The following is a 144,179-nucleotide window of genomic DNA, read 5'->3' on the forward strand; positions in this document are numbered from 1 at the left end:
TTTCCTTTGCTGTGCAGAAGCTTTTAGTTTGATGTAGTCCCATTTGTTTATTTTTTCTATTGTTTCTCTTGCCCGGTCAGATGTGGTGTTAGAAAAGATGTTGCTAAGACTGATGTCGAAGAGCGTACTGCCTATGTTTTCTTCTAGAACTTTCACAGTTTCAGGTCTTACATTCAAGTCTTTAATCCATTTGGAGTTAATTTTTGTGTATGGTGTAAGGTAAGGATCTACTTTCATTTTTTTGCATATGGCTATCCAGTTTTCCCAACACCATTTGTTGAAGAGACTTTCTTTTCCCCATTGTATGTTCTTGGCTCCTTTGTCAAAGATTAGCTGTCCATAGATGTGTGGGTTTATTTCTGGGCTTTCGATTCTATTCCATTGATCTGTGTGTCTGTTTTTGTGCCAGTACCATGCTGTTTTGGTTACTATAGCTTTGTAGTATATTTTGATATCAGGGAGTGTGATACCTCCAGCTTTGTTCTTTTTTCTCAGGATTCCTTTAGCTATTCGGGGTCTTTTGTTGTTCCATATGAATTTTAGGATTCTTTGTTCTATTTCTGTGAAAAATGTTGTTGGAACTTGGATAGGGATTGCATTGAATCTATAGATGGCTTTAGGAAGTATGGACATCTTAACTATGTTAATTCTTCCAATCCAAGAGCACGGAATATCTTTCCATTTCTTTGTGTCTTCTTCAATTTCTTTCAGAAATGTTTTATAGTTTTCGGTGTACAGATCTTTCACCTCTTTGGTTAAGTTTATTCCTAGGTATTTTATTCTTTTTGTTGCAATTGTAAATGGGATGGTATTCTTAATTTCTCTTTCTGCTACTTCGTTGTTAGTGTACAGAAATGCAACTGATTTTTGTATGTTGATTTTGTATCCTGCAACTTTACCATATTCGTTTATTACTTCTAAAAGTTTTCTGGTGGATTCTTTAGGGTTTTCTATATATAAAATCATGTCATCTGCAAATAGTGACAGTTTCACTTCTTCCTTTCCAATTTGGATCCCTTTTATTTCTTTCTCTTGCCTGATTGCTCTGGCTAGGACTTCCAATACTATGTTAAATAGGAGTGGTGACAGTGGGCATCCTTGTCTGGTTCCTGTTCTTAGAGGGATAGCTTTCAGTTTTTCACCATTGAGGATGATATTAGCTGTGGGTTTCTCATATATGGTCTTTATTATGTTGAGGTACTTTCCTTCTATACCCATTTTATTCAGAGTTTTTATCATAAATGGATGCTGGATCTTGTCAAATGCTTTCTCTGCATCTATTGAGATGATCATGTGATTTTTGTTCTTCATTTTATTAATGTGGTGTATTACGTTGATTGATTTGCGAATGTTAAACCATCCCTGCATACCTGGAATAAATCCCACTTGATCATGGTGTATAATCTTTTATCGTATTGTTGTATGCGATTTGCTAGTCTTTTGTTGAGGATTTTCGCATCGATGTTCATCAGTGATATTGGCCTGTAATTTTCTTTTTTTGTGTTGTCCTTGTCTGGTTTTGGTATCAGGGTAATGTCGGCTTCGTAGAATGAGTTAGGAGCTTCCCCCTCCTCAATTTTTGGAAAAGTTTGAGAAGGATAGGTATTAAGTCTTCTTTGAGTGTTTGGTAGAATTCACCAGGGAAGCCGTCTGGTCCTGGACTTTTATTTTTGGGGAGGTTTTTGATTACTGTTTCGATCTCCTTACTGGTGATTGGTCTATTCAAATTCTCCACTTCTTCTTGATCCAGTTTTGGAAGGTTGTATGATTCTAAGAATTTATCCATTTCTTCCAGATTGTCGAATTGGTTGGCATATAGTTTTTCATAGTATTCTCTTATAATCTTTTGTATTTCTGAGGTGTCTGTTGTAACCTCTCCTCTTTCATTTCTGATTTTACTTATTTGTGCCTTCTCTCTTTTTTTCTTGGTGAGTCTAGCTAAAGATTTGTCTATTTTGTTGATCTTTTCAAAGAACCAGCTCTTGGTTTTTTTAATTTTTCTATTGTTTTTGGTCTCTATTTCATTTATTTCTGCTCTGATTTTTATTATTTCCCTTCTTCTACTGATTTTGGGCTTTGTTTGTTCTTCTTTTTCCAGTTCCTTTAGGTGCATTTTTAGATTGTTTATTTGAGATTTTTCTTGTTTGTTGAGATAGGCCTGTATCGCTATAAACTTCCCTCTTAGAACCGCTTTTGCTGTATCCCATAAATTCTGGCATGTCGTATTTTCATTTTCATTTGTCTCCAGGTATTTTTTGATTTCTTCTTTGATTTCTTCGTTAACCCAGTCGTTGTTCAGTAGCATTTTGTTTAATCTCCATGTATTTGTGGCTTTTCTGATTTTCTTCCTATAGTTGATTTCTAGTTTCAAACCGTTGTGGTCAGAAAAGATGCTTGGTATTATTTCAATCTTCTTAAATTTATGGAGACTTGTTTTGTGGCCTAATATGTGATCAATCTTGGAGAATGTTCCATGTGCATTTGAAAAGAACGTGTATTCTTCGGTTTTTGGATGGAATGCTCTGTATATATCTACCAGGTCCATCTGTTCTAAGGTGTTGTTTAAGGCCAATGTTTCCTTATTGATCTTCTGTTTGGATGATCTATCTGTTGGTGTAAGTGGAGTGTTAAAGTCCCCTACTATTATTGTGTTACTGTCTATTTCTGTTTTTATGTCTGTTAATAATTGCTTTATATATTTAGGTGCACCTACATTGGGTGCGTAGATATTTACAAGTGTTATATCCTCTTGTTGGATTGTTCCCTTGATCATTATGTAATGCCCTTGTCTCTTTTTACAGTTTTTGTTTTAAAGTCTATTTTGTCTGATATGAGTACTGCTACCCCAGCTTTCTTTTCATTGCCATTTGCGTGGAGTATCTTTTTCCATCCCTTCACTTTCAGTTTGTGAGTGTCTTTAGGTCTGAAGTGTGTCTCTTGTATGCAGCATATATATGGGTCTTGTTATTATCCAGTCAGCCACCCTATGCCTTTTAATTGGGGCATTTAGTCCATTGACGTTTAAAGTAGCTATTGATAAGTATGTACTTACTGCCATTTTTAACTTTTTTATTTTTTTTTCCTCAGTGTTTAAGTAGTCCTTCTCTGTTCCTTACTTCTTCTATACAGAATTGATGGTCACTTTAGTATGACCTCTGTCTGAAAGCTGTACTCTTTAACTACCCTCCTCCCTCCTTTTTTGTTTTTGATATCATATCTAACCTCATTTTGTGCATTTGTATCCATTACGTTCTAATCGTGGAAATAGATAATTTTTCCTATTTGTGGTCTTCTCTTTCCCTTAAATCAGTCCCTTTAACATTTCTTGTAACACTGGTTTCTTGGTGACAAACTCCTTTAATTTTTGCTTATCTGGGAAAATTTTGATCTCTCCTTCCATTTTGAACGATAACCTTGCTGGGTAGAGTATTCTTGGCTGTAAGTTTTTTCCTTTTAGCACTTTAAATGTATCGTGCCATTCTCTTCTAGCCTGTAAGGTTTCTGCTGAGAAGTCAGCTGATAGCCTTATGGGGTTTCGTTTGTATGTAACTTGACATTCTCTTATGGCTTTTAGGATTCTCTCTTTATCTTTAATTCTGGACATTTTGATTATGATGTGTCTTGGTGTGGGCCTCTTTGGGTTTATCTTGTTTGGGGCTCTCTGTGCCTCCTGTACCTGGATGTCTGTTTCCTTCCTTAGGTTAGGGAAGTTTTCATCTATTATTTCTTGAAATAGATTCTCTACCCCCTTGTCTTGCTCTTCTCCTTCCGGGACACCTATAACACGGATGTTAGTGCGCTTGATGTTGTCCCAGAGGTCCCTTAGACTGTCCTCACTCTTTTTAATTCTTTTCTCTTTTACCTGTTCACCTTGGGTAATTTCTTCTAGTCTTTCTTCCAGCTCACTGATCCGTTCTTCTGTATCCTCTACTCTGCTTTTGAGTCCCTCTAATGAGTTTTTCATTTCCAGTATTGTATTCTTCATTTCTGATTGGTTCTTTTTTATATCTTCCATTTCTTTGTTGACATTCCCACTGAGTTCATCTATTCTTCTCCCCAGATCAGTGAGCATCCTTAACACTCTTAGTTTGAACTCTCTGTCAGGTAGGTTGCTCATTTCTGTTTCACTTAGTTCCTTTTCTGGGGTTTTGTCCTGTTCCCTTACTTGGAATGTATTCTTTTGCCTCCTCATTTTGCCTCTTTCCCTGTGCTTGTGTCTACGTATTAGGTAGGTCAGCTACATCTCCTGCTCTTGGATAGGTGACCTTATGTAAGTGATGGCTTAGGAGGCTTCCAGTGTGCTTCCCTCAGTTCTCAATCTTCCAGGGGTGGCCCCTATGTGGGCTACGTGTGTCCTTCTATTGTGGCCTGTTAGCTCTCCCTATAGGCGCCCAGGGAGGCTGAGTTATGCTCCTGGCCAGCTGTTGTAATGCTCAGCTGCTTGTAGTTGTTGTGGGCCCTTCAGTCTCTTTATCAGGTGTGGGGAGCCCCAGCACAGTTGGCTGTAAGTTCTAATACCACATTTGTGTTGCAGTATTTCTTTTAAGTGAGTAGGCCCCCAGTGTGGCAGGTTGTTAGGCTCAGGGCCTTAGAATTGCTGTAAACCTCTAGCCTATTAGGTCTCTTGTTAGCTCTCTGAGGATTGCAGCTGGGTGGGGCTGGCCTCAGGCACAGGAGCACCCAATTGTTTCAGGCTTTGGAAGGTGGGGCAAACCTCCTATGTGGGTCTTTGAGAAGCACAAGTCTTCTGCAGCTGACAAGCCCTGCCGCCCAGAGGTCCACACACACAGTCAACACAGTCCTGCCCCGTGTGAGTGCCCGACCTCCCCAAGCGGACCCAGTCTCTCCACGGCGGGAGCCCCACACACTCCGCCACCACCCCACACTCTCCACCCGCTCCTTGTGCACACCCTGCCCCGCTCAAGTCAGCTCAGTTGCCAGGCTGCAGAAAATCCAGTCACCAATCTATGCAGGCCCACACGTTGCCTGAGGGCTTGTTGTTAGGTGGGGCCAGTCTCTAGGGTGGGCTGCCTGCCATGGCTGAGCTGGATTAAATCGGTGCTCTAGCGGGTGGAGCAGACCCTGGGCTAGCAGGTCTCAGGGAAAACTCCAATGGCGTCTGTGTCAGCACGCTCACACCAGGCCACAACAATGGCCGCCGCCAATGTCCCAGTCCCTGGAGAGGTCTCACCCCTCACCGAGATGCACTCAGGGCCTATTAGGTGAGTCTCTTGTCACCAAAGCAGTGTGCACCTTTCTTTCTGGTGATTTTAGGATGCTTTCTGAAACGGGTGAGTTTGTGCGTGGGCCCTTTAAGAGCCAGTTTTAGTTTCTTTGTGAACCGGGTTTTCTGGGGGTGCTCCCCAATGCTTTAGTAGCAGGCAAGGTCAGATATTATGCCACTGGTGTCGATTGTGCTGGGTCCACAAAATGCCCACAGCGGGGGCGCTCCCCGGCTCAGGGCCCCGCGCCTCCAGGGAGGCTGCGTACCTGTGAGCTGCTCCCGGCGGCCGTGACGCTGGCGGCTTGTGAAGGCGGCTTTTTTCCTCTCCGGAAGGGAGTCTCTGCCTCTTCCACCCCAGTTAGGATTGTCCGTTGTTGCAGGAGTTCCTCTCATCCAGTTTTCAGTTCTGTCTCAGGGGTAATTTTTCCACGAGTAGTTGTAAATTGGCTGTGTCCACGGGAGGAGGTGAGTTCAGAGTCTGCCTACGCCACCATCTTGACTCCGCCTCCCTATTGATGTTTTAATAGTTTTTAACATTGTGAAATTTTGGGTTGTACATTTTTGTTTGTCCATCACCATATATATGTCTCCCTTCACCCCTTGTGCCCACCCCCCACCCCCATTGCCCCTGGTAACCACAATACAGTTTTCTCTGTCCGTATGTTGGTTTATATTCCACATATGAGTGAGATCATACAGTGTTTGTCTTTCTCTTTCTGGCTTACTTCACTTAACATAATACCCTCCAGGCCCATCTATGTTGTTGCGAATGGGATGATTTTGTCTTTTTTATGGCTGTGTAGTATTCCATTGTATATATATATATGACACATTTTCTTGATCCAATCATCAGTTGAGGGACACTTACATTGCTTCCACTTCTTGGCTATAGTGAATAATGCTGCAATGAACATAAGGGTGCATAAGCCTCTTTGGATTGTTGATTTCAGGTTCGTTGGATAGATTCCCAGTAATGGGATAGCTGGATCATAGGGCATCTTTATTTTTAATTCTTTGAGGACTCTCTATACCGTTTTCCATAGAGGCTGCACCAGTTTGCATTCCCACCAGCTGTGTATGAGGGTTCCTGTTTCTCCACATCCTCTCCAACATTTGTTGTTTTTTATCTTGGTGATTATAGCCATTCTAACGGGCATGAAGTGATATCTTAATGTTGTTTTGATTTGCATTTCCCTGATGATTGGTGATGTTGAACATCTTTTCATCTGCCTATTGGCCATCTGTATATCTTCTTTGGAGAAGTGACTGTTCATTTCCTGTGCCCATTTTTTGATCTGGTTGTTTGTTTTTTGTTGTTCAGTTGTGTGAGTTCTTTATATATTATGGAGATCAACCCCTTGTCAGATGTATGTTTTGCAAATATTCTCTCCCATTCTTGTCTGTTCATCTTGATTCTGGTTTTGTTTGTCTTGTAGAAGCTCTTTAATCTGATAAAGTCCCACTTGTTTATTTTTTCTTTAGTTTCCCTAGTCTGGGTAGGCATGTCATCCAAAAAGATTCCTTTATGACCAATGTCAAATGGTGTGTTGCCTATATTTTCTTCTATGAGTTTTATAGTTTCGGGTCTCACCTTCAGGTCTTTGATCCATTTTGAGTTAATTAGACAAAACTGTTTTTAAAGCCTTAACTGGAAGGGTTTATTTTTGTGTCTAACAACTAGTCAAATCCCTTAAGGCAGTTGAGCTGGTTTCTGCTTTTATTTTTCCTCTTCTTCTTATGCAGATTTCTCTGGACAGTCAGCACCACACCCCCACATCAGTTACTCCCTACAGCTTTGGCAAATCAATAATATTAAATACTGAAAAGTAACTTGTAAAACTAAGATATAATTCAAATTAATGTAGTCAAAAATGTATCCACTCCATGTATTAAATCTTCTTTGTACAAATCAGTTGGGGAATTGGGTAATTAAACAGCAATTTTGATTAGTAGATTGCCAACAAGAAATAAAGCCAAACTTCCCTTCTTGTTCAGTGGTAAAATTCTTGACTGAAATGTCAAGAAGATGTTTCATCTAAATCATTGAAAGAGGAAGCTCTGTTTCTATGCAGAGTTTATTAACCCCCCCAAGAAACTGAAAAAATATGATGGTTAGCTGGAGTGTTGCTATCATCCCAAAAAATACCATTTAAAATATTCAAATGTTAATAGTTATTATTTATTAAGAGCTTACTAGGCTCTGTGGAATAGCTAAGCATCCTGCACGCACCTTATGAAGTGGTTGTCATTATTCTTTTTTTTTTTTTTTTACAATGGAAAGTATTTAGCTGAAGATTACGTAGCTACTCAATGGTCAAAATGATAAAAAACAACCAGGTTTAAGAGATGTTTCCTCTTTCTCTCAGGAAATCCTTCGTATATGTCTGTAATGGCAGAGGAGCTGTTTCTGAATTGCAGGGTTCGCACCAGGTAGAAAGAAGGTGATGTGTGGGGACATGCCTTTTCCTGGTAGGAGATGAGGTTATGCTCCCCTCCTGCCGGATTGCTTACCTGGTCAATATTTTGGCCTCCATTGTACATGCCTTTCCTGGTCTCTGGAACTCATGGTATGAGACCCCAGCTCATTAAACCTGTCCAAGCCAGACCTCGATGCACAGTCAGCCCTGGGGACCTGTTGTGGTCTGATACTAAGTTCTGTTTTCACCCAAGCGGAGAGAACATCTCAGCAACCCTTATTTTCCAAGAACACTAGGTTAAGACATATTGTGCAAGGAATTCTTTGGGGTCTGTTCCAAGGTCAGTAACTATTACTCAGTCATTATATTGTTTGTCATCCTCTTTCTTTCCTTTATTTCTCTCTCTTTTTTTTTTTGCTTTGTTTTTTGCTATGATCAAATCTTAAGATATGGCAGGCAGTTTCCATTACGTACAAGAGCTGAAATTTCTTAAGAAGCAAGATGGCGTTTGGGTAATGAGTAGGAAGTCATGATAGTTAAAACATTAGCTTATGTGCTAAAAAGCATGCTAAACCAGCAAGCAAAAGACCTGATTGCAATTTCCCTGACACTGAACAATTGATTTTGGGCCTGCATTTTGTTATCTGTAAAATGACTGCATTGGGCAGATAATTTCTAAAGTCTCTATTAAAATTTAATGTGGTCCTGGCAAGTTAATGCATAATTGGAAACAAAATGGAATGATATTGATTAAGGAAGTGCTCAGGATACAATATTTGAAGGCTACCTATGTGTCAGCACACCAAATGTGACCTTAGAGTCATGAACAATAACAGAGCATTGAGGAAGTCAAAGACAGGAGGCTCTGGGCATAAAAGCAAGCACCTGTGGTTCTTAAATTTGGATATAGTGAGTCAGAACCACAAGGTAATCCTTTCATGACAGACAGGTATGGCCAGACCTTTCCTAGAAAGAGGGGCTGATGCACTAATTCTCAAGGTATGATTTAATACTGGTGTCTTAAATGTGGTTTTTTACATTGTTGGAGTAATAGACTTCTTTAAGAATCTGATAAAATCTAGGCCTTCTACTCAGAAGAATGCAAATATGATGAACTCATATCATTTTACATGGAATTTTAGAAGGTCAAAGACACCATGCATTCAGCCTCAGATTAGCAGCCCTAGGTCATAAATGATCTCTAGTTCATCCAGAGGGTTGGTTGACTATTTTCTTGTAGTTTTAATGTTTATGACCTGACTCATTCATTCTTTATGTCTTTCAACAAATGTTCATTGATCACCTAGTGGGTAATGGAAATCCAAAACTGAAACACATAATGCCTACCTTTTGGGACTTTAAGGAAGTAAGGGTGGGAGAGTACAAATTAGGAGCAGTGTATGCCTAGGGCAAGGTTTCTCAACCTTGGCACTATTGACATTTTGAACTGGATAATTCTTTATTTTGGGAATTATCCTGTGCGTTGTAGGATATTTAACAGCATCCCTGGCCTCTACCCGCTAAATGCTAGTAGCATCCCCACTCCCAGTTGAAACACAACAAATGTCTTCATACCTTGCCAAGTGTTTCCCTGGGAGAGGGTGGATAATCACCCATAGTTGAAAACCACTGGCAAGGGGAAAGAACCTCAAAATCTCTCAGCAAAGGCTAAGGAAGGATACACCCAGGAGTAAACATTAGAGTGAAGCCTAAAAATGTTAAATGGGACTACCTTTCTCCCACTTCTAGTGTCCAGGTGAGAGGATGTTTTCCGAGCACATTCTTGGCCTCTCCTTGTCTCTTTATTCACTCTGTCCCAGAGAAAATGAAATGACTGGCCTAATTGGAAAGTTTGCAAAAGATCCCTGGGCTTACCAGACTCAGTATCTCTCTTTCTCCTTTTGGGATCTGCTGCCTGCAGGGCACACATGTGACAATGCTTCTCCAGGATCCCTGTTGGTCACCAGGGAAGAGTCTGTCTTGGTCACTGGGGAAGGCTTAGCCCCACTCAACACTGCTGCAGTGGACTGGTGAGCTGCCCAGCTCTGGGGTTCCTTTTTAGTGTCCCTACTGGGTCCACAAACCCAAAGCTGTGACCTCCAATCTGGGCTCCAACAGTAATCAAAGTGGCATTTTGATCTCTCAAACCCCCCATCCTTTATTTTATTTTTCAGTTTATTCAGAACTGAGGTGGGGAGGTAGGATAGTCTATATTTAGTCCATTCAAAGACCCCCTTCCCAAGAGATGATTAGGAGTTAGTCAGGCAGATAAGTTGAGAAAGGACAGTCTGGGCAAAGGAAACAGAAACAAGGAACTATGAGGTTGTGGTGTACTCAGGAAATTCTAGTCAGTTCAGTAAGCAGAATCTAAAATATAAGGCCTGGGATGATTAGGTAATGAGTTAGGCTGGACAAGGAGGCAAAGGCCAGATCAAGAAAGGCCTCTGTGCCACTCTGAAGAATCTAGATTTCTGTCTGAGGTAATTGTGGGCAGTGTGGAGGAGAACTTGAAGGGGTTGTGATGAGACAAGGAGACTATTGGAGTGTCTCCCATAGAAGTCAGGTCAGGAGAGGCTGGGGGGCCTGATCAAGAACAGTGGTGGTGTGGATGGAGCTGTTTTATGATATTTATGCATTTATTTTTGGCATGAATTTTAAATTTTGTTCCTAATAGATGTAAAGTAAACCCGATTCATTGTGTTAATTATGAGGCCAGTTTGTGGTCGCAAATAAGAAGGGGTGTGTGTGCTTCTCCATTTGTCTCACTGAGGTGGTTTTTGAGTTATCAAAACTTGTGCCTAAGAGGGAATTCCTCACTAAAAAGGATACCAATCTTGAGCACGATTGACAGAAGAGCCACAGAATTGCTGACTAAAGAGTTGTCGAATACAACCATGGAGGAATAGTTAGGGGAACTGGAATGATTCAATTTGGAGAAGAGAATGATTCACAAAGGTGCTAATTCTACCCATTTTCACCAAAACAGTATAAAGAAATAGGTCTAAACAAAGGCCTAAAGGTCTTAGATAGTGTCTTAGTCCATTCATGCTGCTATAACAAAATACCAAGACTGGGTGGCTTATAAACAACAGAAATTTATTTCTCACAGTTCTGGAGGCTGGAAGTCTGATATCAGGGTGCCAGCATGGTCGAGTGAGTGCCCTCTTCCAGGTCACAGACTTCTTGTGTCCTTACATGACAGGTGGGGGCGAGGAAGCTCTGTGGGATCCTCTTTATAAGGACATGAATCCCACTCATGAGGGCTCCACCCACATGACCTAAGCACCTCCCAAAGGCCCCATGTCCTAATACCATCACACTGGGCGTTAGGATTCCAACCAATGAATGTTGCGAGGACACATTCAGACCATGGCAGATGGGCCAGATAAAAAGGAAGTTTTGATGATGAAAATTAAATATTGGAGTTACTGAGATGATTATAGAATCTCCTTCTATAGAGACCTTTAAAAGTAGGACCTTTGAGTATAGCATATGGTTGAAGTGAGACCTTTTAAAAGATACCCTGTGTAAACTAAGGTGCCATGCACATAAGCTTCATAGTGCATTGATTTTGATTTTGTTAAAAAACAAAAAGGTGATTTTGAACTTGCAGTATAGAAACAACAAAAAAGCAAAATACATTCCACTCTGGAATTTTGCTAGTGTTATCTTAGATTCATTTACTCAACAAATATATTTTGAGTGCCAACTCAAAATACTACTAAAAACAGGTGCTGGGGATACAAGACTGCACAAAACAGATAAAAATTCATGCTACATGGAGCTTACAATCTTGTTCTTCAGTAAATGAGATAAATTAGTAAAATATACAGAATTTTAGATAGATATCAGTGCTAAGGAGAAAAATTAAAAGAGAAATGGGGATAGGATGTATATGTCTGGGAAGGGGGGTGGTTGAGGGTGTGTGTAAGTTTAGACAGAGCAGATAAAGAAGGCCTCATTGAAAAGGTGAAATTTGAGTAAAGCCTGAAAGTTAAGGGAGAAAACCATGTGGATCTTTGGAGGAAGAGCAGTCCAGGCAGAGGGGTTAGCAAGTGCAAAAGCCCTGAGGCAGGTACTCAGGAGTGACTGAGGAGGTCAGTGTGGTAGAGGGGAGTGAATGAGTAGAAGAGAATAGGAGAGAAAGTCAGAGAGAAAATGAGGGCAGATCATGTAGGGCCTTGAATGTCATTGAAAGGGCTTTGGTTTCAGATTTTATTCAGAGGTGGGGAGGCAGTGGATTTTAAGTAGAGGAAGTACTCTGAATACCCCTCAAACTAGACTTTAGATGCCAGGAGCAGAAGCAGGAAAATCAGTTAGAAGGGTATTGTAATAACCAAGGGAGAAAAATGTGGCTTGGACTAGAGTGTCATGGGAAATAGGATAAATGGTTAGATTCTGGGTATTTTTTGAAGGTAGAGTCAATAAGATTTCCTGATGGACTGGATATGGGATGTGAAGGAGGAATCGAGAATGACTAAGGATTTTTACCTGAGCTACTGAAAGAATGGGATTGACATTTACTAAAATGGGGGACTTTGTGAGAGAAAGAGGCTTGGGGTGTGCATGTCAGGAGCTCCATTTTGGATGGGTGAAGTTTTGAGATGCAGCTTGGCATAGATGCTTCTACTACACTGCAAAGAATTAAGAGAACAACAGATTATCTAACTCTACTCCTTTTCCCTACCGCCCACTTTCTACAACCTCCCATTGACCTATTGCTATAAAACAACAAAAAATCTCTTTTATTCCAAGTTTTAAAATTCACACAACAATTCTGCTGTGCTTTAATTTTGCTCTTTAGTTTTATTTTGTCTAATAAAATGAAATATGCATTAAAATGTCTGGCACACGGTAGGCGTTGAATAAATATTTGTCGAATGAATGAATGGCAGTGGGGAAGCCACAGGGCAATTACCCTTTCCTGAAAAGACCACACAGGAGTGGAAGGAGAGCATGGCAATGTTGTTAGAATCTAAATAAGAACCAATATATCTCTCGGGCATTTTCAGAAAACCAATGAGAGATGAGAAATCCAGAAATCCTTTACTTCTATAGACCCCAGAGACTTGGACAAAAGCCTTCAAACAATGTATTACATTAAAGAAAGAACTCTTGAAGAGAAAAATACTGTTGTTTTTTTTTTCCTTTCTTAATCTCAGCCTTACAACTCAAACCAAGCATGAAGAATTGGCAGTACTTTTTTTTTCTGGAAAAAAAAAGCCTTTCTACAATGAGAGATTGAAAACTCCACAGTGTTCCCAGCCAGAGAGTGGTTTTGCAGCATGATAGGCAGAGATTAATTTGGGGGCTATGCAGTTGTAAATTGACTCATGGATAAAGTAAAATGTGGTCTTTGGGAAGAGAGCTAAGGATCCATGTGCAAGACAAACCCATTGGATGAGATTTGTAATCTGTGCATAAGGACCCTTCAGAGCTCCCTTTTGGAAAAGAGGAGGAATTTCACACAGGAACCCCCAGAACTGAGGTAGGATGGGCCATGGTTGGATACAAATATTTAAGAAGGGAAGGAGTTTTTACATTCAGACGTAGAGAAAGGCCGCTTCTTGAGTGTGAGAGAACTGTTAAAATTTGGTGGGCATGACAGCAATAGTAACTGAAGCAAAGATGCCAGTTTCTTCAAACATACTGCGATATTGTCAGTTGAGTCCTCCAAGAGGCAGATACTGACATGGAGTGGAGTTAAAGTGGTTTATGGGGGACGAGGGAGTGAAGGAGGAACGTCTGTGAAAGATAAAGGAGGGAGGAAGCCAACTTGGGCAGGGAAAGCCTTCAGATTGAGATGCACTTCTGACACTTGTGCAAGGAAAGAGGCCAGGAGAAACCAAACTCAGCAGGAAGAGCTTCAGACCATGATAGAAATCCAACAAGGTCTTGCCAACCCAGCAGGGAGCTTCCTAACCAGATAACTGGTTGGAGGAGGCTCTGCTGGACAGAGTGGCCAGGCCCTAGTTCCTCTGCTATGCTCTGTCATTGGCTGAGGACTTCCCAGGAAGACATGGTCTCAGCTCAAAAGCTGAGGAGGATACTGAAGGCTCAGCAGCTAGAAGCTGTTGACTAACCATGTTCCCTGCGGATAAATGGGAAGCTGTTTCTTGAAGGGAGATATAAGCAGGGAGTCTTCATGGCCACCACACAAAATGTCATGGTCTTAGTGAGGCCACCTCAATCTACAAGTGTTGCGGCCTAATACACTTTGGTAGTAAATGTGCTGGAAACCTAGCAGACTTTGTAGAAAATACAATGCATAATGTTTGTTGGAACACATCTTATAAATAAAGCCAGATCTCTTCATCCAAGTTTTTGAAATGGTGCTGCCATAGCTATTTAAAGCTTTTTTTCCTCATATCAGTAGTTCTTCACAGCTTTGTCAGTTAAAAACAGACATAGCAACAATTGGAAAATGAAATTTTAAAAATGCCATTTACAATAGCATCATAAAATAGTAAATATCTAGTAATATATCTAGCAAAGATATGTAAAATTCTACTCTAAAAATAACAAAACTTTGCTGAGAGAAATTAAAGAACTAAATAAATGGAGAGAGAAACCATGCTGTGGATTAGAAGACTCAATATTTTTGAGATATTCATTCTTCCCAAATTGATCTATAAATACAATGCAATCCCTGCAGACTCTTTTTAAAATCAACTTTATTAAGGCAAAATTAACATGCAATAAGATGCATGCATTTTAAGTGTACATTTCAATAAATTTTCAAGAAAGTATACTCTAATGTATCCAACACCACAATCAAGATATAAAACATTTCCATTGTTCCAAAACATTCCCTTTATGCCACTTTGCAACCAATTGCCGCTCTCGGCCTCCAGTTCCGGGAAACCACTGATCTACTCTCTGTTTTGTCTTTCCTAGACATTCATATGGAATCAAATAGATGTGCTCTTTTATGTCTTGCTTTTTTCACTGAAAAATGCTTTTTAAATTCATCCATATTTGTTGCATATTTCAGTTGCTTGCTACTTCATATCGCTGATTACTATTTGTACATTGTATGAATATACCGCAATTTGTTTATCTAGTCACCTGTTAATGGATATTTGGGATTTTCCAGTTAGGGGCTACTTTATTTTTTTTATTTATTTTTCCCCCAAAGCCCCAGGAGATAGTTGTATGTCATTGCTTCCTTCTAGCTGCTGTATGTGGGACACGGCCTCAGCATGGCCGGAGAAGTGGTGCGTCAGTGCGCACCCGGGGTTCCGAACCCGGGCCGCCAGCAGCAGAGCGCACGCAGCACTTAACCGCTAAGCCACGGGGCCAGCCCGGGGCTACTTTAAATAAGGCTACTTTGAACATTCATTTTCAAGTTTGTGTGTAGATCATGGTTTCTCAACTTCAGCACTATTGACCTTTGGGGTGGAAAATCTTTGTTGTTGGGAGTTGTCTTGTGTATTGTAAGGTTTTTAGCAGGATTCCTGGCTTCTACCTACTAGATGCTGGTAGTGGTCCTCAGTTGTAGCAATAAAAAACATCGCCAGGCATTGCCAAGTATTCCTTGACTAGGGGGCATGGGAGTGGCGAGACTCATCCTCAGCTGAGAACCACTGCTGTAAACATTCGTATTCGTTGTTCTTGGGTAAATACCTGAGTGGAATTGCTAGGTCATAGTGTAAATGTGTGTTTAACTTATTATAAGGAACTGAAAAAACCAGTTTTCCAAAGAGATTGTTCCATTTTACACTTCTACCAGCAATGCGTGAGAGTCCTAGTTGCTCCACACATTTGCCTACATTTGGTACTGTCAATTGTTTTTATTTTAACAATTCTAGTGAGGATAAAAGAATGTCTTGTGAGGGCCGGCCCCGTGGCTTAGCGGTTAAGTGCACGCCCTCTGCTACTGGCGGCCCGGGGTTCGGATCCCGGACGTGCACCAACGCATTGCTTCTCCCGCCATGCTGAGGCTGCATCCCACATACAGCAACTAGCAGGATGTGCAACTATGACATACAACTATCTACTGGGGCTTTGGGGAGAAAAAGGGAAAAAAAGGAGGAGGATGGGCAATAGATGTTAGCTCAGAGCCAGTCTTCCTCAGCAAAAAGAGGAGGATTAGCATGGATATTAGCTCAGGGCTGATCTTCCTCACAAAAAAAGAAAAAAAAGAAGAATGTCTTGTGAGATTTCCATGATTACTGATGCTATTGTGCATCTTTTCTTGTTTTTACTGTTATATATTTGACTTTTTGTTAAGTGACCGTTCAAGTCTTTTCCTCATTTTTTAATTGTTATTGTTCTTTTACTTGTTACTTTTGCAGGAGCTCTTTATATATTCTGCATATGATTTCTTCATCAGACATTTATATATTGCAGACATTTTTCTCAGTGTGGCCTATTTATTGACTTTCTTAGTGGTGTTTTGAGGAGATAAAATGTTTAATTTGTCAATATTTTCTTTTATGGTTAGTACTTTTTGTGTTCTAAAAAAATCTTTGTTTTTATCCTCCCAAGTTTGTGAAGATATTCTCCAGTATTTTCTTAGAGAAGCTTTGGGTTTTACATTTTGAAGCATGAGCTATTGTGAGTGTATTTTTGTGAGTGGAGTAAAATAGAAGTTGAGGTTTGTTTTCTTCGTTATGAGTGTCTAGTTTGCTATTTCTTAAAAAGACTTTCCTCATTGGTGGCTGGACTAAAACTTCAATTGACTGCTATGTATGAGTCTACTTCTGGGCTTTCTCTTCGGTTCTATTTATTTAATTGTCTGCTCCAGTATTTCTCAACCTTTTTTATTATCACCCCCCTAAAGAGCCTTTCTAGACATTTTTCTTCCTAATTGCCCCTTTCCCCCATGAACTTTTAATATCAGAGGTATATTGTGTATCTATTTATGTACTGTATGTATATATGTGCTTTATACATGAAAAGAATAAGAATTTTTTTCCCCTAAGAACCAATTTCCACCTCCTTGGGGGTGATATTACTCCCATCGAAAATGCGTAGTCTATTCTTACAGTAATACCACATGGTAGCTTTATAGTCCATCTTGAAATGAGGTAGTGTAAACCTTCCAACTTTGTTCTTTTTCAAAAGTATATTGGCGGGCCGGCCCTGTGGCTTGGCGGTTAAGTGCGTGCGCTCTGCTACTGGCAGCCTGGGTTCGGATCCCGGGCGCACACCAACACACCGCTTCTCTGGCCATGCTGAGGCCACGTCCCACATACAGCAACTAGAAGGATGTGCAACTATGACATACAACTATCTACTGGGGCTTTGGGGGAAAAAAAAAAAGAGGAGGATTGGCAATAGATGTTAGCCCAGAGCCAGTCTTCCTCAGCAAAAAGAAGGGGATTAGCATGGAAGTTAGCTCAGGGCTGATCTTCCTCACACACACAAAAAAAGATGAGAATCTCTGCTATTGTGTTGAGAAACTCAGTTTAAAAAGTGTATTGGCTATTCTATATCTTTTGCTTTTACAAAAAATTCTGGAATCAGCTTGTCAATTCCTTTCTAAAAATGCATGGTGAAATTCCACTACTGGCCATGATGACATAACAGGGACTAAATCTACCTTTTCATCTAAAGCACATGGAAAATTCTACAAAATACATAAACATTTTTTTCATACACTGGAAGATAGACAGTGCAGGACTGTGGTCCCCAAGAGAAGGGAAATAAATAAACTGAGCCATATGATTACCTCAGCTTACTGCTTTGAGGCGCATTCTGAATTGTGGAATGGGAAAAAGGTTGTCAAAGAGAGCACAGCAACTTTGCTGAGTTGAAGAGACAGAGATGAGAGTTCAGGGAATCTGAGGTGGCTGGAAGTTACAGGGAAGAATTCCAGAGAGGAGGCAGCTAAACAGAAAAAGAGCTTCAGAAATCTACTTAGAGTTCCCCTCGGGTTTTTGCTATACAATAAGATCTGCACACATAGGGTAAAACTCTCTGAGTTCAGGAAAAGAGCAACAGAGCTATGAGCTAAACTGCTCAGAATTCACACACGGCTTGGAATTGTTTGAATTCCCACCAGCCAAAGTGGAGATTCCTCACAGGTTAATTGGAACATTCAATAGAAATCCCAGAAGGGTCACATGTTTTATGGTGGAGCTCAACTATCCCTGCAGTAACAGCTACTCCAGACCCACCCTAAATATTCTTAAAAACAAGTCTCACAAGGATCAAACTAAAATGCAAGTAACTTAGTCTATCAGAACTAATCCAGCACTCTTTAAAGAAAGGCAACAAAATCCAACACTAAACAACATAACATCCACAATAACCTGGCAAACAAACAAAAATTCTCAGATGTGCCAAAATCAGTAGATAGTGTCCTTTACACTCTTTACTGTATGTATGCTGTATCTCAATAGAAAAGTGAAAAGAGGAGCCAGCCCCGTGGTGTAGTGGTTAAGGTTTGTGCGCTCCGCTTCAGCGGCCCAGGGTTCATATGTTCAGATCCCAGGCATGGACCTATGCACTGCTTATCAAGCCGTGCTGTGGCAGGCGTCCCACATATAAAGTAGAGGAAGATGGGCATGGATGTTAGCCCAGGGCCAATCTTCCTCAGCAAAAAGAGGAAGATTGGCAATGGATGTTAGCTCGGGGCTAATCTTCCTCAAAAAACAAAACAAAAAAAACAAACAAAAAAAACACAGATTGCTGGACCCAACCCCTAGAATTCCTGATTGCTAGGTCAGTTGTGGAGCCTGAGAATGTGAATTTCTAGCAAGTTCCCAGGTGCTGCTGCTGCTGTTGCTGCTGCTCCAGGGACCACTCTTAAGAACTGCTAAGATCGTGGTTAGTTTTAGATTCTAGTGTTAGTTAGACTTACTCAGCCATATAGTACCAACTTTGAGATCTTGGTTGCATTTCTTGACCTCTCAAAGCTTTGGTTTCCTTTTTTATAAAATAGGGATAATAATGGTACCTACCTCATATGACTGATGTGAGGATTAGATGAGATAATATACAAGTATTGGCACATAGTAAGTGTGCAATAAAAGTTAGCTACTTTATTATTATTAATACTCTTTCATATATTAGCTGTTTTTATTATTATCACTGCTAAGAACAAGCTAATGTTCTCTGTATTTATTCTGTGGCCCTAAATTAGCTGGCATTGTTGTAGTTAAATGTGAAAAGCCTTTCTAATCCAAGTTTTCTTTTCTTTTGTTTATACAACTGTCTTCCAAAATATTCCTTTGGGGCTAAAATTTTCCATGCTTAGTTTAAGCCAAAAGATGAGGTTTTTTTCAAGGCAAATGAATAAAATCAGTTAAGCCTTGTTGAGTTATGGGAAAAAGAAAAAAAGACTACTTTTCATTGCTTTAGAAAAAACCTCACAGAAGTATCTAAAAAATAATGTAAACACAAAGTAAGTTCAGTTTGGGCATAATAATGATTCTCATGGAGAGAATTTAAATTAGCAACATTGGAAAAATCAAGTTTTTTTGAGAGTAGGATTTTGTTGACTCTAAATTAATTAAATTTAAGCTTCTTAAGGGAAAAATTAATGTTAAGACAGGATACTGTAGATGACAAATAGAAAATCTTCTCATACAGCGACATTGTACTATGGAACAATCAAGATACTGTTAGGAAAGCAACTGTCCAAGAAGAAGTCCTTCCATGTACAATAGTGTCCAGTAACCAGCTCCACAGCACTTCATTCACTTAACCCTGAAAGGAGATTTTGATATAGTTTTAAAATATGAATTAACACACCCTTTGAAGAATAGACCTAAAGTAAAACCTTGGTCAAATTTTAACTCTGACACCACAGCTGGGTCTACATGTGGTGTGCTAGGTTTACCGTTATTCAAAATATCCCCTCTCTATGGAGGTTGATCTCAAACCTGGTCAGGTGACTTACTTTGGCAATGAAACATGAATGAAAATGCTATTTGCCATCTCTGAGCAAAAGCTTTAAGAGCCGTCATGTGGCTTTGCCCTCTTTCTTTTCCCTCTGCCACAGATTATGTAATGTCCCAAGTGGGGAGCTGCTCCTTCAGTTAGACTCCCAGAATGAAGACAATAGGGTGCAAAGTTGCAGGTGGCCAGTGACAGAGGAATAGTGTGAGCAAGAAATAAACCGTTTTTTTTCTTTGTTAGGTCATTGAGATTTTAGAGTTGCTTGTCATTGCAGCATAACTTAAGCTAAGCCAATACACACACACCCGTACATTATACACACACACACGCATTGTACACTCACCCCCACACTCATGTATATAGTGACGCTCTCTGAAAAATGGACCTTGTGTTGGCCACCCCTAGGGATACACATCTCAAATACAAAAAAGGCTTCTTCTCTCCTCAACAGTAACCTCAACTTGGAGGATGAGAGGCAGGGAAAGGTTAGAGAGGGGATGCTGTTGGTAGGTGGCAAAGATCAGAACTCTGAGTCTACTTCCAGATTAACTTTTTGCCATTTTTGAGAACCTATGGTCAATTCAAATTTCACTTAGTAACCCTTGTGAGAAATTGAATGACTACCTATCTTTCTACCACCAATAGGCCTAGCCCAACACTGAAAATAGTATATAATTAATTAATTATGCCTGGACAAATGAATGACTGATAATGGTACTGAGCATAGAAAACAGAGGCATTTTTTCTCCCTGAGTTGTGATGAATTTATTAAATTAACACCACGCATTTTTTCCTAGAGAAAATATTCTTACAGTCTCTTTGGTTGGGGTGGGGGGAAACAGGATGGGAAAGGGAGCTGTGGGGAAGGATAAGGAGACCTGGATGGTATCAGTCAAGCAATTTGGATTAATTAAATGTCTTTTTTGAAAAAAAATAGTAGACAAAAAATACAGAACAGCTGACACCACCTTATAAACAGTTTCACAAAGTATAAAGATTGTCTGGGAATGTTTCCAATAATAATGGGTGTTGCCATGCTTTAAAGAGGCTAAAGATGATCTATAGCTCACAAAAAGAACAGGTCTGAAGGTATTAGGTCATGTGCAATTTTCTTGGGTCACAATTTCAAAGAATTCTATATGTCTGTGGAATCCATTAAGTGAATTATATGAACTCTCTTAAAGTCAAACTGTTTAAGAATATTTTATAGATGGTCAGAATTTGAGTATTTTTATTAAATATCATTTTTGGCTTTCATTTTTTAAAAATCATATTTTAAATAATCATGATTTGGGCTCATCAAGCAGCCTAAACTATTTTTGAAAAGTTTTGGGTTCAATAAAACCCAAGCTGCTTTTTGCCAAGCACCTTTTCCTTTCATTTTCAAAACCATATGTATTTTAAGGAAAATTTAACCCATGTGTTTTTGATTCATTTAAATTTAAATAATCAAAATGGTGTTTTTTACAAGCTAGTTTATGTCAAAGAAGCTTTTTGAGCCTTTTAAAGAAACTTTTATTCTAAAAACAAGAAGCAGTGATTTGCCAAGTGTAAATGCATTTCAACACCAAGAGGCTTGTGTTCATTTGTAACTGCAAACCTCTGATTCCTAGTCCCTTCTATATCTGGCAGAGATAGATCATTCCTGTTCTGTAATGTACTGGGGCCTAGACTCCCTAAAGTTAGCTGGCTTTGTGATGAAATAAATGTATTAAGACTGTAGGGCCGGCTCCGTGGCTTAGCGGTTAAGTGCGCGCGCTCTGATGCTGGCGGCACGGGTTCGGATCCCGGGCGCGCCCCGAGGCACCACTTCTCCGTCCAACGTGAGGCCGAGTCCCACGTACAGCAACTAGAAGGATGTGAACCTATGGCATACAACTATCTACTGGGGCTTTGGGGGGAAAAAAAATGAATAAATAAAATCTTTAAAAAAAAAAAAAAAAAAAAAAAAGACTGTAAAAATAAGAAAAATGGTGATAATTGTTAAAATGTTTCAAGAAATCATTGGTGCTACAATAGGCCGTGTAGCCAAATGGAGAATGTCTTCTTTCATCTGTCACACATTTATTGGGTTTCTATTATGAATATGGCAGGGAGTGGTAGGAAAGATGCTAAGATGAACATCTTCGGGGTTCCTTACCTCCAAATTAAGATGGGCAACCTCAGAAGTTTGCTTTCTTCATTCATTGAAATAGCGAGAGTCCTAAAAAGTCCAATTGGGTGGTATTTTGGTGGAAGGAAGACTGAGATTTGGGTTTTTGAATTTTTAGAGACAAAGGTAATATTCTTGGGGAATTAGATTAAGAATGAGAGGGAATAGAGTTTGTCAGGCAGATGGTACTGCTTTTTCTCTCTCCCACCTCTGTCTCTCCCTAGGGTGAGCAAGTTGCTCAGATGACTGAGCAAATCACAATGTCCTGTAAGCTGTTATGTACTAAAGCTTAACAGCCACTTATTTTAAATCTTCAGATATCCCCTCTAAACTTGGAATTGACTTAAATGGCAGATGAATAGGCTCCTCACTTCTCACTACTCTGGTTCTCAGTAGCTTCCTTTTCAGGCCTATAAATATAAATAACATCAAACATATGAATCTTTTGGGGAGTAACTAGGATAGCACTTTGCTCTTTGCCTCACTCTCTGGAAATTTGCTTTGGACAGAGAATTATTTTGCTGCCCTCCTCCTCTTACAGAGATAAGTAGGAGTGAGGGTTAGGGGAGGGAGATAGGAGAAGGTTTGCTCCAAAATTTGACCCAATTCAATAAAAAGGCAAAACTCCTAAAAAAGACAAAACTCCAATTTCATGGCTTCTACCATGTCTTTATGGACCTCAGTGTGTACCTAGAGTAAGATGATTCTTAGGTAGATGCTGCTTAGCAAGGCATTGTAATGGGCCTCATTTCTTAGACATGTGGAACTGTACACATTGTCAAAGAAAAAAGGACAATTTATTGGCTTATATAAACAGGCTGTGCCTTGCACAGCCTGCCACATGTGATTGTGCAGGCTTTGCAGTACACACCCTGTGCAGTTGTAAGGTGGCTCTGTGTATAAATGAAATGTCCAGGGACAGATTTCAGACATGTCTGGTTCCAGGTGGTCATATGATGGCATAAGTGATCTCTCTCTCTCTCTCTCTCACACACACACACACACACACACACACACACCTCCCAATGCTTTTCTTCCTCTACTTTTAGAGTCTTGTATACTTGTATCTAAAAAGGGCTAAGGGATAGTTTATCAGGAAATGAGCTTAAGAACCTCTGCCACTTTGTTAGATGAGCAGCTTTGAGTACATCATCCCAAAATAAAAGAACATATAACTCATAGCAGAGCATGGTAAACATTATGAAAAACTGAACTTTTGGCCTAGGATGATTGTTTTCAACCCATGACACCATGATGGTCAATAGTTCCATTAAAAATCTCAGCCTAATTATCACTGGCTTAGGTCATGTGCCTATCCCTGAACCAAACATGGTGGCTGAGGAGCTAGAATGTTTTGATGGGCCAGGCCTGAGTCTTGGTCAATTCCTGAAATTGAGGGATGGATTCAGCCCCACCTGAACCACATGGAGTAAGAGTGGAAAGAGATAGTCCTCACAGATAATCAATAATAGAAAGCAAAATGGCAAATTCTAAATCTGCCACCTGATATTTTTCATTTGTTACTGAGCCAACTTGTCACCAAACCCTATTTACATATATCCCTATTAAATTTTACCTGCCTGGTTTTCAACTAGCATTCTAGGATGTTGAGATAAATTTGAGTCTTTATTCTGTCATCTCTCAATAAGTCACATTAAGCTATTGGAGAAGTTGATCTTCTATATCCAGGTTACTGAATAAATCTTGAGTAAAACCAGACCAAAAATTGTTGTGACACTTGACTAGCTTCATGCTGACATAATTTCATTCAACAGTTATTTATCAAACACTTAATAAGTGCCAAATATAAAATTACATTCATTAATACTCTTGGTTATTATTGTTCAATCAGCCTCAAATCCAGTTACATTTATTATTATCCAGCCTATATTTTTTTATCTTCTACCCGAGGATATCTCTTGATTCAATTTACATAAACATTTTGAATGTGAAATTATGTGCCAGAAATTGTGCTAGCATTGGGGCTACAAAGCGACCTAGAGTCTATTAGGGAAGAGAGATGTGCAAAAAAACCCAAAACGTGATTAAAATAAAGTGTGATCAGAGGAGCAATGATCATCAGATTCTATGGTATATTTGCTGTTAAAATAAATGAGTTTATAGACTAACAATATATTTAACCCTACCAAAAAAAAAGATAAATAATGATTGAGGCATCAATTTTCTTAGTTAATCCAGGTTGATTCCTAGATCCCTACGTCATTTCCCAAATACTCATACATCCTCTGTTTAGCAAACAACTCTAAAATTTTGCCAGAAATCAACTTCACATTGTATGTAATTTCCAAAAATAATCTTTTCCACCCTTTTTAAAAAAAATCAAGACCCTTTAGGGCCCTCACTTATTTTCTGTGATGTCCCCAAAACAATTAATGTTGACTTGGAGACCACACCTGCCAGTTCTTTCAGTACCCTAGGATATAAAGTATCTGGGAGCAGACATAGTCACTCATTAAAATGCAGAGATGCTATATTCTTTTATCTTACTGCTTCTCTTACCTCTCTAGACCAGTGGTCCTCAAACTTTAGCATTATCAGAATCATCTGTAGAGCTTTATAAACACAGATTGCTGGGCCCTATTCCCAGAGTTTCTAATTCAGAGGATCTGAGATGGATCCTGAGAATTTTCATTTCTAACAAGTTCCCAGGTGATGCTGATACTGCTGGTCCAGGGACCACATTTTGAGAACCACTGCTCTGGAGTGTTTATCTACTACTTTGCTTGGAAATCATTTTTCTTGCCAAAAAAAAAATAAATAAATAAAGGAAAAATTAAGAGTGAAATAATTCTGCTTTCTCCCCATAACCTAACAACATCACACCATCTTTTCTAAGTAGTGGGTCTCTCTCTCTCAATTCGTTCATTCATTTAACAAATGTTTATTGAGTACCTACTATGTGCCAAGCACTGTACTAAGCACTAAGGAAACTAAGATAAAACAATCTCCAGCTCATAGAGAAGCTCGTTTGGAGAGAAACTAAATAGTAAGCAAACAGAATCCCCCCTGGGAAGTGCTGTGTTGAGGTCTGCTAGGATCATACAAGGGATCAGAGCATCACCAATTATATAATTCATGAGTCTTTTGTAGAGGAAGGGGAGCTCTCCCAAAAGAAGCGGCAAGGATTGTCCACCAGGAGAAGTGATGCTGGGCAGACAAAATCCACACTCCACTTTGGGGGTTGGGGAAGATTTTGCACAACAGATGACATACTATGAATTATTTCTATGCCTTTCCTAAATTTTTCTGTTGCGTTAACTTTTTGTAGTTTTTGTTTACGTCTTTTCCTTTTACGTTTGAAATCACTGATAATATTACAAATAATTATAAGAAAATGAAATTTAAAAATATTTTGAATATCCTTTTCTCAGGAATTAGAGATAAAAAGCCCACATTCCTACACCTTCCTGCTGCCCCCTGCACTGAGGGGGACCAGAACCAAACTCCTGGAATGTGTGGCGCAGCATCATAGCTGCATGACCAAGGTCAGGTTCCATTTGTAATCTGGGAAGCAGAGACATGGGAGGGGAAAGTGGAGTCATGAGGGATATACTGGGAGCTCTGTCTGATGTTGTTCCGGAAATCCAAACTTCAGAGGGAAACTGAGTCAGAAACCAAGAAAGGTTAAGTAATGTCAGAAATTAAGGTTCTGGGTGGTACTAAAGAATTTTTCCAGATATATGTTTTTATCCTCTAGGTGATTTGTGTTGGGCTTCTGGCTCTACTGGGTCATGGTATACTAAAGGTGGAGTTCAGCCTTTGACACAGTCTCAGGCACCATCTTCTTTATTAGGTGTGAACAAGCTCGCAGCATGGTGCCAGGTAGCTTTGCACAATGTGGCTTCACCTCCTCCTGGGGGTACCTTGGAGGCAGCCCTCTCCTCTCTCTCAAGAGTAGCAGGAGAATAGGCTATAGAAGACAGAATTCCCACAGTTTAGTCTTATACACATTACCTTTGCCTCTAAAGGTATGAGATTCAAGATATCTCAAGACTTCGGTTTCTGAAGCCCACCGATCTCTCTCTTTCTTTCTTACAAACACACACACACACACACACACACACACACACACATAAGATTACATCATAAAAACTGCAATTACTTCTGGGTTAGGAAAAGCATTGGGCCTTGTCATTCAGCAAGTATTTGTTGAATATCTACTATGTGCCAGGTCCAGTCTACGTGCTTAGGATGTACTGGTGAAGAAAATTGACAAAAAACTCTCTGCCCTGGTAAAGCTCACATTCTAGTGGAGTTTTTTTACATCCCATGTGAATGAAAGTATCAGATTCTTACCTCAAATGATATTTAACTGGGAAGGGGGTCAATAAAGTGGGAGAACCACAAGGAACATGAGGTGGACAAGTGGCTTCTCTGAGTGGGACAGTGAGTAGAAAGGGGATGGGTGACAGAGATAAATTCAACTACTTTACAGTTTTATTTGGGTAAGACCATTTATCTTTTTAACAAAAATGGAAAAAAATCTATTAAAAAAACTAGGAAGCATAAAAGTAGGCAAATTTAATAAATAAAGTGATTTTCTTTTTCCTCCCAACAAATCTGTTTCTGCTTTTCAGGTTTTAACATAATCCACCTACCAGTCAGTCGGCCAGTCAGTCAGCACGTCGTGCTCATGGTTTTACAGTATAGTGCTTCCCAGATAAGAATCCCATTCTTTCTTTTTTCTTACATGGTTTCAAGAGCTGTCTGGCAGTCACGCTGTTGAATTGAATTTAAGGATGCTTTCAGATTAGTGCCATGAAACAGGCAATTCACCGTATCTCCATAAGACACATTACTGTCCCCCAGTGAATGATATCTGACAGAAACAGTAAAGAGTGACTTATCTAGCATCTAACAAGCATTGCTTTTCCCAGGATGGGCATAAAAAAGGGATGCTGAAGGGAGGCATCTCATGTAAGTCTTAGCATCATTGAGTAATCACAATGAGTACATTGTAAGTAAGTCAGCCCACATCAACCATTGTGTCTGGAAAACCTATACTATGGCACCTGTCTTTGAAGAACTTCGATGGTGAAATTCCATTTCAAGTGAAATAGAATAAAAAGTCCAATTCTCTGGAAACTCCAAAAAGAGACCCCTCCATAGGTTTATTCCTAGGGAAGGAGAATTGGCCCCTGAAACTATGCGTGAGACCAGAGTAGATTTTTGTCGGTGGACTTTGTAGAATCACAGAGCCAGAGTTGCTACCAAGCATTCACCATGGGGAAAGGTATTGTCCTGGGTTTTCCATTCATTTATGGGTGTGATCTCTCAGAAATGCCTACGAAAGTGCTGTAGCAGAAAGACATTGCATAGGGACAATTAGCTAGTCAGTCAACAGCATTGTTGGCTGCTATTTTCTGTTGAAAACGGGTCAAAGCCTCAGTGTAAGTAAATAATCTCATCCTGAGGTAGAGGAAGACTTTTCTAATCCTTAATGGTGTCCTTTGGGACTTGTTTTAGAGTTTCATGGAGTCATAGGTGGGTATCACTGGGAATCAGTTCCAGATTTCCACAGGATTCTGTACTGTGAAAATTGCTACATCAAATGAACAATGAATTGGTTCACAGCTACTTTGGGGTGGATGGGTGGGAAATATCACAGTGGTTGTTTCCCAATTTGCAAACTAGTAAGAATTTTTTTCTTGGAAAATTGGACACATATGTAGCTATAACTAGTCTAATGTTTAGTTTTCCATTTTTAAAAAAGTATGAGTAAATGTATACTAGATACAGTGCTTTGTGTGCTAGCATCAGAGGAGAATGGGTTTGGGCAGGGTTGACACCATTTTATGAAATGATTATTAAAAATCTGTGTGGGGTGAAAATTCAAACAAATACTTTTCCTGAAGCTATAGATTCAACCTGAAATTAAATCCACGGTTATTCCACCGTGGAAAGATTAAGTGGATTTGCTTCGCTAGAGGTCCCCACTTAGTACCAAAGCACCTCTAATCTCTGGATTGAGGCCTATTCCTGTAATGTAACTCATTTGGTTTTTTCACACTTTCCCCCTTCAATTCTAATAGATTCCTGTGGGTTTTGTGTTATATTTTCATCGTTCTGATCAAATAATTATTCCCATCCCATCTTGCTCATGCTTCTTTGCATCATCTCTTTTGTTGCAGATTTAAACTCATATGCACTCCCTCTTGTCTCCTCCCTACTAATCCCACCCAGGAATCATACTATGGTTGAATAGAAGGTGTTGAGTGTTCAATATGTTTTCCGTGTATTGTCTACTGCTTTATTACTGCCTCTCTCCACTTCTTTGCTGCTGAGAAGCACGGAGATGTTCATTTAAATCGCTAGGCTTCTGTCATATCACAATGGAATGGATGCCTGGGATCGGGTGGATGCTTTGAGTAATACTGAAAGCTGTGTATAACTTGTGTCAGCAGCAAAGTGACACAGGATATAGGATATAGACAGAGGACAGAGGATATAGAAAAAGCCCCCTTAGAGTGGAACTATTTTCCCAGAAATACCAGGCTTATTAATTTCTAGCATCCCGGGACTTATAATTATGGTGAATGAGCTTGAAGTTTAAGATTCTATAGTTGTCATTCAAACAATATTGGAGATCCAAGATATATTCTCAATCGAAGTACAAGCGCAAACTGAGCTCATCCTAGTACTCTCTTTTCTTGCTAGATGTCCATCAATATCACTTATTTCTTCCTGAGCATATCTCAGTTTGGGGTCCTATGAAACATCATTGAAATAGGTAGCCATTAAAAGGAAAGAGTTCAACATTATGACAAGGAAGGATGTTCCTGCTGTCTTGTTAAACGTAAATACAGTGTATTACATGATCTGATTTTGTTACAAACACACCAGACACACACACATAACCCAGGAAGCAAAGAATGAAATTATATACACCAAAACATTAGCTGGGACTATCTCTAAGTGCTGGGATTCTTATACTTTTCTTTATGGTCATCTTTATTTTCACAATGAATGAAAACAATGAATGTTATATATTATAAATTAAACCAAAAGCAATTTGACTTCATATATAGAGGGCCACCACGGGGATGGGACTTACATTAGAAACAAACAAACAGAACAAAAAGTCCATGTTACAGTTATATGATTTCAAAAGGAGTAACTTAGAGGTTTAATAATGATTTCCTGGTTCTGAAGGTGAAAATAAGTTCTGACAGAATTCAAATTAGTCTAGTTTTCATTGAGGCTTTCAATGTTCCCATTCAATGTTCCAGTGTGTGTTTTGCTTATGTGTAACATATTTCCAGATGGTTTGGGAGGAAAAACAACATAAAGATTTTATAAGGCAGTGTCATCACATTTTATTCTTATATTTGGAGACAAAATATTTTATTGTGCCCTTCTTTTGTGTATGTGTATATATGTATATATATATACACACACATACCCTTCTCTTGATATATTTAAAGAATATTTTTCCACTTATGCCTTTTTGTAAGTTGGATCTTTTTTTTTTTTATTTAGTGTTTTTTGATCTCCCTCCAAAAGCTTTATGACAGCTGAGTTTAAGTGGTTGCTTCAGGCTACAGAAGTCAAAGATAAAATTGAATTATGCCTCCAGGCTTGGCATACAAAATCAAGAAAAATTTCATTCATTATGATTAATTAATCCAGAAGCACAGTGGTAGTATTATGATTATATTGTATCTGGAACTTGGCGAATTTTCAACTGACATTTACGTGGTAAAGGAGAAAACAGAATGGTAACTCTGTGCCTGGCAAACTGCTCCATAATAGGCTGGAAAAAAAAAGAAAAGAACAAACAAGAGATCAAGGGGAAGAAAAGATTTTATATATTGCGTGTAGGGGTTTGGGCTTTTTGAGATTCCGCTCACTATTGATTATCTCCTGGAAAATCCCATACTATGGGATAATGAATGGCTTACAAGTCAGAGTTATCCTCTACACCATTTTTACAGATGCCTTGATTTGTCATACATGGTGTTATAGTGAAAATTACTCACAATAATAGTGACATACACAAGTGAATAATAAAAACGCTTCAGAAATGCCTGTTAGAGAAGAGGCATTGCTAACAAGAATTGCCTACTCAAATTCTTTTATATGGACTCTTTTCCTTTGTTCTGATAAATTTCGTAAATAGATTACCTGGGATTTATGTTACTATCTAGCAGACAGCTGATATACCTAAGGGACCAGCACCAGCTGGGGATGGAGACTTTTCAAGGATGAGGAAGACAGAGAAAGAGAGAGAGTAAGAGAGGAGAGAGGAAATTAAAAGGAGTGAATCTGTTACCCACTGCTGCAATAATACTGAATAATAAACAATCACAAAATCTCAGTGGCATCCAACAATAAGTACGTATTTATCACTCATCTGTGGGTCAACTCCACTGATCTCTGCTAGGCTTGCTCATGAATATGCAAATTAAGGGAGGTCAATTGCCCTAGGCTGGCGGGGATCTACTGGGCTTCTCAGCTTCAAGATGCAAGTGTGCAGGTCAGCCAAGAGGCTGTGCTCCCCATCATTCTTGGAACAGCTGGCTAGGTGAGGCATGTTCTTCTCATGGCAAAGGCAGAGGCCTGAGAGAGAGCAAGCCCCACCACACCAACAGCTTCAAACCTAAGTGCACATGACATCTGTGAAGATCTCATTGGTCAAAGGAAGTCATATAGCCTGGGCATTAGTGGGATGAGGGAAATAGGAGACCCTGGAGACAGAGAGTAAAGAACTGTGAGCAGTAACTCCATCATCACTGGGGGTGAAAAGGGAAGGGGGAGTGAGAGTGAGAGAGACTTGCAAGCAAACCATTTCCTTTATATCTCCCCCGAATGCATGGCCAAGCAAGTGAGGAACTCATATTGGTAATGGTCTCAAGCCTTCAAAGTGTTGAGAGCTTCATTAGAATTTATTTTGAAGGATTCTTGCTAATAACATGATGACTGTGGGGAACACATTCTGTTGTGGGTCACAATCCCACATTGGCAGCAACATTCCTTCCAGTATATTGGCATGAAGTTTTTTCTGAGCAGTGTGGGAGAAAGTTTCTTTTCTGGGGGCCTGTGAATTTCCATTTGTCATTAATTTTGAATCACATTGTCATCGTGACAGCTCAGGGGCCTTACAGATGCAAACATCAGATAAGGCAGGTAGGTGTAAGTCAGGTTGCTCTCTGAAATGTACTATGCATAAGTGCTATATATGGATGAGGATCCAAAATATGCTTTCTGTATAAGAAAGCCATTTAAAGACAAAGAGTACTTTAATTATTAAAGCATGTATAGGAGCACTTCCAGAAGACTGGCCTCTATATGCATTTGTGTGACATTATTCAAAGGAAATCCTTTATACTCCTTGAAGAACTTCATTTTCTATACCTGTAAAATAAGATATTTAAAACATGTAGTAAAACTTACCTACGTACTGAAATATCTATACTGAAATATTCCAGTCTATAATTTTGACAAAATTAAATGTGTTCTGCTTTAAGCATCTATTCCAACAGGTATGTGACTTCTAGACAATGTCAGGATCAGGCCAGCACACTGGACATACAAATGATATCTTTTGTCTACCCAACACTCTTTCCTTTGGACATCTACTGCTTCTCTTCTATAGGAGATTCTGGGGGAATTGTCAGTCAGAGGACCCTGCTCTCCCACCAGTACCACCATGATTGAGACTATTTGACCCTAAGTGGGGCAATGACACTCTCTCTCCTGGAAATTTGTATCTCGAGGGGTGACACCCAGGGATGGAATCCTGTGAACAGACATAAAACAGATGGAGCTGAGCCGTCCAATGGCAGGGTACTAAAGAGAGAGAGAGCGTTCTTAGTTCCATTACCTGGATCCTCAGAACTGCCCTAGTTTCTACATTTTCCAAGACTTGAATGTTCCTTCCTTGACTGTGTAACTACTCTCTCTTTCCAATAAATTGCTTTTTTGCTTTTGTTAGCCAAAGTCAATTTTTTTTGCTTGCGACCAAACAAAGCATGCTTGATAATGTGGATGGAATCAGTTGGCTTCTATTCCACTCTTATTCTAATTGGAGAGGGTTGAAAGGCAATAACCTCATTTCTCAGACTCCCATGCAGCTAGGGTTCTGGATGTAATTTAAGTTCCACCAATTTGATGTATTAGTGTAAGATTTAGAGGTCTGAAATGAGGCAGAGGCCATTTTCCTCTCCCTTTTTGGCTATCTCTGCTGATAAACATGGTTGTGAAAATCTGAGATTTCTCTGCGGCAGTGTCCCACTGTCCAGTCTGCAGCTTCCTTCGTGATGAGAAGAAGTTGTGGTGGTGGCAGCAGCAGCAGCAGTGGCTGCTTGCTCTGATCTCCTAATCCCTGCATTGTAGCTTCTTGGGTACCCAGAAGTGGTAGTAGCAGTGGCAGCAGACTGGTAGCAGGTTCTTGACTCAGGCATGGCTGTGCAGTAGTAGTAGCTGATGGGTCAGTTCTGTAATATTTTGCAATCGCTTCTAAAGACAGCCTGATCCTTCCACATGTCTAATGATTTTGTAAGTACTCATTGTCTGTATTAAATTCTTCCTGTTTATAAATACCTAAAGTGATCTCTTTTTCCTGCACTGAACCTTGGCTAATATAGAACCCTAACTGAATTACAGATATATAAATGATCTAGAAAAGGATCACATGAGACAATTGGGTAGGAATATGCAAATAAAACGAATGTAGTACAAGGATGGTCAAATTACTTTTGTACTTGAGTTTCCTCTATTTCATCAGCAACAGATATGTACTTCTGTCATCAAGAATAAAGAAGCTATAAAATTTGTAAGATATAGATAAGCACTGAGTTATAAGAATTCAGATTTTACAAAGAATTGAAGAGATTTTCTTACAATGATTTTTGTCTAATATTAACATAGTTACAGCAGCCAGTTTTTTAATTGAAAAGTTGATTCTAAAATATATTTCGAAGACAAAGAACTTAGAATAGGCAAGATATTCCTTAAGAAGTAGTAGAACAAGGTGAGGGACTTGCCTTACCAGATATAAATTTATTCTAAAGCAATGATAAATAAGGTAAAGTGATATTGTTACTTTGGGGAAACTAACAGAACATAATGGAATGTCTAGGAAGAGACTCACACAACATGGAAACTTCAGTTATGACAAGGCTGGCAATGAGGATCAGTGGGAAAAGAGTGAACTAGTCACTCTAATCTGCTGAGAAAACTCGTTATAGGAAGAAAAAAAGCTTTACTTCGTTCTATTCACACACACATACTTCAAAATAGTTTGGTGATTTACCTATGAATGGTAAAACTTCAAATTTTTAAAACTTTGAGAAGAAAAATGTAGTAGAATAGCTTTAAGACGTCTGGGTAGGATTGAGTAGGGAAGACATTCTTAAACAAGATGCAAAATCAATAAATTATAAAAGGAAAGATTGGCCTTGTCTTTGACTTCAGTTATTTCCTGAAAGACACAGAGGTCTAGTCAGATAAAAGTCAGATGCCTCCGAGATTGATCCTTCCTGGTACTCTGCACGTGGCAGCAGTCACATCCAAATGACTGGAACATAACAGGAGCACAGAGTTAAGGACTAAGAGAAAGTAGTGTGTAGACCAGGTCTGTAAGTGTGGGTGGCCAGGTGAGTGCCACGTAAGGAAGACCTGCTACCATTCCAGAAAAAGACAGGACACATGGGATAAAATTCAACACAGACTCTCACCATATCAGATCTCATTGTAATACCTTGTTATTTTCATTTTCTATTAGATGTTCCATAGTGATAGGGCTTTATGGCTTTATTTATTATAACTTCTGTTCAATGAAAACGCTTGTAGAACATATGGCATTTCTAGTTTCCATAAATGTGAGGCATTTAGAACACTAGGGAAGTTATTGATTTTTTATTTAATCATCGGGTATCTAATTGTATTTTAATATAATGCAAATGATCTAGGCCCTTAGGCAAGAAACAGGTGAAAAATCCTCTCCTAGGAATGAAAGGACCATTATAGGTGAGATGGAGGGCAGAAGCATAAGGTAAGACGTAGAAGTGGAGAAATAAAAATGGGCGAGCTCTCAGCTAAAATTCATAGACCAGAATAGCAAAAACCAAGTATTTGAAATGGAAAACAATTCCTCACTTTTTATACTATAGCAAAGATTCTTCTAAAGGAAAAGAGATCATTTTAATAAAATGGAGGTCTATCATAATAACAATTTAGAAACAGGATGACTGATAAAAATAAGCTCTTGTTAAAAAAATAATAAAACTGTGTTTCTTAATACTTTATAAACAAAACCTTCCATAGAGTAATGTCCTTGAACAGTGATAGGTATTTTGCTTTTATTTTAACATTTTTTAAAAGTTGAGGAACAACTTTCCTTCTCAAAGATTCCTTGACATATTAGATAAAAATGTGAACAAAGAGGAATAATGTCGTAAAAGGAGGCATCTAATAACCTCATCCCAACCATGTAAAAGCATATAGGTCTCAAAATTAGTAGACCTGAGTTCCAATAATTAGTGTTGAGACCTTGGGCAAATCTCCCAACTTTCTTACATTTTGATTTTCTTGTCTGTAAAATGAGGGTATTGTACAAAATCATACTGAAAATCCAGACAAGCAGAAAGGCAGGCATTAAGCACCAGGAAAATTCCAGACCCTGAGTATAACAGGAGGCCAGAGAGGAAAAGTTAACAAGAGTATGACAGAGCTTCACTTTTAAGAGAGGCTGGTGTCCAGCAAACTAAAATGACAGACAGCATCTAAGACAGGAAAACATTAACTGAAGTTGGTAGAGACTGAGGTGGAGGCTGAATCTCTTGAACAAGATGAAACTCCAGGTTGCAGAACTGGGGCCTAAGAACTAGGTGGCCATCACCGAAAGGAAAAACGTGCTGCTAAGGGTGGAGCCAGTGCTCCTTAAAGCACTCTTGTCTCAAGCCTGACATTAGTGTTGGGGATTAGGAGAGTCTGGTCTAAGAGGTAGTGACAAGGGACTCTGAAGGAAGATGAGAGAGGAAGCTGGAGAACCAGGAACCTAAATAGCACTGAGGTTCTCAAGACAGTAAATCTCTCAGAGAAGAATGAAGATTTCATTAGCACTTTTGTAAAACCAGAAAACATAGTCCTAGACAGGCTGTATGGCTGGCAGCCCAGAAACTTCACTGTAAATCATTTGGAAAATCGTGTTTGTCAACAGAAAATTAAAATGCCTTTAATGGTAGTTGCTCAAATGTCGTCTCGTGTTTTCACCACAGCCTCCTTTCCTGGGGAGAAAATTTCAAATTTGTCATTATTATCCTCTCTTAGAAGTGGCTCAGGGCACTTGTTGTATGAAATACAAACCAAAACACAACAGTCAACTTCTGAATGGGATGCCAGTGTCATATATGGAAGCAGCATGCAAACCACAAAGGGAGGAGTGTAGCAGCAAATTTGTCAGGTTGCCAATACAAGACAATGTCTAAATTCCCATAACTAGATCTGCCTTTAGAATATTTTATGTTTTCCAAATCAGACCTGGGGTTTTCTGGAATGATGAACAGTAACACTCTAAGCAGCAAAGTCTTAATCAGTACTACTTTGAAATTTGTAACTGAAAATTAATCAGGTCACCCTGTTGAGGTTAAGAACATGATTAAGTGATAATGTTGCTCTTTTCACACATGGAAAAACCCCAGGGCAGTTAGGGGTCCTATTAAGCCTTTTGTATTTTTTAATTGTTTATTGAGATTTGACTTCTATGGACTTGGTTTATATGCTGTTGCTTTCTGCGTGAGTTAATCTCTACATCTCTCTGCCCGGTTTTCGATACAATATAGTGTTGTGGAAAGAAGTTGAATTGTGTCTCATCTTTACCACGTACTTGCAGAGAGCCACTGAGTCAGGCATCTAAACTTTCTGAGTCTCTCTCCAATCTGTAAGTAAGGATAATCATACCCATTTCACTGACTTGTCAGGAGCAATAGCCCAAGGGATCCTCTGTGCAAGACCTGGCACTCAGCAAATGTTGATTTCCTTTCTTGGTCTGCAACTGGCCCCTTCTTATCTACTTAACTACACTTCCTACTCATGTCTAAACCTACAAGTTTCACTCCAACAAGGCAAGTCTCCTTAATGGTCCTGCCATGCTAGTTCTTACTTCCCGCCTTGGGTTATGTTACTGTGGCCCCATCCTCTCTTCCTAATTTCTACTCATCTTTCAGGTCTAGAAGAAAAACGTGTATACACATTAAGTATCAACAAAATGGAAATGAATCATGTTATTTTATTTTACTCCTACCTCTAACATCTTTTCTTGGCTACATATTTGTGTAGACAGTCATTCCGTAACTTGTGAATATCATGGGGAATGCATAAAATAGACTTACTGAAGTTCATCTATGTGACATTTATTTTCAATTCTACAAATATTTATTGCTTGCCTACTATGCAGAGGATATAAAGTTGAGAAAAAAATCAATCTCTTCCCTTGTGGGTCCATTATTCTCTTAGGAAGAAATTTGAGTGATGCTGCATGTTGTATTTTTCATTCAGCTAAGGTAGTTATTATGAAGTATCTTGTATCTTTATATCTGGTGAAATTCAGGCCATAGATAGCCTTTTGCTTATATTTTGTGGATGGTAAAATGAGATTATGTAGTCAACACTTTAAATAATATGATGAATTTAAATAAGATGCTCTAATTGCCATCCAGCTATTTAAAATTCATATTGAATCAAAAATGGACAATTTTTTAAAAATTTGCCTACAGATTATGGCTTGTAATTGATTCATTGGGAATCAAACAAAGGGCTTAGTGGCGAGGTGATATAACCAGAACATATTCTCAAGAGGTGAATTACATTTACCAATCAAGTGAAAAATACCTTTAAGTATAGAACATATGTCAATCCATGTGATTCTTTGCCTTCAGTCAATGGAAAATAAATCTGGTTAAATATGTTTGAATATATTTTGTCAGCTTTGTTCACATGGTTTATATTTGAACTCAAAGCTGCTACCTTGATTTATTAGTTCTAGGCTAGAGGGTCATCCTGTCCTCTTCTAGAACATTCTTCTTGTGCACTGATAATATCTCGGTCTCATAGAGTAAACCTTATTTCTTATGTTCACAAAGAAGACCTTATTTCTTAGAAAATAAAAAGGAAGCAATGGCATTCCTAAATATTGCTAGCAATATTTAGTGTGGGCTGATGTTGTATGGAATTTTTATTGATTTCTTCTGGGTAGAAGAGGGACATGCTCTGCTTGTGTTAGAGAAAGTTAGTTGGGGGTGATGGTCTTAGGCTCTTCGAGTCGCCCATCTATCTGAGAACCTGCTGAGCATGATTACAAATCACGAGTTGAGCTTGGGTTTTCCCAAGCTGGCTGCAGAGACAACTTGTCTAGGCTCCCAGTGAACAGCCACAGCCCACAGAGAATGTGTGTTTACCCAGACCTTTTACATGGTTTACTTCTGAAAATTGGTTCAACCACATGGGAATCTAGTTAGACTCTTGGAATTATAATCTTTGACTGGCACATAACCCAAATATTTTTATGGGATTTGGAAATCAGATTGAAGCTTAGAAAATGAGGGGAGAATAGTATGAGTCCAAACTTAAACCTCTTTCAGATCCATCTAAAATCATTTAAAACCTCTTTCAGGTCCATCTAAAACCATTTAAAAGCTTTTAAAGCATGAATTCCCATCACCAAGTCATTCTTTTTTACTAAATGTAAGTAGGAAACAGAATTTTAGTGAGACACAGTGAAAGATAATTTTTCAGTCCTCATGCAGCTTACTTGGAAGGTAAATGTATGTGAAAACTTCCCTGTGTATGATCCCCTAGGCATATTTTACCCAAGTGTTTAGGAGGATAGATTTTTGTAGCATAAGGTCGATTTAGTAGTAGACACCTGTGGTATTTCATCCATGAACCAAGGTCAGTTCTATGGTTGATAAACTGAAGTGCAAAACTGATAGACAAACTCTATCTTTAGAGATCTTCCAGCTATTATATCTGCATTTCTGAGTGCAAGAAGGGAATAATTAAGACTGATGCTTTATTTGTAAATGCATTATTTTTCTTGTTAAGAATAAACCATAGTTGCTAATAGAAAGAAAAGCTTACCCATAGTATAAAGCTAGCGAAAAACTTGCTATGCAATGAAGAACTTGCCTTCTCTAGTTCTAACATTCAGTAGCTGAAAGCAGATCATTGCCATAAAGAAGTATTTACCAATTTTAAAAGGTCTTGGCCCATCATAGCTAGTGTTAGATTTGGAATATAGCTTTTGTTGCCAAGGTGACAAACACTTATAAATATAACGCATCTTGTAATGTGCTTTTAACTTGGTATTTTTATGGCTTTTAAATCAGATACCATTAGCAAATATATTAGGTAATTTAGCTGAAAGACCATTTTCCTCTAACACTTTTTGTTACATTTCCCCAGGTATTTCAGTAAATGTCTGTTGTGACATTATACTCCTGCTAGGCTTCCAACGTAAGGGGATACATAAAGAACATCTGGTAAAGATTAACATATATTACCTTGCCTTTTTTGTATTGATCACCAAAAAACATATAAAAGAGAGTTAAATTTGTAGTCTCCTTGAAGAGCAGCCATGGTTCATATTGTTATTTTGGGGTCTACACCCTCTCCCCGCAAATAACAGTCTGGCTTTAAGATTCAATGCACAGAGGAAAGGGGTTTTGGGACAGCATAATAACTATATATTAACACTCCCTAAAACCCCCACACCTAAATGCTTTCTCTTGGATATCAAAAAAAAAAAAAAAGAAAGCTATGGGGAAAATAATTACACTAGACCATCTGGAGCTGTAGTATTTCCACAAGTCTCAGTTTATTGTTCCAAACAGTAAACCCAACAGCCCAGGCAGGGAAGGACTTAAGTCTAAATGTAGTCATTAGATTGTTAAAAGAAGGCTTCTGAAGTGGACATATTTGTCATGGCAAAGGTAAAATCAGATAAGACATATTTAGTTTAAGCCCAAATTTGCATTTATTGTTACCTTGTCAGAAATTCTTCTTAGAAGATTGTCCATTAATTCATGTATTCTTTTTTCTTTCATTCATTCAACCAACAGACATTTAAGAAGCATCAGCCATGTTCCAAGCACTAGAGATACAGAGATGAGCAAGTCCTGGCCCTCAAGAAGAATATACTATCAGGAAGGAGGTAGGCAAATAATGAAGTATTACAACATACTGATAAATGCTAAGGTAGAGATTGCACACAAAGAAGGTGTCAGGGACAAGTCCTCAAAGAGAAAAGACTCTTTGCAAATTGTTTTTAGAGAATGAAGATGGAAAAGAAGAATAAGCATTTTGCTTGAACAGAAAAACTCTTTACAGTTAATGTTTTATATCGTAAATCCAGAATTGCTATTTCCTTACTGTGTGATCCTGAATAGCCTCTCTGTGCCTCAGTTACTGCTCCTATGTAATGTAGATAATTATCCTTGCCACCCGCATAGCTCATAGAAGACTGTTGATGAGAATAATGGGATATGGGTGGTGTAGCTATTTGAATTCTTTGGAAAAGAAAGATGCTATGTAAACACACAGCATCCTTATTATTCCAAGCGGTAGCATTTTGGATAATTACCGTATAATACTGCACCTTTGTGTGTGTGTGGTTTGTTTCTTTATAGAAAAGTAAGTGCTAATGTTGAGTTTCTCTAATAACTTTGGAAGCAATTTTAATCCAGCAGACAAAACATAATAATCTTTAGAGTATGTTAAATCCCTTTGTATTTGAGTAGATTTTGTTATTTACCAAGGTCTTAGGCAATTTTACCACAATTATGAAAAGCAGTGCCCAGCAAGCCCAGCTCTCTCAGCAAGTATCTGAAAGACACTATTGCAGACAGGCCAGAAGCTTCTATACAACAGACACTGTGTGTGTGTGTGTGTGTGTGTGTGTGTGTGTGTGTTGTATGTGCGCCTGAGTCTGGGGCTTGCCAGAAAGAGCTGGGAACGAGCTGAGACTGGCTAGCATACCTGAGGCAGCTGTTACACGGTGGCGCCTGAATTCTTCTCTCAGACTGCAGGCTGGCTCCCCTCCTCCTCCTCCTTTTCATAGTCTCTCTAACTCTATCTCTCACTGTCTTTCTTCTTCCCTCCTGTGACTTGGTGGGAGATTCTCATGGCCTGAGACTGTGCCCTATTCCTGCTGTCAGACATTCCAGGACTGGCTGGTGGAAGAACACACACTGGTCGGGGCATGAAGTCTCAGAGAAAAAACAACCCTCAGCACTCTTATCTGTTTCATCTTTGTTTTCGCCCATTCATTCTCTCTCCCTCCCTTCCCTCCGTGTCTCTCTCCTTTCTGTCTTTGTATCTCCCTCTCTCTCTCTCTCTTTCTCTCTGGTTCTCACCTTGACTTTTGTGCTGGAGATTAGCCATGAAATGCATGGCAACCAGGGAAAATGACAGTTCAAGGCAGATCTGCTCTTGGGTCTGCTTTGGGTTATCTCAACAAGATATTGTTTATCAACTTGACCTGGGATTTGCCAAGGCACCCAGCCATTCATTAATAAAAGAGGCAGCCTGTATTAAGGAGCCTGTATTAATCCCTTGTCTCCCCCTGGAAATAGTGCTGCTCAGAAAGCCTCCTCCAGGAGATGCCAAAGAGCAGTGAGATTACACAATAAATAGCTAAATAGCTGCAAGGATTAAAAAAAATTATACAAGAAACCTCACTCTTCAGTTTAATCTGGCCTCTCATGTTTGAGGTAGTTTTCCATAGGCTCCCACTGGAATTGGGCAGAACTAATATAGCCAACCAGGATGAATATTCCTAGGGAAAAATGCCAGTGCTAAACCAGCATGAGAAAGGCGAAGAACCCTAGACCCCTGGAGGCCCAGGCCCTTGACAAAGGTAAAAGGTATGTATCACCACTGGAAAGGCCAATGATATTAATCCTAAGAGATAGTCTCTGGTTACATTTCATGGACTTGGGACTAACTGACAGAAAAGAGCAATTACTTATAGTCATATTTTTAAAAAAATTTGACAAAGATCCCTATCATGGTGGATTAGGTACATTTAATATCTCAATTAATAAACCTTCTATAGTAGTAACATGTCAACTTTGGTTCAAGAAATCCACACCAGTTGATAGTCATCCAGGAAACGTCTTTCGTGCCCACATATTAAATTTAATCTGCCACCCCTGTTTTATAAGACTTTGTATTCATCTGCTAAAGAAAAGATGCTTATTTTATCATTCCAACTTAACAGTGTGCTTAGCAAAGCTGATAGGTAGGAGTTGAGAAGATATTCATTGAATGCCTATTTTTTATATTTACAAAAGAGGTAGATTTAAGGGAGTTACCCAAAAGCAATATTTTTTTTGTCCCACCATTATCCTATTGGTCTTCCTTTCATTCAGCGGATTTATCTGTCATGAAGAATTTAAGTTTCATATTTTCCTCTGTCAGTTGTGAAAAGGCCTGTCAGCTGGGGCTTACACTACAGTTTGCCAAAAGGCCTATAGCACACAATGACAATACAATCTTATATTTGTGCTCCCAGTCTCCAGATAATCCCCCACTTTCCTTCTCTGCAGCCCAGTTATGATCAGGCTTAAGTTGCATATTCCATTTTTAGCCAGATTTTGCTGATAAATGCTATCAGCAAGACTGAAATGAAATACAGCAAGTTTAGCTCTTATTACCAGTGTAGAACATGCCTTGGGAGTTGTGTGTGTGATACTGAGACGGTAGTTGTATAGAACCATTTAATTCACAGAAACTAAATAAAGGAATGTTAATGGTATTGGCTTTTATCTGTTGAATGTTCCAAGGTCTTTTATTCATGCACCTGAAAGTACAGACCTTTAATTAACATTCTAGAAGATATGCCAGAGATATGGGACAATTTCCCATATTGTTTCCAGTGGGGACATAATTTTGAGAGAAAACTGTGCAAAGTCTTAATGTTATTTATTGATACCTTCAAACACAAGACACTTTGTTTTTGCCATTTTTATTCTGAGTTCACAAATACCCCTAGTCTAAGAAATATTTACATTTCCCACATCCATACAGAAGCTACCACATTCTCATTAAATGGAAACCATATAAATAGTGAGAGGCCTGCAAACCATTCTTTTTATAACGTGCTGGGTCTGCAGCAAAATGTGAAGGACTGGGGCATTAGAAAAATGCATCATTGTCTCAGCCAAGGAGAGGGAAGGGTTAATCATCATTCCTAGAACTCTGGAGTGGAACAAAAGGCTTGCAGCCTGACACCAAAATAACATCACAAGGAGAAGTGAAATTGCTTCTAAGACTAAATTGCTTCATTTGAAAATTGTAGTGATACTGAGAACAATTATGTCACTTAAACTTTCACAATTTTGTTTTTATAAATCAGTTATAAAACTATCATGTGGTTTAAATGCAATTATTTAATAAGGGCATTTGTAATTGTCCAACATAATCAATTATGCTTCAATCAGGTTCTTCTCTGAGACTGTATTTTTGTTAGCGTCTGAGTCATTCTTATGGTAATATATACTTTTTAAAAAAGCCAAATAAAATCATTGTTTTCCCTAAAACTTCTTTCCCCCCTCTGATTGCAAAGCATTTCCCCCACTGCAAACTGAGTCTCAGAATTTTTTTTTCCCTTGTCTTAGAAACTAAACATCTACTCAAAGCATGAGAAGGAAAAACAGACTGCTAAATAACAGGGGAAGTGAAAGTTGGTTCTTCAAGAGTCATGTTTTCCGAGCTGAGACAGGGGACAGTGCTGGGGGAGCAAGGAGCGGTGCATGCAGGTTACCCAGCAGGAGCCGTTACAATGTTGGTACCACAAGTCGCAGATTATGACTTTGATTTTCTAAGAAAGAGGAAAGATTAATCATGGGCTGAGTCTAGGCGCACTCAGGCCTCCCAGAGGCTATAGGATTTTAGTCGCTGTGTTGTGCAATTTGAGGGCTATTTGGTCCACTTTGGACTGCCTAGAGAGCTACGTTTTCCTTCCAAATTTCAACTGAAGTCTCTGCTAATGCCTTATCCCTGTGTTTTGCCTGGTTCATCCTGATCTCTGTACCCACTGGCTTAACCAAGAGGCTTCTCATGGAGCCAGGCTCTCAGCCTCTCTTCTCTCCCCATCCTTTTTCTCTTTTGTAGACAATTTCTCCCTTACTTTGACTCTTCTTTTATGTTTTCTGTTTCTCTGAAGATTCTCACCACTTCATGGAAGATATCAGCCCTCTTTCTCTCTCTGCTGTGTATCCTTCCCTAAGAGCAGTGCTCCTACTTAAGAGCATTTCCTCCTTTTTGATCACTCTTGGAGAGAATGACTGAGTGCTGCCAGTGACTACAAGAGGTTTAGCTTCAGCCACATGGATTCACCAGAAACTGGAGCAGGGATCCCAACAAAGACTTCATCATAATGGAGCCAGTGAATTTGTTTCGAAACCCAAATCTGACAGTATCACTTCCCAGCTTAAAACCAGTCCATGATGTTCCCTTATCTTAGCGTAAAAGCCCAAATGTTCTGTGTGTTCTGGCCCACCTAGTTCTTGAGATTTCCTTACACCTTCTTTCCCGGCACTCTTTGTTCCAGACACACAGGCCTTCTCTCTAAAATGGCCACTTTCTCTTCCAGCCCAAGGCCTATACACCTGCTGTTCCCTCTGCTTGTGATGTTCTCCCACCCCCACCTGGCACAAACACCATATTCCTTACCAGGCTAGTTCTTACTTATTCCTCTTTCCCCTTTCAGACCAAGCATCACTACTTAACGAAAATCAACACAGATGCCCTGAACCAAGAACACTGTCTCCCTTTTCTATACTTATAGGATAGTGGACTTTTCCTACAAATTATTTATTACACTTGCAATGTTATATTTATTTGCACTATTATTTGATTATTATCCCATTCCAATGGCCCCTCCTCAAAAACAGGGACTTTGTTTTTGCTTTACCTGCTATCTCTGCACTCAGCAGGCACTCAGTTTATTTCTATTAAATGAATGAACTCATTGGGGTTCATAGAAATTTTGTATCAAAAAATAAAGGAAAGCAAATCTCCTAAACCGAGGTCAAGCAGCAACATTTGAGAGCACCCTCACATGTGTTCTTGGAGAAATGTACACTGACAAATTGAAAACAGCCTGAGCATCAATGGAAGAACAGATAAGTAAATTGTGCTATGTTCATAAAACGTAATACTATGCAGCAGTTAAAATTAATGAGTTAGTGCCATATGTGTCTACATTGCCAAGTCCTTAAAACACATTCATAAAGAAAATGAGCATAATAAGAAATATATGCTGGATTATTTGCCTAGAGCCCATGGAAGAGTATTCAGAAACAACAACAGTGATAACACAAGTAAATACTGAGACTGGGAATGAAATTTAGGAAGTGTGGGAAGATGAGGCTTTCAGAGTCCTTTCCTCCCTTTTCATGTCATTCCCCAGGCAGATTACAGTAAGAGGAATGTAATCAATCCACGCTTTTTTTTGGCCACATTGTTACTGTTTACTTTCTGGGGTAGTGCTTAACTGCACTTGGGAACAAACATATCTCCAAAGGGTAAAAACTAGAGAATCATAATCATTTATAAGTGGAAAAAGTAGAAGTAAATAAATTAGAGAATAATAACAATGTAGAAGAAAATCAATATATACAAAAAATATTGAACTTTAATTCCTCCTTTGAAATATTCTATGGGACTAAGTTTAAAAAGATAACAAGATATAGAAGATTTCAGAGGTCTATTAGCAAGTTGAAAATTAAGTGAAATAGGCAAGAATTCTCTAACTCAAGCCCTCAACTCCAGACTGGGAGACATTAGACACTGAAGTATCTAATGCATAATGATCTTGTTCATAGTGTAAGCTGCCTCCTTTTGTGCGTGTGTGGAATTGGAAGTTTTAGAAGCCACTCTTTCCCAAAATATTTCCCTTACTCACTTTGCTACAATGCCTTAAAATCCACTTTTCTTATTGACTTTGAGTCAATGCATTGAAGAACTCTTAAGCCCACAGAATTTTAGAATGACAGAAAAGCCTTATTTTTTTTGTTTAGATGAGGAAACTGCTGCTTGGAGAGTTAAGGTAACTTTCCAAAGCCACCCAGCTGTCACACAGCACACTGGTTACCAGAACCCAAGATTCTTCATTCCTGGCCCATTATTCTTTCCAACATACTACATTGTGGTGGTGTATCTGGGGGCCGTCATATTAAATCTGTATCAGTTGTTAATGCTGTGGTTTGCATTTGTTTGGCTAGGCAGTCACCCAGCTGGTACCTGAGGGACAAAGATAAAGGTAAAATCAGATGAAGAGTGCTATATACATACAATGGAATATTATTCAGCCTTTAAAAGAAATGAAATTCTGACACATGATGCAACATGAATGAACCTTGAAGACATAATGCTAAGTGGAATAAGCCAGATACAAGAGGACACTATTGTATGATTCCACATATATGAAGTACCTAAATTAGCCAAATTCATAGAGACAGAAGGTAGAATGGTGATTTCCAGGAGCTGAGGGAAGGCAGGAATGGGCAGTTATTATTTAATGATTACAGAGTTTCAGTTTGGAAGATGAAAAAGTTTTGGAGATGGATGGCGGTGACGGTTGCACAACAATGTTAATGTTCTTAATGCCGCTGAATTGTGCACTTGAAAATAGTTAAAGTGGCAGATTTTATGTTATGAATATTTTACCACAATTTAAAAAAATGAAAAAAAAATTGGATGAGAAATCATGAATTATGGATTCCAGCCCAAGAAGGCAAGTGTGGTGGGAATTCTAGGCATCCAGAAAGTACTATGAAAGTACAGGTGGTTGATGAAGGTAGGGAGTGGGAGAGGGGGAAAGAGGAATAGAGAAAGACCTATTCTCTAGACCAGCACTATCCAATGGTACTTTCTGTCATGGTAGAAAAGTTCTATATCTGTGCTGTCCAGTGTAGTAGTCAGTAGCCACTAACCACATTTGAGCACTTGAAATATGGTTAGTGCAATTGAGGAACTGAATTTTTAATTTAAATTGATTTTTAATTAATTTATACTTAAACAGGTCCGGCCCTTTTATTGCTGGTGATTTCACTTAAAAGTACCTGTATTTCTGCTTCTTCTAGCTTGCTTTCTATAAATTCAAGCACCATTCACTTGTTCATTCAGTCACTGTTAGCAGATGTAGCGCATCTCCTGTGTGCCAGACTCTTGCTAGGCAATAGGGATAAAAGAGAGTGAGAGGAATTCTTTACATTGCTGAGAGGAGCATAAATAAGTGTAACCACTGTGACAAACAATGTGGCCGTATGTCCTGAGGTAAAATATGTTCCTGTGACCTAGTGCTTCTATACCCTAGAAAAACTCTCATATGTGCTCAAGGATATGTGGACATTAAAAATCATAAAAGGCCTGTGGGGCCAGCCTGGTGGTGTAGTGGTTTAAGTTCGTGTGCTCCACTTTGGCAGCCCAGGGTTCACAGGTTCATATCCCGGGGGCAGACCCATGCACCACTTATCAAGCCATGCTGTGGCAGGCATCCCACGTATAAAGTAGAGGAAGATGGGCACAGATGTTAGCCTAGGGCCAATTTTCCTCAGCAAAAAGAGGAGGATTGGCAATGGATATTAGCTCAGGGCTAATCTCCCTCACCAAAAAAAAAAAAAAATCATAAAAGGCCTAAAGGTCAATGAAAGAACAAATAAATTGGGCTATGTTCATAAAACATACTACACAGTAGTTAAAATTAATGAAGGAAAGCCATATCTACCTATGTGGCTAAACCCCTGAAACACAATAGTGAGCAAAAAGAAAAATTCAATTGCAGAAGGGTACAGACAGGATGATATCATTTATAAAGACCTTTTTAAAAAGCTTGGAAACTTATTGTTTATGGATACATATATATGTAGTAAATGTAAAACCATGAGTGGGCATGACAGACAGCACAGTCAGGGTGGTGTATACTTATAGCAAGAGAGGGAATGGGGTGGAAGAAGGTACACAGAGGTCTTGAATCTATCTATAATATTCTATTTATTGGGCCAGCCCTGTGGCTTAGCAGTTGAGTGCACACGCTGCGCTACTGGCAGCCCGGGTTCGGATCCCGGGCGCGCACCGACGCACCACTTCTCCGGCCATGCTGAGGCTGCATCCCACATACAGCAACTAGAAGGATGTGCAACTATGACATACAACTATCTACTGGGGCTTTGGGGGAGAAAAAAAGGAGGAGGATTGGCAATAGACGTTAGCTTAGAGCCGGTCTTCCTCAGCAAAAAGAGGAGGATTAGCATGGATGTTAGTTCAGGGCTGATCTTCCTCAAACACACACACAAAAATATATTCTATTTATTAAAAAAGATCTGAAGCAAATATGAGAAAGCCAGAGGGTGGGTCCGTTGGTGTTCATTATATTATTAGCTATATTTTTGTGACTACTTAAAATACTTCATAATAAAAGAGATGCATAAGAAATGGCTCTGCTGTTAAGAAGCACTCAGATTAAAGGGGCATTATACGTACAAACAAAAAAATTGTCATAATGTATTAAAAGTAATAATGGGGCATGTATGAAGTGGGAAGGTGAACACAGAGGAAGATAGAGCTAACTCTGTTTCAAGGAGTCAAGGAAGACCTCACCAAGCGATTGCATTTGAGTTCATTCTCTGAAGGTATGTAGACTTTACTTGGGAGAAAGATAAAAAAGGATATTTATTAGAGACTGAAAGACAGCTTGTACAAAGGTCAAGGTGCAAAAGAATTTGGTGCCTTCAAAAGTAGCAAGAAAATTTGACCTCCCTGGATCCAGAACTGTCAGGAAGAGGTGGGGTGGTAAGGGTGGTAAGACTGTTTGGTATTGACTCAGGCCAGGTTCTACAATCCAAGCCAGGACAGCAGTGTTGGGGAGTGGGTGGAGCTGAGGGGTGATAGAATGGAACAGGAAGAGATTTGAACCAGGGAGACTCGTTAGGAAGCTCTTGTCATTATTCAGGTGGTGCGAGCCTGGACTTCAGTAATAGCAATGATGACATGGAAGAGGATGGTTGGGGGATGTCACAGGTAGAATCTATAGGACTTGATGACTGGTTGAATGAATGAAGGAATGAAATAGAGCAAAGAATCAAAAATGATATTCCCATCTTGGACAACCTTGGCTGGTGGTGGCATTGACCTAGAAAGTAATATGGGAGAAGGAGAAGAAGCAAGGTTTCCCCAACTTGAGAGTGAAAAGGAGGAGAGGTGAGAAGATAATGAGTTTGGTTTGGAATGTGCTGAATTTGAAGAATCTCAAGATAGAGTGTCTAGAAGGGAGATATGGGAATGAGCAGCACAGAGATAATAAACAGAATGGAGGATACAAGGAACAACTTGTAAAATGAGAAAAGAAGATTTCACCATAAAGCTAAGAAGTTGGATCATCATGCTTTAGGCATGCTAAGGTATTCCTTCCAGAGACTGGTCATATATTGGCAGGAGAATATGCAGACCTCTAATTCAACAGCAATAAAGAGAAGTAAACAATGGGATTGTGCTCCAGAGTTTGGCATCTAGCCTTAGCAAACTAGTGTGTAATGAAAGCACCAGCTTTGTAGTTAAACAAACCTGCATTCAATGCATTCATTGCATTTAAACTTTCATTCCCCAGTTACTAGGTGAAAAATTGAGCAAGTCCTAAAATTACTCTGATCCTCATTTCCTTATCTGGAAATGGGAATGATAATACCTTCCTAGAGGATTGTGGTGAGGATAAAGTATCATAATGTTGGTTGGTAAAAGTAAATATATATACAAATACAGAATACTGTATTACTATAATGGTGATGGGTATCACTTTTAATTATAGTATAAAAGTTAAAAGACAAAAATATTAAAAATAATTATAACTAAAAAATGTTATACTCTGGTTTCTCTTCAGATCGTATAAATCTTCCACCTTTTACTAAAAAATGTTAAAAGATGCACAATATAAATAGATGTAAATTGTGACAACAATAACAAAATGTGTGTCTAGGGGCAGTTAAAGTGTAGCGTTTTTGTATGCACGTGAACTTAAGTTGTTTATCAGCTTAAAATAGACTGTTATAACTGTAAGGTATTTTATATAAGTCCAAGGTAACCACACACACACACACACACACACACACATACACAAAACCTATGGAAGTTTCACAAAAGGAAAAGAGAAAGGAATCAAAGCATATCAATGCAAAAAAAATCAACAAGAGCCAGCCCTGATGGCCTAGTGGTTAAGTTCAGCATGCTCTGCTTTGGTGGCTCGGGTTCGGTTCCTGGGCACAGAACCACATCATTCATCTGTCAGTAGCCACGCTGTGGTGGTGGCTCACATAGAAGAACCAGAAGAACCTACAACTATACACAACTATATACTGGAGCTTTGGAGGGGAAAAAGGAAGAGAAAAAAGTAGGAAGATTGGCAAAAGATGTTAGCTTAGGATGAATCTTCCCCTGTAAAAAAAAAAAAATTAACAAAACACAAAGTAAGACAGCATGAGTGGAAAAGACAGACAAAATAACTACAAGAGTAGAAAATAACTAACAAAATGGCAATAGTAAATTCTTCCCTATTAATAATTACTTTAAGTGTAAATGGATTAAACTCCCCAATCAAAAGACATAGAGTGGCTGAATGGATAAAAAAACAAGACCCACTATATGCTGTCTACAAGAAACTCACTTTAGATTTAAGGACACACATATGCTGAAAGTGAAGAGATGGAAAAAAATATTCCATGAAAATGGCAACCAAAAGAGAGCAGGAGTGGCTATACTTATATCAGACAAAATAGACCTTAAGCCAAAAACTGTCACAAGAGACAAATAAGGACATTATATAATGATAAAAGCATCAGTCCACCAGGAAGATATAACAATTATAAATATATATATGTATGCAACACCAGAGCACCTAAATATATAAAAAAAAATTAATAGAACTGAAGGGAGAAATAGACAGCAATACAGTAATAGTAGGAGACTTCAATATCTCACTTTCAATAATGGATAGAATATCTAGACAGATCAAAAAGAAAACAGAGAACTTGAGCAACACTGTAGACCAAATGGACCTCACTGATATATACAAAACATTCTACCCAAGTGTAGTAGAATACACATTCTTCTCAAGCCCACACAGAACTTTCTCTAGGATAGGTCACATGTTAGGTCACAAAACGAGTCTTAACAAGTTTAAGAAGATTGAGATCATACCAAATATCTTTTCTGACCACAATGGATTGAAACTAGAAATCAGTAGCACAAGGAAAACTGCAAAATTCACAAATATGTGGAAATTAACACACTCTTGAACAACCAGTGGGTCAAGAGGAAATCAAAAAGAAAATTAGAAAATACCTTGAGACAAACAAAAACAAAAAACACAACATACCAAACTTTATGGGGTGCTGCAAAAGCAGTACTGAAGGAAGTTTATTGCCACAAACACCTACATTAAAAAAAGAAGAGGGGGGGCCGGCCCCGTGACTTAGCGGTTAATTGCGCGCGCTCCGCTACTGGCGACCTGGGTTCAGATCCCGGGCGCACACTGATGCACCGCTTGTCAGGCCATGCTGTGGTGGCGTCCCATATAAAGTAGAGGAAGATGGGCGTGGATGTTAGCTCAGGGCCAGTCTTCCTCAACAAAAAGAGGAGGATTGGCATGGATTTTAGCTCAGGGCTAATCTTACAAAAAAAAAGATCTCAAATAAACAACTCAATTTTACACCTCAAGGAGCTAGAAAAAGAAGAACACTAAACCCAAAGTTAGCAGAAAGAAGGAAATAACAAAGATTAGACCAGAAATAAACAAAATAGAAAATAGAAAAACAATGGGAAACAAATCAATGAAACTAAGAGTTAGTTTTTTTAAAAGACAAACAAAATTGACAAACCCGTAGGTAGACTAAGAAAAAGAGAGAAGACTCAATAAATAAAATCAGAAATAAAAGAAAAGACATTACAACTGATACCACAGAAATAAAAAGGATCATAAAAGACTACTGTGAACAATTATACACCAGCAAACTGGACAACCTAGAGGAAATGGATAAATCCTAGAAATGTACAGCTACCAAGACTAAATCAAGAAGAAATCGAAAATGTGAACAGACATATAACTAGTATGGAGATTGAATCAGTAATCAAAAACTTCCCCCCAGAAAAGAAAAGCCCAGGACCAAATGGCTTCATTGGTGAATTCTACCAAACATTTAAAGAAGATTTAATACTAATCCTTCTCAAACTCTTTCAAAAAATTGAAGAGAAGGAATACTTCTAAACTCATTTTGTGAGACCAGCATATTCTGATACCAAAGCCAGACAAAGACACTACAAGAAAAGAAAACTACAGGCCGATATCACTGAAGAATACAGATGCAAAAATCCTCAACAAAATACTAGCAAACGGAATCTGACAGCACGTTAAAAGGATCATATACAGTGACCAACTGGGATTTATCCCTGGGAAACAAGGATGGTTCAACATAGGAAAATCAATTAATGTGGTACAGCATATTAACAAAATAAAGGATAAAAATCACATGATCATCTCAATAGATGCAGAAAAAGCATTTGACAAAATTCAGCATCCTTTCATGATAAAAATTCTCAGCAAACTAGGAATACAAAGAAAGTATCTTAACATACTAAAGACCATATATATAAAGCCCACAGCTAGAATCATACTCAATGGTGAAAACCGAAAGCTTTTCCTCTAAGATTAGGAACAAAGCAAGGATGCCCAATCTCACCGCTGCTATTCAACATGGTTCTGAAAGTCCTAGCCAGAACAATTAGGCAAGAAAAAGAAATAAAAGGCATCCTAATCAGAAAGGAATAAGTAAAACTGTGCCTCTTTGCAGATGACATGGTCTTATATATAGAAAATCCTAAATACTCCATAAAAAACCTGTTAGAACTGATAAACGGATTCAGTAAAGTTGCAGGATAGAAAATCAGCATACAAAAATCAGTTGTGTTTCTATACACTAATGAACCATCTGAAAAGGAAATCAATTCCATTTACAATAGCACCAAAATAAAAATTCTTAGGAATTAACTTAACTAAGGAGGTAAAAGACTTATATATTGAAAACTACAAAACATTGATGAAAAAAATTAAAAAGATATAAATGGAAAGACATCCTCTGTTCATGGATTGGAAGACTTAATACTGTTAAAATGTCCATACTACCCAAATGATCTACAGATTCAATAAAATTCCTATCAAAATCTCAATGGCATTTTTAAATATAGAATAAACAATAGATAGAAAAACAATTTTAAATTCATATGGAACCACAAAAGACCCCCAATAGCCAAAGAAATCTTGAGAAAGAAGGACAAAGCTGGAGGCATTGCACTTCCTGTTTCTAAATATGTTACAAAGCTATAATAAATAAAAACAATATGGTACTGGCATAAAGACATATAGACCAATAGAACAGAATAGAGAGTCCAGAAATAAATCCACGCGTATAAGATCAACTGATCTTTGAAAAGGGTGCCAAGAATACATAATGAGGAAAGGATAGTCTTTTCAACAAATGATGTTGGGAAAACAGAATATCCACATGCAAAAGAATAAAATTGGACCTTTATCTTAAACCATACACAAAAATCAACTCAAAATGGATTAAAGACTTAAATGTAAGACCTAAAACTGTAAAACTCCTAGAAGAAAACAGGAGAAAAGCTTCATGACATTGGTCTTGGCAGTGATTTCATGAATATGATATCAAAATCACAGGTGACAAAAACAAAAATAAACAAGTGGAACTACATTAAACTAAAAAGCTTCTGCACAGCAAAGGAACAATCAACAGCATGAAAAGGCTACCTACAGAATTGGAAAAAATATTTGAAAACCATATATCTGATAAGGAGTTAATTTCCAAAATATGTAAGGAACTCCTACAACTCAATAGCAAAGAATCTGATAACCCAATGGAAAAATGGGCTGAGGACTTGAACAGACATTTCTCCAAAGAAGACATACAAATGGCCAAGTATATGAAAAAATGGTCAACACCACTAATCATCAGGGAAATGCAAATCAAAATCACAATGAGATATCACCTCACAGCTGTCAAGATGGCTATCATAAAGAAAAAAAAAAAGAAATGTTGGTAAGGATATGGAGAAATTGGTGCCCTTGCACATTGTTTGTGGGAATGCAAAATGGTGCAGCCACTATGGAAAACAGTATAGAAGTTCCTCAAAAAATTAAAAATGGAACTATCCTATAATCTATCAATCCATTCTGGGTATTTATCCAAAAGAATTGAAATCAGGATCTTGAAGAGATATCTGCACTCCCATGTTCATTGCAGCACTATTCACAATAGCCAAGATGTGGAAACAACTTAAATATGTATCAACAGTTGTGTGAATAAAGAAAATGTGATATATACATACAATGGAATACTATTCAGCCTTATAAAAGAAGATAATTCTGCAGTATGTGACAATATGAATAAATGTTGAGGAGGTTATGCTAGGTGAAATCAGACATTCACAGAAAGAAATATACTGCATGATCCACTTACATGAGGTATCTAAAATAGCCAAATTCATAGAATCAGAGTGGAATGGTGGTTGCCACGTCTAGGGGGAGGGGAAAATGGGAGTTACTAAGCAACAGGCGTAAAGTTTCTGTTAGGCAAAATGATTAAGTTCTAGAGATCTGCTGTACAATATTGTACCTATAGTCAACAGTACTGTTGACTTAAAAATTGCTTTAAAATTTAGGAGGCTAGACTTAATGTTAAGTGAACTAACCACAATAAAATTTTAAAAATGTGTAATTTTGGTAAGGTATTTAGTATACATTAAGTACTTAATAAATATTAGTTTCTTGCCCTTTCCTTAGCTCTTATCCTTGCTAATGTCTAGTCTTGCCTGAGAACATTTTACTTAAGTAAACTGCTTTTTCCTCAAAATTAGCAAAGTACTCCAAACCACAGAAATTCTAGATTCCTTGAAAGCAGGGATCGTATCTTATACTTTGATCAATCAAGTATATGTTGGACATTTACTATTTGCCTAACAAGCATTGGATTACCAATAGTGTGTTCCACAATGCTAGTACCTAGTAGGTGCCCAATAAATAAATAAATCCCTCCTGAATTGAAGTGTACTGCAGTACAACCAATAAAAATAAGCATAAAATGCTTTATAATTTAGGTTAATGTGTAATCATTTGGTAACAACCTTGTTAAGCCTAACAACATCCACAGGCAATAAGCATATCATTTTATAAGGAGAGGGAAATAGTTATAACAGTTATTTGTTCAAGTTCACAGAAGGAAAAAGTTATTTCAAAGCCAGAAATAGACAGCAGTTAATCTAACTGTCAGTAAATAGAGGGAAAGCTCCCAGTGGTATTTCAGTTATGGGCCCAGTGAGGCGTGAACAGACCATCCCTTAGGATTTCTAATGCAAAAGAACAAAAATAAAAATAGAAGACTGCCTTTCATTTAGTTAGTCCCAAGTTCTGTAATCATATTCTAAGCACCAACCAGAGGAGAGGGCCTTGAGTCAAGGAGGAAGTAGGTTTGGCTCAGAGGGAGCCTGTCTGGGTTCAAGGAAATGAACTACACAAATTATGGAATGGGTTCATATCTTTGGGGTCCTTCTTTATGACTGTGCTGAAAATAAGCTGATAGCATAAAGAGTCACCACAGAAAGGGGATCTGGTTTAATTTTTATCTTTGGGACTTTCTGCTTAGGTTGACTGTGGAGAAAACAAAGCTTAAGCCAGGGTCTAAGGTGGGCCAAGACTTCCCAGCTTAGGTATTAATAAGTTTTGCCAGTAAGTATTCAGAAGTGAGGTTGGTGGGTTGGTGAAAAGCACTGGTGTCAAACTGGCTAATTGAGGTATGAGGGAGTGGTGGGAAGATAGTAAAATGAAAAAGAAGAGATGGCAAATGGGGCAGAGTTTGAGACAGAGATATCTGTGGTATGTTCAGGTCAGAAGTTAAAACAAGAATAAAGTTAGAGACTCCTCTCTAGAGTGGATAGACTGGGAGGGGTAGAGTCCCATCCCTCTCTGGTCTACTGTGTCCTCATTTGTAAAATGCACATATTGTAAATGCATATATACAGAAGACATCTTCTATAAAATTATTTATGCTTCAAAAAATCTGTTGCTCTGAGATATGGAAGTGCCAGTTGGGGTTGAGGGATGGCAGGAAAGGCAGTTGTATAGTCAGTAAGCAAAGATGAAAACCTGAAAAGTCAAGAGGTTAGTTAGAGGCAGCAGGAGAGATTTCTCCCAGGAAGCAAATTACACAAGTAGTCCTTGGGTTGTGAGTCGAATTGTGTCCCCCCAAATGATATGTCTAAGTCCTAACCCCCAGTACTTGTAATTTGGAAATAGGGTCTTAGCAGATGTAATCAAGTTAAGATGAGGTCATAATGGATTAGAGAGGGCCCATTCAATGACTGGTGTCCTTATAAGAAGAGGGAAACTTGGACACACAGATATAAACAGGGGAGAAGGTCATGTGAAGATGAAGTCAGAAATTGGAATTATGTAGCTACAAGCCAAGGAACACCAAGGAGTTCAGGCAACCACCAGAAGCTTGGAAGAGGCAAAGAAAGATTCTTCCATAGAACCTTCAGAGGAAGCATGGAACTTCCAACACCTTGATTTTGCACGTCTAGACTCCATAACTGTAAGAAAATAAATTTCTGTTGTTTTAAGCCACCCAGTTTGTGGTACTTTGTTACAGCAGCCCTAGGAAGATGACTTTCACCTGTACAGTTCTCCGTTTTATGAGTCAATGGAGAAAGCTGGCCTTTGCATTCTGTGTCCTTAGTTGAGACCTTGGCATTGCACTCCCCTCAAGGCCCACCCCTTTATCGCACCAGGCCAGTAATCCTCTGGGGGATCAAGGTTTAGTAAGAGCACAGGTCATACTTTACCTCTAGTATGACTGGAGAGCTCAGGCTTAGCATTCTGGGCCATATCTTTTCTGAGCTCTGACAGCCACGATTTTTCTCCTTCAGAGCCAAGAGCACACAAATACCTGTACCTCAAATTCTTTCATCTCTTACTAGTGTGAGAGGTAGGTACGGTGTTTGGCCAAGTAGAAGAGTAAGCATTAAAATAAGTAATAGTCCTTTTGAGTTTAGGGAAACCACTGGATCAGTGGCTGTACTTTAGAGTCACTGAGATTTTAATATAAACACCAATGTCTGGTCCTGTCTGTATGGATTAGACTGGGGTACAGCCCACATATTGGTATTTTTTAAAGACTCCAGTATTCAGTCAAGTTGAAAACTTGCACTGGGTAATAAGAAAGGGGTCTATGATGGATCCACCCAACTTCTTACTAGGTCATGTGGAAGGAGAATTATTATACCTGGTTCATGACTGTTAGAGTTCTCTCAGGACTACTCTTTGTGTTTTAGACCTAACATCCAGCTTTCCCCAAACTCCTCCTCCTTCTTCATCCCCCACCCTCAACCAGTCACCAAGTCTTCTTGATTCTATCTTTAAATGTTTCTCAAATGCATCCTCTCCTCTCCATTCCTGTGGCCACTGCCTTAGTTCAGCCTCTCCCCACTTCCTGCCTGGGTTTCCACATGGCAGCCTAACTCAACGTCTGGTCTGTAGCCTCCTTCACTTCCAATTCATTCTCCAATTGACACCAAAATAATCCTTTGAAAATACAAGTGTCAATGCATTTCTATGCTGCTTAAACCCCTTTAATGGCTCCCTTTTGCCTGCAGAGTCATTTCTCAGCTAGTTACATCATAAACAGGACTCTCCACAATTTGGCCCTTGCCTCTTTCTCTCCACTGTTCTCTGTTGCCTCTTGTCTCTTGCACTTTATTCTTCATCCATAGTCCACCGTGCTATTTCAAACCTTAATCTTTTCATACAAGGTTGTTATCTTTCCCCAGCAAGTCTCTCCCTAAACCTACCGTCTGGCTACCTGGAATATTTATATTCCTTCTCTAGGAAATCTTCCTGACACCCATTCCCACTTACTTGTGTTTTATCACCTCTATGCTTTGTATATGTTTTTGTTATTTCCCTTATCACACTGCCTAATACAATTTTTAAGGTCAGTATCACTTCTAGATGGTGAAATTCTTGAAATAGGTTCTGAGTCTTACATCTGAAATCTTACCCTCTGGAACAATACCAGATATATGATGAGCCCTCAATAAATGTTGGGTAAATGAATAAAAGAACAAAGAAATGAATAAATACGTTTGTCTGCTGGAAGGATAACTGTAAATCAACCGATGAACTTGATCTCCATGCCTAAAAGGACAGTGAGAGGTGGAGTGAGAGATGTGGGTGAGGGAAAGCACTTAGGAAGAGAATATTTATCTTGGAGGGAAGGATGATATTGGCTTAGACAAATTGGGCTCAGGAGGGAAGTAAAAGTAGTTATTCTATTGTCAAGAAATGTAATACTGGTGGGCACTGGTGCAGAAGATACTTAGTTCAACTACTTGCTCTGGCAGAAATCAATTGTTTTGTTTTTGTTTACCCAAATGGGTCTGTAAGCTGGGACTCTCATTCAATCAGAATATTTGATCAGTCAACCCTGTCATGCTAAAGGATAACCACCTTCATGGAAATAGAAGACTTCCTGATAAATATTCAAGTAGCTTTGGTCATCTGAGATAATGCTTAGCATGATAGGAAATAAACTATTTAGTGAATGCATTAAAACCTGTCCAAACAGTCCAATGAGAGGTATATTGAGGTATATAGGTAGGGCTAACTGAAAAGAGACACTTTGATGATAAAATCTATGATGATGGTGGTCTACTGTCACTAGATGTTTGATGGAGATTGAAGGTCTGAATTCTCATAGCCCCATATATCTTTTATTTGAAGCCCTTACCACAATTCTACATTACATTTATAAATTGTATTTGATTAGTATATGTGTTCCTGATTCTATGATATATGAGGGCAGGGATTCATGTCTGGTTTTGCTCATTCATGTATCTATAGTATTTACTATGTTACCCTGTATACGGTAAATATTCCATAACTATTTGTCAAATGAATGTGTTGAATGAATAGTCCACTCCTTTAACCACTGCCTCTGGATTGATTACGTGATGAACATGTGCCCTGATCTTATAGGATCTTATGGACCCAAACCTGATCCAGGAAGCCCCTGGAATCTTTTCTCCGTTCTCTACCTAGTCCATACTATTCACAGTGTCCCAGATAGCCAAGCTTATGAAAGAACATGAAACAGTTGGTTCCCAAAGCTTAAGATGTACAAGATCTTAAAGTGAAATCAGGCAAAGTAGAGTGAGCAGCATATTCAACACCCACTAAATAAACTCTCAAGCTGGTTGGTGATCTTAAGCATAGAATGATCCAAGCCATGCTTCTAATATGATCTCAGTTGCTAAGAATATCTTTTTCCAGTTCATTGTTTTATTCTTCAAGGATGAAGTGATGGGAAAGGAATTCATGAAAAGATTGAAAGTGAGTAGTGTTCAGGGTTAAGACTGCTACAATATTGGAACTATAAACTTTTACCAGGAAAAAGCATTGCAGATTGTGATGGAGAAGGAATGAGGCAGAGGCACAGTTTCTTTAGGTCTTCAGATGCAGAAGGCTTTGTACTATTAAGAAAAGGCATAATTCTTCTTATGCTGAGGAATGTTGTCATAGTGAAGAAGTAGAACAGGAACTGTTTGCCTTAGTCAATGAAATCCAGAACTTGCTAGAGCACTTTAGACCTAAAGTTAGAGGAGGGTAAGGATCTTGTGGAATCTAACTGGATGCCCAGCAGGCTGATGTTGTGACCCAGAAACTTGACTTCTGCCTGGCCAGCTAAACACTTCTCCAGCCTACCTTATAACTTGTACTGCTGGAGGCTTGCCCAAACCATGCAGACATGTGCAATTGATATGCTGGGCCAGGTCCTGTGACTAAATCAAGATAATATCAAGGGTATCCTTTATAAACTGTTGAATGGAGGCCAGTCTAGTCTATTGCATCATTCCTAATGACATTCTACTCCTAATGACTACTGAGTCCGAAGGTAGCTTTGCTGTCATCTCACTCTGGATTCGAACTAGTTTGTGTGCCCTCCAGAGGTCATTTGGTATAGACAATTAATGTACATTATTAGTCTTACAAATTGAGGAGCATTAGATGGTGATGGCGTTGAGAATCAGTAGTCTTATATAACCTCATCTGCTCACTTTTATATTACATAAGAAGATTCAGAACCCAAGGAGGGAAGAGAGAAAGTGAAATGAGCCTTCACAGCAAATCTGCCTCAGTGAACTTCAGGAGATGCTTTGTATCTGGCTTTTTTTTTTTTTTTCCCGGCTAACTGTTGTTAGATGTTTACCCTGTTTTAAGGTACTATGCTAAACTGCTTGTATACATTACCTCATTTAATCCTCATAACACATCTCTGAGGAATGCATCACTAGTAGCTCCTTTATACAGGTGAGGAAACTTTGGAATTTGCTAATCACTTGTAGAGTCAGTTCCATAAGGGGATATACAAGATCACTAGGATCCATATTAATCTCAGTGCCATGGTTGTGGTGGAAAACATGACCTAGAATTCATGGTGCATCTAGAATAAAGCCCAGATCAGCTTTTGCCTGTATAGTTGGGTCAGTAGTAGCCCAGGGGATCATAGATAATGTTACTAAAAGCACGTGGACATAAAAGTCAGTTCTCAGGAATGCTATGTCCTGGGATTCAAATTACCAAGTTAGGGTTCAAATCAAAGGAAGTCTGGGAAGAAAACAAATTAGTGATATAATTCCCTCCTGTTGGTTCCTGATAATCATCATTGGATTCTGACCTTAAAAGGCTAGCCAGATAAGAATGATTTCCCATAAGAAATCAGAGATCTAGGAATTAAAGCACAATCCAGGTCAACATAGTCAAAGTATAGTCTTTAGACCCTGCATCAGAATTTCCCTACCTCAGATCTTCCCAGTCAAAATTTCTAAGAATATCTTGTGGAACTGTGGAGAGGATAAAAGAAAAGAGATGGTGTTCATCCCTATTAACTTTCAAAATCCTTAAAAGCATCCAATCAACTACATGCCAATTTAGAAAAAAAGACAAAAGGCATATTTTTGAAGCTATTCTATGGTTATGGGTACTGTGAATAAATGTGTTTGTGGGGATACCCATCTTTTGTCAACTTTGTAAAGCCTATAGTTCTGAAGTGATTGATTGCCATTGCATTTTCTCCTCCTTTACTCAAAGTATGAACTGAATAATTAATGAATGAGGCTAATATAGAAAGCTGGAATGAGGTGGCTGAAAGAGGGGAACTAGATCAATGAAACTGTTGAGCCAATTAAGTCTAAAAGATTTCTGAACATTACAACTCACTTTGAATCTCTGTCTTAGAAGACATCAAATTCAGAGAGTGTAGGAAGCATGCATTTGGAAGACGCTGGTTTTTACCATAAGATTGAAGTTCCTTTCTTTTATGCTCAAGTTGTACCAAGAACTACTTCAGGATTTTTAAGCAGACTGTAATTTGTTTCAGTGGCTCTCCATTCACTATTTCTTTAGATTTCTTTAGATCCCTGGCTCGAAGGAGTCATTCTGCTTCTTAGCCATTATCAAAAAAATCAGAAATATCAGCTAAAGACATGAGTTTGTCTATGCAGAATCAACCCTGCTTTTGTATATTCAGATGGACTGATTTGGAAGTAGGAAGTTAATTTCAGAACTATATAAACAATGGAAAAGATTAAAGATATTATCAGTCTGGAATTCATCTAAACTTCATTATAAACTCCTTTTGGACATTACATCTTTTCAAAGGGGCACTGGATAAAAACTTACAGTGAGTTTTTCAGTGGTGGTATTGAATAAAACAAATTGTTTTTCATTTTTGTGACTGACAATCTAGAGCACTGGTTCTCAAACTATTTTCCCTTGGAACGTGCTGAACTTAGATTTTTCTACTTCTAAAATCAAGCAACAGGGATCTTTTTAATCTGAATGAAAAATTTCTCAAATTTTTCCTTATTATTTATTTACTAATACTGCTTATCTGCTCATAAATGCTAATAGTCAAGAAATAAATGAACATATTGACAGATTAATAAAGAAAATGTGATATATATATACACCTATATATGCAACGTAATATATATATATACAATTATGCTAAGTAAAATAAGTCAAAACAGAAAAAGACAAATACTGTATGATATCACTTAAGAAGCTGAGCTCATAGAAACAGAAAGTAGAATGGTGGTTGCCAGGTGCTAGGGGTAGGGGAAATGGGGAGATATTGGTCAAAGTGTACAAACTTCCAGTTATAAAATGAATAAGTTCCGGGGATCTAATGTACAGCATGGTGACTATAGTTAACAATACTGTATTATATACTTAAAAGTTGCTGAGAGAGTAGATCTTAAATGCTCTCACCACACACACACACACAAAAGGTAATTATGGTGAGGTGATGGAGGTGTTAGCTAACTTCATTGTGGTAATCATTTTGTAGTGTATAAGTGTATCAACTCGTCACGCTGTACACGTTAACTTCAAAATGTTATATGCCAGTTATATTTCAATAAAGCTGGGAAAACAAGAAATAAATGAAAAAGTCACAGAACATTAAAAACAAAAATCCTCAAGGCCAGCCCCATGGCCTAGGGGTTAAGTTCGACATGCTCTGCTTCAGCAGCCTGGGTTTTGTTTCCCAGGCACAGACCTACACGACTCGTTGGCAGCCATGCTGTGGTGGTGACCCACATACAAAATAGAGGACGACTGGCACAGATATTAGCTCAGGGTGAATCTTCCTCAAGCAAAAAAAGGAAGGCTGGCAACAGATGTTAGCTCAGGGTGAATCTTCTTCAGCAAAAAACAAAAAAGAAAACCAAATCCCCAGAAGCAGCTGATCCTTGAGTGCCAGCTTGGCATCTTTGAGATGTGAGATCATGGTGTGTTATCATATCAGCTGCATAAAATGTTGTCATATGATAGGAAAAATGTTTATATGATAGAATTATATTCAACTATATTTAAGAAAATTCTCCAAAGAGCACTAGCGTCTACAGGAACACTAAACACACAAAAAGTTTGAAAATTACTCGTTATGCAAGTAATGCCCTCTGACCCAGCTTTTCCACTTCTAAGTATCAATCATATCTACTGCACAAAAATATCCAAACATGTGCACATGGTGCTTATTATAGCATTGTTTGTAATATTGAAAAATTGGAAGCAACTCAAACATAGGAGAATGTTTTGATAAATAAAAGCAAGCTAAAGAGTAATTTATGTATATGATATCATATTATACATGGACTGGGGAGGAGAAATGGGGTCTTAGAAAAAGGTCAGGAATTATACACACCAGACTTGTAATAGAAGTCTCCTCTAAGTGAGAGAGTGAGGCTAAAAGGGCAAAGGAGAAATTGAACTTTTTAAACTATATACTTCTGTATTGTTTAAATGGACTCATGAATCATTTTTGCACCTAAAAACCGGTTTTCAAAAAAGAAATTATGTGCTGAAGGAAAAGCACATGCAAAGAAATTTTTTTCCTTTAGAATTTAGTGCCAGAAAAACTTTGCTTTCAAAAAGGAATTTGTTTATTGCTTCTTCAATTCTAATGATAATAATTCATGATGCTTCCCTTTGAATTCTGTCTTTCAAGAAACTCAGACTCAAAATGCTCAGTCAGAACAGCCGTACTAGCCTGTGAGGTTAGCATATTTGCTACCACCTCTTTCCATGGATCACATTTGTAATTGCTGGGTTTATTTTATCAAACTTATTTTATATGTGATCTTGGTTATAAGCCACTTCATATATTTTAAGAAAGAAATGAGGAATAGATAAATAAACAAATAACCTAATAATTATTTTCATTGAATTTGAAAGTCATTTCATGTTTCAGAATTTCTGTTAGTGATCGTTTACTTGTACCCAAATCTAACTCAATTTTAGACATTCTTATTCTATAGCATGTAACTCACACCTTAAAAAAATAATCAGAGGGTTCCAGAACTTGCAGAAAAATATATACAGTATTTCGCATTTTTCTCTTACATTGTCTGAGGTAGTTGTTTAGATCTAGTGAGCCATCCAAGTTAATTATACCCAAAGAAAGTCCATAGACCGCAGGGATTTGATGGCAATGTATCTATTTATTGAAGTCCTCTGTGGGTGAAGTAAAATAGTCCTTAAAGAATATTCAGTGGAAAGACCCCAGTACAGATTTATATTAGCAAATGAAAATATAGTCTGTTTCAACTAGTAAGGCTTTAAAACTGTACGTTCTTTAGAATACTGATAATCATGAATATAAGCACACTTTCCCCCACCCATTGCCACACAGCAACACACAGTCTCATACAGCATCCTGTTTTACAAGTCTCAAGGTTGGCTCTACCCCTGGTTAAAAAAAAAAAAAAAAAGTAGATCATTTCTGGTAATTTTTAGTGTGCTCTTTATTTTGAGTGTCTTTTGAAACATGTCCTGCTGTGCTCCAGAAATAAACTGGCAGCTCCCCCTCTTGCCCTGTTGAAACTGCTCACCCTTCAGTTCCCCGTGCAAACAAAGCTATGAGAAAACTGTTTGGGACAAGGCTTTTTCCAACTAGTGGCTTGAGTATGCTCTGGGAACACTAACATGATTTTTTAATTAACATTAATTCTGCTTAGCTTCAACTATGAAAGAAATGGGGTTTCTTCGAACACCAATTAACAAAGCAAACCCCAATAAAGGGAAAATACTCTCTCCCCACTTCCAGCCCCCAACAGGAAATTCCCCCCTGTTGAGTTTTCCCCAAGGTCTCTATAAAAGTTTTTCTGATGAACTTGCTAGAACATTAATGAGAATGAATCAGCACAGATTTTCCATCATATAAACAGAAATATTTAATTTCATGAAAGGGGACAGCGTGCTTGACTCTGCCCAGCCACCACATAGTATCTTCAGTTTTTCCTACTTTCTGGTAATTTATTGCTCATAGTGTTTTCATTGCAGTAATTCCTCAGGGTTTCCCAAACCTGAAGATTATACCTAAACATCACAAATGAAACAAAAAAGACTTAAGGCTTTACTTCATTGCTGACTCCATTTTCTTACTTGAAGCAGAGGGAAAGTATTTGTTCTCTTTGTGTTTGCTCGGAATAAATTTTCCTGCATGGGCTGCTCCCAGGACCCAAAGGGACAATCATACTTCTTGACATGCCCAGGGGGCAGAGCAGCATATCCAAAGATCCCACTAGGACAACGTTTCTCACACCATGTTCAGAAAAAAACACAAGATGTTATTCTGTCTACTACCCAAAAAAGGGTTCTGTGGTCAAATAAATTTGGGAAATGCTACAAAACATGTTCTTTTAGAGATTTACAAAACACGTTTGCATGTTAAAAGCTCTGAAAAGAGTTTTAATTAAAAAGAAAACCTAAGTAACTTTGCTTAACCCTATTTATTTTGCCAACTAATTTGACCACAACACCTTTCTTCATGGAACACTAGGTTCTACAAATCACTGAAAAAAGTGGGAAGGAAATGAATACTTACTAAGCACCAGCTATGTGCATTGATTATTTGAATTAATCCTCCTGACAACTCTATGAGATAAGTATTATTATACTCATTAAGAAGTTAAAAATACTTTGAGGCTCAAAGCATTTTTAAATCATACCCAGTTTTACATATATAATATATAATAAATAAATATATAATAAATTATAGAGCTAGCCTTCTAATCAGGTCTGTCTGACTTTAAGGCCTGTGTTCTTTCTACTCTATTACATTTACTGTTTAATCCCCAAACTACTTTGTTGTGGTGGCCAAAATTCGACTTACTTCTTGTCCTATATTAATGGATTGATTATATCCAAGCGACAGTCTCTGTGAGGGCAGAGGCTGTGTCTGTGTGTTCATCTGTCTCTCTCCAGTGCTCAACACAGTACTTGGCACACAGCAGACCCTCAACAGCTATTGGACAAAAGAATGAATATGGTATCGAGAACAAGTGAAGGTACTACAAGTTAACTAGACTATGATGTTTCAACATGAACTAGAGAACTTTCCAGGGATGGTAACCCAGATGGGTGAGGAGATTTGAGACTACATCACATGAGGAAAAATGGACTGTTTTAACTGCTAATCTGAGTTGGAGAAGTCTCTGGGGAGGGTGGCATGACATGATGATGTTTTGAATATTTGAAAGATAGGACTGTCATGTGAAAATTGGATTATTCAAGCATTAAGTGGAGTGAATTTATGACCTTCAAGATTCCATTCAGGCCTGGAATTCTACAAGCTTTTGGGCTGTTAAAAATACACAAAAGAATGGTGTATTTCACAGCCACTGGTGACCAATTATTTTCCTGGACGCTCAACTCTAGACCATATAGTTTGAAATTCCTGTACTAGTCAGGTTCTCCAGAGAATCAGAACCAATAGAATATGTAGATATATATTAAAGGAAATTTATTATGAGAATTAGCTCACACAATTATGGAGGCTGAGATGTGCCACAATATGCCGCCTACAAACTGCAGACCCAGGAAAGCCGATGGTATAGTTCAGTCCAAGTTCAAAGACCTGAGAACCAGGGGAGCTGATAGTGTAACTCCCAGTCCAAGGCCAAAGGCCTGAGAAGGCAGGGAGTGGTCAGCATTGCTGTAAATTCCAGAGTTTGAAGGCCCAAGAACCAGGAGCTCTGATGCTCAAGGGCAGGAGAAGATGGACATCCCAACTCAAGAAGAGAAAGAGAATTTGCTCTTCCTCCACCTTTTTGGTCTATTTGGGCCCCCAATGGATTGGATGATACCCACCCATTCATGGTGCTAGTCTACAAAAGGAGTAGTAAAAGGAATATATTGAGGCATAAGGGGAGTAAATAAAATTTCAGACTAGTAACATCTGGGAACCCTTCTTGTATGTTAATCAATTAGTTGCAATATTTATAGAAAACCTCCAAAAAGTAAAGGGAACAGTATTGGATTTGGGTAGGGAGGAGTGCTTAGAAAGTTAAATATGTAGAGACAGAAATAGAGACAGATATATTCTGACCCAGAAAAGAGAAGAATAACATGAAGGAATTATATTAAATAAAAACACATTACATTTTTATTATGTGTTTGTATAACACCAGTAATATTTTATCGAAGAATTTGGGAAAACCACCACACACCATAAAGGGTAGCTCTGCATACTGTATAACTGTTTATGGTTTTTCTAAAGACCAATGTGGAAATGTAAAAGTACAGAGACGGTCCCCAACTTAACAATGGTTCAACTTAATGACTTTTCAACTTTATGATGATTTGAAAGTGATATGAATTCAGTAGAAACCGTACTTTGAATTTTGAATTGATCTTTTCCCTGGCTAGCAATATGCGGTATGCTACTCTCCTGATGTTGGGCAGTGGCAGCAAGCCACAGCTCCCAGTCAGCCACTCCATCGAGAGGGTAAACAATTGACACACTTAAAACCATTCTGTACCCATACATCCGTTCTGTTTTTCACTTTCAGTACAGTATTCAATAAATTACATGAGATATTCAACACTTTATTATAAAATAAGGTTTTGTGTTAGATAATTTTGCCCAACTGCAGGCTAATCTAAAGTGTTCTGCATATGTTTAAGATAGGCTAGGCTAAGCTATGATGTTCCATAGGTTAGTTGTATCAAATACATTTCACCTTGTGATATTTTCAACTTAACGATAGGCTTAACAAGGCATAACCTCATCATAAGTTGAGAAAGATCTATCTTAACAAAATCGGATCCATGAGTTAGGTTCCCCTATAATCCTATGTAAACTGTCCTCCACTCTGGTGTCAAAACTAATAGTCCCTAATCATTTACTGGGGTTTTCCTCCTTGTTCCTAATCCAGTTAATTATGACTACAAACAGTTTTTGAATACATCTGCTAGGGAGATCATTGGAAATTGTTTATATATAAAACTATTTTTATGTGTTAATTTTTTTAAAAAGCAAAATGGGGAATATGCTGTAGATCACTTGGAAGCCATTTACACAGCAAAAGTGTGCTAAGAGCGAACTACATGCAGGGTACTTGGGGACCCAGCAGAGAAACATGAGTCTGTCTAGAAGAACTCACACTCCAGAGAGGGAGAGAGAACATTTGGCAATAACAAGAATACAAAGTGCAAAGTAGCAATCACTGCAAGAGAAGGAGAGATGAAGCACGGTGGATTTCAGAGGATAATATTTATTTACCAACATAGTACATGTGTCAGATCTAGACTCAACAGACTATCATGGTTTCATCTTCCATAACAATCTGCTCAATACAAAAGGTCTGACCAAATGTGCAGGATATACATATAGTCTAGAAACATTGATAATATTATTTTATTTTTTTACAGATTGAAGATATCCATGATGACATTATGATTATTTGCCCATGTTTTCACATTGTAGGGACAATGTAGATACAAAAACAAAGCAACTGTGTATGTAATCCATTTAAAATTATATGGCATAAGTGAGTGTCTTGGAATTCTGGATAATTCTCATTTGTTCAACATGTGAATATTTACTTAATTTCTTTGCTGATAATTAATAGGAATAAATTATGGAATGTCTATGGAAGAAAACAGATGCCTTAAAGCCTAAATAGTATTTAATGGGAAGGCATAAGTAAGAGAATAGACCGTATTTTTATTTCTACTGCTAGATTCTATATGGTTTTCTAAATATGTTCACAAGGAGAAACTAGAGATAAATTACCTTAAAATGGACAGCGTGTATGCTGTTTAATTGCCAGGAACTAATAAGCATTTTGAATCAAGTAAGACTGAAGGTTCTTAACTCTGTAGCTTAAATTTGTTATATACTTTAAATTAAGAAACAAAATTTTTCTTCAAAGAATAATTTCATGCTCAGAATTACTAAAAGCATGTAGCATAGAATGACTCTACCTTTTCCTATCATCTTTTCATTCTTCTTTTTTTCCTAAGACATAAGGTGGCATATCCAAGGGCTTATCCTTCATTAGATGTTTCTATGAGCAGCAGAGCAGAAAGCTCTAATATCTATTCATTCGTAATGTGTCATTCTGAATGTATTAAGGACAATTGACTTCACATGTCATAGGTAATTAGAAAAGTCACCTTCAGTTCCAGGTTTTTAAAGTACAGCACCATATACTTTTAATGAGTACACGTATTGATGTCTTTCAACATGTCTGAACATCTTTCCATCTCTCACTTTTATGGTGGATAAATTATCTCCCTAGCCATTTAATTTAAAAGATTAATCCAAATATATTTCTTCTTATTTTAATTCCTTAGCTGAGGTTGTGCAAGAGAATTTTACTATGTTTTTTCTTGTAAGCAAGAGAATTTATTTCTGTCCTGAGATTCAGTAACTCAGAATGTTCTGTCCCTAAAAGTAATTTTTAGAGGCTCACCTGAGAAAACAAGAGAGTTGAATAAGGTGTAGGTGAAAAATGGAAAGTTGATATGTTATGTTCAGACAGCAGGGAATAGTAGGCTCATGAATGCTGTGCCTTCTAGGAAGGGCACAGTTAGTTCAGGTGTGAATGTCCAACTTGGGTCTCTATACTTTTTAACAGCAGTTCATAGGACCTGCCTGCTGATGAATTCTAGTAGATTGAGCTGGAATCATCCAGATATCCAGGCCTACAGACGTGTGTATCAAACTTCAGGATTGAACTGTGTGCTATTACTGCTGATCAAGGGCATGGGTGAGCACCTTCCAGACTTTTTACAGATATGACACATTTGTTATCAGAAGATGGACATTTAGTGCAGCATTCAGTTTTCCAGATAAGGTGTCTTCAACATAGGAAAACTTTCTAATACTTCTCTGGCAGAATCCTACCTCCACAGGCATCTTTGCACCAACCAATCATCAAAGCACCTGTTAGGTTTCAGACCTTCTCAAACTAGCCCTCTCTACAGTATGAAATATGACTGATTATGGCTTGTTTCTTGAAGCACTCTTTTCCTTCAGCTTCCTTGATGCCACACTGTCTGATTTTCCTCCGACTTCTCTGGCCTCTCTTCTGAGATTCCTTTGCATGTGCATCTTTCTCTAGGCAGCCTTTAAAAAGACACTACGGATGTGTGGTCAACTACAAATGATAGACTGGGAAGAAAATAGACAATACTGCATTAGTGTGGGCTAACCTGCTAAAACAAATAGTACATCCCAAAAATGTATTGTAGCTCAAATATAATAGAGGGTTTTTTTGTTTTGTTTTGCTCACCTAACAGCCCACAGAATGGGGATTCATAGTTGGCAGGCAGCTACCTCATATGGTGATTCAGGAGCCCAGGCTCCTTCTCTCTCGTGGCTCTACCCTACACATTGTCATCTGTGTGCACCCAGCTAAAGAGGATGAAAACACAAATAGGAGGCATAACAGAGACTTTTCAGCTCATAACCCACTGTCCAGAACATAATCACAATCACACACACACATAATCACATTTAACTACAAAGAAGACTAGGGAATGTGCTCTAGCCATGTGCCTAGGCAAAGAAGTGGAGAACAGATTTTGTGAGACAGCCAGAAGACTACCACAACATGTCACAATGGATTCATATCATTTATGTACAAGAGCTTCTACAAAATTGAGTAGAAAGAAACACAACAGAAAAATAAGTAAAGGGCATACACATACATACACAAAAATATCACCAAAGCAGAAATGCATATCACCAATAAAGAGATGTTCAATTTTAGTAATTATCAGGGAAATATGACTTAAAATAGCAATGATATATCATTGTCAAATATTTTAAAAAGCAAAAATACCAAGTGTTGATGAGTATTCTGGGAAATAAACATTCTCATACATTGTTGATGGAAGTGCAAATTACAATAACTTTTAAGGAAAATAATCTGCAAATATATATTAAAATATAAACTTATACTCTCTAATGAGAAATCCAACTTTTGGGAAACTGTTTTCAGTAGATGGTGTGATGTAACCTCCTGGATCCCCCTCCAGGACTGAAGCATTGGTTCACACAGCTGCCAGCAGTGTTGCCTGCTGATGGCTCACAGCTGTGTCTCTCTTCAGGCATTTTCCTCCACAGAAGGAAGCTGCCTTCCCTAGACAGTGTCCCCTCCCTGGGGGCAGTCCACCTGTGCTGGCTGGTTGACTCAGAGGGTATAAAGGCTGGTCTCCTTACCTCAACTGGAGATATCTCTCAAGGACTGGCTCAGTGAATAAAAAAATATGTAATTTCTGCAAGGGTCATTACATATCAGAATGGCAAAAGTCAAGGATAAAGTTGTTTTATTAAAGTCAATAACTCACAAAGAGCTTCAGGTCTTACCTATTTTTGAGACTAGTATTAGACGGGTAACTCAGTTTGTTTGGGGGGATTTTATTTGTTTGTTTATCTCAAGGCACAAAGTTATCTTCCCTGTAACTGCATTATGTATGTTCAAAGCTTCATCTAATTACAGCAGAGCAAATTGCCTGTTTTGCTTTTTCAACAATTTTCACTTACTACTAAGGTACAAATGGGCACAGACAACTTGTTTGTTTGTACTTCAACTTGACTAGCTTATATACCTGTGTTTTTCTTTCATGTGCCTTGTATAGTGGTTGTGATGGTTAATTTTATGTCAGCTGCACCACGGGGTGCCCAGATTAAGCATTATTTCCAGATGAGATTAGCATTTGAGTCGGTGGACTCAGTAATGTGGGTGGGCATCATCCAATCCACTGAGGCCCTGGATAGAACGAAAGGGAGAAGAAGGAGGAATTGGACCCTTTTTCTTCCTGCCTGCCTGCTTGTGTTGAGACATTGATCTCTAGCCCTTGGACTGGAATTTACACCATCAGCTCCCCTGGTTCTCAGGCCTTTGGACTAGGACAGGAGTTACAACACTAGCTTTCATGGTTCTCCAGCTTGCAGATGGCAGATCATGGGACTTCTCAGCCTCCATAGTCACATGAGCCAATTTCTCATAACAAATCTCCTTTTATATGTATAAAATTTATAAATATAAATATGTATATCCTATTGGCTCTGTTTCTCTAGAGAATCCTGAGTAACACAGTGGTGTGAACTTGACCCTCATAACAACTTTGGGAAGTAGCTAAATGGTTATTGATGTACCCATTTTACAGATAAGGAAACAATTTGAGGAAGATTAAAAAAAATTGTTCATAACCAGTTCATTGTAGAACTGGAACTTAAACTGAAATCTCTAATGTCTAGAGTAGGTATATCTTCTTCAGGCACTTTTTCCATAAAGATCTACATAGAAAGCTTGAAGTTGCTTCCCCTTTGTAATATTTCTTCCATTGCCTCAAGCCAGTAGTTATTCCAAGCAGGGACTTGCGTCCAAGTCATACCATTTTAAGGACCCTTGTATGCACTTATCTCTGTTGGGGAATAAAAAGAACGGATGCTTCTTGAGCAGGGGCTACATCTTCTTACAAGTTTTGTAATGGGCTCAGAACATTTTGGCCATGTCTACATAATAAAAATAAAATATTTTCCTCACTAAAAGCAATTGGAGATGTGTGTGTGTGTGAGTGTGTGTGACACCAAAATGGCTAAACTCCTCCTGACCTACCTTCCCATTTCTGAACCTGAAAAGCTCTTGCTCACACGTCTAAGGGTCTGCTGGCTGCAGGACATGCTTCAGGGCATGCGGCAGCGCTGCGAGGCATGCCTAAAAAGACCGTGCCAGGTCTGTGTGAGATATGCTGTCCCAGGGCCCCAACCCATGTGGAATCCAGGCACACTACTATGTGAGTATCTTTCCTCCTGCTGAACTTGCATCTGACAATGATTTTTCATTGTAATAATTTCTGAGGAAATAACCAATGTGTGGCTTTAGAACAATCAGTTCTCTTCAGAATTGTAAAACTACTCTAAGAAAGCCTTAATTTTGGTCCCTAGAATTAAATTTAAAAAAACCTGTGGTTTGAAAAAGGCCTTTGTTCTGAACATGCTCCGCACCTCTCCTCTCCTGTTAGCCGGCCAGCAACTGTGTCTAAACCCGTGAAGCAGGTTGTCCCGTGCAGTTGGTGATACCTTGCTTTTCAGCTGTGACTAGAATCCCACCCCTGACCATTTGATGTTGCGTTTTATTTTGTTTAGGGTATGTATACCCTAACAAGCTTAGGACAGTGTTATAGGTTAGCACAGATTTCACTTTTAATTATTAAATTTCCTGCCAACAGAGGCAAGTAAAAAACAGATAATCCCAAATCTTTTCTTTTGAATCCCAGGTTGAAGATAAGTATATACTCGTGTCAATGCCCCCAAATATCTGGAGGTGCATAAAGGTGCAGCCCTTTTTCAGGAAGATAGTATTTCAACAGCCAATCTCAAGTGCACAAGGCACCCAGAGGATAATGTAAACGTCCCATCAGTTTATTTTTTGGTTCATACCAGGTGCCCCATCTTCCCTGGTCTCCTTCCCTCTTCCCTTTCCTACCCTTGGCTGTGGCCCATAATTGGCCCATCCTTCCTGCCTCCTTCATGCAGCTGCCTCACATACTCAAGGCCGTGGAGACCAGTGCTTCTGAATCCTTCCTCAGGGGGATGATGATACCACATAGTGTTGAGAGCAGCGGAAACCTCAAATTACTCAGAGTGAAGGATTTACAACATGAACCATTCTACTGACACTGATGGGCTCTCATAGGGATCACATCCATGTATTATGGTATCACAGAGGTGAGAATGGGAATGGGTTAAGGGTATAAAGAAGACATCCTGTCACCTTTTTCTTCTTTTTTTTTTTTTTTTTTTTTGAGTAGCAGACTAACTTCCTGACAATTCTTAATCTAACCTTAAATTAAGTTTTCAACCCCCAACCGAAGAGATGAAGCAGGGAGTAGGGCTGACAACAGAATATAAACTGAGAATAAAACCTGATGCCAGAGAGATAGCAAATCAGGTCATTTGCATTTTGAAAAACCAGGAGTTGACTGAAGTTTTTAGTTTGTTCAGCAGTTTCCCAACACTGAGTTTATAGTTTTTACAAAAGGCACTAGAGAAAAAAGAAGAGTGATCATCAAACAGGTTGAAATTTTGCATAAATAGCAAGCAGATGCATATGAGTAAGAGAATCCTCTGGGGTCCTGCTCCAAATGCTCCTCAAACTGGCCTCCTTCCCCGTCTGCCCGATGCCAGCTGCCTGAGCTCTGCTGACCCTGCTTCTTCCCAGTCAAAACACACCTGCCTTCAAAGAGCCATATGTTGGACAGGAAGAGTTCATCTCTTGCCATACCCCAAGGAAGGTCAGTTCTTTATGTCTCCTCAAACAGGAACGCAAGGAGGGACAGTCCCAAAGCATCAACATGGAAGGATCTATTGGATACCCTGTCTCCACAACTCCAGCAAGTTGAAATTAACAACCCATTTTAATAATTTTAACATGTTTAGATGGCAAGATTCTGAATAACATTTGACACGAGTAGTATCATTGGCCCTAGAGATAGTAGATATTTTAGGAAATTTGTTTCCATCTTTCTGAAATCAGCATAAACATTTTGCCCATTAAAAGAAGTTATGCCAAAATTGAAAAAGAGAATATGCCTTTTTAAAACAACTCTCTCTTTTGGGGGCAGAATATCCGTGACTTCTGAATGAAGAAATAACCATTCTCATTCTAGACTAAATGCAATAGGTCATTTTACTTAGAGAAAGGAACATTCTTCTCATTTCCCAGAGATCACAAAAGAAAATTAAAAGCGCTACAAATGTTGTGTGGCTGCTTTATGAATTAGCCCTTTAATGTTTAGAAAGCAAGTACAACAGATAAGCTTCACAGCAGTGCATTTTTTTTCCTCTAAGGGACCAATGAAGATCTCTGTGGTTAGTGATATTTTTAATTCAGCTCTGGACTTTCTCCAGGAAATCGCTAATAATTACTAATTGTATTTTTGTAAGTTAATGAAAGGATGCAGGATTTTTTCAATGCCTCCTTTCACTTGTATAATTAATGATGTTGCTTTTTTACATGATTGAGTAAAGCTACAATACAGAGACATGAATTAACTGAGAAAGCTTCTTTGTGCAATCTTGTAGAAATTAAGTATAAATCCTAGTCATGAAATTGTCTTAAAAGAAACAATTTATTCCTTCATCATCTTTTTTTTTTTCCATTTTTCCTGCTTAGATTTGTTATAAACACCAGCAGAAAAGGGAACCATTTAGTGAGGTTGTTCTAAGTGTAGTTTTCCATTGATTTGTGGACAATCATATTTGCAAAGATATATTAATGGGATTTCCTTAGAGAGCCTTTTCACAGAGTTGAATTTAACTGAATGTCAACAAGAGTAAAGCACCCAGAGTATTTTTTCTGGTGCCTCCAAGTTTTCCAAACTGCAAAATTAGGTAGCTTCTTAAATTTGTGAAGTCAGGTCTTTCAATAAAACCTCCAGTTCTTTCATTAGATTAAATGAAAGTTTATGATTTGGAGAAGAACCTTCTAGGAATAACAAGGAAGAAAAACTGATGTTTTGTATCAGAAAGTGTTAGTTTCCCTTTCAGATTCTTCTGCTAACTAGGAGAACATCATCATGGAAACACGCAGGTAGACTCACTTACAAATGATGTGTGTTTCTGAGCATCTTACATTAAAGACTGTTACAGAAACTTGACCATGCATTAGACTCATCTCTCCTATTGCAAGCTCCCTGCTATGTTGCCCTCTAACATATTGTTCATTCTTTCTCTCTCTCTTCCTACCTTCTGACCTTTCTTCCTTCCTTTCTTTCGTTTCTCCCTCCTTCCCTTCCTCACTCTCACTCTTTTTTTTATTCCGTCTTTCCTTCCTTCCTTGCTTGCTTTATTATTATTATTATTATTGCTTTATTTTTCACAGAGGAGAAATATTCCAGCCTTTGAAGATAGTTTGAAGCCAGACATTTATTCCCAGTTTGGGCAGAGAGAAGGGATTCATTACCAGATATTTAAAAATCAGCCACACATTCAGTCTGTGATTTGAATGTTTAGGTTGTGGTGTGATAGCAGGGGCATTGAGTACAAACCAACCCAAAAACTACCAAGGAAGTACCAAGAGTTATGTGTCAATAATATGTCAGTCTGGTACCTAGGACCACAATCAGATGTCAAGAGAGATAAATGATCAAGTGCAAAGCATTATACTACTGCTAATACTAGCAAACACTTAAATAGCACATACTATGTCTAGGCACTGAGTATACATATTTATATTCCTTACAACAATCTCATGAGGTAGGTATAATTATTATACCCATTTTACAGATTAGGAAATGGAAGCACAGAAGGGATAAATAACTTGTCCAAGATCACACATTAGTATAAGAATTTAAACCCAGGCATTCTGGCCTCAAAATCCATCCTCTTAACCACTATAATATACCATCTCTCTGCAGATTGGTTTCTTCCAGTTCAGTATCTTTTAATGGGATCACTCACTATTAGTGGCATTTCCCCAAAGACATTTTGAAGGAGCTATTTTTTATCTGCCCTGGCTATTCCTTTGATTACTCAGTACACGTTGTCATTGTAGCATTATCCCCATCCAACTCCATTCCAAGAAAACAAATCTCGTCATCTACGCTCCATCCATCCTTCTGTCCATCCGTCTAGCTCTAAGATTTACATGATTCTTACTATGGGACCGCCACCAAGCAACATTTTTATACAGATGAAATCTGATTAGGATGGAGACTAAAGGCAGCCTTGAAGGGGAGAGAGGGAACTAAGAGGGAAATATTTCTGTAAAGAGAATTATGCAGCCTGAAAAGAGTACAAAAAAGAAAAGAGTATACCATGGTTAAGAACACTGGCTCTGGATTCCGGGTAGACCTGGGTTGAAATCCTGCTTCTGCCACTTCAAAGCTGTGAGACCATAGGCCAGGTACTTAACTTTTCTGAGCCTATATCCTCAGCTCTTAAATGGGAATAATTATACATGCCTTGTAGGATTGTTGTGAGAATTAAATGGATCAACGTCTGTCAAGTTCTTTGTAGCCCAACACCAGGCACAGGGTGCTTAATAAACAAGACATTCATACATATAGGGATGGACATACATACAGGTGTAGGTATGGATAATCTGAAGAGTGACAAGCAACCCTGGGAATTTCTAAGTGGGAAGAAATGTTTTTTATTTCTGTGACTAAGAATAGTCATTGCTCTTTGCCTATAGAGGTGTTGAGTTTTAAAATAATTTTAAAATTAGCAAATTCTTATTCAGTTTTCAAGAACTCACCCGTACTTTTGAGGCTCCTTTTGGAAAGGAACCATTCTCATCACTATGCAAAACACACATGCACACGTACAAGCGCACACACATAATATTGGGACAAACCTCTTTGTGGCTTGGACCTCTTGCCAAGACATATAAACAGCAGAATGGATGAAAAATATTGGAGGTGAAGGCTGTGCCTAACCTACAGCCAATGCAAATGCACTTATGTTTGATACACACTTCAGTTAAGGCAGTAAACAGTCTTCACAGCCCAGGAATAATTTTGGATTATTTATTTCGACAAACACATTCCCACTGGGTTCCTACTGATTGTGAATTAATTTCACTCAGGTATTTCTCAAGGGGAATGTTTTATGAAATTATCATATGCAAATAGCTTGTGGCATATTTTTCCCTTTTATTTATTTATTTTTTATCCGCACCAGTTATTTTATGGAGTGCTTCTCCTGCAGCACATCAAAACTTGCTTTTCGGTCATTAGGCACAAAATAAAGACTTATACACTTGGGGTTGGTTCACAAGTCTTGGAACTAGATGACTAATTTTCTTATCTCAGAATCTGAGAATCCAAAAGTATGAAGGCCTGTTCTTTGCGTATTCATTTATGCCTGGTGACTCAGACAGGTACAGGGGGAAAAAATCATCACATGGAATAAATTGCAGTATTGTTAGTCTCAACATGCAAAGTTATTCTATGATACCTAATTTCAATCTGTTATGCCTAATTAAAGCAGTGATAAAATGAGAAATAGAGAATCTGAATTTTAAATAAATTTTAAAATATATGAAGATTTTTAAAGAACTTAGTGGTGGAAAACTTCCAAGTAAAATAAACCATCATGCTTAAAATGATCTTTAGAGTCTTTCCTTTTTGTTTGATTGGCAGTCCACCCTCCAAAACGCTCAAGCTGGTCAGTCTCACAGTGGATCAAGAAGTTGGTCTGTTTTAAAGGTAACTCCGTTTTAAACATACCAAGGAGGACTCAGTGCTCCATGTCGTCTGAGGAGGTCTAAGTGATACATTTCATACTTCATCTTGTGAGGCTTGGAAAACCTAGGGCTTAGTCAATTCCGAATTCAAATTTAATACCAAGATGTTCAAAAGCTTCATGGTAGAAATTTTTCTTTCTATCAGATTCAAACTTGTAAGTGGCCAGGCTGTATCAACTCATGATGGCACCTACTGGAAAAGGTAGTTTTTGGGTTAATCAGGGCCCAAGCTTGTGACAATATCTTTTGCCAAAATATTTCCATAAGTAAAAATTTAAATACAAAGAATGTTATTCATCAAGGTGCTAACAGTTAGTTCATTAGTAAACAAATATATCTATGTAAAATAATGTCTAGTTTCCATGGAGAGCCTAGGGAAACCCAGAATCACATGTTTACTTATTTGATAAGTAGCAACACAGGTCACAACATGGAATCTCTATCTATTATTGATAGTACCTTGACCTAAACCAGGTTCACAACTACTGGTCATTATCCTCAAGTTACATGGCTGCTTAATTTGCCTTTATATGCTCATGAGCTAAAAGACATGATAGAAAAAGATGTCTGGTAAAGAAAAAGAGTGCCAACCCGCTATTCCTCCAATGTCTTGAGGATCCTACAGGTGAGCTAAGCCGACACTGTGCTGAGGTCTTGCATTTGCCTCAGTAGTAAGTCTGTGAATTCTGGCCTGAGTGGAAACCCTTTGTTCTGTGGGGGGGCTATGTAAGAAATTTTAGTTTTCTCTAAATGGAATAGATGTGGCTGAGAATCAGACTCCCAAGACTACTGCCAGTTTTCTTTCTGTTCTCTCCTCCCCGCTGTGGAAGCCACAAGACGCAGAGTGGAGGTAAGGAAATGCGTTTTTCAGAAAAGTAGAAAAATTCTTCTAATAGGGAAGGCACAGGCACTTTGGATCCTCAGATGTGGGAGAACGCTAGACCAGATGAAATCCTAACTGGAATAATTAAGGTAAACAGCTAATTAGAGGCTTTTGAGCCTGAGTGGATGGAGGAAACTAGAAATAAAGGTGAAGCAAGCCAAAATGGCAAGCTTTCTTGACAAATTGCTGCCTGAAGCCAAGAGGCATGAAGTTCTGCCAAAGAGAACAGAGACTGGAAGGTTTCAGACACTAAGAAGGGATTCAGAATTATTCCTTTTTAGACTTGAGAAGGAAGGCCCAAAGTCTAGTGATAGAATATTTTTAACCCATCTTTAAGTGCTTACAGTCTTTAAATATTGTTCTTTAATATGTGTGCCTCTTCTTCCACTAGGCTATTAGAATAGTTGTTTCAGGTATTTATTTTTAACCAAAGACTATATTTACTGAATCACAGTAGGACTAACTTGGCTATTCTTGGGAAAGTCCTACTGGTTGCTTTATGCAGCCATAATGTAAGGCGCCATGATTCATTGGGCAGGGGCCTCTTGAACTGGAACATTGACATTGGGAAGAACTGCCTAGCTTTTATCAGGGTATTCCTACACCTACTCAGTAGTAAAGACCATACATGTGTGTCTATCCCAGAGAGAATCCCAAGTGTCACCCTGAGTTGGCGCTGTCCCCCTGGGTACATGGAAGACACTGAGTCATGTCCCATCTCAAAGCTTTATTGTCTTTCCACCTTAAACCACAGAGAATTTATGTAAAATATTAAGCTTAACAGCTTAAGTTTTCCTCTGCAGCCTACTGCATACTCCTGGCCCCGGACACAGCATGATGCATGGGTTTAACAGTTAAAGCACTTTTTTCATGCTCTACCAAGGAAACAGGAAATCATATATAGCTCCGGTTATATTGGCATTAAAGAAAAAGCATCTCAGCCTGTTTTCACATACCTAATTCAGATAGGAGAAGACAGTCTTAGCCATAAATTCCAAAAAGGAATTCAGAAGTAAAAGTGGAATCAGGGGAATGACTAAGAAATACGGCAATTAGAACTCTAAATGTCACAAATACATATGTATAAAAATGTTTATTGCAGTATTTTTTTGTAATCATAAGAAATTGGAAACATCCTGAATATCTATCAGTAATGTGATGGTTAAATAAATTATACAGCCTCCATACTGTGGAGTTGAATGGATTTCATAATAAATTACATAAGATAAAGGTGTGTGGTAGATATAGAAAAACCCCTAATATATATTGTTAAAGGGAGAAACAAATCAAAAAGCAATGTACATTATATAATCACATTTATTTCATAATCAAAATTAAGCATATATAGAAATATTATATGTGTATCCTTAAATGCATTTTTTATATGCTTTGAGAGAATATACCAGTGAATGGTTACCTCTGAAGTGGGAAGTAAAATGGGGAATGAAGGGAAAAAGAAAAACCTAGACTTTTTTTTTACTCCACTGATTTAGGCTTTTTAAAAACGTTTTTGCAATAAATATGTATTATTCACATATTACTTGTTTATATAAAAAAAATTTTAAGAGGTGAGAGGCAACAGCTAAATGGTTCTTTACCTACAGTATCCTAAATTTTTCTTTTTGCCTTTTTCCATTTTCTTCTTTCATTCTCCTATCCTTGTATTGTAGGAGTTCTGTCCTACAGAATTTTCAAGTCCCACCCAATGGACTTTTATAGATAGCTCTTCATTTTTGTAACACTTGGTAGAATCACATTACTATACTTTTTAGGCCAGCAGAAGATTGATGGATTAATATATCAGGATCTTAGTGGGTATATTAGTTTATGAGGGCTGCCATTACAAAATACCACCATTGAGTGGCTTAAAAAAACAGAAATCTATTTTCTCAGAGTTCCGGAGGCTAGACATCCAAGATCAAGGTGTCAGTAGCTTTGGTTTCTTCTGAGGCCTCTCTTCTTGGCTTACAGATAACCATCTTCTTACTTTGTTCTTACCTGGTCTGTTCTCAGAGCGAGCCCATCCCTGGTGACCATTTGTGTGTCCAAATTTCCTCTTCTTATAAAGAGTCAGATTGGATTAGGGCCCACCCTCATGGCCTCAGTTTGACGTAATCACCTCTTTAAAGGCTCTATCTCCAAACAGAGTCACATTCTGAGGGATTGGAAGTTAGGGCTTCAACATGTGAATTTGAGGGGAACACAATTCAGTCATAACAGTGGGCCTGTTATGAGCTCAAAATTTTCTTTAAGTGTTCCCACTTGTTCACTAGAAGAAACCATAGAGACTATGAGTCCTTTAAGTGCAGGTCTGTGTTCTTAAGAGAGGACTCCTAGTCACCTCCAGGCCACTCCAAAGGAAAGGGCATGCACAGGGAAATCAGCACTTTGAGATCCCTCTCACTTACCTGACTATTTCTCAAGGAAGGTGGTGCAGAACACCAAGGTGGAGGACAAACTTTACAGTGAGTCCATCTGCTCTGCCACTTACCAGCCCTTCTCTAGACTCCAGTTTCCCATCAGAAATAGGAGGGTCGGGACCAGCTACATAATTTTCAGCCCTAGTGTGAAATGGAAATGTGGGGCCCTGGCTGGGGTGGGGATGTCAATCTCCCCAACTGTGGGCAAATGGGCAACCCCCAAGGGATTATAAACTCACCACTGGAACATGTGCAGTACCTGGATCAGGAGTGGAAGAGGCCCCGCCAGTCATCCCAATTGCACTATAGCGCTGCCAGCTACAGCCTTGCCCTGCACTGAGATGCCATGGGGGCATGGCCTGACCCTGACCCTCCCCGTGCTCATGCCCAAGTCCCCGGCAGGGATGGAGGGCAACAGGCCTCCCCTTGTCAATGCAAGCTGGTTGCAACCCCAAGAGGAGGGTGACTTATTTTCTACATGCAAGGTGGGGATGGGGAAGGGTAGACCAGGTAGAGTGTGCAGCTCCAGGTAGTGGGGAGTGGGGGTCTCAGAACCTGTCCAGGGAGATGAGATGAGGCATGGGACAGTATGTGAGCCAAGGCTTTAAGCCCCAGCACATGTTCCATTGTCCTATCAAACTTCACCTACAACACACAGAATCAAAGATACAGTTATTAAGAATTTCAAGACATCAACTGCAGAGCATTAAACCCCAAGTACAAGGCCCTTCTGAGTGCAACGACCTGTGTGAATGCACTGATCATATGCCCATGAAGCCACCCTGCTCATTGCTAAATAGTCTAAGAAAGGCTTACTTGGCACAGAGCCTGATACATGGTATGAGTTCAGAAAAAGAGTTTGTTCTCTCTCCATTCCATTCATTAAAGGAAGTTTAAAATCACTCTTGCATAATTCACTGCCTTCAGAGAACTTATGTCATTTATCAAGATGAGTTTATCAAAGAATCCAAATGAAAGTAAATCATGCCCTCCCATCCCTCAAGGCCCAGTGTAATTTCCTCTTACTCCAAGAAGCCCTTGCTGTTGGAATAACCTTTCCACTCGCTTGGATGGAAGTTCTCCAAGAAATTTGCTTGTTCCAGTATTAAACTCTGCCTTAGTCCAACCCAGGCATGTGTCTATACAGTACATCAGAAGGCCCTGGGAGATGGGTAAGCCTTATCTGATTGTGTGTCCTTTATAGTACCTAGCACAGTTTGGAGTTGAATTAAATTCAATGGAATTGAAATGGATTCAATTTATTCTGAGTAAGCACTCTGAGTAATCCCTGAGTTTCTCATTCCCAAATTTGATTGTATGTTTTTTTAAGTAGCACTAAATGATAGAGGAACTACAAATATAGGAAAAAGCTCTAAAAGGAATTTAAACAAATTCTGGGTTTTATTTGAGATTTCAGGAAAAAGTTCTAGTCCAACAAAAACAAACAAAAAATTTTCTTATCAAATAATAATTAGCCATATTAATAAATATGTAAATTAAACTCCATAAATCCAAGACATTGAATGATATTTAAATGGTCAAATGACTAGGCTTCCATTAAGTTATTATTTAGGAAAAAATTGTCTATCCTAGCATACCTATAATATTCTAAAAAAAAAAAAAAATGCATGCATATGGACTTGAAGAGAGCATAGAAATATGAAAACACATTGATTTGCCAGGATGATGAGGTTGTGGAGAAATTAGTCCTTTTCTTTACTCTTAAGTGTTCAATACATTTATAAAATAAACTATAACAAAATGTTTCTACTTGTACTGCTACTTACCTTAGTCCTCAAGTAGTTCTTTCAAGAATACTGGTCCCAAGGGAAAGGTCAAGTTTTTGACTAATCAAAATTAGTCACATTTGAAAAGAAAACATAAGAACAACAGAATTCTCTTACAAAATGATTTCCTAATATTCTTTAAACTAATTAATTTCAAAGATTAAAGGACTTTCCTGTTAGTTTCTTAAGAGATCTGAGATTCCTATGGACAATTACACCTTTTTAAAAACACACCTTTGGCGTTTTATTCAAATTCCATTCATTACTCTTGCTAGCCAGGAAATGGATTCTCATGGATTGCTTTCTTGCAGTTTACTTCCTGCCAAAAGAGCATAAACTACCAGTTGTGGTGTTCGCTAAATATGTGATTGAACACCGTATCAGGAATACTTTTTGTAGAATTGTTTTGGAAAATTTTATTTAGGTAAGGGCCAACCATTTGTAAATATCTTCTAACTAATTTATCATATACCAGTTTATTCTATTATTTCAGCCACCAAGCTTAAAGAAGTAGGATTTCTTATAAGCCAAAAACATTCCTTGTACTTTGAGAGTCCTTTGGCTTATATTAGCTTGTGGTCTCTGCTCCCATGAAGTTTTGGCAACCTTTACTTAAAAAAAAAAATCTCACAAGAAACCCACATCTGGATTCAATTGATTGGACTTTAACCAGCCTCTGTTGCAATATGCAAATAACCATCCTCTTTGGAGTGTTACTTCATGGCTGATAAAACTAAGGTGTCTTATTCTCAGAGCCCCAAACTTCTTTCTCATTTCCTTCCTTCTTCTGATAGCAAAACCTTTCAAACAGACAGATGTCTTCATCCAGAATGCATCTCAAATGGCTGCCAATATTGCCTAAAAACATCAATGCTGTACCGCGCAATATAAATCAAGCAGATGTGAAATTTCATTAACAAGTTTGCTTCATTGTGAGGCAAACTGACTTGTTCCAACCACTTCCATTCATGGATGAAGAAGAGACTTAGAACATGGACACAACTCTCTCCACATACCTGTTTTCTTCACTTAATTCCTCTCATTTTTATGCTGACCTATGTTCTCTCTACCTCCCACTCATCCACCTGTCCAGAACATCAAAAAGTCTGCTTGTTTTTGCAAATCTAGAGGTCATTAATCTCCTCCCTTCTTTCAACTCTTCATTGGTTTCTATATTTTGCTTCAATAACTTGCTTATGATCTCTCTTAAGACGTCTAAAACATGGAGATTGTTTTAATACTTGGAAAATGATCCAGGATACCCAAAGAAGGTAAAGTAAAAGTTTTGTTGTGCCAAAATTTTTAGAATACCTGGTAATCTGAGTTTCCTAAAATCTAGAGCCAGATGCTTCTAATTGTAAACTTGAGAACTTGAGGACAGTTGATCAACATGATTATGTACCCTTAATTTCAGTTCTAGATGTGAAACAGCATGCCTACAAAAATGTTCTCGTCGATGGTCTCTGCACTGGATACTAGTCCACTTGAGAATTCAAACTCAGATATATCATCCTATTAGTTTCGCTGACATTTATCCCCACCCCCACACCCCCAATTCCAGTTTTATGTGAATTTAACACAGGTGCAGACTCAGGCTTAACATAAGGGAGCAATTTTCTGATTCATTCGTGTAAGACCCTGAGGGAAAGAGAGAACAAGCCATACCAAGGTAATATTGCACTGTTAAAAAATTAACTTAGCTTGTTTTTCCACTAAAGCAAGAATACTCATATCCAATTGCTTAGATATGTAAACCAGGCCTCACATACTGTTCTCGTCTCAGTCACAGTGTGGTAGCATTTTTAAGCTCCCATTTTTGTAAAATGATTTTAAGGGAATATAGACAGATGATTATTTTTACACTTTTTTTGGGGGGGGGGATTCAATCTACATTGTTGTTTCAGTTCTACTGGGGGCAAGGATGCAACAGCAAAAATAGAATGATCACTCCCGCAGGCACCTTGCTCTGCAAAAGTGGCTTTTGTTCTGAAAAGAAATGTCATGTTTAAACATAGTTTTTATTATTATTTGTAAAAATTCTTGGGTTTTATTAGTTCAGGGCTCAGTGAGTCTTCTAGCTGAACTGTACAGTTATTCAGTGCCTAGAAGCAGAATGAAGGGAGAGACTAATTAGCATAGTTCTTACATCACCACTGGAAATTCTTTATTTGCCCTCAGGATCCACATTGCTGTGTCTGCTCAACACTTAAATATGACAAGGTCAGTAACCCTGTTTTTGTAACAATGAATGCTAACAAACCGGGGCCTCACACACATTGTCATTGTTTAACAGGGTCAACTGAGTTAACTGAGAGCATTATGCATGTACAGTGCCAAGAAGACCCCATCAGCAGTCAAATATAGAATGTTATCATATTAGCATAAGTAGTGGAGCAACAGATGGCCTAGCTGTGAGCAAGTCAGATTTACCCAAAGATTCTGCACCAACAATTGAGCCGTAAGGATTTATACCATGGCACAGGGGACACTGGACAAAGAAATGAGAGATGAGGGTTCTAGTCTCACCTCTGACACTTCCTCTCTGAAGGATAAGTTTCCACAGCAATAGGATGAGAAATCAGACCAGATGACATCGAAATCCCCTTTATGCCCCCAAGGCCATGATTCTAAGGCAGTCTACAGGATAAATGCATTGCCCTTACAAATTTCACTGGAAACGTATTTTTAATACAGTGTGTTTTGTACTGAATTTCTATTTTTATTCCTTTGGCATTTGGCAGAGAGGTAAAGAAAGCTGAATTCCATAAAGTCTGGTTACCTCAGGTGGTGTGTGTGCAGGAACTTAGAAGTCTGTACAAGTTGAATAAAGTGATGACTGACATGTGCTCCTTAGGCTTTGCAACATCATCAACACTATAGTACAATCTACTGATCACTTTTCTTCTGAGAAACTCTGTGTAGATTTCCATTGGGAGTTTGTGACTCCCTTTAGAATTCTGGTGAAATAAACATTATTCAATATGTTTTTCCATATTGAGAAAGGGAGTCACTGCCAGTTAAATCAATGTCAGGATAATTTTAAAGCTTAACCAACAATTTTTTCATTTATGTTTTTAAAATTATCTTTTTTTCTGTCATCACACACACACAAAAACAATTCATAAATATCAAATAAATACTAGGATAAAGTGGAACTAAAACAATTACCTGGAAAGAAGAAAACCTATAAATTCTTTAAACATGAACCGAGGTTCTTTTGGTGGAAGAAGGGGAAACAAGGACAAAAGAAAAACTGCCTAATGGAAAACTACTATAAAGTATTGTAGATTGGCATATAAATAAGACAAAAAGTATGAAGGAAGGAGTGTTGCTTTTAAAACCATTTTAGTATAAATAGACATCTTAGAAAACAATTTATTTTTAATGCAAATTGTTCTAATGTTATAGTATAAATTTCCTTTTCATATCATATTGGTTAAACTACGTCTTTTCAACCTTAATTTTTTCTATTAAGTTGTAAATGTTTGTAGTGGGCCTTTTAAGTGCTTGATGCAGTGTTTTTATTCTGTGGCAAAACATTTCTCAGATGTGCAACATTATTTTAAAATAAATCCCTCAAGATGAATATAGTTGCTGGAGTCCCTTGAAATGTATGGCATTTAAGAATAGACGTGTGTTTCTTCAGTGCAGGGGCTCTTCAAGGGAATTTTTGACTGCTGATGCAAACGTTAGTAAGCAATGCACTTGTTTGGTTAAGACTTTTAGCCTTGACCTCAGGCTTTAAACCCTTGTCCTTTATTAATCACGTGTTTCCTGAATCAAAGAGAATATTTTTGGAGGGGGAAAATTGTTCTGGGACTGAAGGAGTGTTATATACCAAACAGACATGCCCAGATGACAAATAACCCCTGCATGATAGCCAGGGTTCATCCAGCTGGTCGGCCCCATATTTTGTGATTGATGGTGTTGATGTTCTAAATAGGCCTAAGATGTGCCAAGTATAAGAGCCATAACAAAGTCTTTCAGATTTATACTGTAGATGGAAGGAGGAAGCGAGAAGGCATGTTCCCAGCACATGGCAATTCTGAGAATGGTGTCATGATTACAAGTAACCTTGCAGAGTTTGTCTGGTTTCTTTCGAAGTTAAACAAAAACTATTTGCTGGTCAGGAATGAATAGGGTCACATAAGGTCTGTCTGAACCTTACGATTACTAAAATGTTTCTCTGTAACTGGACACCTTCTGAAGCTAGGATAACATTGGAATCCATTGTAGGGATCAATACACTGATTTTTCCTTTGCCTTTTGAGGCTTCTGAGAAAATAAGAACAGTTCTTTGCTTTAAAAAAAAAAAAAAAGAAAGTGACATCATGACATATATTGAAGCCATTAAATGTTTGAAATAAAAAGCCTTAAAGAATATTTAACCTAACCCTACTCTCTTTACATTTAGGAAAACAGGACGATTTTTTTATTAATCAAGGAGAGCCACAAGAATTCTATCTTGTTTATTTTTTAACACATTTATCAGTAATTCTTTAAAGGCAGATAATATGTGAAAGAGCCAAAAACTTGTATTTGGGCTTTTAAATGAGTGATAATGATAGCACTTAATATTTTAAAATGAATATTATATATAACTCATGTATAAGACACTGTTATACTGTTATTTTATCAGACTTGCATTAGTGAGAGTTCATATCCTTATGTTTATATAGCACTTATTTTTGTGAACCTTCACAGCACTGAGGAAGTAGAACCTGGTCATCTCCTCTATATAAATTGATTTTACTAAATTGATTCCATTGAGTGCTTTAAGGAACAGTCCTGGGAAACTTGTCCCTGGAATTGATGTCAGCATGCTGTTCAGGGCAATTTCTATGCAGATTCCTTGAGAGACTTCTTTTTAGTCTTAGTATGCAAAATAGTTGTGCTTCTCTGAGACAATATATTTACATTTATCATAAGGACTTTGAGGTGCACATAACTGAGGGCATCTCCTTTTTCGCATTGGCCATTAAAAAACATGGAACCGGGTGCCCTGGTGGCGTAGTGGTTAAGTTTGTGTACTCTGCTTCAGCAGGCTAGGGTTTGCAGGTTCAGATCCCGGGCACAGACCTACGCACCACTTATCAAGCCATGCTGTGGCAGCGTCCCACATACAAAATAGAGGAAGATTGTCACAGATGTTAGCTCAGCGACAATCTTCCTCAAGCTAAAAAAAAAGAGGAAGATGGGCAACAGATGTTAGCTCAGGGCCAGTCTTCCTCATAGGAAAAAGAAAAAGTGTGGAACCTAATTTGAAACCCACCTTTCATGATAAAATAGGGCTTAACAGTGCACGTTTTGGTTTCTAGTTCATTCATGGATCTATTCGCTTTTCTTATCTTTTCTTTTTGTTGTGGATTTCTTACTAAATTTTGTTATCTTGCTGTATCTATCTTTATGATCCTCAAGTTTTCTGGAAACAAAAGAAGACTGTTAATTAATTAATGTTTTGGTTCTTGTGAAAACATGCTTTTCCCCAATCACTTTTCACAAATTCTAGAGGACTTTATAAATGGGAAAACTAATGAAATGCAAAGTTTGTGTTGAATGGACATGAATAGTGCAATGGTTTAATGTGACAGAATATTTAAGATTAAAATTGTCAACTAATCAGATCATATGAGGCTTATATTATCATTATTAGTATTAGATTTTTATTTCCCAATTGAGAAAGGGTTTACCCAGTCAGGGAAGCTGGTTAGATTCTGTGTTACCTAATACTTATAATATTTAAGATATTATAAATGGGTATGACTATATCTAGAAACCTAAAGTTGATAAATACTATATACAAGTAAAGAAAATCAAATCATGATCTATCATGACATTTTTATGACTCTTGTATCAACAATATTTGCCATACATTAACAAAAATGTTAAAGGGACTGGGTAAATTATCATCATTTATTATGAAATCAGAAATCAACTGGCGATATGGCACATTTTGGAAGGCAGAATTTTTAAAGTGCTGCTGAATTGCCTGGTTCAGAAAAATATTCAGCAGATACATGTAGAATCACCTAATTTGCCAAGATCAGACTTTGACATGTTTTGGTTACGATTGCTAATATAACAATTTAGAAAATCTTTAAACCTGTAAGTCCTGGGACATTCACTTAGGGAAAATGTCCACAGTTTTAAGGGTAAAATACTCCTCCTCACTTAATAGAACAAAAGTGAAATTTTCCTCTCTATTGTAGCTTTGAAAAATATAATGTTACAAACTCTCTTTGGTTTTGTTTTCATTTTTGGCACATTGCTGTTTCTGTTATCATTATCGTGGTTGTTATGTTTAAAAGTGCTTTATGTTTACCCATTAGCCTTCACTGCAGTTTTCTAAGGCTGGGAAATAACTAGTTCTTGTACCTAGTTAACAAATACATAAACATTTAGATTCTTTTTCACTCATTACATAGCAAGTATGGAGTATAGCCAAGAATAAAGTCTGTTATCACATGACTCAAGACAATTGACTGTGACCACAGGATCATGTCTCCATGAAGGCTGTGGCCAATAATGGTCAATTAGACTCAGCAGCAGGGATACACAGGGATATGACCAACAGGAGAATTCTGCTATAAGCTCTATTCTGACTGGAGACATTTTGAATCTCTAAATTATCTTCAGATAATATTTAATACAGATAAAAGTGAAAATAAAGTCCCAAGAAACCTATGCTGTCTTTTGCTAAAAAATCCTCCCACTGGCAAGATTGTGAATTTAGTCACAGTTTGTCACAGTATAACCTGCAGCTCTACCCATAGAGTCCTAAGCTTTTCCACCTCTACGTGTTGGAACTTTGGCTGCTATAATCAGAGTTTGTCCAGTCAGATGTTTATTTTCAGCAATAGATGACTTTGTTATGAAGACAACAAACATGCTCATGCTAAGGAATAAGAACCCCACACCTACTATAGTATAATATACACATATAGCATAGTTATGAATAATTATTTTCAGATGCTTTACTTCAAATGAGATTCTTATCGTTCCAGTGCCCCTCTCCATCGAGGAAGGGGTGAAACTCTTAACTACATGTGGTTAAGGGGATGCTCTGGGATCTGAGTTCTCTTTTTCTCTGGGTTCTGCTGATCTCTTTCTTACATCAGAGCTCTTGTGACTGTTGGTGGGTTTGCTCAGTCGTTGAAGCTGCAGTTGTTTCAAGTTCTCTTGAAGCAGGGATTATCTATTAATAGTATTTTTAAGGATGTTTGCTTCTTCCCAACTTCCTCAGAAAAAATCTGTCCTGGTTACATAACAGGCTGGGAATGCCTGCTCTCTCTATTCGTTGCTTTGAGTTTGCTCTGAGCACTGCTGTAACCACTTCCCTCTGTGTTCTCCCTGCACAAAATAGAAGAGGTTCTATTTTGTACTTTGGTGGGCAGGAGAGGCCAGGGGAGTGGTTTCTAGAACAAAACTAAAATTCCACAAATACTCATATGATCCCACCATCACTTTAAGTAAACACTACATCATGATACATCCTCTTTAACCATATTAAATATGCATGGGCCAGCTATTAGAGAACTCATCAGTATTCCGGATTAGATTTTATTTTGCTTAAGGGTGAGTCTTTCATTCAAGTTAATGTCAATGTTGATGGACTGGTTTCCGCTGTACTAAACATCTACCCACTTATAGTTTCACCAAGATGCCTATGAAGTCGTCAGTCCCTTAGTTCTCACCATCCCCTCAGGTATCCTCATCTGTTCCTGGCTCTTAGTCTTTCATTTGTTTTCATTTCCACTTACAGTGAGTGTACACTGTATCCCTGAGCATTTTCCTCAGAGTCTCTCTACTACTGTTCCAAAGAGCCTAAACTTCCATTCTGTCTGTCAAAAATGGTTAATACATGAGTATTAATGTCTTGTTTTTTATATAGTAATTGAAAGGTTGCCTGCTGTGCACAAGACTCTGTTCTGCTAGCCTGGAACCTGACTGGACACAGCATTTGCCAACCACCTGCCGGGAGTGACAGCGCACTGAGATAGAAGGTGAACTCCGTAACCCAACAGGCATTTGCCAGGGTCTGATTTCTGTGATTCAGGCATGTACCTTTTAAAGGCTCTTCATCCAACTGCAAATCTTCCCTTCACTCATTCACTTGTTTGGATTCAGAAGATAGCACTTGGCACAAAGAGACATATTCCCTAATAACGTTTTATTCTTTTCTGTCAGCCACCCTCTCTTTAATTCCCTGCATGTGGTGAGCTTACTCAAAGTCCCCTGACTATATACCCTGAGCCCTATCTTCAGATCTTTGTGTTCCTTTTCACCATTATCACTCTAGAGAGATTTTCTTTGTAATCGTGGTCAGCTCTACAGTCTCATCTTTTGTAATGGTCTGTATTAATATCCTTTCCTTTCTATAGCATCCTGTAGGGTTTTCAAAACGTTTGATTTTTAGCTTTTCTTTTGTGATTTTCTTATGGTTCCATTTTGCACTTGTTTAGATACTTCCAATCTGATTGACACATCTGTCAAGATCACTTTTTTGACCCACTTTCTGCTCAGCTTCTAGGATGCATTTTGGGAGTTTCACTGTGGTTTATTCATCTTTCTTGACTTTCCCTACAATCTAGACTACTGTAGATGATTAGTGTCTCTTTCTTGAGGTGGTTTTCTCAGCCATCATAGGGCTTGAGAACTCTTGCAAAGGTCTAAGATTTCTGCATCTGTAACTTTTAACTGCCTTAATGAATTTACAAGGGTTTCTCTTCTCTACAGTGACTAAACTTCTCTTGTCCTTTACGGGAACACTCAATATCATAATGGTTTCCATGCTGTTTAGTTTCCTCTTGTTTCTTAACCTCCTTTTTTATTCGTTTGTACTAATATGTCAATATGCTTGGCTCCTGTTTTAACTATCGTATTCTCTATGCCTCTTTCTAAGATTTTAAATTAAACCCATGGATGATAAGTTTGTATTTCTCCTTCCTTCAAACTGTAGTTTTTGTCAACACAATACCTATTCATTTGAATAGGTAATTTAGGCTTGAGCCATAAACCTAAATATCCTTCATCTTGTATGTGTTAAAAACATCCAACGCTAGATGTGTAGCTTCTAATTTTGCTAATTTGATCGGAGAACTGCAGGAATGTTTTTTCTCTCTTTGAGTCTCTAGAAGATAATTGTTTTCAAATATCTTACGTTTTGTGACTTTTCTAATGCTTAAGCCCATTACTGACTAATGAGGGTAATTGGAATCTCTCTTGTTTAACATCTTTGTATGTGTTTATAGATCGTAATTATGTCTCATTTCAGTTTTTTTTCTTCTCAAGTGGATATATCCAGCATTCTGCACCTTTTTCCCAGAGGGTGACTGATATAAACGCTTTATTAATTTTTTGTTCTCCTCCAATTTTCTCGAATTTTAAAAACGTTGGTTGCACATTCTGCCACATTTCCTATAGTTCCAAAGAAAAGTGCAGGAGGAATTTTGTGTTCACCTTGCCTCTGTGACTCAATCTGCACTTTGTGAGTTGCCAAAAGCTATCCAAAAAGCTTGGATCCCCTCCTCAGATCTCACAAGAGCTCAAGGTGGGTCTGACATCCCAAGGGCTCCCTCTGGCCCACCTGGTTTCCTTAGACAATGGTCCCCAACATGGCATTGCTTTGCAAGGGAGTGGGCATCAGAGTATACAGCCCTCCACAGTTCTTTGATACTGAAGAAGCCATACTGCCCTTTACAACCAAAAAATGACGAAGTTGCTTGTGTGTTAAGATGAGACCTTAAAATAGAAGTTTTTAGCAAAAGATTTATTAGTCAGTTGGATGGCCACATGAGTTGACAATCTTATATGGGGTGAATCTGGAAACATCCCTTCTTCCATCAAACACTGCTCAGTCAGTTCAATCACTCTGCCTCCACCATTAGGTCCACAGTTCTCAGAGAAATGGTGTAGATAATTTTGTTAAAGTTGTATCTGTTTTGTCAATGTGCAAGAGAAACAGGGAAAATCAAATGAAAAAGTAGGGGACAGAAGAGGATAGGAGAGATTAAAAAATAAAGATAGCTAAGAATAGATATAAACATAGATTCCAGCTAATAACAGAGAGAAGTTAGGTAAAATACATATCCTCTTCTCAAAACTCCCTCATCTATATAGCCTAATATAAAACTTTAGATTTTTCATGAAACCAAGAAGATAAAATTTTTTTTTCTAGCAAGAGAACACTGCTAAAGAAGTTACAAAAATTCTTCCCCAAACAATAGCAATTATAATAATATTAAATTCAATTTCCCAGTATCCTTTAGGAAGCAAACACTGATCTTTCATTTTCACCCAGAAAGGGGCATAATCCATGTAAACTTGTAGAGAACTTAACTTTACATGTTTGTACCTTCTCTTACCTTATTTTACAAGATTGAGAATGTATTTCTTGTATCATTTTATTGATTATTTTTATTTATAATGACATTGGATTTTAAGTTCCTGGTGATAGTGTAAGTAACAATATTGCAAAGATTGTACACTAGCCCTCCCATCTGGATTAATGAAGGAATTCACATGGATCTCTGAATACCAATTTAGGATCTTTTTAGATGGAGAAAGAACCAAAATAATGGACAAACAATATAATATATTGTTAACATAACAGATATTCTGCCACTTTTTAAAAATGCTTGTAGAGGGGCATTAGCCTTATTAGCCAAGGTTGTGCTTCACCCACTAGAGCCCCATCATCTGCAGTGGTACAAGTCCTAGAAGAGCTGATTTGTCTATTGATTCTCATGAAAGCTTTGGTTTTAGTGAAAGGAGGAAGGTGGAACTTTCTTTGCTGTGAGCAGTTCCCATCACTGTCCCAAATCCTGTCCATGCTCCCACAGTGATTAAACTCTTTCATGGGCCCAAATCAAATTCTGGCTCTTTTTAACTTTAACAGTCCCTTCTGGTTAAGACCTTGAAACAAGTTCACAGAGACTGGGCTGGAGGTGTTTGAGAGATACCACCCAGTGATGATTTGACCATATTCTTCCCTGCTGAGAGCCAGCCAGATACCACAGTAAAACATCCATCTTTGCCTTTCTCTTACCTCCGGGAAAATTTCCTGCATTAGTAGGGATGACACATTCTAAAGGCCAAGCTGGGCCACTATGTCCTCTTCTTACTTGAAAGTGTTCTTCCTGGTCTCCCAGGAGTTCCAAACCTCTCTACACCAATTCCCCAAGATCCTGGTGACCTTCCCTAATATCCCAGATTTGTTGGTAAATTCATACAGGTTTTCACTCCCATAAGACTCTTTCTACAAAAAGAAAGAGTGCTACTCCCAAGGAGACTACAAAAAAGGGGCTGGCTATTTACTTGAGGAGACAAAGCAAAGACTAAAGTAGCCATCCTCATTCCTTGGATTGATGTAGCACTTTAAATATTAAAGAATGCTGTCATTTAGCTGGTCTCTATTTTGTCTCTACAATTACGCTGTGACATAAATAAGGGCAACAAAATTAATATTTAGAACTGAAGAACCAAAAACTTAGAAATATTAAATGGCTTGCCAAAGTTAGCTTCTCATAAACACAGACACAAAAATCCTCAACAAAATATTAGCGAATCAAATCTATCAATATGTAAAAAGAATAATGCAGCATGAGCAAGTGGATTTTAAACTGGGAATGCAAGGCTGAAGTTTTAATATTTGAAAATTGATCAATGTGATCTACCATATTAATAGCACAAAGAAGAAAAACGACATGATCATATTGATTGATGCATAAAAGGCGTTTGACAAAATTCAACATCGATTCCTGATAAAATCTTTCAGCAAATAGGGAATAGAAGGGAATTTCCTCAACCCGATAAAGGGCATCTGCAAAAACCTACAGCTAATATCATATTTAAAGGTAAAGACTGAATACTTTTCCCCTAAATCAGGAACAAAGCAAGGATGTCAGTTATCACCACTCATACTGCCTTGTAATAAGGCAAGAAAAAGAAATAAAAGGCATGCACATTTTAAGGGAGAAATGAAACTGTTTCTATTCTGAGATGACATGACTGTATATGAAGAAAATCCCAAAAATTCTAAAAATAAAACAAAACAAAACATTTCCTAAAACCAATAAGTGACTTTAGCAAAGTTGCGGGATACAAGGTCAACAGGCAAAAATCAATATATTCTATACAGTAGCAATGAATAATTGGAAACTAAAACTTTAATATATATAATTTGTGTATATAAATTAACTACATATATATTTAATTTACATATATATTTAATTTATTATAGCTCAAGAAAAATGAAATTCTTAGGTAAAAATCTAACAAAACATAACAAAGCCCATATGCTGACAATTACAAAAAGCTGATGAAAGAAATCAAAGACCTAAATAAATATAAAAAGACATAGAGTTCATGGATTGGAAGAATAAATATACTAACAATGTCAATTCTTTCCCAAACTAATCTAGAGATTTAATGAAATGCCAGTCAAAATTGCAGCAAGATTTTTTCTAGATATAGAGAAGCTTATTCTAAAATTTATTTGGGAAGGCAAAGGACCTAGAACAGCTAAATCAATTCTGAAAAAGAAGAATAAACTAAGGGAATCCTATTAACCAATTTTAAGACTCACTATATAGCTACAGTAATTAAGACAGTGTAGAGCCAGCTCTGATGGCCTAGTGGTTGAAGTTCGGTGCCCTCTGCTTTAGTGGCCCAGGTTCGGTTCCTGGGCGTGGAACCACACCACTCATCTATCAGTAGCCATGCTGTGGTGGTGGCTCACATCGAAGAACTAGAAGGACTTACAACTAGAATATGCAACTATGTACTGGGGCTTTGAGGAGGGAAAAACAAAAACAAAAAAAAAGAGACTATAGTATTGATGAAGAGATAAATCACAGACATGTAGATCAATGCAACAGAATAGAGAACACGAACTAGATCCCACACCAAAAAATGGCCAAATGATTTTTGACAAGGTTGCAAAGGCAATTCAGTGGAGAAAGGACAGTGTGTTCAACAAATGGTGTTGGATCAATTGGATATTCATAACAGAGCCCATATGAACCCAAAATGAATCAAAATGAACCTCAACCTAAACCTCATAGTATATACAAAAATTAACTCAAAATGCACCATAGATATAAAAGTAAAATATAAAACTATAAAAATTTTAGAACATAGTCTTCATGACCAGAGTTTAAGCAATGAGCTCTTAGACCTGACACCAAAAGCATGATCCATAAAGGAAAAAATTTAGATAAATCAGACCTCATCAAAGTTAAAAATGTTTGCAATACCTATGTGTATCAAATCATCATATGGTGCACCTTAAACTTATCAATGTTATATATAAATTATATCTCAATAAAGCCAGGGAAAAAATCTTGTTCTATGAAAGACCCTATTAAAGAGGATGAAAAGAAAGCTGTAGACTTGGAGACAATATTTGCAAACAACATATCTGACAAAAGACTAGTATTTAGAATATACAAAGAACTCTCAAAACTCAACAGTAAAAAAAACAAGCAATCCAATTAGAAAATGGGGAAAAGATGTGTATAGACATTTCACCAAAATGGACATGCAGATGGCAAAAAAGTAGGACATCATTAGCCATCAGGTAAATGCAAATTAAAACCACAATGATATCTCGCTACACATCTATCAGAATGGCTAAAATAAATAGTGAGCACCAAATGCTGACAATGATGCAGAGAGAATAGATCACTCATATACGGCTGGTGAGAGTGTAAAATGGCACAGCCACCCTGGAAAGCTGTTTGGCAGTTTCTTATAAAACTATGCAACCACCATGCCACTCATTAGTTGCACACTTGGGTATTTATTTAGCTCATAGAAATGAAAGCTTATGATCACATAAAGACTTGTACACAAATGTTCATAGCAGCTTTGTTCATAATATCTTAAAAACTGAAAACAACCCAGATGTCCTTCAATGGGTGAATGGTTAAACAAATTTATGGTACATACATATCATGGAGTACTACTCAGCAGTAAAAAAAGGAACAAACTTTTGATACACACAACAACTTGGATGAATCTCTAGGGAATCATGTTGAGTGGAAAAGAAGTAAATCCCAAAGGTTACATATTGTACGGTTCTGTTTATATAACATTCTTAAAATAAAATTATGAAAATAGAGAAGAGGTTAGTGGTTGCCAGTGTTAAGGAGGAGGTAGGAATGAATGGGAAGTGGGTGAGGCTCCAAAAGGGCCACATGAGAGAGCCTTGTGGTGATGGAGTGGCTCTGTGTCTTGACTGTTGCAGTGTCAACATTCTGGTTGTATATTGTACAATGGTTTTGCAAGCTGTTACCATTGGGAGACACTAAGTAAAGGGTATATCGGATTTCTCTGTATTATTTCTTAAAACTGTATATAAACCTACAATTACCTCAAAATTAAAAATTTAATTTTAAGAAACCTCTGCTCTGTGAAAGTTGAGAGAATGAACAGACAAGCTGGAGACTGGGAAAAAATATTTGCAAAAACATATCTGACAACAACTTGTATCCAGAATATGTAATGAATTCTCAAAGCTCAACAGTAGTAGAAAAAGCAACTCAATTTTTTAAAAAAAGGTGGGCAGGGCCCGCTTGTGGCTTAGCAGTTAAGTGTGCGTGCTCTGCTACTGGCGGCCCGGGTTCGGATCCCCGGTGTGCACCAACGCACCGTTTCTCCGGCCATGCTGAGGCCGCGTCCCACATACAGCAACTAGAAGGATATGCAACTATGACATACGACTATCTACTGGGGCTTTGGGGGGAAAAAAGGAGGATTGGCAATAGATGTTAGCTCAGAGACGGTCTTCCTCAGCAAAAATAGGAGGATTAGCATGGCTGTTAGTTCAGGGCTGATCTTCCTCACACACACAAAAAAAAATTGGCAAAAGATTTGAATAGAAACTTCACCGAAGAGGATATACAAATAACATGTAAGCACATGAAAAGATGTTCAACATCATTAGCCATTTTAATAGGTACATAGGGAAATGCAAATTAGGGAGATGTTAGGGAAATGCAAATATAAACCACAATGAAATACTACTATGTACCTATTAGAGTGGCTAAAATAAAAAATATTGAAAACACCTAGTGCTGACAAGAATGCAGAGCAACTGGAACTTTCATACATTATTAGTGAGGATACAACATGGTACAGCCCCTCTAGAAAATAGTTTGGCAGTTTCTTTGAAGTTAAATGTGCAATTACCATAAAACCCAGCATTTGTATATTGAGCATTTATCCCAGAGAAATAAAGATGTTTGTTCACTCGAAAACCTGTACACTAATTTTATGCAACAGTATTCATAATCAGTCCAAACTGGGAGCAACCCACTGTCCTTTACCAGGTGAATGGATAAACAAATTGTGGTACAACCATATAATGGACTACTACTTATTAATAAAAAGAAACAGACTATTGGCATAAGCAACAGCTTGGATGAATCTAAAAGACATTGTACCAAGTGAAAGAAGCCAGTCTCAAAATGTTACATACTGTGTGATTCCATTTATATGACATACTTGAAAATATCAAACTATAGTGACAGAGAACAAAACGTTTGACAAGGGTTAGGTTGGAGAGAGTTTTAGGAGTTTAGGGAACTGTTCTATATGCTGATTGCGGTGGTGGCTTCATAAATCTATGCATGTGTTAATATTCATTGACTTGTACACCAAAAAGAGTCAATTTTATTCTATGGTATTTTGTTTACAATTATTTAAAGTGCCAAAATAGTGCACACTCCCGGCGTCTGACAAACCCTCATCAGCCCCTACTGCCACCCTGGTCCAGGCTACCACCATCTATCTCGTCTGCATTATTACAATAGCCTTCTAACTGGTCTCCCTACTTCCTCTCTTCAAACATAAGTCAAATAATGTCATTCTTCTGCTCCAGAGCCTTCTCTGGCTCCTCATTTCTCTCAGAATAAAAACTGAAGTCTTTACCATGGCCTAGACAGTTGTCAGGTCCCCCAGGAACCTCTCTGACCTCTTCTTCTATGAGGCCTCCTCACTCACTGTGCTTAAGCTGACTGACTTTCTCACTGCTCCTTGAACATGCCAGGCCTTTGCACTGGCTGTTCCCTCTGCCTGAAACACCCTTCCTTCAAATAATCAAATGGCCCCCTTCCTTACCTCATCCAACTCTGCTGAAATGTCATCTTGTGTGTGGGACCTACCCTGACCACTCTATTTAAAATGACATCTCTCCCTATATCCCCCTCTCCCATTTACAGCTTACTATTTCTCCACAGCATTTATCATCTTCTAACATATGGTATTATTTATTATGTAATACACTTATTTTCTGTCACCCCCAACACACACACATGGATGTAAGGTCTGTGAGGGTTGAGGTTTTGCCTATTTTGCTCACTAATGTATCTTCAATGACTGGCACATAGAAGATTCTCAATAAATATTTATGGAATGAAGAAAGTGAAGGAGGGAGGGAAAGAGTTATGGAAGGAGAGAAAAGGTTAATTTGCCATTAGCCAGGTGAGGAGAAGGGGAGGACAAGAAGGGCATCGCTGGAAGAGCCAGTGAGTCTGCAAAGGCCAGTAAACTAGGGCGGTGTGAGAGCTCAGAGGGCAAGAGCACAAGGTGAGGCCACAGCAGGTACCCGGAATCAGCCTTCAATGCCATGTGAGAGAATTTGGTCTTTATCCTTAGGTTAAAAGCATTTATGTGGCTGAGAAACATGATGTTTGTGTTTTACAAAGATCACTCAGCCCCAGTGTGGAGAGTGAATTAGGTGAGGGCAGTGAGCTATTTAGGAAGCTAATTGTAATCTAGTAACTAGTTATTTAAGCAGAAGCCATGATGATCTGAACTAAGACTGTGGCAAAATTGACAACACAAGGGGGCACATTTCAGATTCATTAGCAGAATCAGTAGGACTTCTATAAATGTGAGAAGGGTAAGAAGTCAAGGATGCCCCCTGCCCCACTCACCCACCAGATTCTTCCTTGTGCCTCTGGAAAGGAGAGCACAGAAGAATGGCTTTATCAGAAAAGGATGAGTCCAATAGCAAGTTACTTGTAACATTGTGAACACACCACTCTTTTGCATCTCAGTGCCTTCACCCACTGGAGTTGCTGTGTCCAGAATACCCTTCTTATCCACCTTGCTAACTCCCACTTCTTTAAGTTTCAACTCACAGACCCTGACTCAGCTTACAGATATTATGAAAAATACACTCAAAGAACTTGGTAACCATCAGAAAAGGCAAGATGTATGAACTGATAATGCAGTTATTGGACAGCTTATGGAGATGGGGATTGATCCCACTTAAAAAGCAGACATTTTCCAAACCAGCAGGAGATCTCTATCCCAGAAATATGTTATTGTAATGTAAGTGGCTCACGAGGCTCATACTGTTATAATGAGTTTACACAGGACTCACTGGGGTTATAAAAATAAAAATATTAGCTTTGCACTGTCAATGCCAAATGTAAATACAGTGATTCTATGTGTTCCCTTGATATTTGACCTTAAGCAAGTTTTTCAACCCACTTTTGCCTCTGTCTTCTCATCAAAAAGGACAAAATGATCTCTCAGGGCTATTCCAGCTCCAAAAATCTGAGATTTTCCTTTTCTTTCTCCATGAAGCAGCCAGAGCAAGCATTATGCATATTTTACAGATGGAAAACAGTCTCAGAGAGAAGAAGCCTTCCTTTTGAACAGACCTGAATAAGAGCCCGCCTCTCCCCACCCTGATACCTGCTCCCATGAGCTGCCCATCATCCAACAATTGCAACATTAAAAATAATCGTGTTTTTAAAGCCATAAGGAGAACTTGATTTTAATGAATTTTTTAATTTTGCCAGCACAAAAACAGCGAAATTTTTCTTTTGCTCTTTTGCAACTAAATAAATTTAAGTCAATTTTTAGACTGGAGGATTTTTTTTTTTTTTTGGTTGTTTCAAAATAGTTAAAAGTGTGTTTTGTAATAGAAATGCAGACTCAAATTTAACTACTGTGAGAGTTTGGACTCTTTTTTTTTTAAGAAATAAGAAAGCAAATTAGGTGTTTATGTAGATATTTATGTGAAGGGAATCATGAAAAAGATTGAAAAAAAGTTAAATATGAAAAGATGTTATGGTGTATTATTGAGTTAGAAAGTGCCATAGTTATTTTTAAATACATGTTATATATGTTATGTTTTTAAAACTTAAATCTGTTAAAAAGTTTCATAATAAAAAGCAATATAAACCAAACCAAAACCAAAACCAAACTAAACCATAGATCCAGGAAGCTCAGTGAACATTATGTAGGCAAATACCTAAAACTCTACACTTTTTAGGCATATTATATTCAAACTGTGGAAAATCAAAGATAAAGAGAAAATCTTGAAGGAAGCCAGAGGGGAGAAAAACACCTTATCTATAGAGGAACAAGGATAAGAATGACATCAGACTTCATTTTGGAAACCATGCAAGCGAGAAAGAACAAAACCACCAACATAGCATTCTGTATCCAGCGAAATTATCCTTCAAAAGTGAAGGAAAAATAAAGACTTTCACCAACAAAAATTGAAGGAAATTGTCATCCATATCTGCCTGGCAAGCAATATTAAAAGATTTTCTTCAGAGAGAAGGAAAATGATATAGATCAGGAGCTCAGATCTACATGCAGAAAGGAAGAGTATTAGAGAAGGAATAAATGAAGGAGCTTCTCGGTTCCCTCCTCTGAGGTGCTGGAGCCATGCCCAGCACCTGGGTTCCCCCACCCATGCTAAATAATGTGGACATGAGAATGATGGATTGTTGGCTTAAAAAGAAAGAAAAGATACCTACCCTTCTTGACCCACAGCTGCAACCTCTACATTTAGTGATACAGAAATGGACGTAGCAAGCTTTTGGGCTCATGGAAGGGAGGAATCTACTGCAAAGAAACTGGGCAAACCTGTAAATAAGAAGTGAAAATGTGGTGAAAGCTATCTACTTCTCTACTTTATAGATGTTAATAATGTACCTTATTGTGTCTTATGCATTGGAACATTTTCATATAGTATCATGATGCCAATTAAGTTGTGGTATCATTGTGAAACCATTCAGAGTTTAAATAAAAATGAATTGAATATTTTAAGTCTAGATTTTATGAGCTCTTTAAAAGCCAAAAATTATTATATTTTTTCAAACCAGAAATGAAAAAGCCATTGAAGGATCCTATAGATTTTAATTTCTAATAAGGTAAATATCAATTGCTCTAACCCACATAAACAGAAAGCTTTTTGAGGTCTCCCCTTTTTTTTCAAAAGTAAAAGCTTCTCAAGATCAAAAAGTGAGGACACAACTGTATTTTATCTCTAGCTGCGATAGATCCATTTCTTGCTATGACCTCAAAAAGAGTCATTTTTATGGAATTCCAAGCACTAACATAAGTCCCTGGCTGGGCCTAGGATTATGGTCCTTGTAGCTCAGGAAGCTGGTTTTTGGTAACCTGAAGGACTTGGACCACAGTTAGACTTTTTCCTCATTGCCTTTTTGTCTATTTTGTTTGCTATTTTTTTCTTTTTTTATTTGCTCTTTTTTTGTTTTTCTCATTTTTCCTTTTTTCTTTTCTTTTTTATTTAAACCACTTTATTGAAGCATGATTGATGTACAAAAAGCTGTATGTATTTAATGTATACAGCTTGATGAACTTAGATGTAAGTATATACTGGTGGAAAAAACTATAAATGGAGCTTAATTAATTACGTGTATATAAATATAGCTCACTGCAGAGCTAAGAATGTGATAGGATCAAGATACTTTTTGTTCAGAGTCTAGTGTCATGACTACTGGGCTCCTCCAATTCAGTTGTAATGGATTTCCCATTTTTGTGCTCTTCTAATTGCCTTCACTATATTCCCAAGGTCTCAATCATTCCTTCTGTTCTGTTGATTCATCTTATTTCTTGGAGATCTCCCTCCCGGCGCCATTAATTCTCATATTGCTAACTGGATCAGTTGCTTTTAGTTCTGCTGCACAGCTATCATTCTAGAGTAAGAATGTCACTGCTCTCATAGATTGGATTAATTGTTCCTGAAACCTTCTTAATCAGTTATTAACACAAAAATGCTTTATAACCATAATGCTGCATAACAAGTCCCCCGAAATCTCAGTGGCAACCATAAACATTTACTGTTCTACTCTGCTTCAGACTTTGGGTTGAATTCAAGGCTGCTCTTTCTGTCTTTCATGCAGTGCCAGCTGCTATCTGGGCATTCTCTTCTCATGGAAGATAGCAGAAGAGAGAGAGAGAGTGACCAAGACAAGCCAAATAAGCATATTTAAAGCCTCTGCTTATGTTGCATCCACTAATGTTCCATTAGCCAAAGCAAATCATATGGTCAACCCCAACCTCAAAAGAGTGGGGAAATGTATTTCATCTACTCTAGTGGGAGGCAGTGCAGAGTCACTTGGCAAAACCATGAATGTATATGCAGATGACAGGGAAGAGGTGAACAATAAGAGGCAATAGTCCAATCCACCATAGGAATGTATGCCTTATTCATTACTCCCTTGTTTTGTGTGGAGAACATCCTCTAGTAACTTCCTAAGAAAGAGTGTATGGGACGTAAACTTTGTGAATGGGACATGTCTGAAAATGTCTTTATTCTGTCTTCATGTCTAATGGGTAAAGAACCTCAAGAGCCTTGCTCCATTATTTTCCAGTACCTAGTGATGCTGATGATAAGCTTCTTGCCAGGCTGCTGCTTGTTATTTTGTAGGTGCCCCTTTCTGTCTGTCTCCATATCATCTTTATTCCTAATGTTCTACAATGCTTCAATGAGACAGATATAGGTAATTTTTCCTTTACTGTGCCAAGCTGTAGGCGCTCTCCAACTAACAGACTTTTAATAAATCTTTCCATTTTGTTGCACAACTCAGTCCTGACCTCCTTTGTACCTAATGTTTCCAAGTATGGAGACTGGAGACTTATACCCCTCCAGGTAATACTTTATAGGCTGCAGCTTTCTCCAATTTGCTTCATCAGTTTTCTATATTCCATAAATTTCTTGAATTCTCTTGTCTACTGATGATCCTTGTCCCATCCTCTTCATGTTGTAGAGTTATAGCACTTAAAACATTTTTTTTGTTATGATTTTATTGATACCTCAGGAGGGAGAGGTAATAAAATGGTGTACCTAGGTCATTGTGTTTATTATTTTCAACAGTCTGAATATTTTATTTTGCTGAACACTTTTACATTTAAATAAAATGTAAATATTACATTACATAAAAACATAAAATATTTGTAAACTGTCTGGCTGTACCAAAGACTATAACATTTTTAAGACTATTTAAATAACCTGACTATGTTAGCATCCAGATTTTCAAAGGTAATTAGTTTGAATGTGATTATTTTACTTTACAGAAGAATTTGAAACATTACGAGCGATAGCCAGTTTCTCTAAGGTAGCACTGTCCAATAGAATTTTTTGCAATGATAGAAATATTCTCTGTCTGTGTTGTCCAGTACAGTGGCCATCAGCCACGTGTGGCTATTGAATGCTTAAAATGTGGCTGGTGCTATTGAGGAACTGAATTTTTAATTTTAATTTTTATTGATTTAAATTTAAATAGCACATGTGGCTAGCAGCTACTATATTGGACAATGCGGCATGGATCTAGAATTTGATTAAATTCACAAAATTATAAATATGTTTTTAGGCATGTGTCACTTATGTAAAGAAAATTACACCTGAAAGGGATAGACATGAGAAATGTAATAATATGTCTGGACAGTATAAATTTATGTTTATATCAAGAATATACTCGTTTGCTTAGTGAATATTTCAAGGGCACATACCATGTGTAAAGCACTATGTCAGGTGCTAGGGTTACAAAAATGCAGACACACAAGGCACCTTCCCTCAAGGATCTTTCAGTCTGCTGAGGAACGAGACACACAAACCAACCAGTAAATACAATCAGAAGATTGCCTTACTTGCCTATACTTAGGAGTGAGAGGAGAGTGTCCAATAACCCAGGACACTCAGGTAAGCCCTTAATCAGTAAGTAGTATTTGAGTCCTGACCCAAAGCTGAGTAAGACTTTTCCAGGAGATTAATAGGTAGAACACTTCAGTCAGAGAAAGAATAGCAAGGGTACAGGCGTGGAAACAGGTTCTGGAAAGGTGAACCACTTGATACTACTAGAACCTAGAGTGCAATTGTGGGAGTCTCAGGAGATGACACTGGCCAGTTAGGCAGGATGAAAGATTACTGCAGTGTTAGAAGAGTACCCACTCCCAGTGAGGGGAGATTAAGTATAATACTGACATAGTGCAGACTCATTGAATTGAAAGAATGGTGAACCTACTATATGTTCTGATCCAACTCTCTCCATTCACTCGATCAACAAATATTTTTTGATATTCTCCTAAATCTTCTTTTACACTGATGATTTGCTTTAGAAACTCTTTTTAAGTCGCTAGTAAAAAAGTCAATTTTAATCCAGCATCAACTGAAATGAGAACAAATTCCTAATTAGAAGACATCCACTTAAGAAACACATTTAAAATAATGACAAATATCATAGTACACACGTTTGCCACTCCAGAAAACACAGAATTTAACTCTGACATACAATGCAGAATAAGAGAAGTCATTTCAAGTGCCCTTGCACTTTCCAGTAAGTCATAAATGTGCTTGTGCTAATTACTTATTGGCAGGCACTTCTAATCGTTTTATCTGCTTTTCAAGTTTGCAATTTTGATTTATTTACATCGAAATTTGGGCACTTGGAAAATTAGTTCCTCTAAACAGTTATTTCTCCCTGGGAATTTTAGACTATACCAGCCACAGGCTAAACCCACTAAGAAATGGTAATTTTTGGAATAAATGTTCTAGGGAGAGGCAGAGAATAGAGATGAGAACTGGCCCAAGATTTCTATAGGCTTTAAATTTCTCTGAATGAAGAAATGACAAAATACAAAGTATCATTCCCTGGTCCTTTAAACACACACACACACACACACACACAGAGGAAAAAAATTCACTAAAATACTCTCCATTAGAGTCAGTGAAAATAGAATCCTGGGTTAACACTGTGAGTTTAAAAAAATAATAGAAAATACTTACCAAAGTGTCATGACCCCATCTTATTGTTGAGTTCGGCCTTTCCATTCTAAATCCCTATTTTCTGTTTATAACTTACTCCAAAATGTTCCTTTTGACCTTCAGGTCTGATATTTCTCTTCCCTCGTCTCAATCCAAAGGCGAATTTATTTGCAATTTGAACTAAATCTCTTCAGTTATTTCAGTTACTTGAGTTTGAAGAAAATACCTGCTTTGTGCTTTCAGAAATCGTTCAGATTTTTTCCCATGTTCAGATAGCTTAAAAATGACTTTGTTTTGAAGCCATAGAATTGGCATGGCTGTACTGAAGATCCAATTTGAAAGGAGCTGGTTAAGAGATTTGGATTAAAGAACCAGAAGTGATGAGGCTCTATAGCACGTAATTGCACACCCTCCCCCACCAGCCATGTTGCATGTGCATGTGACAATAGCCACAAGATGAGTGTGAGTAATTCAAAGAAAGTTCAAAACTTGCCAAAAAAATTAAAGTGTATATGTCTGACTTTTAAAGGTTTGAAGTAATAATAAAATAGTCCCAATTACCAAGCCCACAAAGGGCTCATGTTCAGGGAACATCCATGTGACTTTCGCTAGAATTTGGAGAATATGATGCAAAATTCACTACTGGGACTTGAACCTTCTGGATTCTCACTGAGGTTTTCTTCTGACTTTTATTTATGATTCTAGGTTGGGCCTCTAATCTTGCTTCATCATTCTCTCCACAAAATGAAAAATGACCTCATACGTGAGCATGCTGAAAAGAATAAATCCTACCATCTATACTTTTCAAGGGCATTCATTTCAGTAAATAACTTTATTTCACACCTACTGAAAGCCAGGCTGTATGTGAATGCTGTGGATATGGAGATGGGTAAGACAAAGATTTTCCCACAGGAAATTCCCTGAATATGCAAGAGACTGATAAGTATAATAGTTTGGAATAAATATAAACAGAGATTATTTTCAATAAAGACAGACAACAATTTGAGTCTATTTCTTTCAAGACAAGAAAGATAGAAAAAGAGAGATAGACAAACAGACAAATAGAGAGTAGACAAATAAAGATACAGATCAAGACATTTAATTCCTATATACCCAGAATGGAAAATTTTTAAACTCTGCAAAATCACCATCAACCCCTCTTCACCTCCAATTCAATCCAAGTCTTCCCAAATAAACATACAATCTAAAGAAAATCAGCGTGCGGGCTAAGAAAATGCATTTTTAGGGCAAGTCCCTGAGTTGCTCAGTCATCCTCTTCCAACCAGATTGTCACCAAGCCACTCCTACTCAGGAATTCTGGAGCTCTCAAAATAAAGCCCATCCTGCAGGGATGGTTTAACATTCGCAAATCAATCAACGTAATACACCACATTAATAAAATGAAGAATAAAAATCACATGATCATCTCAATAGATGCAGAGAAAGTATTTGACAAGATACAGCATCCATTTATGATAAAAACTCTGAATAAAATGGGTATAGAAGGAAAGTACCTCAACATAATAAAGACCATGTATGAGAAACCCACAGCTAATATCATCCTCAATGGTGAAAAACTGAAAGCCATCCCTCTAAGAACAGGAACCAGACAAGGATGCCCACTGTCGCCACTCCTATTTAACATAGTACTGGAAGTCCTAGCCAGAGCAATCAGGCAAGAGAAAGAAATAAAAGGGATCCAAATTGGAAAGGAAGAAGTGAAACTGTCACTATTTGCAGATGACATGATTTTATATATAGAAAACCCCAAAGAATCCACCAGAAAACTTTTAGAAGTAATAAACGAATATGGTAAAGTTGCAGGATACAAAATCAACATACAAAAATCAGTTGCATTTCTGTACACTAACAACGAAGTAGCAGAAAGAGAAATTAAGAATACCATCCCATTTACAATTGCAACAAAAAGAATAAAATACCTAGGAATAAACTTAACCAAAGAGGTGAAAGATCTGTACACCAAAAACTATAAAACATTTCTGAAAGAAATTGAAGAAGACACAAAGAAATGGAAAGATATTCTGTGCTCTTGGATTGGAAGAATTAACATAGTTAAGATGTCCGTACTTCCTAAAGCCATCTATAGATTCAATGCAATCCCTATCAAAGTTCCAACAACATTTTTCACAGAAATAGAACAAAGAATCCTAAAATTTATATGGAACAACAAAAGACCCCAAATAGCTAAAGGAATCCTGAGAAAAAAGAACAAAGCTGGAGGTATCACACTCCCTGATTTCAAAATATACTACAAAGCTGTAGTAACCAAAACAGCATGGTACTGGCACAAAAACAGACACACAGATCAATGGAATAGAATCGAAAGCCCAGAAATAAACCCACACATCTATGGACAGCTAATCTTTGACAAAGGAGCCAAGAACATACAATGGGGAAAAGAAAGTCTCTTCAACAAATGGTGTTGGGAAAACTGGATAGCCATATGCAAAAAAATGAAAGTAGACCCTTACCTTACACCATACACAAAAATTAACTCCAAATGGATTAAAGACTTGAATGTAAGACCTGAAACTGTGAAACTTCTAGAAGAAAACATAGGCAGTATGCTCTTCGACATCAGTCTTAGCAACATCTTCTCAAACACCACATCTGCCCGGGCAAGAGAAACAATAGAAAAAATAAACAAATGGGACTACATCAAACTAAAAAGCTTCTGCACAGCAAAGGAAACCATCAACAAAACGAAAAGACAACCTAACAATTGGGAGAAGATATTTGCAAACCATACATCTGATAAGGGCTTAATCTCCAAAATATATAAAGAACTCATGCATCTTACCAACAAAAAAACTACCAACCCAATTAAAAAATGGGCAAAGGACCTGAACAGACATTTTTCCAAAGAAGATATACAGATGGCCAACAGACACATGAAAAGATGTTCAAAATCACTATCAGGGAAATGCAAATCAAAACTACAATGAGATATCACCTGACACCCGTCAGAATGGCTATAATTAACAAGACAGGAAACAACATGTGTTGGAGAGGATGTGGAGAGAAGGGAACTCTCATACACTGCTGGTGGGAGTGCAAACTGGTGCAGCCACTATGGAAAACAGTATGGAGATTCCTCAAAAAAGCAAGGATAGAACTACCATATGATCCAGCCATCCCACTGCTGGGTATTTATCCAAAGAACTTGAAAACACCAATTTGTAAAGGTACATGCACCCCTGTGTTCATTGCAGCGTTATTCACAATAGCCAAGACTTGGAAGCAACCTAAGTGCCCATCAAGGGACGAATGGATAAAGAAGCTGTGGTATATATACACAATGGAATACTACTCAGCCATAAGAAATGATGAAATCCAGCCATTTGTGACATCATGGATGGACATTGAGGGTATAATGCAAAGTGAAATAAGTCAGAGGGAGAAGGTCAAATACCGCATGATTTCCTTCATTAAGTAGTAGATAATAACAACAATAAACAAACACATAGGGACAGAGATTGGATTGGTGGTTACCAGAGGGGAAGGGGGGAGGGAGGAGGGTGAAAGGGATAATTCGGTACATGTGTGTGGTGATGGGTTGTAATTAGTATTTTGGTGGTGAACATGATGTAATCTATGCAGCAATAGAAGTACAATGATGTACACCTGAAATTTTTACAATGTTATAAACCAATGTTACTGCAATAAACAAAAAATTTAAAAAAAATAAAATAAGATAAAATAAAATAAAAATAAAAAAAATAAAGCCCATCCTAACAACCCCTCCAGATAATTAAAGTAAAAAATTAGCTGGTCCCTCTGCCTGAAAATAAATTCTTTGTCCTTCCAACTTCCAGCGTACTTATACCTGCCTCTTCTAGAACAACTACTACTTTCCCTGGATTCTAAATTACAAATTTTTTCACATTTTTTAAATCATCATTCATCTTGCAGTCAATGGGTACATTTACTTTAAGGTTTCTTTTTGCCCACGAATATGTTATTAAATTGATAGTGAGTCTTGTGCTGATTCATTAATTCTACAAATATTTTTTGAGCACCTGCTCTGTGCCAGGCTCTATGCTAGGCACTTGGGCCATATCTCACAGTCTTTGAAGATATGTATCTCATGACAGTTTCAGAATTTATCAAACACTATGCAAATTCAAAGCAAATATTGCTGCTGAAATCTGGATTCAAAGTGTCTTGACTTCTTGATTTGGATTTTTTATATGCATATGAAAGTCACTTTTTAAAAACTTACAATAATGTCATACTAATAAAGTGAAGTTTGGGAGCTGAGAGGCAATGAACACATTACAGTGTGTGCTGTGGCGATGTGGAGTGGCTACCCACACAGATGGTATTGATTTTCATTTCCTGTGAATTTGAATCAACATGTCGTGGCTAATGTCTATGTAATTTAATGTATTGAATAAAATGTACCATTGCTCTCTACTGGGGGATAAAAGGTCTTACTTGGCTGTGGTGTCCTTGTGCTCTAAAACCACAACAGACATATTTAACAATCCTTAGTTATTAAAAATCAACCTTAGAAAACCTTTCTGTTTCTCAAAAAACAACAACAACATAGTTTTTCTTTGATTAACTCATTTGTGTTTTTATACCATAGTAGAATGAAGGCAAGCATTAATAGAATTTTCTCTTAGACTAATGAGTTTTGCAGATAAAGTTCCATTATGGTGCTGACATCATCAAATGTCCACAAAGTGCCTGGAAGGATATATGGTAAGAATCAACAACCTGAAGTATCAGTAGCAAATGAGATGATCTCCACCCCAGGGTCCATGGCAGAGTAGACTAAGAGGGGCCCTCCTTTCCTGTGCTCCCCTGCCATGTCTACTGGGCCCACCTCCCTCCTAGGTGACCAGGGCTCTCATTTGGCTCTCTGATTGTCTGAAGCCCCTCACTGCCACACATCACATAATACTAGTCTCCTTTGGTTCGGTTTCCTTATTTATTTAAAAGAAGACAGTTATGCTCACCCCACCAACCTCAAGATTTTTGTGAGGAATTGGATTAGATAACTTATGTGAAAACACTCATAAAATTGTAAAGTGCAGTACAAATGTACATCATGCTCTAGATGTTAATGTTGTTTTTATCATTGTTACTCAGCAGTTGAAGCATCCTGCTCCAAAATTATCTGCCCCCTACCCCGACCATTCAAACTGCCATTCTTTTGAATTTGGTTGGTCAATGATTCAATTATCTGGCTACAGAAACTTGAAATAATGTGTAAATGAATGATAATTTTTAAAAGGGCTCCAGAATTGATAAAATGTGATGGGGAAAGTGATTTGTGTACATTAGTTTGGGGCTATTTTACCACCATAAAACAGAAGTTAAAAGCCACTAAGAGAATTTTGACTTTGCCCGCTTAATTTCTTCCCCAGATCTTCCCAAAGAAGTGTCTTCTCTTGGGATTTTTTGATTCAGAATTGGGAGACAAGGGAAGACTGAAAGGATGAGAGGCTCTTTGTCTATGACTGCAGAGGGAGTTTAAGGAGAGTCAACTAACTGACTGAGTGTGAGAGAAAAGGGGGTTTAAGAAGTCTTGCTAAAGGTTTTGTGTCCTCTTCAAGGGGCTTATTAAATATAAGTAAAGAAACTGAGCATGCTGAGTTTTTTCAAATTTCCAGGCTATGTCTCTTTGACTGCTATTCTGCTATAAGACTGGACCACAAGTGTCACAGTTTCATATCAACATTCATTTAACACTAAACTAATGCCAGGTAACATATTAATCACTTCTTATGCATTATTCTATTTAATATTTGCTCTCATCCTGTAAAACATACTATTGCACCCACTTTTATACATGAGGAAACCCAGGCTTAAAGAGGTGAAATAACCTGCCACAGTAACACAGCTAGTAGGTTTCAAAACCAGAACTTGAAGTTCAGAGACTGACCTTTCAATCACTCACTGTCTGATTTCATGCAAACCAGTCCCCGTTGGTAGATTATATGAGAGAAAGAACTTTAGTCAGCTGTAGTGAAGGATAGGAAAGGAGAGAAGTGGAGCCTTGAGTTTCACTTCTCTAATCAAGTTGACTCCTCAAGTTCGGAAAGCAGAGTCTCAACAGCCTTCGTTTCTGTAAGGTTAGCAACAACTTTGCTATTTATTGTTAAAGCAACTGAATAATGGTGCACCCAATGGTGCACCCAAATAGCTTTTGAAATAACATTCAAAAGGAATGAACGAACCAACACCTACGTTCCCTACAAGCAAAAAGGAAGCTGCCTACATGAAATTAGGTTATCTGACTATACTTAAAGCAGGGACATTCCCTGTTACAGATATATTTGTAATTGGCAGATTAATTCATAGGTAATTCCAAACTTAGACATTAAGGACAGCTGAATCTACAGCGAGATCTAGATGTTTCTCTTTTAACAACAATGGAAAGGAATTCTTTATTTTTGAAATTGGTAATCGAAGAAATTAATATACAGAATGGTATCATAGGTAAACTATAAACAAAATTAGCAGATACTTATCTGACTTACATATAGTCTACTAGGCTTAAGTCAATTCTATTGTCTTCGTATTCCTGACAGTATCTAGTATACTGGCTTACCTACATAGGTGACTATTGAAATAAAGAATGAACAGCTAATGAATTACAATATATATATTTCTTCAGTAAAAGTGTGATTTTTTTTTTTTTGTGAGGAATATCAGCACTAAGCTAACATCTGATGCCAATCCTCCTCTTTTTTGCTGAGGAAGATTGGCCCTGAGCTAACATCCATGCCCATCTTCCTCTACTTTATATGGGACACTGTCAAAGTATGGCTCTACAAGCAGTGCGTCAGTGTGCGCCTGGGATCCAAACTGGCGAACCCTGGGCCGCCACAGTGGAGCGCAGGCACTTAACCGCTTGTGCCACCGGGCCGGCCCCAAAAGTGTGATTCTTAATTAACTACTAATGCTTCCTTGGAAGGGACAGCTAAATTCTTCTAGCCCCTGTGGTTAGGCTTAAAGTCTCAGTGGTGACACTGGACCCCTTTTGTATCATTCTTGGGTTCCACAATTGCCCTTACATAGTAAGACATTATTGGATAATAGCATATTAATAAACAGCTTCTTAAACACCCTCTGAATTCCTGGAACCCCATTTTCTATTGTTCAAGGCTTGCTGCTTTAACTGCTGCTATTACCCTTTGTTTTCCTATTGTGCATTGTGCTGCATTCAGATTCCCGTGCATACCTTGCTTACTAATTTATGCTCACTAGCTTTGTGTAAGAGCTGAGGCTCTATCTTTAGAGAGAGATGATGCAAATCCTTTCTACTGAATATCTGTGTGACCTAAGACAAATTATACATGAGCCGTTAAGCATCAGTTTTCTTATCCGTAAAATGGGAATAATAATAATATATATTCATCTTTTCATAGCCTAGTTCATCTTTGCTCATCTTCTGGGGATTATGCCTTCAGAATACTAAAAGTTTCCCTTTCTAAAAATTCACAATACAGGGTCCTTGTAGCCATATAACCGTCATATTAAACATTCCTTTAATCGGAGACCTCAAAACCACTGTTAAATTTAAATACTGTATGGTTAATTAGTGTTAAGTAGGCTTTCCTCCATTTTCCTCTTGGCTTTCATTGATGTCAGATTAATTTAGAAGAACAGAGACCTGGTGGGCATGAGGCGTGTCTAGTTACTTTTTAAAGAGAATAGGACAAAGTGGGAGGAGAAAGAGGAAAGTACAGACCCTAGTCATTGTAAGAAGGACAGTACCACGAATTAGATCTCACTGGGAGGCTGCACTGAGCTTAAGAGAGAGGGGCACGTGAAGTAGAGAGGAGACACCACATAACAGGAGAAGGAGAGGATGCCCAACCATCCCTTCTTTTCCTACTAATTTTTCCTAAGGCTAGTCCTGGCATGGGTAACAACAACAGCAACAGTAATAATAACAACAATAGCTAACATTTATTGAGCAATTATTATATGCCTGCCAAGTGCATATAATATGGATTTATATGGATCTGGTGCTTTATATGAATTATTTCATTTAGTTATCACCACAGCTCTATGACGTAAGTAATATTATCTTACAGATGAGGATGTTGAAGGTAATGGATATAAACAACTTGTTCATATCACACTGCTAATAAATAGTGGTGGCCTGGGGATTTGAACTGAAGTGAGTCTAATGCCAGAAACAAGACAATTAATCACTTTTTCCATAAGAGTTTAAATTTCAAAGATTCTATCCTTTTGTCCATAAATACATAGTCATATTTTTCACACCATATGTCATGATTTAAGATTCTGAAAATGTGGTCCTCATAAGGTTATGGTAAATCAAGGGTATAGGCTTCCTATGTTTTCATAAGCAGATTTCACAAGCAGAATATACCAACGTACTACACCTAGGAATAGTCACACATGCAGACCTAGGCTATAATAAAACAAAAGTCAACTTTGTTCCATTTTTCCCCCAAATGATAGACTAAATGTTCATAGAAGACGTTCCAGTACAGCACAAGTTACTATGCTGAATAAAATATTTAAAATGGTTAAAATCTGTAGCAAAGCTGTGAAGAAGTAAGGGATTCCTTCTGAGGCCAGAAACAAGAAAACAAGAACCCACAGAGGTAAACAAGCACTGGAGGCAACTTTTGCCCTACGGTACACGCTGAGGCTTGCTGGCCGAGAGCTGAGCTTCCCAACCAGTGTGAGGATCCTGTCGGCCCTTGGGGTGATCAGCTGGACCTAGGCCAGCCAGAGCTTCCACGAAGCTAATCACCTCCATCTGGATCTAGCCTCTTCCAGGACTCCGAGAAGGACTGCTCAGGTACAGTGAGTGGTGGCTCCACGGTCCATGCTGAAGACGACCCCTACAAATATCATACTGCCCTCACCACTGCCTACACTGATTGAGTACAGCCCAACAGGAACTCTACAACTTGAAATCCACTTCATCAGCCAACTGCAGATGGACCATTGTGGACAGCAGTTCAGCCTGTGAAGCTGTTGGAGGAGGCCGTGATACTGGTACCCGAGGAGCATGGCATGCAAACCAAGATGCAACCGCTTGAGGATGTGGAAGCTGGGAAACCAGGCAGGGTCTCTTGGAAGACAAAGCTCCATGAGGTGCATCTCATCCTTCTTCATTTATAGAGGGTGTTTTAGTTTCCCACAGCTGCCATAACAAATTATCACAAACTGGGTGGCTTAAAACAATACAAATCTGCTCTCTTACAGTTCTGGACGCTGGAAGTCCGAAATCAAGATGTTGGCAGGGCCGTACTCCCTCTGAAGCCTCTAGGGAAGAATCCTTCCTTGCCTCCTCCTAGCTTCTAGTGGCTTACAGCAATCCTTAGCTTATTTGGGCTTGTAACTGCATCACTCTAATCTCTGCCTCTGTAGTCATACAGCCTTCTTCCCTGTGCATCTGTGTGCCTCTCTGTGCCCTCTCTCCTTCTCATCAGGACACCAGTCATTGGCTTTACCTCCCATCCTAATCCAGTCTGACCTCATCTTAATTACATCTGCAAAGACCCCATTTCCAAAGAAGTTCATAATGAGGTTCCTGGTGGGCATGGATTTTTAGGGGGCACTTACTCAACCTGTTACAGAGGATATTTATATCTATCTGTGGCTAATGTGCCCTTTCAGTGACACATCAGTAGTATCCTTTCAAAGTGACTGCTATGATAACGCCTGAGCAGTCTACAAATTAGAGAAAAGTTTAATTGAATTAGAAATCCCTTTGTACTGCCACAAAATAACAAGAACTCCAATATTATATTTGTCAATGAAAGCTATTAGATTCTTAAAATAACATTGTTGGAAAAAATGGTTGAAAAGTTTTTATCACCAAATTTATGACAAAGTTTCTTGCTGATGATGATTATCAAGAATTTTAAGAGATTGTAATTTAGAAGTCTTGACTAGGAATTGCTATAGCCATTGCAGGCAAAAAGGAAATCTGATTAAACAATGTAAAATATTTTGTTTAGAAATTTTCTATTTAATATCTTAATATAATATTAATGTACAATTTAACAACCCAGACATCCATCAACAGGAGAATGGATATAAAAATTGAGGTCAAACAATGGACTACTGTACAACAATAAAAATAAATGAAACTCAGCTATATACCACAACACAGATTAATCTCAAAAACCATAATGTTGAGCAGAAAAAGGCAAGTCACAGAAGCATATATGTAGATATGATTCAGTTTATATAGAGTTCAGAAGTTCATGAAATTAAGCAATTTATTATTTAAGGGTACATATATACGTGGTATAACCATAAAGTAAAGCAAAGAAATTAATAGCAATATTCAGGATAGTTGTTACTTCTGTAAGGCAAGAGGTGGTAGAATTGGGAAGGGACTCACCACATAGGGAAATTCAGAGGTATTGTTATGTTCTATTTCTCAAGTAGGATGGAAGGTACATTTCTGTTCATTTTATTATTTTCACTGTATATTTACATTATATACACTCTTCTATATATATTTCATAATTTAAAAGTCAACCTAAGAAAAGGGGTCATGCATCCAGTGAGAGCTTTGTATCTTCTTTTTCATATCCTCCATATAATCATATCCTCTGACTCAACATAAAGATTGTCTTGATGTTATTTATGAATTTCAACCTAGACATGAGACTAAAGGGTAAATATAAGTGGAAATAGAATCATGAGAATTTCATGATACCATGACGCTGAGATTTAGGGAAGTCCCACTACATCCAGTTACCGTCTCTTTGAGATGCTGAGCAGTAGCTGCCAAGTCTAAATAGGACAAGGAAATTAATGAAGGGGGTGGGGCTTCAGAGAGATTAGCCAAAGGTATCTTGCACCACTTCCTGTTATTCATTGCACAAGTCGAGAACTTCTTGAGTTTCTCCCCATCAATTGCCCAAGTTGTCCATTGTTGGAAGAGGTGGGGCAGGATGGCCAAAGGCAGAGAAAGACCAGTTGGAGGAGAAATGATCCACAGCACCTTTAAAAATAACTCTGGTCAAAACTTATAACTAGTGGATAAATAACTCCCAGAGATCTAATATACAGTATAGTGAACATAGACAATATTGTATTATAATCATCAAACTTGCTAAGAGACTAGATCTCAATTATTCCCATCACAAAAAAATAATGTGACATGATAGAGGTGCCAACTAATGCTACAATGGCAGTCATATTACAATATATAAATGTATCAAATCAACGTGTTGAACACTTAAACTTATACAACGTTATACGTCAAATATAATTCACTTAAAAAAACAAAACAAAACTCTGGTCAAACTAGCACAGAGAGTCAAAGTTAAAGGAAACCTGGACCCAGAGAAGGCTTCCATCTATTGCTCCTTCTCTTGGTCTCAGGCTTCTTTATGGTGTGGGGGAGGCAGCTAAAAAAAAAAATATATATATATATATATATATCTCTCAAAATAATTTCATGTTGTCTAACAAAACAGTGAGGATAAATTAAAAACATCAATCTCCCTCTGCCAATGACGCCATTACCACAAACTCACTGCCCCCCCAACCAATCTCTATAGCCCTATTATACATGTTTATTGATTTCATGCAACTGGTAGCACGATAGTGACATGAAAAAAAATTTGGTACCGGGGTGGAAACATGCTTTCAAACCTTATTTAAAATCAAACTCTCTCATACCTTGGTTTCTATTCAGTTCAACTTAATTTCTTTCAGGACCTGGGCCAGCAATCACACTAATTTGCATGACCACCACTGTTTAAATAGGCCCCTTAGTTCTCAGTGAATGACTTTCTATATACTATTAGACTTTTGAAGCATAAACCAACTGCGCTTTTTCTGGTAGGCCTGGGGCAGGGGTAGAGAGGATTGTCTGTAGCTACAAAGCTGCCAAACTAAAAGAGAAAAAAGTTAAAAGCAACACTCCAAAAAGGAAAGCAAAACTAATGAGATGAAGTATACAGTAGGCCCTACTCAAAGCAGAAGTATGTGTATATAACTTTTTGATTGAATTGCTCTATCTAGGAAGCAATGTTTTTGTCTGTAGTTGGGCCACCACCAGTTCCAGCCTGATACCGTTGTCCTAAAGGTCAGTAATCATTTATTTATGCTGACTGGAAGGGAGTCTCAAAGGGAAAAGGGTAGCTGTGCTTGAGCAGTTTATAATCTAAGAGGGAAAACATGTGAGACAATCTAAAGGCCATGTGAGAGCCTTCCAGCCGGTCACAGCCTTGGCGACTTAAAACATTACATATTTTAAAACCACTGCCATCGTCTCTTAAGCAATTTCATCCCCATGGGTCAAGAGCTGTAAAACTATTGTTTATTTAACACAGTTAAATCTCATAGAGGAGGAAACTAGAATGTATATACTTGCACAAGCCTGGACCTGTCTTTATGAGTCATAAATATAACCACAACAAGGAAAAGCTACCCATCTCTTTGCCATGTCAATGAGTGGGGCTAGGTGGTGGGAGAAGGCGTGCATCTTTTTCTCTTTGCCTAATTGCATTCCTCACCTGGCAGTACAGCTTGGCAGAGAAGCACAAGTCTTTGGAGGTAGACTTACGTAGGTTCCTAGCTTCTGGGTCTGGCTCTGCAACTTAACAGCTCTGTAACCTTCAGCGTATCACTTGACCTCTAAATATCGGGCTTTGAGAGGAGTGACATCAACATCATGGTGGAGTCAGTTGTTCCCTTTGTCTCTCCCCTCTGAGTTAGAACCAGTAAGATGTCCATTGACCAAGAAGGGACTCCCTACACAGCACACCAGGATGCCTGAAAGACCCATACATCTATACATCTGAAAGTGAGTGGACTGGACCTCTGCGAGGCAGTGTAACTAGGGGAGAGCCCCCTCCCTCTTCCCTGGCAGCAGCAATCCAAAATGCAGAGATACCCCCAGCAGTGTTGGTGGTACCCTGACCTTAGGTTTCAAAAAGCACACCAGGACTGGAGCCCAGAGGCTGTAAGAGTGACAACAGCACTGTGGCTCAGCCCCTGTCCCTCCCCCAGCAGTGGCATGTGGCACCCAGGACCTGAGGCTTTAGGAGCCACAGCAGTGTCCATTACCCAGACCCAATGGCAGGACACCAGCCCTACCAGCAGCAGGGGCTGCATACAAGACCCCAGGCCCCTGGCAGAGGCAGTGACACTCATGAACCCAGCACCCCTGGCAGCAGTCCTGCCAGCACCACCAGTTAACCCAGGAGCAGCAGTGCAGGTAGTTACATGTGGCAGCAGCACCTGAGCCTGTGGAGAGCCTGCAGAGACCCAGTGGGGGAACACGAGATCCAGGCAACCCCAGAAGCAGTAGAGGTGTTCACAGCCTGGTGACCCTGGTGGCGACACCTGACACTGCAGCAACATCATAAGTAGCACGGTACCAGCAACCTCAAAGGCACAAGCAGCACAAGGAGGGCATTGATGACACCTCTGGCAGAGGCAGTGGAGGTGGAAAGTGCAGGCTCTCAAATACAACCAGAAGCAGCCCAGAGTCAAAGTAACCAAAGCCTTACACGAATAAGAAAGGTGTTTACTACCACAAATGCGCCAGCAGAGGATCAACTTATCAAGCACCATGAAGAACTACAGTAACATAGTAACACAGGAAGAAAATAACAATGCTCCAGAAACCAAACTTGAAGTCACAGAAGACTGCGATATAAGTGACAGAGAATTCAAAGTAGCTATCATGAAGAAGCTCAATGAGTTTCAAGAAAATTCAGAAAGATAGTTCAATGAGCTCAGGAATAAAATTAATGAACAGAAGGAGTACTTCTCCAAAAAGATTGCAACTCTAAAAACAAAACCAAACAAATTCTGGAGGTGAAGAACACAATTAATGAGATGAAAAATAAAATAGAAAGCATTGAAAATAGAGCTGACGATATGGAAGAGAAAATTAATGAGCTCAAAGATAGAAATCTAGAAATGATTCAGGTGGAAAAGGAGAGAGAACTAGGGTTTTAAAAAATGAAGAAATTCTACAAGAAATATCCAACTCAATTAGGAAAAACAACATAAGGATATTAGGTATCCCAGAAGGAAAGAGAAGAGAAGGAGAAAGGAGCAGAGAGCTTATTCAAAAAAATAATAGCTGAGAACTTCCCAAACCTGGGAAAGAACTGAATATAAAAGTACATGAAGATAATAGAACTCCTAATTATCTCAAGGATACGAACAGACATTTTTCGAAAGAAGATATACAGATGGCCAACAGGCACATGAAAAGATGTTCAACTTCACTAGTTATTAGGGAAATGCAAATCAAAACTACAATGAGATATCACCTTACAGCTGTCAGAATAGCTGAAATTAACAAAACAAAAAATAACAAATGTTGGAGAGTATGTGGAGAAAAGGGAACCCTCATACACTGCTGGTGGGAATGCAAACTGGTGCAGCCATTATGGAAAACAGTATGGAGATTTCTCAAAAAATTGAGAATAGAAATATCATATGATCCAGCTATCCCACTACTGAGTATGTATCCAAAGAACGTGAAGTCAACAATGCAAAGAGATTTATGCACCCCTATGTTCATTGCAGTGTTATTCACAATAGCCAAGATGTGGAAGCAACCCAAGTGCCCATCAACTGATGAATAGATAAAGAAGATGTGATATATATATATGCAATGGAATACTATTCAGCCATAAAAAACGACAAAATTGTCCCATTTGCAAAAACATGGATGGACCTTGACGGTATTATGTTAAGTGAAATAAGCCAGATAGAGAAAGACAAATACTATATAATTTCACTCATATGTGGAAGATAAACAAACACATGGATAAAGAGAGCAGATTAGTGGTTACCAGAGGGGAAGAGGGTAGGGCGGTGGGTGAAAGGGGTGAAGGGGCACATATGTAGAGTGATGGATAAAAACTAGGCTATTGGTAGTGAGCATGATGTAGTCTATACAGAAACTGATATATAATAAAGTACACCTGAAATTATACAATGTTATAAACCATTATGACTTCAATAAAATAATTAAGAAAAAATATATTTTGGGAAAGAACTATATAGTTACGCTACATTTGAGTGTTTAAATTGCTATAAAACATTTACATTCACAGAGGAATTAAAAGTTCCTGGTGAACAGTCTCAATTTCACAGATATAAGTAAGGTAGATTGCACAAAACACACACATATTACGTCCCTGTCTAGCCTACTCTTTTCCATTCTTCCAGTCTCTAAATCTTGCCCAGATCTCCCAGGTCTACATCAGGCACTGCCTGGGTATTCCTGCAACACCTTGTCCCTCACCCATGAGAGCATGAATCCCCAAAGACCGCATGTTCTCTGAGAGCACAGACCACCCAGTTGTCCATTTCATGGCTGTATTCTACCCGATGCACAGAGATTGACATAGAGAATGAACTCAATACATATTTACTGTGGGCCAGATGCTGAGTCAGATATATTACATACAAAATCTTATTCAATCCTCTCAACAGCCTGATAGGATAGAGATTATCCTCCCAACTTCACCATTGAAGAAACTGAGGTCTAGAGAGACTAAATAATTTACTGATGATGACAGTGCTAGTAAGTGCCAGAGAGCCAATTTCTGAATATGGTCCATTGGTCATGTGAGTGCATTTACTGCACTGATTCCAAGACATGGAGGACACATTCACTGACCTCAAAGAGCTTACTTTTGAGTAAAAGAATCTATGTACATATTCTGTCATAGTCAATAATTCTTGGGAATAAAATACAACACCTGTTTTGTTCTTGAGAGTTTTCTTTTCTTTGTTATAATTTTTTTTTTTTTGGTGAAGAAGATTGGCCCTGAGCTAACATCTGTTGCCCATCTTCCTCTATTTTGTATATGGGATGCCGCCACAGCATGGCTTGATAAGCAGTGCATAGGTCCGTGCCTGGGGTTCTGAACCGGCGAACCCTGAGCTGCCGACGTGGGGTGCACAAACTTAACCACTATGCCACCAGGCTGACCCCCTTGAGAGATTTTTAAAGAGACACTCATTAAGAATATTTTGCATAATAAAATTTTTCCATAGGTTTCCTGTAGGTAGGGTAACTATTGTCTTTGTAATCTTATTATAAATTTTTCAAGAGGATACCACATATTTGAGCTTGGTTTATTGGCTGATTCTTTATAGCTCACTGACGTTTATTGGTCTTTCTTAAAATCAGTATCTTTAGATTTTGATTTTATCAAAACCTGCTCAAACCAACTTAAACTAAAAAGCTAGAATAATCAAAAAATCTAGGTACACAAAAGAACACATGCTAATAATAACATTGGTAGTTGAATATTTCATGATTACTTTTTGCAGTAGGCGCTGAAAGTAGCTTTTTCAGGTGATATAATAAATTTCAAAAGGATGAAACCAACATCATTTTGGAAAAGAGACATTTTTTAAGAGCTAGTTTAGTAGTTGCGGAGGTTTATGGGCTCAGGAATCAAGAGTGAATGAAAAACGATTTAGAGATAACTCTATTTCTTGGGGAGAGAACCAAGTCAGGGAAAAGAGTTTAAAAAGCCATTCTGGGAAGATGATTGGAGATTTTAAAAAACGGCAGGGTGGGGGAGGTGTGCATGCCTTTCAAAGGACCTGTCTTTTGAACTTGGGGCAGAGCTTCTGACCTTCATAAGCCCTCCTTCATGACAAGTGCTGTGCACACTGATTTACTCAGCCATGCTTTGATCCTAGCTACTATACCTTGCTTCTTGTAAATCCAGGGGGCTTTGGATTGGATTTCCCACTCATGAATTTACTCTGGGATTCTGATATTCTAGGCTCTTTGGAGTTGAATTGTCCTAATGATGTGATCTGGCACTGTCCATTCAAGGCTATTTCATTGGATGGACCATGTTTTATCACCCCATGTTTGACCTCAAGCAGCTGATCCAGGCTTTCTCCTAGGTCAGGCTTTTCCTCTGCTGTCTTGCAACAGATAGCTCTTAGGGATTTCATTCCACCTTGCTGATCACAATGGAGCAGTGCAGGTCTGGGGAAGGGTGTTGGCATCTCGAATGGAAAGGAAAGATTGGAATTAAGGAGTATTTCAAATGAAAACTTAACAGGATATTGTAACTAATTAGATGTGGGTGGTGAGGAAAATAATCTGTAAAAAAGGTTTTGAGTTTAAGAGTCTGAAGAAATGATGCTACCTATAATAAGATAAGAGAAGTAGAAGAAAGACTTAGTTTGGGGTAAAAGATATTGACCTTGAGACATCATTGGGACTTCTTGTCAAGTATGTTATCAGGAATTTGTGGCTTTACAGTGGAAGCATGAAAGAGTCGGGTCTTGGGGCAGAGACTGGTGATTGCTGAAGTTCTGTGACTGGAAGAGATTTCAACTAAAAGAGAGGAGACGGTGGCTTAGAGTGGAACCTTGAGGCATGCTCACACAATGGGATGGAAAAAGGACAGGAGTCCTTGAAGGACACTAGGCTAACCTTGTGAGAAAGGAAGAAGAACGAGGTGACGGCTTTGTAAGAAAATCCAAAGGAAAAGATGGTATCAAAAAGTAGATGGTCAAATGGCAAGGACTGCAGAAAGCTCAAGCGGACAAGGATCCTTGTATGTAATGATGGGGAAAGTGCTGATCAGCTGGGGAGAGTAGTTTCTGGAGAGGGACTGCCTCATTTGTCTTGGTGCCCTGGAGGAATTGGCTCTTATAGGGGTAGGGGGAAGGACAAGAGCTTGGAATGCTATCCTAGTATGAATCTGAAACCAGCATGGGTGGACATGGAGAGTAGGGTATCATGTGGGTCAAGGAGGAAGATGGCAGTACATAGCTAGCCTTGAGATAGAAAGCCCCCAATTCTATAAAGTTAGTATTCTTTAACCACTAAGCAAAATAAAGAGCACAAAGGTTGCAAGCTAAAAGAGACATTGTATTAGCCTTGTAGTATAAAGTTAACCACACATAGTTATTGTTACAATATGATCTGTTTATTTTAATCCAATGAATCAACAGATTTCCAAGAATAAGCAAACACAGTTATACAAATTTGTATAAACTTAAGATCCAGGGCCAGAAAGACTAGGCTTAAAGATTTCAGTTTGAAAGGATAGTGAATACAAATGTTAATAATAAGTGAAAACTATGCGCTCTTAGCCTGAGATGCATTCCTTGGCCTTTCCTGTACTCACAATATCACAGTGATCACGCAACTGCCATGAGCACTGAAGCAGCACACACAGTGGCATTTGATTAGAAGTCTATATGTGACAGGCAGCACCATCAGCTGCATTCTTGTTATGATGAGAGTGAGTGAGCTTGGGCAGGAATTTGATGACTGCAGAAAAAACACAAACTCTTCCTTTTCATTGGGCAAGTGGAGGTCACATTGTCCCTTAACTGCTCCAGTTTCACTTTCCTCATCAGAAAAATGAGGGGGTTGGATGAAATTATCTCTAGTGCCCTTCCAGAAGTAAAGTTCTATAATTCTCTATGTCCAAGATTCATCTTCCTGTATCCATTAAAAAATTAAAAATTAAAGATAAGATGCTTGCTGAACTCTTGATTAATTTATATTTGGGAATAACATGGGCTACTGCAGGCAGACAGACATTTGTGTAGAATGGTAGTCCTCAAAATTCTTGATTTTGCACCTGTTTAAAAAAATTGAGCACAAAATTCTAATATATGCATATTTATTTGTAAGTTTCATATATTTACTGTTGGATTTATATATACATTACAAAATAGACACAAAAAATGAGAGAAGTATGACATAAGAATAAAAATAAATCTAAAGCAAACTTCTAAGAATTCGCCTACCAACCATATATCTTAAGGTACTATTTCGTGCACTCCATAGGGCAAGCACACCCCACTTTAGAGACCATTTAGAGATAGATATCTGCTTCTTTACACTAAAGACTTAATAGTGTGGAAAATAACCTTTCCAAATTGGCAATTATTTTATTTAATAAGAAAGTCTTCTTAAAACCTAAATACATTAATTTAAGAAATAAAAGGAAATTAGTAAAATATGGTTGTCCCTTGCTTTTCAAAAAGACAAACTCTTCCAGACAGCATATCTGATAGTAACATATGGAAACAAGTTAGCAGAAGAATCTGCATTCATTTGTGGAAAAACCATGACAATAATAAAAAAATCTCTCCAAATCCCACCCACTACACTTGAGTGAAAATTACTGAGTAAGGAAGTCAAGTGTTACCACATCTGTGGTATAATTATTATTATTAATCACCAGACGGGTTATTTCCATTGGCAGGTCTACCTGCTTACTAGTCGTTTAATTTTCCTTGCTACCTTTTGCCAACACTGAGCTTGTCCTTATGCTGTCAGCCATATCTCCAATGTGAATGTTTACATTTGAGATTTTAGACTATGTAGAATAGATTCACATTGTACTCTATTATAGATCGGGACAGTAATGGAGTCCAAGCTATCTAAACTGTTAATGATCTTCAAATCCTACTCCTAATTCTACTGTCAGAAACAGAAGAAGCAAGAATGATCTTCTGACTAATCAAATACCAACTATAAATGGTGGAAAGGAAGGCTGGGTCTACAGGTCATTTCTTTAAACAAATCTAAATAACTTGACTCAGATAGGAAGAGCTGATTCATATCTACCATAACAAACATACAACATATATCATCTATATCATCTTTAAGAAGCCATTGAACCTGTTGACCCTTTACTTTAGAAAACAGTATAGTATCAGCTCTGTTAAAAATAAATTGCTGTTTTTAGCAAATATTATTCAATATACAAATAAATAAATGTATTCATTCAAGTAATTGAATCTATATATTAGGATTAATCCCCAAAGCATAGTAACTCACTTGCAGCAAAACAGGGTTGACAAGAGAGGCTGGAACTGAGTCTGTTCAGTGAACTCCTGAGAGTCAACACCGATGCATTCAGACCTACCCTGACCCATCTTTACCCACTGTGGTCTATCTTTCTCATACCCAATGGAGAAGGAAGATGAGAAGGACTGGAGGAGCTCAAGTACTTTCCACTGTAGTTAGGACTGATTCCGGAACTAAAGAGGGGTAACATATAGCACTTATAACATCTTCCATGTTCTATGGCACCGAAGTTGAAGGTCAATTGAAGACCTGTCCAAGGATGTGGGCAGAACGAAAGCTCTTTGGGGGAGTGTGCTATATACTGTCTTTGGGCATTTGGCATCCATTTATATCTTGCTTTCTGTCCCTCATCCCTATACTGAAGGGCTGTAAAGATAAAATTTGCATTTCTGAGATTCCTTTGCAGCTAGGATTCTAGATATATTCTGATATGAAAGAGATCTGAAAAGTAGAAGGAAGTTGAAGGTTATCTTCTTGAAGCAGTGTCAGTTGACAACCAAGCTCTGGACTCTACCTTTCTGTGAATAGTCAGCAGCTTCATGAGTGGGAGGAAACCATGTTCACGGCAGCAGATGTATCAGTAGTAGCAGCAATTTCCTGAAATCTTGTTCACAGCTGATCTCGAAACCAAAAGACCTGTGGCAATCCCCTGACTTATGCTTTTCTAGCCCTTCCAATGATTGTGTAATTACTCGGTTTCCTGTCCTAAATCCCTTTCTGCTGGAAATACCTAGAGTGGTTTCTGTTTCCTGCATTAAATCTAGACAGAGACAGAGAGACTTTTGACCATATGCATAGATACCTCCGAAGGTCACCTCTGGTTTTCAGGGCAAAATGTCAGTTTTGCCACCTCAGGTCTTCGTTGGGAAGTTAAAACTTTGAATGCATGTTCTCCAACACCTATTAAAAGCCAATTTACGAGACATATTTCTGAGAAAGATATGTTGCCTTTCCTTCCTCTGGATCCTTTAAGCTCTATTCATGCAATATAATTTCAATTGAAGTTTTTGAAAGTTACATAAGAGTCTTTCAAATGACACTTATATAAGAATCTGTGACCAATTTCTATTAGAATTTATTGGCAGAAAAACATTTGTCGCCCTCAGTAATTTTGATTATAAGAATGATGTAACCCATTTTTCTTTCCCTTTGTTTGCTCTGATTCTTAAAAGCTCAAAGTCAAATTAGAAATTAATTGTGGCACTCTTCCTATCAACATTGTTTTTATCTTTTTTCCTCTTGGTTGTTGATCATTTATCTCTATTTTAACTATTGCATAAGTTAGGAAATGTATACATAGAATTTACTTAGAAATAAGGAATAAGGGATATCTGTACAATGTATAAATAAAAATGGAAACATTTCCTCCCTACTTTGTGTTAATAGCTGCTATTAGCATCAGTGCTGTTCTTTACATAAAGTACAACAATATCTCTCCTTTTATATTTCTTGACGTTGATGCAAAAACCTCTTAGATGATGTGTCTTATAATGAAATAAGACCTCCAAGGAACTCTTTTGAAAAACATTTTTTCTCAATGATTTACAATGTTTTAGGCCTAAAACTGATTCACAAAAGCACATGAGTCAAAGTGAAGCAAACAAGAGTCTTGTAAACAGCAAAGAGTTAACTTCAAAAGTGCGAGTAAAAATGAAACACAAAAATCCTTCTCAGCTTTTTTTTCTAATATTCTCCTCACATGATTTCCTGTTAGCCTCTCTGACTTTTCCGAGAGATATTATTTTCCTTTCCAGTACCAATTTCAGCAGTGATGGCCTAAAAGGTTCTGGTGCCCCAAGTGAGACTAGATTATAGGACTCCATATGGGGTCAAAGATAGGACGGTTCTTAAGGATTTTTACCAACAAAATAAAAGCGGTGGGGTTTCACTTCACTTCAAAGTAAAGATACCAATACAAGCAAATTCTCCTCTTGTCATATTGATAAAGAAGCAGAAAGACCTCTCCCATCATGCTAGTGGGAGCACTGAATGGGGAATTGAACTATAAACTGGGGTGTTTTGTGAAATTCTCCATTCTGATGTATATACACCAAGTGTATACATACACACAATACAGATATTTGAGGTCAAGAAAGAGATTTTTATGTATTTAACAATACGTGACCTTTAGTAGGTGTCCAGAAAGTGTAACATAAGCACTAGAAGCTTCTGGGAAGAAAGAATTCAGCATCAACCTCAAGTTTACCACCTGCTGTGACACCAGGAATTAAATGATAATAAGGGGGAGGTCAGGAGCAGTGAGAAACACGCTCTCTCCTGCCCATTTTTTCTTCTTGAAGGGGTGATGTTTTCTGGGAGTTCCAGTGTCTTGTCTGAGAACCAGTAAGCAAAGGGGCTCATAGGCTTCTTGTACTTTTGTCTTAGTACTTACTGTCTCAATACGTACGTGCCGCATCTAATGATTGAGTGTTAACAATCTCACTCATTGAACAATGGTAATCTTGAAGGAGGGAGAAAATTATTAGTGCTTTCCAGGATGTTGGAGAAGTGCCACAGAATATTTGTATTCATTTTTCCACCATGATATCCTGAAAGCCACATATGAGTTCCATTAACTAAGAATTGTTCCCCTTCACTTAACAGTCTTCTCAATTCCATAATAGGTAGAGTAAACATCAATTCAGAGAAAGCTTGCTTGCTCTAAAAAACACTACTTCACTTCTTTAGAATCAGTAGAAAATGATGCTTGGGGCTGTGCCCAGAGGTTCTCTCTGGATGTATTCTTAGTTGGCACAGCACAGGCTTTGCAATTAGGCAGAGCTTTGTTGGCCATTTGGCCACTTCACATCTCCAAACCTCAGTATCTTCATATGAGAAATGGGGACAATGATTCACTCTCATACGGCTGTGAGGATTAAACAAAATGATGTAGGCCAAGTGTTTGGGACTAGTTTCTGCTGCCTCCAGTCTCCTTTTCATGGTGTCTCTGGTTCTCTCTGTATGTCGGTGCCTTGCTCTTCTCATTGCTGACTGTCTAGTGCTCCCCGTAAGTTTTATTTAAAATTCAGGAGGGAGCCAATGTGATTAATTGACTAAGCTAATTACCATCTTTTTGCTGAGCAGAGTCCTTTCAGATCATCTGTCAGCAAAGGGTACTCACAAAAGGAAAACAATACAAGAACCCATTTATTACAAGATACTTTATTCTGGGACCATTAAAAAAATGCCAGTCAGATATTATCATCACCTCCATAGCCTCTTCTATTAATTAGTCTTGCATATTCAGGACTGAGATTAGGATTATGATTTGGATACTTGCATTATTTTAAAGACAGGCTGAGAAAATCTTGTTCCACAGGGTTGTGTCTAATTTCAGTGACAATTAGAATGCTCTTTGTTGAGGCTAAGATAGCCAAACTCAACCAGGGGCACCAACTCTTTCATAAACTGCAACATAAACTCTCTCTGGAACTAGCTCTGGCCTAACTGTTGGAGGGAAACCATGCCAGACTCCGCTTCCTCATCGTGTGCATTTCTTTTTTTTTGTGAGGAAGATCAGCCCTGAGCTAACATCCATGCCAATCCTCCTCTTTTTGCTGAGGAAGACCGGCCCTGAGCTAACATCTATTGCCAATCCTCCTCCTTTTTTTCCTTTTTCTCCCCAAGGCCCCAGTACATAGTTGTATGTCATAGTTGCACATCCTTCTAGTTGTTGTATGTGGGATGCCGCCTCAGCATGGCCGGACAAGCCGTGCGTTGGTGCGCGCCTGGGATCTGAACCCGGGCTGCCAGTAGTGGAGGGCGCGCACTTAACCGCTAAGCCACAGGGCCGGCCCCATCGTGTGCATTTCTAATTAGCTGCAGAACTCTTTCCACTCCAAATGGCCCCAAGCACTGAACGACAACAGCAATCCAAACTAGCTTTTAATTTTTTGGAAGTCATGTTAGCGAAGTTCTTGTTATGCCATGTGAAATGCTACCCAGCTGTTTGCCAGAGATGTTTAAAGGCAGCGTCTTACTTTTCGGGTGGTTAATACCTGAGGCAAAATCAAGGAGGAAACACAAAAGTTCTTGTAGTACTCAAGGTTAATTATCTGTGTGGTGAGGCTTAAGTATTTAGCTTAACAATTCTGATCTGTTCATCTCTCAGTCTAGATGGGTGTAACTCGAACTGAAGGTATGTTATTGTCAGTGGAGTTTTGGGTAAGATTTCTATGAGTGCTATGGATGAGTGCAATTTTATTTTATTTATTAGTTTTTTAAACTGTATTTTTGTACAACAGAACAGCCAAGAAATAAACCAGGAATCAGTGAAATTTCACATATGTGAGAAAATGCGAAGCATCTTCATATTAGGGTCAGGATAACTTCCATTTCTCTGAAAGCAAAAAACCTAAATCTCAATTTTCTTCATGTACCTAATGTCTTTATGTAATGTCTTTAAGAGAATTATAGGAACAAATGACAGTCACTTTCATTGCCATTAATTGCTCTTATTTTTTATGCGAGATATACATTGTTTTTTTGTGGCATTGTTAGTTTTAAAGTTGAAATAGCTACATTTTAGCTTTAGTATTGGGCCAGGAATTAACACACAGCTAGGTAACTGTGCAATCATTTTAAGAGAATTTATCGGGTTGCAGGAAAATTATGAAACCAATGGATATTTTCATAAAACAAATAGAGATTAGAGTCTCCTGTAGAAATTATAGAAAAATATTATCAGAAGGGTTCTGAGTCACCTATAGAGAAAATATTAAACAAATCAGCACAGAAATGTCTAGTTGTTCTCCTCTTCTTAGTATAAAGATCTAAACTAGGGATGGAGGCTACGTGGGCACAGACCTCCTCCTACCCCACGGATAAAAATTTGTGGACAATATGGTATTCAAATGAAAACTAATAGTGATAGTGGTTCTTTATTTCTCACACCTTTGCTGAAACTCAGTCAACTGAGAGTAAAATGGCTCAAATCTTGACTTTGGGAAAAGACAGTGGTCACAGAACTGATGGCAATTAGGAGTAGCTGAGTGTTGAGAGATTTTAAGGATTCTGCTGGGAGTATGTCACCTTCACAGCAGGGCATGTGATGCCATTTGAGTTGGATTTTAAATATACAGTTTGAAATATTCAGAATCTTTTTTAGTCTGGATATGGGTCATGAGAATGTCTGTGATTTGAATGAGAGAGGGGTCAGTGCCACGGCTTAGAATGCCTACTTTGGCGCTGTTGTTTCTATTTTTTTATGTTTACTGCAGGTGAACATATAACTTCCCGTCTAAGTAGCTGAAGGGCTGAAGATAATTTAGGTGGAATGGCACTGCTCATCTCTGGACACTGGTATCACCAAAACATTAATGCTCAGATGAAGCGACTGGGGAAAATAACCAGTGTCAAATAAGGAATGGGTCTTGGCTGGGAGTGACAGGAGAGCATAATTGAATTTGTTCCTTTGCCCTCCATAAATCTCAGTCACCTGAGGTCTTCAGCATTAACTTTTCCATTTTATCTTGCAAGAAATCAAACCTGAGAAGAACCAATTTAAAGATGCTCCTCTTAGCACTGATTTCTTTGGTGAAATGTATACGGTTCTCCAACATAAAAAAGGCTGCCCAGCGTGGAATTGGGTGGAAAGGTAAGGGAGGGCAGGGAAATTATTAGGTATGTCCTTCTGGTCCTTCCTGAGTGTTATAAATAGTCATTTGGATAGAAATAGTGACAAGCGAGCCTAGCAAAAAAACCCAAAATAATACAAACAAACACAAGGTACTCAGAATCCATTATTTTTCTAGTGTATGTGAAAGAGATATGAAATAAGAAGTCACACGGTCTGCTTATATTAAAACAAACGAAAAAAAATACAAACCCTACACCCTAAAGAACTAAAAAAATAAAATATGTGGAAAACCCATAGGAATTAGTACAGATTTTCCTACTTATCTTTTCTACTCTGTCCCAGCTTCCTGAAGAATAAGGAGTATCTAGTCTGAGAATTTTTCAGCCAAGCTTAAATGATGGTCCATAATGCAAAAAGAAAGCCCCTCTAGTCTGGCTGCACACATATTTTAATTCCCTGGGCAGAGAGGTGCAAAGGAGAGCCAACTGCTTGACACTGTTAGCTGTTACCACCTGATAATATTTTTTGAACACCCTCTGTGTGTATGAAGCTCTACTAGCATTTTGGCAAAAGTTAGCTTTCTAGAGAACTTTTTTTGCAGGGCAGGGTATTTACAGAATTTACATTCTAGAAAGTGCACAGTGCCTAGGAATGTAATATCAGCCCAACTGCCCTTCTCCTTCCTCTTGCTTTTGCTTTCTCCAGCATCTCCCCCATCAGGAGATGGCTGTCCCTAGACTATTCCAGTTCCCAAACCAATCCTCACCAAGGCAGAGATTATGGCAGCGGTTCTGTAGTAGTGGAGGGAGGCGTTGCAAAAGTCAATTGCACTTCCAGACCTAGGATCTGGGGGCCCAGACTGAAGCCTTAGTTGTTACCAACCAAGCTCCCTGGAATTCCTTGTCCCCCAAATACACGCATACTGTGGTCATTGAGCCTCCTCCCTGACAATTTGACCCAGCTGCTATTCCTTAGGCCTGGGGCCTCATCCAGACTCCATCTCAGCTTGCAGTGCTACTGCTCAAGAACACATTTCCTGTTGAAACCTGCCTGCCCTCCTGACTTCTGGTTACAGAGCGCGGGGACCTCCCCTTTCTCTAAATGACCAGGGTGCTTGGTCTTTTCCTTTCTAGTGGAATTTATCACATTGTACCTTGTATCATAACTATTCAAATTTTAGAATGTCAGTTTCTTAATGGCAATACCTCTTCATCTTTGATTCCCACACAGTGCTACAAAGGAAGGAGCTAAAATTCTCCAAGTCCTCTCCGGGCCTAATCTGTGCCTCGCGTGAGTAGAGGTGCAAAAAATATTTGCTAAATAAATGGCTCTTCTGTCCCAGTGCTCCTTCAGCCTCTGGCTCTCAAGCCTTGCTAGTGGTTATGAGAAGGTAGTTGATTCTATGTGCAGGGTTTTAAGGAAATAATTAAGTGTTCGAATGCCTACTGCAGAAAAAAATTTTGTATTTTCAAACTCTCCAACTAGGGACCATCTTGGAGGATTCAAGAGTGAGTAGATGATTGACAACAGGAAAATGAACGTTCATCCTGATGCTTTATAGGAACATTTGCAAGAAAAAAATGAAGACACTATAAAATTCATTCTGGTATTTAGGCACTCATTCATTCACTCATCCATTCACAGGTTACTCGTGAAAAATAATTATTTATTAGATGGTATTATACAATGTATTAGTCACAAGTTTAGTTTAGCACTTCAAGAAATCCGAGGGTTATTAAATGATTCAAACTGTCCTTCCTGTATAAGAGTTATTTCTCCTAGGATGGTGTTTCTTGAACTTTAACATGTATACAAATCACCTGGGGGGTCTGGCTAAAATGCAAATTCTGATCCTGTTGAATAAGATGGGGCCTGAGATTCTGTGTTTCTGACAAACTCCCAGGTGATGCTGATCCTGTTACTCCACGGATTACGCTACTAAGAAGGCAGGCCTTAGAAGACCTTGTTCTGCTCTGAGTGACTTTGCTTAAGAATCTAACAAAAAGAAATCCTGTGCATGATATACGTTCTTCCTTCCCAGTAAAATGTCCTGGATAAAGGAGCCTCATCTGGATAAGCATCTATAGAATGGGATAATAATATTAACTCCGCCTATCTTAAATGAGTTGTTAAAATCATATGAGATGTATGTGAGTGCACTCTACAAATAAAAAGCATCATGATTAATGTTGATAGTAATAATTAGTGACTTCAGTTGAAATGTGGAGTCCTGAGTAATGGAAACTTCAGACAGGAAAAAGACCAAAGGTTTTATTACACAAATATCTCACTGGTCTGATTTCTTTACCAACAGGAGAGTTGGGTGGCTCCTGACATGGGCCAGCGCTTAGGTGAGAGAAATGTTAAAGATGGTTTTCAGAAAGCTTTGCTGTGTGTTGCGTGGGGGCGATTTCTCCTTTGCTTCCACATAAACGGGATATCAGTAAAGAAACAAATTCCACACAAAGGCTTTGGTGCTGAATTTTGAATTTACATTTTTTTGTCTCATTTGACTTGCATATCAACCATAGGTATTGATATTACTTATTCCCATTTTAAGATAAGCCCATGGGCTCGATAAGCTCCATGAAGGCAAGGACTGTATTGTTTTGCTCATCAGTATGTCCTTAGCAGTAGCACAATGTTGATACAGACTAGGCATCCTAAGCCATTTGTTTAATGAGTGAATCAGACTCAAAGAGATGAGGTGTCTTGCTAAAGGTCAGACCCAATTAGGTGTTAGAACAAGACATTGTCCCAGATCCATTTGGCTTCTAAACTAAATAAATGGCTTGATCCCTGGAGTTTCTCATTCGGCAGGTCTAGGCTGAGCCCAACTGTTTGTATTTTCACTAAGCACCCCATTGGGTCTCTTTGACTCATTAGTTTTTTGAACATGTATTTATTAAGCATGTAATATATGTCAGTCACATTCTAGTGGGCTCCATCAGCAAACAAAACAGACAAGAATCCCTGCCCTCATGGAGCTTAAGTGCTAATGGGACATCAGGCCAGTTTGAGAAACTCTGCCTTATACCATGATGAAAATGGGTTCTGTTTATTCAGTTAAAATTAGCATCCAAGGGAGATTGCACCCATCCTTTCACCCACGTTTGTTATGAGAGCTAAGAACATCCTGGGCAGATCAAAGCAAATACAAAATGTCTTCTTTTGACAAGGAGTCAAGGCTTTTTGAGTGAGGCAATCTTTTATTTTATGGGCTTCTTTGGCATCCCTAGCCCCTGGCACTAAATGCCAGGAGCACCCCTTCATCCTCACTGAGACAACTGAAAATGTCTGGTCCCCCTTTCCTGTTAAGGACCATTCTCCTTTCTGAGGATCAGCCTCTATTTAATTACATGGAGGTACTTTATCAAGACAATGTTGTATTTTAATTATATGTAAAGTTCCCATAGATCATCATTTTAGATTTTTGAACTATTTCATTGAAGGGTCTTGATTGCTGTTATTGAACATGCATTGCCTCCCCACCCCCTTTTTAAACATGAATAGAAATTTCAAGCAGGTGAAGGAAGAAGGCAAATGACTCCCTTCTTTTTAAGCGTCTGCTACTTTAAAAACCTGTAGTTACTTATTTGCTTAAATGAGTAACCTTCATAATTGTCATATTTTTAGTCCTTAAAAATCTGTTTTTGCAATGGAAATCTTCATGCAATCAGTATAATCAATTGCAAAATTAATAAACTGGGGATATTTTCAACACAGATTTTTTTTTTTGCTTTGAGAAATGAGGGGAAAAATACCTCCATGTGTGGTTTAGACCTGAAAGACTTTTAGTAACAAATTCTGAATTGTATGGCCTTACTTTGAAGTTGCTGATGACTCTCATTTTTCTGTCATTTTCTTAAATATTTTCTGTGCCAAATTGAGCATTTAAGATAGACAGAAGGCAGCGACTTAGGGAACCTCTTGGTGGTGGTTGAGGGGGGACCAATTTCTGAAAGAACTTTGCGTAAAATTTCTCTATTAAGTATTCCCTGTTTTAGAAAAATAACAAAGCTAGTTACATGTTGACAGAAACATGGAGATATGTGAAAAATCAACTGCTCATGTCAAGATTTTTGTCTCATTAGATAAGAGGTGTGCCTCATTTGTTATAATATCAGGAACAAAATTGTTAATGCAGGTGCTGTGCAATAACACAGAAAGTTCAGATGGTTAAGGACTATGACTTCCTATTGCAATTAGCTGCTGAAAAATTGTTCTGTTTAAATATTCACAATGTAACCACTGCCAAATGTCTTTGGAAGGCAACTTCCTATTCATGTTATTGGTAATGTCATAAAAGAGGCATGTGAGATGTTTTTAGCCCTTCCTAGGAATTGTTTTGTGAATATTTAACTTTTTTATTATATGATATAAAATAAGCTGTGTCCCTTACTGAATGAATGCTCCATAGTCTCATTCCACTGCATTTTGGTAGTCCTCACGTGCTATCAGAGTGCCCACACCTAAATAGGTCTAGCCTACTTGAAACCATCCTAGGGAAGCGAAGTTCAGTAATTTCTGACAGTCTATGTGTAGTGTGAAATCAGTGTGCAAAAAATTTTAGACATTTATATCTCTATCTATAGTATATATACACCTGCTTAAATTATATAACATATTCTTAAAGATCTTTCATATCCAAGTCACCATTAAAGCATGGTGTCCAAACAGCACTTTAATGTTGTTTTTTGGGGGTTTTTTTTTGTGTGTGTGAGGAAGATCAGCCCTGAGCTAACATCCGTGCTAATGCTCCTCGTTTTTGCTGAGGAAGACCGGCTCTGAGCTAACATCTATTGCCAATCCTCCTCCTTTTTTTTTTTCCCCAAAGCCCCAGTAGATAGTTGTATGTCATAGTTGTACATCCTTTTAGTTGCTGTATATGTGGGACGCGGCCTCAGCATGGCCAGAGAAGCGGTGCGCCGGTGCGCACCTGGGATCCGAACCCAGGTCGCCAGTAGCAGAGTGCGTGCACTTAACCGCTAAGCCATGGGGCCGGCCCTAATGTTGTTTTTAAAAACAGTTTTTGTTACTTTTAGCCAGTAAATGAAAGTAATAAAACTAAACAGGTAGGGGTACATTTTCTGTTCAGAATGAGCCTCATTTTGTTTTGCATAGCATAGAACTGCTCCCAGTTTAAGTTCTGTTAATAAAATGTAGGGTGGTGTAGAAAGGCAAACTCAGGAGTAGTTTGCTATGGAAAATCCAAGTCAAAATTGGTTACTTCCGGAAAACAGGTGGTTTTCAATTTTCTTGGTTAGGGAAAGAGAGAGAAAAAAATTTAATAATCTAAGCCCCAAGCTCAATTGCTAATATTGATACCATAAAAGTATTAATTACCTAAGTAGAAATTTACAATAAATATATATGTAGTTATGATATATTTTATATAGTTGAAATATAATTTTGAATTATTTTTCTATTTAATGCCAAACAACAAACACGGCAAATTAATGGACAGCACCTTTTTAAAATACAGCCTTGTGGATTTTTTAAAAAATCTCCTCATAGTATTGGAAATGTGCAAGTAAAAATAAGGTTTTTTACTTTATAGTTTGTTTATTTCTTTCACGTCCTTGAAAGCAGAATTGTTCTTTCATGAACAGGGAAGACACAGGACACAGTGAAATGCAAGGGCTATGTAAAGACAGATATCCTCATGTAACAACTAGCTGCTATAAAAATAAATCATACTGTATGACTCAGGGAAGTTGTTAATAATTGTACTTTGTTTACATTACGCTTAGAAAGCAACATAGCTTAATGAGATCAGATATTAAGCTAACGGTATATCTTGGAGTTGTAACGTTTTCAAGCTCTGCCAAAACCGTGGGCAGATTGAATGTGGGTAGTTTTTCTGATAGTGTTTTCAAAAGAGGAAATGAATAAGGCCCTGCTTGGCATAGAAGCTATGCATTCATTACCTAAGAAAGACTATTAAGTACACACAAATTACTGAGGCACTTGGAAAGGACACGAACCACTCAACGTAAATGGGGAAAAGCTAAAGAACCACGGAGATTTTTTAAAAACTATGAATAATAATAATAAACCTATAGAAAGCCCATAATAACAAGTGACCAAGTATCCAAAGAAATCATGTGGTCATGTTCTAAAGCAGGTGAGCAGTGTTTAGAATTCTAATTTTCTACAAAATAAAGTATCTTCCTACTCCCTGAGCTCTTTGGATGGATTAGTTACAATGAAGTAGGCCATAGTCAGTTTTTAATTTTTATGATTCAAAAAAACATTAAACTTTTTAACCTTGGAGTTGCCTACTTGATTTTTTAAATAAATGTGATATTCAAGTAGATCTCATCCACCCTTTATTAAGGATACGACTGATTGATAATGTGCTAGAGCAATTTCTCATTGTCTTCGTGAAAAAATGCAAAAGTAAAAGTTATTGACTGTGATTTTAGTTGCCACAACCTGGATGTCTCTAGCATATAACATTTAATGAGCACAATCACCCAACACAGCAGAATATCTAACAGCCGATTCTTTGCAGGTTTGTTTTTTGTTTTTTCAAAATCGAATTGCTATTATTTTCTCTCTCTTCCTACACCCAAGCTTTGCAAAGTGCCAAAAAAAAAAGCAATCCCAAACACCCACTTAGCCAAATTAGTGAGAAGGCAGGATCTGTGAAATGTAGAAACTATCTGTTTTGCACCAGTAAAACACATCAACTGTATGTACACAGCTGCCATGTTAAGAATATACACTTTTTCTAAGGGAAAGGTACAGCACGTGTCAGTACATTCAGCTTTACATAAAAATAAATACACTTCAAAATAAATGAGACAAAGGCAATAAGAAAAACATATTTTGCAAAACTTATTGCTAACTAGTAAGGAGATGATGTGATGCTGTTTTGTCCCTGCATCCAGAAAGTGAGAGAATTTCTAGGGATGGAGGGAATATACATAGTATAATTTAAATTAGATCTAGATCCAGAATGATGCTGCCTACCTTGAAGGCGACCTTGTCAGATGAGTATAAGCTGGCAAAATCTGGTGCTGTAAGATGTTTTGTTTGTTGTTAAGCCATATTATCTCCCAATTTTTCTATGAAACTAATTCAAGTTAAAGGAGCAAAAGGAAGTGAGTATTATGGTGGTCAGTTTATCATCCTTCAATTCCTATCTTGTTAGTGATTATAAAAGTCTCAAAGAAATAAATTCATAGGCTGTTTCTTCTATGCTAAAAAGTACAATGTCTGTTTTGGTTATTATTGCTGCATAACAAATCATCACCCCAGTAGTTAGTGGCTTAAAACAGCAACAACCATATTATCATCTCATAGTTTCTGTGGGTCACAAATTTGGGATGGGTTCAGTTAGGTGGATCTGACTTGGGGTCTTTTACATCGTTATAGAAAATTAGTAGCTGGTGCTGCAAACAGTGGTCTGGAGCAGCTGGAGGCTGGCCAGGTATCTCTCTCTATTTACCTCTTTATCTCTCCATCTCTCCACATCTCCATCTCCCTGTCATCTTCATATAGTGTCAGGGCTCCTCCATGTGGTCTCTCCTGGTGGGCTAGTTTGGGCCTCCTTAGAGTATGGTGGCCTCAGGGCAATCTGACTGCTTATATGGTGGCTCAGGACTCAGCATGAGTGTTCCACCAAATCAGGTAAAAGATACATTTTTTTCTGACCTAGGCTTGGTAGTCACACAGACTTCTACCACATTTTATTGGTTATAAAGAAAGAGGGTAATTAAACTCTACTTCTTAATATGAGGTAGCAAGGTTTAGAAGATCTGATGGGACTGGAGATATTGAGATGGCCATCCCTGGAAAATACTGCCACAGTGTCTTTTACTCTGAAATGGTTATCTTTGCTAAATTGGTGATGTGATATTTTGAGTAAAAATAAATGTAGTCTTTGCTAGTAGATGACGGAGGATGAATTAGTATGGTAAAAAAAATAATAATAATAAAAGAAATCTAGTAATCTCTTGACTCCTTGAGGCAAGATATATTATTTGTTAGTGATATCTCCATTCCATGGAAATTCTAGTAGTTTTCCATACCATTAGGAGGACTTGGTTATTTCTTCAGCCTCAGGCCTGTTGGGAGGTCTAGAATTACACTTTTAGTTGAAACAAATTCACTTTTATTACAAAGATCCAGCAAAAGTGAGAATAACAGAAAAGTGAAGGCCATTTGGCTCATTAGGTGAGGAAAGAGGAGAAAACTGATGCCAACATTGAATTGACAGAGCGGATGGGCTATCTTATGCCAGCCTGGTGATCTCTTTTGGTGTCACTTTGCCCTTCTGTGAAATAGAGATGAACACTTGACTTGCCTTACCAACAATGGTGAAGCAAAGCTAAGAAAAGTATTTGGGAAACAATTTTCAAACACATGGCTCTGTCTTGATGCCAAATGGGAGATGCATTTATAATACCTGGATTGGTTTGCCTACATGCATGGCGTTTATCTTTAGAAGATGAGACCATAAACCTGTCACCCAGACACTTGCTTCGAATGTTTTTTTGTCTAGTGGGGAGGAATTTCTGCAAAGCCACCCACATTCCTACCTGGTCCTTCTCTCCAACAGTGGAATGTCCTTGCTTGGTGGCTGGCAGGGTGAGCTAAACACCTACTAAGAATAAAATACACTAAATTTTCTGACACTTTGGTCTGTTAACAGCAAATTTTAACCAAGTGAGAAAAAGAAATCTCATCACAAAGGTCTGCAAAATTTCCAAGGCAGATGCCTCCTGAAACCTGATATGAGCTCTTGAGAATCTGCAGAACACAGGCACTTGCACACTTGGAAGCAGAAACAAGAACGTGGTAGCGTAAGCAGAATTTTTAGTCAATAGGTATCAGAAGCTACCTTAAAAGGGTAACCCAAAGGAACAAAGATTGTTTCACTACTTGGGAGTCAGAGAAAGCTCATCCTCTGCAAAAGGAGTCAGTGTGTCCAGCAAAAGGGCCAGCTCACTAATTTCATAGTACTGTAGAATATTTGAGTTGGAAGCCACCTCTTAAAGATCATTAGGGCTGACAAAGTGAGGCTCTTCTGAATGTGATCTTCTGAGATGAACTTCACTCCAAAATTCCAAATCTATGGTATATCTGAAGCATATTTATTGCAAGCCTTCAGAGGCAGGTTGTGGTTATGGTCAGTTTCATGCCTCAACGATAGGAAAGGTAATATTTTTAGGTGTTTAGATGAAGATAACCATTTATCTTTGACACTCTCACCTACCTTTCCATCCCCATTAAATAATTCCTGACTTTTAAGATACTGGGAAGGAATCAAACCCCAACTGACGTTTAAAAAGCAGATTAGAAATATGGCAATTATTGCCCAGATAAGGAGATGAGAAAAGTTTCTAACAATACTTTAAGTCAAATTATTTACTTGCAAGAGGCTCACCTGTATGGCAAGCACAGCTTGATGCTTTTGTAAAGTCCTCTAACTCTCTTCTAAAAGAAGCCGTATTTAAGTAATCATCCATTTATACCATTTATACCGGCAGATAACTGCACACCGAACAACATTTTGTACTTCTCTGAGAAAATTTGAAAGAAACAGATTTTCCTAAAATGGGATTTCAGTGATATTTTGGGTTAAACACAGTGCTTCTATTGTTTCTGTAATTTAGAGTCTTTACTACCAGTGGGCAAAGAAAAGCAGGGATTCCAGAGACTTTTGTAAGGCAGATCATATGGTGGTATTTCACACTTTTGCATTGTTCCTAGTGAATAACTTCCACTGGGCTAATTAGTCTTGGAGAGAATTTCAACTCTGTGTACTACACTGCTGAGAATTGGGCATAAAAACAAGAAAGCTACCCCTTGAATAAATAACATTTCATGGATTCAAGATGCATCAAGGAGGCATAACCCCAAACTGAAAGATAGAGTTGCTCTGGCTAGAAAATTGATATAAAATGTAGAACTTTGAAACCAAAAACCTATCTGACTTTTACTTAGCAGTTGCTTACTGTGGTTTCTCAATGTGAGCTTTGTATAAACAGATTAACTTTGTTTTCTAAGTGTTTCCAAAAAGCCTGGAAACTAAGAATTAAGTACTGCTTCTGCTCATCCCTCAAAAACCGACAAACTCTTCCCCAAGCTCAACACCTGTTGTTGAAAATCTACCACACAGTGGCCTTCATCTTCTATGCCAACAGATGTGAAGATGCCCAGAGGTCCCTCAGATGTTTGTGCTTCTGAGTCTCACGGGGGCGCCAGGAAGAGGAGGGAAAATGATTCCGGAATTCCAAAGGTCACTGCTGCACCGAAATAATGAAAATTGCTCACATGTCGGAAAGGACTCAGATGTGATTACTGGCAAGTCTGGTAATCAGACCAAGAAGAACTAACTGGACTAGAGTTTCATTTATACTTAAAAAAACAAAAAGGAAAAAGAAAAAGAAAGAAAAGGAAGGTGTGCCAGGGTGAGAGAGAAATAATTATGTTCTTCAGCCTTCAGGCTACCACAATTAATAAGTTTAAATGTAAAATGGAAGAAATAGTTACTTGTACCAAAAGCACTCATTTCTGAAGACAAATCTGAGAATTTATTTTAAGTGATTGAAAAAAGTGGAAATTAGAGTAATTTCTTTTTAACAGCAAAGGAAGATTATGATATATATTTGAATTTTCTTTAAAGGCAATTACTGTGTCTGAAAACCATTTCCTTACAACTATTTTATTCTAAGGACAGCTTTTCTTTCTAATGAATCTCTCCCTACTTTTCACCCAAAGGTAGTAGAACTCTCTGCACGATGCTAACATGATTATATACGTAAAAAGATGCACTTTCTGCATAAAATAAACTTGATAATTATATGTCACAGCCTCTGTTGTGTAATCATTTTACTGTGGGGTTATTTAGTAAGTGACCCAGAGGTGTCATGGGGTAGTGCCCATGGGGTAGAGCCTATGGGGTGTGGAGGCTCAGTCAGAGCTTGGCTCCAAGCCCAGCTGTATGCTCTTGGGTAAGTTTCCCTACTTGTTTATTCCTTCACTTAGCAAGTAAATATAGGCACCTGGGAAGCAACAGGCTCTTTGTATGTGCTGTAGTTACACAGAGATTGACATCCTACCCTGACAGAGCTTTTAGGCAATTTCACTTCAGTGTGCTCTGTTCTAGAATAGTACAGCATGACCTGGGGCCTCCCAGAAGGGACCACCAAGCCAGTGCTGAGGGTGGGGTGGGGTGATGGGAAGAAGTCAGGGAATGCTCCCCAGAAGATTTAAGACTGAGACCAGAGGCTCAAGTAGGAGTTAGCCAGTGGAAGGGCAGCGGGGGAGTTTGTGGAAAGAGAGCTTTAGACAAAAACAGCAGTGTATGTGAAGACCCAGAAGCAAATACTTTCCAGTGCCCTTTCAACCTATAGCATTTTGAGACAAAGAAAGATGCAGAGTTTTGTCTAGAATCTTTGGAGACAAACTGCAGAGATGACAAACTTATGAATAGTATCTGTTGTAGTTATCAATGATTTTCCTTCAGCTTTCCTCTTTTTGGTCCAGAGACTTCACGGAAAAGCACACAGGTGAAGGCCTAAGGCTTTGCTTAGAATGACAAGTGGAAGTTTCCCAGATTACAGCAGTACCCTTGAAGCTAGTGAGGATGCACACCCAGGCCTCCCCAATGTCTGATGCATCTTCCAAAATAAACACATACTTTAAAGTGATGCTTCTAAACTGTAATTTGCATTAAAAATCACCTGGGCCTTTTGTTAAAACGCAGATTCTGATTCAGTAGGTCTGAGTGGGCCTGAGATGCTCCATTTAAAGCTCAGGTGATGCTGACCCCTGTGCTTTAAGGGCCCCACTTTAAATAGTACGGTCTTAAAGCACTTAAGGAAGGCCTAATTCAGGGAGATCAATTTCCTAAAAGTTTCAGTATTTTGAATCATTTACTTAAAACACAATCTCGCATTCTCTCGCTCACCTACACACACAGGTGTACACAGTTAAGTTCATCTTGCTGGCTGTACACAAATGTATAAATGAGCAACCAATAGAGAATATAGCAGCTATTCTGGTGATTATTATCAGTCTACAAATGGGTTAAACACATATCCTGTCCACCATCACCCTTTTTAATGCTTATGCACTTTCACTTTTCTTTCTGGTATGTTTGAGTGTATTAGTGAAATGTCAGAGCAGCACATTCAAATATACATTGCCTCCAAAATCCAAGAAGGTCCACCTGGCGTTGTCCCGTTCTCTTGATGGGGAGAGGCTCAAGGTGCATCAGTATGTCACTTCTTTAGAAGGAATATCCCAACATGCTCCCGAACACTGGACTCGTAGAAACTTCCCCATGGGGCAGACCCCTCGAACTTTCATAGGTTTATTTTCCCCTCTCTGGCACACATGTCTTACGAAGGTGTCTGAGGTGCTTGCTTTTTCCCGCTCATCAGATCCAATTAGGTAATGGACCAGGGCGATGTTCTGTGGGATACTAGTTCAATCAAGGTCCTTGAGAATGGACGCAGAGATATGAGAGAATGACGCAGAGCTATCTGGGGATTTAAAGCTATCAGCCTCGTCTGTGTTTGACCATGTATCACACCCCAAACGTCAGAGCCCTACTCCTTCCCCACCAGTCTCCCCTCTTAGCAAAAGAGACCTGGTGGCCTGGTATATTTAAAGGAAATAGCAATTCCAACTCTTAGAATCAAGCCTTGGCCTGATTCTCAGCCATGTCTGCCCTGCAGTTACATGAGATAAGGAAATCATAAGGCACCATAGAGGATTTCTTGTTATCCTCCAGTGCCTTGACTTGGAGATTCAAGACTTTATGCTTATCTTTTTCTTTACATACACTTTCCAGAGCAGTCATAAGTAGCTGTTCTACCCCATCATCTTAGTAATCACCATTGTCACCATAGCAATTAAGTGCCACACCCACTTTATCTCAAGCCACCATTGGTGATAATGAGTGACCATGATGCCACTGTATGCCATGAATTACCAGTGTTTTGTATCCCTCTGGCACTCTTTGCACTCTTCAAATAGGAGCAACCCAATCCCAGAACCCCACTTTGAGGATCTACTTGTCATACCCCATCCCTGGTACCAAATACTGCCTCGGTCAGGGTGCCAGCAGCAATCACAGCACACTCACAAGGTCTAAAGATAGTTTAAAACAAGACTAATCTAGTTCTCTTGAGAGATGTCCATCAGTTTGTGCTGACTGGAAAGAGCCGATATTTTCTACTAACTGTATAGTATTACCTTTCACAGGTAAGTTTTATAAACCACCTAGAATTCACCTCTGTATATCATACAGAGTTATTTTTCTCCATAGAATAAGCCAGTTTGCCATCAACCTTCCCAAAAATTCATTACTTCTCCACTATGTGGGTGATGTCACCTTTATCATATATCAAACTCCCGTAAATGCAGATGTCTGTTTCTAGACTCTATATTTTATTCCATTGGTCTGCTTGTCTGTTGCTTTTATTACTCTGGCTATGTAGTATGCCTGAATATCTGGTAGGCTATTCATGTACCTTATATTCATCCATACATGTCAGATTCAGTTTATTAAGTCCTTCAAACAATCTAGCATTCTCAATTACCAATAGATGACTTTGAATGCCACCTAGGGAGGGTGAATCTGGTTATCTTCAGGGCTTCTGTTTTGCTGAGCAAGGTCTGCAAGTCAAAGATAAGCTGAATTACTCATTTTTCACCTATGATTTTTCTTCTTCACCCTTTTCCACACAGTGCTCCATCTCTCCTCTCAATAAATATTGACCAGTGTTATGGGCTGAATTGCGTTCTCTCCAAATTCATACATTGAAATCCTAACCCCAGTACAT

General features: G+C 38.3%; 1 long non-coding RNA gene across 1 annotated transcript; it reads left to right on the top strand.

Annotated features, from left to right (window-relative positions):
• Positions 1-5,104: 5,104 nt before the first annotated feature.
• On the top strand, positions 5,105-90,023 carry LOC147918185 (uncharacterized). The gene is made up of 3 exons (XR_015553129.1): positions 5,105-5,222; positions 38,725-38,816; positions 89,822-90,023. It is a non-coding gene; the product is annotated as an uncharacterized LOC147918185 (long non-coding RNA).
• The last annotated feature ends 54,156 nt before the right edge of the window (positions 90,024-144,179 follow it).

Source organism: Ceratotherium simum, chromosome 1 (assembly GCF_057802395.1).
Source record: "Ceratotherium simum simum isolate JZ-2026a chromosome 1, ASM5780239v1, whole genome shotgun sequence".
In the NCBI taxonomy this organism is placed as follows: Eukaryota; Metazoa; Chordata; class Mammalia; order Perissodactyla; family Rhinocerotidae; genus Ceratotherium; species Ceratotherium simum.